This window comes from Pimephales promelas, chromosome 10, assembly GCF_988280905.1.
Source record: "Pimephales promelas chromosome 10, fPimPro1.hap1.1, whole genome shotgun sequence".
Classification (NCBI taxonomy): Eukaryota; Metazoa; Chordata; class Actinopteri; order Cypriniformes; family Leuciscidae; genus Pimephales; species Pimephales promelas.
In genome coordinates, this window is record NC_142778.1 from 27,128,330 (window position 1) to 27,250,225 (window position 121,896).

Genomic DNA, 121,896 nt, shown 5'->3' on the forward strand with positions numbered 1-121,896 from the left:
TCACCCAAAAAATGAAAATTCTGAAATTTACTAACCCTCAAGTAGTTCCAAACCTGTATAAAGTTCTTTCTTCTGCAGAACACAAAAGATGATATTTTGAAGAATATGGGTTACAGTTAATGGACCTTCCATAGTATGGGGGAAAAAAAACTATGAACAAGAAGATATTTTGAAGATATATGTGAAAAACATACTATGGAAGTCAATGGGGTCCATTAACTGATGGCCCATTGACTTCCGTATGGGAAAAAAAAACTGAACAAGAAGATATTTTGAAGATATATGGGAAAAAAAATACTATGGAAGTCAATGGGCCATCAACCATCAACTGTTTGGTTATCGATATTCTTCAAAATATCTTCTTTAATGTTTAGAAGAAAGAAATTCATACAGGTTTGGTACAAATTGAGGGTGAGTAAATTACAACAGAATTTCATTTTTGGGAGAACTATCCCTTTAAGAGGCGATTCACACAGAATGCATTTTTTGTGATTAAAACGCGAATGAGAACGGGTATATAAAGACACACTGATCTGACTTCTGCCATCATCCATAGGTTTTGGCATGGAGGCCACGTTACTGCTGGTGGTCGGGTTCTCACACACACGTGCAGTGGCCATCTCATTCCTCATCCTGGCAGTGGGCTTCAGTGGATTTGCGATATCAGGTGACTCATGAGACGGGTGTCTGTCACCAGAGTATCAATCAACATCATCCCTTTGCCATTTTGCTTTGTTTGATTCTAACCTTTCCTTCAAATAACATCATTTTTTTCTTGAATGTTTGTTTGTTGCTCAGTTATAGAAGAAGAATAACGAAGTATAAAGTGCATGATGATGCAACCTGCAATATTAGTTTCTGAAATTACACAGGAGAACATCTAAATAAGTGAAATGTATTTCTGTTTTACAACACAGGATTCAATGTAAACCATCTGGACATAGCTCCTCGCTATGCCAGTATTCTTATGGGCATCTCTAATGGAGTAGGCACCCTCTCTGGTATGGTTTGCCCCCTCATCGTCGGAGCACTTACTAAACACAAGGTACTAAAAACAGGTTATCCTTGTGCATAGAGAACCATATGTATTATTTTTCTAACCTAAGAGATAGAAGCCAACGCAACTCGTCTTTTTCCTTATACTATATAAAGGGAATTTTTGAGTGTGTGAATTATGGGTATTTAAATACATGACATGAATATTTATAGCAGTGTTGCTTAAAGGGATAGTTCACCAAAAAAATTAAAATTCTGTCAGTATTTACTCATCCTCATGTTGTTCCAACCCCGTAAGTCCTTCGTTCATCTTCGGAACACAAATTAAGATATTTTTGATGAAATCTGAGAGCTGGATCACTCCTGCATATAGTCCATAGGCTTCATGAGGGATTTAAACTTCCCGGCCTCGAAAAGTTATTAAAGACATCGTTAAAATAGTCCAAGTGACAACAGTGGCTCAATCTTAACTTTATCAAGCGACGAGAATACTTTTTGTGTGCAAAAACAAACAAAAATAACGACTTTATTTCAACTATTCACTTCCTTCTCTATGGGCCTCTAGTCAGTTAACGTAGTATGATAGCGTAGAGCTACGTCACACGTAGGCTCACTATTGGCCGACGCTGGTCATGTGTGTGATGCGTGTGACGTACATCAACAGAAGCTTACGCTATTAAACTAATAGTAACCTGACTCGAGGCAGAGAGAGAAGTGAATGAATAGTTAAAATAAAGTCATTATTTTTGTTGTTTTCTTGTGTGTTCTCGTCATTTGATAAACTTAAAATTGAGCCAATGTAGTCACTTGGACTATTTTAAAGATGTCTCTAATAACTTTTTGAGGCCAGCAAGTTTCAATCCCTCAAGAAGCCTATGGATCAATCAAATCAAAAATATCTTAATTTGTGTTCCGAAGATGAACGAAGATGTTACAGGGTTGGAACAACATGAGGGTGAGTAAATACTGACAGAATTTTCATTTTTGGGTGAACTATCCCTTTAACTCGTCGGCCGGGGTCCACTAGGGGGCCTCAGTAAACTTCCAAGAGGGCCTCAAGTAAAAAAGTATTTAAATGAATTATAGTTATTAGTATATTAATATTATTGATCTCTAATCTAAACTAAAATATGTAAATTGAAATTTATTTGTTAAATAGTATTAGATCAGATGTAGATCATCAGTTTTATTTTACTTTGGAACAAAGCACTCCAATACATTTCTGTCTTCAACAGACTCGCCTGGAGTGGCAGCACGTGTTTATGATCGCGTCCATGGTGCATTACACTGGCGTGATCTTCTATGCCATCTTTGCGTCTGGTGAGAAGCAGGACTGGGCTGATCCTGAGAGCACTAGTGATGAGAAATGCGGCATCATCGGGGAAGATGAGCTAGCTAATGAGACCGAACCCAGCAGCGACAGTGTCCTGGCGACCAAGCAGAAGACCTACGGAACAACGGAGAACTCTGCAGGCCGCAGGCAAGGCTGGAAGAAGAAGAGAGGCGTGACCATGCAAGCTGACGAAGAAGATCACGGATCAAACCATTATGAAAATGGGGAATATCAGAACCAGCAATGACATTTTGGTTATCGAACGCCCAAGACTGAAAGGTGAGGTGTAGGAGTATTTAATAAAGTAACTGCAGAAATAACCCCAACCAGGGGCTACAGCATTTCAACTTGACGTTTGACGCAACAGTAGATTTGAGTTGTGAAGGAATATTTCGGATGGCTTCCTTAATTATTTCACCCTGCTGTAGATCCTGAAGGAAGAGTCACATGACACAGATCTGAGTAGATAGTTTGACATGATGGAGATTTGTAGCCATGAAGAAAGTTTCAACTGGAGTCTACGCTATCATTCTAAAGTTTTCTTTTTTTGAAAGAAATTCATATTTATCCAGCAAGGATGCATCAAATGGGTCAAAAGTGACAGTAAAGACGTTAATAATGTTACAGAAGATATAAATGCTGTTCTTTTAAATTTTCTTTTCATTGAAGAATCCTGAAAAACGTATTACGGTTTCCACAAGGAATGAAGGATCATGTTTTATGAATGATTTCTGAAGGATTGGACTGATTCAAATGAAATTAGAAGGATCATGTGACACTGAAGATTTGAGTGATGGCTGCTTTGAATGAATAAATTACATTTAAAAAAATATTAAAATAGAATATAGATATTTAAAATGTAGTCTATATATATAGTGGTCCCAATTGGTGGATATTAAAGTGACACTTAAAAATGTCTGAATGCCTTTGCATTAGATAGTAAATATCAAAACGTGGCATTTGCTATCAAATAACTCTAGACCTTTTCTCAAAACGGATTTCACTGTTCGGTGCGTTTCCCGAAAGCATCGTTAGCCAACTATGGTCGCAAGTTCCGTCGTTATCAGCCTAGTTCAACGAGTCGGTGTTTCCCGCAACCATCGTTCCCAACGAACATTCGCAAACAGCATCGCAAAGTTGGGTGGTTTGAACAACAGCTCTCGACCTGTGGTTAGAGGCATCGTTTCTATATTGCAACACATTTAAAGGTAATAAATCCTTATCTTGAGCAAAATAAGCAAGTTGACATTCAGTACAACCGGTGCCATTTATTTAGAATTCATTCAAATGGAATTTACGTCTTTTAGTTTTTCAAAAGATTTGAAGTAAGGTGTTTGAAGAGTGCGCATGTGCGAACGTGCTCTACTATGTAAGAACGAGCCGAATATTGAGTTTGGTGATAAAGCAAAATAACTGAGAACAATTTGAAATAGTCCTCAGATGACATGTCTGTAATTTATTAACAAATAGCGTTAATTGGATCTCAAACAGTTTAATTAAAAGTAGTTATTATTACTCCACCACGTGCGAAACCAACGTGGTTGAACGATACTTTGCGACAATGGGTTTCTGGAAACAGTCGCGACTAACTAGTTGATTTCTCCAACGATGCATCGTAGCTACTATGGTACTGCTAGTGTAGCAGCGAGTTACATCGTTGTACGGGAAACGCACCCCAGAACTGTTATTTGCAGATAGTCCTAATAGTGTTTATAGCCTATAACTTTTTGTGAATCGTTTGTTTAAAGTGTGCTTGTGCTATATTTCTAAACCTTTCTAATTTAAGTGTCACTAGATTTGATAATTTTTTTTGTACCTATGCAATGACATTCATACATTAAGTCTGGCTTAAGTGTCCAAATACTTTTGAGGACACTGTAATTTAGTCTGGCAACAGAACAAAGAACAAACAAATGCATTGAAAAGCTTTACAGTAAAATAGAATAAATTAAACTTAATTTTACAGTAAATCTTAATTTTGTTCTAAAGGCTTTTTATATCTACTGTATTATAAGGCTGACAGCAAAAAAATGCCTCAATTCTTTTTTACTTGATTATTTTATGTTTTCATTGTTGTCAGCTATGCAAACAAAGCAGACGTAGCCTGTAGTTCATTTTCCATGGCTTTTCTTGCATGCAGCTGTGCAGCCTCCACAAACCTTTTTGCTGGTTTTGATCCTTGTGTTATCCAGAAAGTTAATAATGGTCTGAAAAGGGATGAGTATCTAGTAGAACGCCTTTGAAAAATGCATATGATCACCTTTAATATCTCATTGCTCAGTTTATCGTTTACATAATGTTTAGGTGGGCGAGCATGGAATGAAGTTTATGTTTGGTTGAAAATGTAGAAATTAACCATTTTAGTACCGAAGAACTTGAATATGGTTTTCATAAAAGAAAAAAAAATCCGCGATGTGCCTGATTTTTTTTGCACAATACCGGTTATGAAAAGACATTTCATCGCTTACATGGATGTTAAGTAAGATGATTGTTTGAAATGTGCACTTTACCATTGCATCATTGTAACTGATGTCTCTATAAGTGTTTATTTGGAGGAGAATAAAAAAAATGCTTTCAAAAGATCTTTTACTTTAATATGTTTAACAATGCCGGCTAGGATTTTAATACAGCTCAGATTACATTCATAATTCATTCTGTTTGGCACATTACATTACAGCAGCGGTTGCTCTTCTGTTTAAACAGCATCTTACATTATTAATGAGTCGAGTGTGGAACAAAAGAAATCGAAGTACACGTAACCGAGACTTCTAACTCACGCCATGTTCTTTCTCAGAGAAAATAGATGCTTTTCAAACAGCTTGTTTACACTGGGATTCTTAAATTAGCTCATTTTGTCTTTGTTGGGAGCTAACAGAACTTTCCTGGTTTCTGTCATGTGGGAGTAAACATCCTTCACATTATCGCTATTCTTAAACACATGTCCACACTCACAGCAGCATTTTACAGTGTACACAACAAATTAGTCTGACCACCCAAAGCTTCGTGAACTACTTGGCAACAAATGTTATTTTTTAATAACCTCTTTATTGAGACATTAAAATGACTCTTTGGCCGCTGTCAGTCCAAATCCAATTATTTGGGTATCCGATCTAAATCTTTGACTCTCCACATTGTGTTTTGCAACTGTTTAGATCCGACTTGTGTCCTTGCTGCTCTTCCGTTTACTATATCTGCATTGGTTTCTATGGCAATGACAATGAGTTGGTAGGTATATGCCTACAACAACAGTAACATTAAGGGGTTTGCAATAAGATGTCTTATTAACAACATGACAATAGCTGGACTACTGCTTTTCTGCTTGTCTGGCACTTTTTGCAACAACAAAACCTTGTTTTTGCAGCAACTTTTAGCAAAGTTAAAAAAAATATTTTCATAATTTGTAATCACAACATATTTTCTTTTGTCAAATCAACTTAAATAATTTATGTAGTTAAGATAACATAATATTTTGAGTTTCTAGTGATTAAATCAATCTCCTTCATTGTATTAACTTAATTTTTCCATTTCAGTGAACTTAAAATTAAGGCAGCCAGGTTACTTCTTAAGTTACTTAAGTTAAACCAAAATTTTTTTTACAATGTTCATTTTCCCTGGCGTGAGAAAGTCACCTAAACAACGCAAAATTCGATCAGAGATGGATATTTCAATGAAACTTGAAAGGGATTTGTGTGATTCATGTGATATTTGGCAGTTCACTTGCTCAGATCTGATTTCAATCGGATATGCACAAAAATAATATTTTTACTGACAGTCTGAACATAATGTCACAGAAAACTGCCGAGCTTAAAAAAAAGTGTACACTGTACAAAAAATATTTTCATGATTTTTAATCACAACATTTTTTCTTTTGTCAAATCAAGTTTGATTCTGATGATTAAATCAATCTCCTTCATTGTATTAACTCAATTTTTCAATTTCAATGAACTTAAAATTTTAAGGCAACCAGGTTACTTATTTTTTTAAGTTTAACCAACAAAATTTTTTTTACAGTGTAGTATACATTTCATAATTGGTCCAAACTATATATATAAAAAAAAAAATAGATTTTAAAATAATAATAAATAAACAAACGTAGTCTACTGAAAAGAGTGTTCTCCCTGGATGGGTTTATTTTAGTATATCATTTATATACTATTATAGTTTTTATTAATATTGAATATTGAAACCTTTTATTAATAAAGGTTTATATAGGTTTAATTTATTTCAGTTCGAATTAAAGTCTTAATTTTTTTTATTAAATATTTTTTTAAATTTAATTTCAGCTTGATTTCACTAAATAAAAATGTTTTTAATAATTGTATGGATACACTAAATAACCCTGATGGGTTGCCATGTTTATATAAAAAGAAAATTTAATGACAACCTTAATGCAAATGTTATTTTTTCCAGTTTAAGAACATTACAGAAAAACTTTTTATATAACTGCCACCATAAAATGTACAATTAACAGTGCCACCATAATCAAACATGAACTGTATGGTTACTATGTTATTCGGCCCTCAAGATTCAGCTTATTGAAACTCTAGTTCCAGCACAGAGTAAATCAGAATAAATCAGATCAGAGTAAAGTGACACTTCAGCAATGTGTGTTTTCAGTCATTTAATGCACCATCATTTGAAGTGCTTGGTTGACTATCCTATTACATGTTAACAGGTCTTTTTGGGGTAAATCTTGGGAAAGTTCAAGGTTGTGGACCTTGTTATGGTGTTTAATGGCATTTTTTGTGCCACAGTCCTTGACAGCTCATGTTTAACATGCTGATATGCAGCATCTCACTGGTTTGTAGTAGTTTGATGGTCTTATCTCTACATCTACCTTTTATGATTTGATATGTGGTTCTAAAACAGTAAGCACTTTTTATTTTGAGATTAACTACCAGATAAGTACCAGATTACGATCAAACATAAAGGGGCTTTAGGTGATAGCTCTCCATTATTGTACCATGTAATTACTAAGAATGTATTATAGATAACACATTCTTGCATTTCAGACCTTTTAGTTTGCTTTGGTTTAGGTTTATCAAACTACACACATAGATGGAGATTAAGCACTCCCCACATTCACTTGGACACCTCAATACGACAGCAAAAAGTATTTTTTCTGTGAAATTTCATTTTTTTAAAAAGTGTGTTTAAATCTGTTAAAATGGACTTCTTGTTTTAAAAAAAACAAGCCTGTGTGTGCCGTGTGACTCACAACTGAAGTGGTGATAGCGTTAAATTTTTTTTGATGGAGCCATGAGCGTGTCCTTCACACAAGGCCATCCATGCTCAGAACGACTGCCAGCCTATGGCAAAGGTTTTGTTTATTTCAGAGTGCTGTCTGTTGACTCAGAAGGGCCCTCTTTGGATGGAGCAACAGCCGGTAAATGATTAAGAGCTTGTTTTTAGATACATTCGCAATTATACCGAGATGCAGGACTTCATCACGTTTTGGTCATATTACACCTCACAAGTGGGGTGTGACTCACCTAAATGTCATGGGCATAGAGAAGAAATTGTACACTCTTGATTTTGTATAGATCCTTATAGGGTTCTGTCAGGCGCTTCATATATAGAGCTTTTTAAGGGTTTCCACCATTTTATGGACTTACTTTTAATGAATTAATTTAGCTTTAATTCATTTTAACCGTAATTATTAACTAAACAGCGTGTTTATCGGATAAAATTTAAATAACAACATGAAAGTATTATGCATTTTTGGCACAAAGTGTTCTTTAAAATGGATTCAAGCTCCCTTGGGTTTTTTTTTTTTTCGAAGAGTACACCATCTATGCATTTGTACACAGAAAAAAAATTGGTATAGGATTTAATTTGAAACAATTTGAACTGCTAGCATTAGTATTAAATTGCTAGTGCAATAAGCAACGGCAAATAATAAATTGAATTAAACGTGACTTTTTAAGTAGGCCTAGTATTATTTTCCTTTAAAACATAGTTTAATAGTATTTACAACGTCTTTTTCCGGTGTATTAATTGTCTCAAAAAATATTTTTTTATTTTAAACATTTTTTATTTATTTCGAGAAATATATTTGGGGTTCTGCAAACATATTAAATAAAACATTACATCTTCAATACATTTTGAAGAATTGGAATTGTTTTTTTTTAGATTATTTTATATTTATTTTTTTTTGTCATAAATCACTTATTTTTATTAATTTATTTATTTAGAGGACCCAACATAATACAAAAAATACAAAATATTTTAGAAATTTAATCCAATTTAAAGTTTTCGAAAATTATAGTTTAATAAGCATTATATTAAATGTTTTAAATGAATTTTTATTAATGAAGTATATCTAAAAAAATCCTTGGAAGATTGAAAACATTCTAATAATCTCAAAGTTAGGAACACAAACGTATCTAGTAAATGTGCATTTCAGTGTATATTATGAAACGGTCTTTGAGAAGCGCAGTGAAATAGATCGTCTAAAGTTTATTTCCAGCAATTGACACTAGTGTCAGCTTGCCATGTGTTGCCAAATGTGTCATCATGCCCGTTTAGAATATCATCAGCCAAGTTGCAGTATAATTGGTCATTGAGCAATCATCAGACCCTGAAGTAGTCTACTGTTCTCATCATGTACTGTAATATGTAATGTGACCAAATTGCAATGCATAACCATCAAAGATCAAGCTTATAATATGAACACAAGTATCGGATATCAAAGTTTTCAGTCATGAGTCAAAATAGAGCTGATGTTCTTCCATCCAAATGCTTTGAATTGCATGAGCGACTAGCGTTATTCAGTAATAATTGTGTTTACATGTATGTGGGGGTGCATCACTGAGGAATGCGTTGGGAAGAAGGGTGTGCTGGACGGGTTATCTCTCACTATTAAGGAGGTAATGCTGCGTTTGTAGGCCTGTCAGCCAAAGTTTGGGGCATATGGGAGAGGGAGGGACTGTTACTACTCATGAGGAGAAACAGAGAGAAAGTTTAATTAATAACCACTGTCCCTTTTTCCCAATGACCCCATCCGCTGAGAGAACTGTCTAGGTAAACACAAAGCTTGATGCCTCTTCCCAAATACCGATGGCTTTGAATATCAAAACGGGAACACAGAGCACACAGCGTCTGTTAAGGCAATAGGTAAGAAAATAACATTTCTGATATTTGTTACTTCAATAAATCAGCTTTGAACGCTTATATGACTTTTGGCGAGGGTGGGTGAAGAGATTTACTGGTTTGAAATTGCACTATGTTATGAGACCCTCCGTGTGTATGAGCGTAAGCTCATGGGAAATTATAGATTTGATTAATTGCAATATAAAAATGGGAAACTGGTTGTTGTGGCTGATGTATCAATCAATATCGCTAATGGTTGAGGCCTGGTCTAATAGTAGCTTGTGACACTTGTGGCCACATATCCACAGCACTGTTACTTTTCTTAAAGGAACCAGTGTTTCATCTTGTATTATTTACAAGAAAGGTGTGAGCGTCATAAAATGGCACTGTTGATTAAAAAAGAGCATTGCTGCTGGGCGTAAGATGGTGTCTTTACCTCCAAAGTTTGGCAGAATGGCGCTAGAATTGCTTTATATAGTTTCAAAAGAACATTAGCAGACATGCTATTATTGATATTTTAAGAACTTATAAGCACACACAACATTTTCCTTCCTGGACAAGTTTATTTCGTTCACTTTATGGTTTCTTAAAAGTAATATCACTGTGAAGTAAAGTAATTAAAACCTAATTTCATAGTGCTGAAAGTTAAAGTAATTAAAACCTCATTTAAAGTCCCAATGTAGTTAAACTTATGAACATTAATTTAATATAGATTTCATTTCAGCCATATAAGGTGGGCGAACACTAAATGATCCCTCTCTACCTGTCAGGATTATAAAAGGTTTTTATAAACACTATGCGTATATAAGTTATATAGTTGTCTGCTCTAACCTGGCCTATGGAGAACAATCTGAGATTGCTGGATGAAATATTGTCCTGAGCTATCATAACATAATGTTAATTAATCCAAAAGACGACGATAGGTATATTTAGCTATTGAAAAACATGGAAAAAGCAGACATCATGAAATTTAGTGGCAGATTGTTTAGGTTTGCTAAATAAAATGACCAGAACTGGTGCAAAGGTCACTGCAATTATTTCTAGAATTTCCCATTGACAAAAAAAAAAAAACACCATTAGATCAGGACATTGTCCCTATGAATGGTTTCACATGGGAATCTGAATGAAATCTGAATGATATTGCTGTAGTATAAAAGGTTAATCACTTTTTTTGTCCTTAATCTTGCACCTAAATCAAAGTGTAACAATTTATGGAAAGTGTTTTACTAGATTGCGTCAATACTTTAATTTGCAATAAACCCTTCCTCCGTATGCAAGTAAACAAATCACTTCCTCCATTTGTCTAGAAGAAACAAGATTAACCCCATCATTTCCATTCTGAACTGAGAGATCTTTGGACGCCAAGACTCAACACACAGGCTTCTGAATGAATGAGTGGGTGGGCCATGACGTCAATGTGGTGGGACCTTTACAGATCCCAACCAGCGATGCATTCCCTCTATCAGAGGGCTCACACTTTTTTGGTGAGTAGGCTATATTGGAAATTCACACTGATTTTTGCTAATCCTATTTTGCCATGGGTGATGTAATAATAATAATATGAGTCAGAAACTATGAAATAAACTGAAGCAACTATCTGTTATTAGCAGAAGCAAAAAAGTGAAACTGTCACCTTTAATTTTACCACCACGCGTCAGCATGTTTTGTCCTATGACATTTATAAAACTAGATCGATCCTACCTGTTATGAGTCCAGGGACTGTACTGTCAGGTTAATGAGCAACTATGGCAACCTTTGTTCACACTAGCACTTCTGAGGATTTCAAGTGTTCAAGAACAGTAATACTTTGTGAAAAGAGACACAAAGACACATGCTGAGGAGTTGAAGGAATATAGTTGTATGGTTAGGAATCGATACAGCTAATGATCATCAGTACTGAAATGGCCATGGTACAGGAGAAGGGTTCAGGTCGGTACCACTCATGATACTGACGCAGTGCTCATAATTGTGTTATGAATATAGTAGAAACTTTTTAGATGGCTTTTTACTTCAAAGTTATTAAATTGCCATGCAGGTTGGAAGGAGTTTGTTGTGAAATTTTTTGTTGTGAAAACTGCATTTGGGCAAATTTTCTTTTTTCATATTTGCTAATAAAGAATAAAAAAACGGAAAAGAGCAGATGACCTGATGACTGATAGAGCTAGGCTTGAAAAGTACTTAAAGCTACACTGTGTAATTCTTTTAGCTTATTCTTAGCTTAAAACACTTTCTTTCGAAAATATATGTGCTCATTAATGTATATTTACTTCGTTCAAGTAATAAAGTATTCTCGTGAGTGTATAATATGCCATTGACAATACATACGGGTAAGGGGTTCTAATGTCGGTCGCTATGTTGCCCCTCCATCTTGAAAGTACATTAGCCAAAGAGGGACATACCCGTTAATTCAAGCTTCGCCTTTCGCGTTTACGTTTGCGTTAACGCTCATGGACGAGGTCGACCTGGAAGCCATGTTAATCTTGGACTACATTGGCCACCGTAGGAGTTAAAACGAAATCGGAATTGAGAGGAACTGAAACTGATATTCACTGGATGGTCATATACCTTTTCAGCACTAGATGGGGGTAAAAATCACACAGTGTAGCTTTAATGCAAGCAACCTTTTTAGACACAAATCTAACAATTTCCAGCATCATTGTGTTCTGAAATTGTTCAGACCACAGTTTATAGCGCAATATGTAACAGAAAGTGCTTGTAAAATTCTCAATGCTGCCACATGAGGCGCTGTAGTGATTATTAGCATAAAGTGTCTTCTTTTATGGTCAATGTGATAAAAATATTCCTAAACAAGTTAATTAAAGTCAACATGTCTACTGGAACTAACCTAAATAATAAATGCAGTTTAAAGTCGCAATGTAACAGAAATAGCAACAAATCTGTTCTTCTGTGTTAATTATCGAAAATGAAAAAAAAAAACGTAGGCCTTGGACTAGGTTGTATCCATTGGTTTTGATTGGCAGATCTGTATGCGAGCTTGTAGTTGATTGTAGAAAGGGGTGAAGCTTATACTAAATGTTTGGAGAAGTACGGCATATGACATCAGAGAAGTTTGTCGTTTCACTGGAAAAATGAACAATTACAAGCTCAAAAAAATCTAAATCCAAATTTTTATTTAATTTTCGATCTCAAGCACACAATTTATGTTCTCATTGCAATTTTTATGTAGCCTATATGACAGATTTGCATTGCATATTGCACTTAACTGTATTGATAAGTGACTCCAATTATATTTCAAGCAATTCAAAACCATCATGGCACACAGTGCACATCTGAAGGAAACAATAGATTATTAATCGGCTTTAATATATCGGACAGATTTTCTTATTTTCTTATCTAAGAAAGTGATCTTGTGTATTAAAAAAAAAAGATCTTGGTTAATGATTTCTTGTTTTATTTCTGGGTGTGTTCGACTTCTGTATTATGTACATGTGTCACAACATCTCCTGCTACTATTTAGATAGAGGCTGGTTATGTTTTTAACACTCACTTATCAGTAGTGGAGATTTTAATGGCTCTGGGGGTGACTTGCAAGGTAACAGTACCTCCATGTGTTGTAGTTAAACTAATCGTCCTGTTGGCATAAGAACTATTAGCACTTTGTGCTGGGCTAAATCAGTAAGGTTAACCTGATCTTGGCTTCTCCGTGACACATGACAAGCACTACTCACTCTTGCCATCTTCCCCTCAGATATTCTGGCAGAGCAGAACAGTCCTTTGCTACATGACCAGGAAGTCATGCCCTTCACCAGCTATCCCAGCATGCAGTACACCTCGGTGGAGCCCCCCATGTCATCACCATCATACTACTCCAATCAGCATTGCTACTCACAGTACAGTGGGGAGGAGTGGTACTCTACATCCAATGTGTTTGAGATGAGAAAAGGACCGTTGGAAGGCAGCTTTGATAATGAGCTCGACGAGTCTTGCCCCGTAGTCCCGATTGCGTGTAAAAGGTCCAGACACGCAGCACACTCCGGAAGGAGCAAAGGCGAAGAACTGTGCGTTGTCTGTGGAGATAAAGCATCGGGATATCACTACAATGCCCTCACATGTGAAGGATGCAAAGGTGAATCCCATTTTACTTTTATTTTGCAGCCGTTTTTACTCCAAAGCTTTATTTGGCACGCTCAAGCTTTCCACGGGGCCGAGAACCGTTCTTAGTTCTTATTCAGAAACGGTTCCACGGTTCTGTCATTGGTTCTTCCACGTCCACGGAACTGAATGAAGCAGACAGCTCGATTGCCAAACTAATGAATCTTTTATGCTGGTTCTTTTTAAGTGAATCAAAAATACAGGTGGACTATATACGTAACTATGAAGGACTGTGGCCCTCCAGTAACTGAGTAATTTGACACCCCAAGTAATGATAAAAATCCATCCAGTGTTTTTGTTTTAATCTCCTTGTTTTCCCCCGTCTCAAATTGAGCCGTTCGTTTTTGTGACGTCAATAAAACGGACGCCCCTCCCACGATTGTTGATTGACAGCGGCGTTTCAACAGCGAGCTGTCATCATAGTCTGCCATTGTTGATAGACTGGAGTGGTGTTCTGTTCTTGGATATAATAATGAACACAGCTGTCATTTTGATTTTCCTAAATCCGAACCACTTAAGACGCAGTGGCTGAGTTTTGTTTTCGAAGGGAATATTCCCCACGAGGAACGTCACTGCATTCATGTTTGCGTGAATCATTTCTCACCAGACTGCATTATAAACGAGGGTCAGTATAAGCTGTTTTTTTTAAGAAGCTGAAGGGGGCAACTATTTATGTTCCTTCTGCATCTCCAGAAGAAGTGTAAAGTTGTATTAACCTTTTGCAAATCGCGGGAAAGCGTTTTTCATGAACATTAGTTGTAATGTCAATCTGTCAAAGAACTAACAAGCATTCCTATCTCACTTCTCTACCCTGCCAGTGCATACAAAAATAACCAACCATTCAGAAACATCCTGTATGAGCCTTAATTGTCGAACTCTTCAGGTCGTCATCTTGTTCTGGGTACAACTTCGGTTCAAATTGTTCAAACCATTCAAAAATGGTTGCACAGATGTGTCCTCAGAGACTCCCACATCCATTCTTTCTCCAAAATATATATACCCTCAACTGTGTCAAGGCAACGTGCGTTGTATCAAAACTCCAGCAGAACCATACTGTCTATGAGCAGAACAGAGGGGCGTGGTCAGTGAAGCTCATTATCATTTAAAGGCATATGCACTGAAACGGCATGCTGTTTCAGGTAAAATTAGTGTTTTCTTAAAATACTAATGAGAATTTTTAATAAAAGTATAGTACAAAGTGTGAAGTCATGACCAGAGCAAAGGCAGGAGACACTGCTTGCAGTCAGTGAAATCTTTATTGACTTCCAAATAAAGATTATCAAATAAAAAAAATAACGGAAACAAAAACCACTCAAGGTGACCCTCCTCACGGAGGTCCCTCACCAGAACTGCTTTCACAGACAAACATACATTCCTTTATACTAAAAGGGTCAACCATTTTACAGTAGTAGGGAATTTAAATAATGTTCACATACATAATACATAACTATACTGAAAATGAAAATAATATTCAAAATACATCAACCTAAAATAATACAAATAATAAACAAATACATTTCTACATACAATAAACATAACACAATAAAACATGAAACAATAACTCCCTGCTCTCATTGAGAAATGGACTATGCCTACTACCCAGAATTCTTTGGGGTGGCATAAAATGAGGAACAGGAAGGCCGCACGTCCTCTTAAACCTCTGTCTTAAACACCCACCCTCGGAAACCATGCTGCGGACATGAACCCAGAAGGTTAGTTTTGCAAATGTGGATAGAACTAATGACTTATGTAAATCCCAAATAAAGAAATAAATGTCTTGTTGTTTTTTATCAGTCTAATGTGAAAAAAGTTACCAAATAATGAGAAACAAACATTTATAGAAAATATATAAACCAAACAAACACAGGGGCCTACACTTTACCCACAGGGGTAAATAGGACTTTGTCACACAAAGTTTTTATTTAGACCCAAAACATTCATATTAACTTGTACAAAATGGCATTATATGACCCCTTTAAAGTCATTCATTCGGGAACCTGACAAGACTGGTTGGGGTGAATGGTTTTGCAGCTTGACCAAAAAGAACCAGCATATGAATTAGGGAATTGGATCGGACTACATTTCCTCGCACTGTTTTTCAAATGAGCCTGAAGGACAAGATTAGCTGGATTAGGTGTGTTTAATTGAGGTTTAAGCTAAACTCTGCAGGGCTGTGACCCTCCATGGATGGACTGAGTTTGACACCCAGGCTTAACTATAAAGTTGTATAGTTGGTGTGGTGTGTTTGTACAGCCGCGGATAAGTTATTCACTGCAAACGTATCATAATATGTGAAAGCACTACAGCACGCGTCGCTCCTGCACCGCAACACGCACTGCAAATGGGGTATATGTGTGAAACGGTCGTTAGATCCACCTTCAGTTCTTAGAAACTTAGATGTGTTAAATAACTCTTTATTTTTTGTACAACAGCAGCACTTATCTTGTTTGTTTACTTATCTTGTTTGTGAACAGTCGTAGACAACCCGATCTCACGAGAATTCGTACAAATTTTACGAGGTGGCTAATTCGTAACAATTCGTACGACCTCACTCATACGAATTAGTACGTTTTTGCTAAATCGTACATATTTTACGAATTGGCCAATTCGTATGAATTTGTACGAATGACCCACCCCTGACCCCGCCCCTAAACCTACCCATCACGTGGGTTCGGAATCGTACGAGTTAGTACGAATTAGCCACTTTTTAATCACTCGTACGAATTCGTACGAATTGGTCGTGAGATAGCGTAGTCGTAGACCGGAAACTGATATGCCGACTTCTGACGATAGCAGACGTTCGTGTCCTACATTTGTGCACGTCGTAGCCTATTCAATTGTTTGTTTGGTTTTTTTCATATATATTTATTAGACCACCCTGACATAGCAACATTGGCTGGTGTGTGTTTGGAGCGGGACTATGCCTCACTCAAAGAAGACATAATGGAAAGCTGTTTGAAAACAATTATTTTCCCTATATTATTTCATGTATAGAAATTGCACATAACCTTTAAGGTCAAACATATAGCTTTGCCATTTTTTTATTTGATATATAACATGTGCAGTTGCACTCGTTGTTCTGTGACCTCTTTAAATCTTCATATTGCATTGTGCCTAGTCTTACAGTGTCATGGCTACATAACTCATGAAGGACGTAATAAATGACATGTAACCCCATGCATGTGCCAATTTTAGCTCTTTGGAAAATCATTGGCTGAATGACTGCAAGTGTAATTCCACCTGTGCATGGACAATGGCCAAAGGGCAGATCCTGGGCTATGTGTCCCGAGTCCCATAGGGTTGGCTGGGTTTGCACCTTCACGTTCAGTTTGGATTGGGTTCCCTCTCAGCTTTCTGCTGAATAATGATGTAGGCAACCAGAGCCACACGCCGCCATGCAAAGTTAATGTGTGTCATTGTGCTCATGGGTTCATGCTGGAATAATTACCTGTTCCAAAAACAACTGCACGTGTTTGTCTGCTGCCTAGAACTGGAAATCAAGCATCCAGGAGTATCGGTATTACAGTACTGAACGTAATGTCTTAAACATTACAACATATACGTTACATGTACTGGGCTGCAATGAACCTATTCCTTGAACTGTGTTTACAAAGTGACCTTCTTGTCTCTCCTAATAGTCTAGGCGTGTAGCCACTTTTGCTTCTCGTATTTTTACAATAATTTTCAGAATAAGAGAATGGTTATGAATGTTGCACCTGAATGCTTTTGTATGTCTATACTTGCCATCAGACAACAGAATTATAGGTAAAAATAAAAACACCCTAAAAATACATATTTACTAAAACAGTGGATTTTAGAGGATAAATTATGAACCCAAAATAGATTTCAGGTCTGTTCTATAGGTGTGCAATGCTAAAAACAATGCTAAATGCAAAATGTGATTTTTTTTCTATCCTCAAAAAAACATGAGAAATGTAAAAAGGTAAAAGTAATGTCATGGGATTTTATATTTACATAGTAAATCCTCACACCTGATAAAAGACAAGGACAATCAGTGGGGACAATAATAACTTCGTAACAATAGCAATAATAAGCAAAAAGAAGACATCCATAACTCTGTTATTGATCCAATGGTATTTCTTCTAGGTTTCTTCAGAAGGAGTATCACAAAGAATGCTGTATATAAATGTAAGAGTGGAGGAAACTGTGAGATGGACATGTACATGCGCAGGAAATGCCAAGAGTGTCGACTCAGGAAGTGCAAAGAGATGGGCATGCTCGCAGAATGTGAGTAAGAGCACTGCAAATGTTGTAAAACGTGTTTCTCGTCAGCTTGAAAGTCACGCAATAATGTGCAGAGATGAAGTACTAGAAACCCAGACTTGAGTAAAAGTACAAGTGCTCTATCAAAAAAGTGACTTGAGTAAAAGTTGAAGTGCTCTTTAAGCACCACACTCAAGTAGAAGTACTAAAGTATTCAACATTTTTTGTACTTAAGTATTGCAACTAGTTTATTTTAAAATTCACTACTTAAGTACTAAAAGTACAAGTATTGTGTCATGTAATTATTAAAGAAAGCAGTCAAAAGTTTGAATTAGCAATCAAATAAGGCGCTTTGGTATTTGCATCCTCAGGCTTGTTAACAGAAATCCAGTGCAAATCCAAAAGACTGAGGAAAAACACAAAAGCCTCATCTGACGAAAGTATAGGGGATGATGTTGGAGATAGTAGAGATGCTAAACAGGTTGTATCTACCACAAAACTCTCCAAGGTAAGAGTGCAGGTATTGATTGGGTTATTATTATAATCAGTTGTGAGTTTCTAGAAAAAGAAATCATGCAAAAATATCACTTTTTGATTCGTTCAACTTTTAGAGATGCAGTTTCCTTGATGCCATGCTTGTTATAACATAACTTTTCAGGTATAATTGCAAACTAGGGTGTTCTTTGGAAACTTTTATTGAAGTGCTATAAAAGGTTAAAGGGCAACCTCAATGATTCTCTTCAACATGGGGACAAAATATCATTCTTCTTCTCACTTTTGCCCACATATACAGTTATTTATGAATGGTTATATGACGAAGGGTTGTAAAATGGCTGTGCAGGATCAAAAGTTGTCTACAGTAGTTACTTGACACCACCAATCTTTATTCTTTAGTCCACGTATCTGGATTCCCCCTGACCCAAATGCAGGGAAAAAAAAGGTTTATAGGCCTACATTTTGACTTTTTGCCACATTTTGTCATTTCAGGAAAATATAGAACTGAGCCAAGACCAGCAGGCTTTAATAAGTTATATAGTTGACGCTCACAACAAGCATCGCATCCCTCAGGATATGGCAAAAAAGCTGGTATGTCTTCTGGAAATAAAAAAAAAAAACATCAACCTTACGCCCTTATCTTATTTTAGATCACATTCCTTGATCTTTTTATGATTCATTACTGTACAAAGCAGTCAAATGCTACTGTGAAAATTAGTAAACAACTTTGCCTTTTCTTATCCATGTTAAATCATGTAACCAAGGTTATTGCCACCCCAATGTCATAAAACAGAGGCTTATTTGCATACTGATATTTTTTTATTTCCCTCTTCCTGTCCATATAGCTACAAGAGCAATTTAACACAGAAGAAAACTTCCTTCTACTGACCGAAATGGCAACTAGTCACGTCCAGGTGCTGGTTGAGTTCACAAAAAACATACCAGGTACTGTTATTTTTAATTCTCGAACACCTATTTCTACACTGTAAATTTTTTTTTAAAACGTTTCTGCCTTAAATTTTTAAGCACAATCAACTTGGTTGTTTAAGTAATTTCAACTTCAATTTTACATTAAACTGACTATTTGAAAAATGAATCTTGTTTAACTTGTAAACTTGTTTAACTTTTTTTTGGAAATAGGCTCATTTTACAACTCCCCCAGAGTTACACAGTTGGGTTTTACCGTTTTCAAATCCATTCAGCCGATTTTCTGATATTTAGAAGAATATCAGTATCCAGACAGTTTCTGGTCTCATTGACTTCCATATAGGAAAAAAATATACAATGGAAGGATTACTGATATTCTTCGAAATGTGAAAAAAAATCGCTGAATGGATTCAAAAACGGTAAAACCCAACTGTGTAAATCTGGGGGAGTTGTAAAATGAGCCTATTTCCAAAAAAAAAAAAAAGTGGAGTATCCCTTTAAAGCAATGTATGTAGTCATAACGTATTGATCATATAATATCTTTATAGTCTATTGAAGTTTCTATACAACTTTTTGGAAAAAGAAAACAAAAAAAACAAGATCACATAGTTCAAGATAAGGTCATGTGACACTTTTTATACAATATTACACTGATCTCCACCATAAGCAAACATACTCAGGTTCTTGTTTTCTGAGCAGGTTTTCAGTCTCTGGATCACGAAGATCAGATCGCTTTATTGAAAGGTTCCGCCGTAGAGGCCATGTTCCTGCGTTCGGCCCAGGTTTTCACCAAGAAACTGCCCAACGGACACACAGAGGTGCTGGAGGACAGGATCAGAAGGAGCGGTAAGCTCATTATTTTGGATTTACAGCATGATTCATGAACTGCTTCTATGAAGTGTTCAAAGGAATCATGACTCTGGGAAGGAATTCAAACTACTCGTTGAGCCTCTTAAAACCCGAAACAAAGTCCATAAAGTTCATTGGGCAAGTTATATTAATAATGTATCTGTCCACCCTAAATAACGTCAGGAAATTTGCCATCTTGATAATCGCGTGGTGTATGTTACACGTGTAAAAGGACACTAAAGTCCAACTGGTTTCGGTTTCACAGAAGTCTAAGCGTCCAGACAGTTTGGTCTCATTGGCATAGTATTTTTTTTCTTCCTACTATGGAAGTCAAAGGGGCTCATCAACTATTTGGTTACCCATATTCTGTATATATTTTGTGATTCGCAGAATAAAGAAATTCATACAGGTTTGGAAAAACTTGAAGGTGAGTAAATGATGACAGAATGTTAACTGAATCATGCTGAATCACCTTTATTTCTTACAAACCTGACTGTTACAACAATAATTAAAATAAAAAGATTAATCATAACAGAACCAGTAATGATAATAATGACATTGATGACAAAAATAACAAAAATGCAGTAAAATTCGTTGGTTGATTAAGGTGGGAGGAGTGGGAGTTGACAGGAGAGAAAAGATTCATAGTTGTAAGAGGTCAGAAAATGTTGGATTGCAGAGGTCGGTTTCAGATGCTTAATTATGAGGGGGAGATGTCTATTCCATTGCAATGAAGTCTGTAATAAGATTTTTCCAATGGCTAATGTGTATTTTGTTATGAGTTTTCCAGTTCATGAGCTTTCTTGGAGCTTTGTGATTGAACTGTGACTGGATTGTTTTAATTATTTAGATGGGTTCTTGTATCTGCATAAAGTGAGATTGTATGTGTTTGTTGTCACCTTTATTTCAAAGACGGTTGCTTTCAGCCTCTCAGTTTTTGAAAAGCTGTAACGACCGTCCAGTTATTGATATTTGTGAACAGACAGATGAATGCAGAGTGGCGTACACTGTTTTGAGTCCTCCAGAAAGGGCTTGGGAATATTCACGCAAAAGGCCAGCGGGGGAGAAATAGATGCACTGTCTAAAGAGAGACTATTGTTCTCTATCTAAACATCGAGAGGCCTATTGTCCCACTCTCTGGCTCTCAGCGCCTCTGACATTTCTCTGGCGTGAAGTGTCAGTGTTTTTTTTTTCTTCTTTTTTTTTCTCCTTTTTTTGGAAAGTTATGACAAAGGTTATCCTTTCATCTGAAGGGAAATGAATGAAACTGAGAAAGGAGTCTGCGTTCTGTGATCATTTCATTTCATCTCTCGAGGCGTGTGGCGACTGTTTGTTTATACAGAGTTTTTTAAAAGTTCGTTACACTCCAGCACTGTTTTTCTTTAATATTAACATTTTGGTAAGCTGAATTGTCAAGTAATGTCCCAGCTGCATCAGTGTGTCGGGTTTCCCCGATTGGTCGGTCTGTAAACCAAACCCCTACGGCTCTTCACGCTGAACGCTTTACATCAGAAAAGAGCTCTCGGCTTGCATAGCCAGCAAAGTATGATAATTATATCAATGAGAACGATAAAGACAAAGACCTCACACAAAACACAGGAAAGCCCTTCAAATACAGGCTTTAAATGAACTGCTGTTACCGAGAATCCCACTGAATGTGGAAACGCACAGCTGTGGGGATCCGAGGCCAGATTCAGATCGCCTCGGACAGACAACACAAAGCAACAAGGTCACGACCCCTGATGATCTGCCACTGCATGCTGAGGGAGTTTCAGAAAGTCTCTTCCAAAGCAGATAGCAAATAGACGGCATAAGATGTCTGTCTTATTTCTCGTTTTTGTCAAAATATATACATTTCCCTTTAACAATATACATTTTCTTAAAGATTTGAATTTATTTTAAGAATGGATTTTAAATTAATTTTATTTTTATTTTTAAAAAAATCGTATTTAAAGAATCTAACCGAACAGCTTAAAATGAGAGATTTAATCTTTGAATTTACTAGCACAAGATATGAATATTTCTTTTAAAGGGTTAGTTCACCCAAAAATGAAAATTCTGTCATTAATTACTCACCCTCATGTCGTTCCAAACTCGTAAGACTTTCGTTCATCTTCAGAACGCATAGACCGTCAATGGAAGGACAGAAATTGCTCAGATTTCATTAAAGAATAAAAGTATATTTTCATTTGTGTTACGAAGATGAACGAAAGTCTTGCGGGTTTGGAACAACGAGGGTTTTTTCTTTTCTTTTTTTTTTTTTTTTTTTTTGGGTGAACTATTCCTTTAAAAATATATTTTAAATTATTGTCTTTGCCTTATCTCACAGGCAAATATATCTAATTTAAAGTATAATTCAAATCAAATTTATTCTGAATTGAATTTATCATTTTTCAAGAGTATTACATATTTTTAAAGGGAAAACAAGAAAATGAAATTAAATAGTGCATAAGATGAAACATAGCCATGAATGTTTATATCAATGATGGATGGGTGGATTCTGGATTCTGAAATTTCGTGATACAAAAAAAATCCATAAGATACTCAATGTTGCTTTTAAATATATGCAACACTGCCACCCTGAGGCCCCAGAATGAAACAGGCCATTCCTAAAACATTTCAGTCAATACACTTTGTTCATTCAACAAAGACAGTTTTACAACCAGCCTGGTCTCATTGTTAATACGTAGGTATTTTACGTTTTTGCAAAGATAGAAAACGTACTTTTTAGTACGTTTGAATAGATGCTGAAACGTATAATATAGACGTATCTGCAACATTTAAACGTAACATTATTACGTTTTTACAGCTACAAAACGTAAACCATTTACGTATATTCTATATCATAAAGATATCTTATAATTTTCCTTTTTACCATTTTATAGATAAATGTAAGATCCCGTAACCCTAATCCCAAACCTAAACATACCCATTTTACAGTAGGCTATACTTAATATAAAAAAGGACAAAACGTAACGGACAGGTGTTGGGAAAGGGCAGTTTAACAATATAGCATTAAAATAGGCCTATTTTGAGCCACCAATCCTACTCCTACCCCTAAACCTATATAACAATTCCTTAAATGTACGTCGGTGGATTTGTTTATACGTAAATAAATTACGTTTTTATGCTGTCAATACGTAAATATTTTACGTTTTAGTACTGTAAATACGTCACTATTATACGTTTCTGCGCAAATAAAACGTAATTATACGTATGATAGAACGACACTTTACATACAAATACATACGTATTGTCATGAGATCACGTTGTTACAACTGAATACGTCTATGTGTGACTCAGATTTCTTTATTGAAGCTCAAAAAATGTAAAAATTATGTGATCTTTAGTCCAGGAAAGAATGCCTTCATTTAACTGTTGTCATGACCAGTGTGTAAATATGCGCATTGGGCTCAGCAGGTTATTTTTAAATGTAACTTTAAATATAGCTTCTGATAAATGTTTTGTAGTGGTTACAGGAGACTGAGGTAATAAATGACTGCTGTTTTCATGTTGTTTACTGGACTTTCAATAAAGCGATTTAGAAAACAATTACAAAGTTTGGTATCTTCATGAATTGCTTTAATTCTGTACATTCAACAAAGACAGTTTTACAATTGAATACTTCAAAGTGTGACTCCGATTTATTTATTGAAGCTCAAACAAACGTAAAAATGGTGTAATCTTTATTCCAGGAAAGAATGCCCTCATTTAACTTTAGTCATGACCAGTATAAATATGTGTATCAGGCTCATCAGGTTATTTTTAAATGTAGTTATAGCTTCTGATAAATGTTTTGGAGTGGTTGCTTGAGGCTGAGGTAATAAATGACAGCTGTTTTCATGTTGTTATTTCTGGACTTTCAATAAAGCGATTTAGAAAATAATTACAAAGCTTGGTATCATCATGAATTGCTTTATTTCCTCAGGAATATCTGAAGAGTTTATGACACCCATGTTTAACTTCTATAAAAGCATTGGAGAGCTGCAGATGATGCAAGAGGAACATGCTTTACTTACTGCTATCACAATCCTCTCACCAGGTGAGCATATCATATCTGTTCTAAATAAAAAAAAGTTGCAGAATGCAGATTAATTAGTTTAGTTTGGTTTATTTCTTATTTGAGCAAAATAAAAGAAGACAAACAATCGTGCAAAAGTTTGGGTACGGTAAGATTTTTTTGGTAACACTTTACTTGAAGGGGTGTGCATAAGACTGACACGACAGGCGCTCAATTATGACTTTTTTAATGCAAATATGACATTTTTTGAGATGTCTTTGTTATAACACCTTGACATAAACCAATATATAAACCTGTCATTGTTGTCTGGAGCTGATGTGCTGTTGCCGGATAACAAACTCTTGTTTGTATATATTGTGTACTTTTTGTATGTTCATTTTTTGTTCTTCCATATCTTTCATTTATCATCTTCGCTTTATTTTTCGCAAAGCATTATTTTGCTTCTCTTCAGCTAAAGAGACATCCACTCTTGCATTTCATGTCTGTGCATTTTTGGGGGCGGAGCAATGAAGGGAGGTGTGTGTTTCAAATATCAAAAATGTTTCAGAGAAATTGCTTACTATACCTTTAAACTATCTAAAACCCACTTTTTTATTATTAGTTCTGTTCCAAAAATAAGTTAAATGGTTAATGATTAATACGATCACAATAGAGAAGCTACCACATTTTTGTCATTTGAGTGAGGGGCGTGAGACCTGCTGTCAGACTTTAAAATGGAGAGTGATTGGAGTGACGCAAGTAGCTTTGCAACAGAGCGGTCATTTGAAGTCGAGGACTTTTCTCCTTCACCTGAAGTGGAGGAGGGTGAATTGTCTGTGGACACAGGTCCATATCAATTCGAGTCGCTGGCTCAAACTGCGGTCTTAACTCCCTCAACGCAACCGTAATCTGATGAGTTTTGTCAAGTTGATGTGAATAGCGCGCGCTCTGTAGGCATATTGATATTTTGCCGCTATGTGAAAAAATCCAGCAAAATCCGCCGGTGCGTTTGTCGACCCCATTAACTTTAAATAAAATTAAAATATATATATGCACTCCAAAGAATTACATGTTGGCTTTAATTAATTTTATTTCGCCAACAGGTTCCACATAACTGGGTTACGTTAAACAAACATAATTTGTTCATGTACTTCAACATCATGAAATTAAGTCATTTTAACCGACCCAATTTAAGTAGTCTCAATGTGAATTTTAAAGGCTTCCTGACATGATTCAGGCATTTTTATATTCATTAATCCATTGATATTTCATTTATTTTAGTGTCACATAATTAAATCGATGGACTGTAGCTAGCTATTTGTTAGCATTAGCACATATTAGCATCTTAAATGTTAAATTTTACATGCTCCTTCAACAGTCGACAACCAAACAAAATGCTCCACTCTTCTCCACAATGGTAACCCACTGTAATTTAAATGGTTCTAATAATTCCAATGTAATTTTACATTAAACACAAAAAAAATCTCAAAAAAAGATAAAATAACACTTAATTTTAACATTTCAGTGAATGCAACACAAATCGATCATGTAATCCAACACAAACACAAAGTATTAACTCAATTTTTCCATTTCAATGAACTTAATTTTAAGGCAACCAGGTTACTTTTTTTTTTTTTAAGTTAAATCAACAATATTTTTTAGTTTTGACGAAACAAGATGATTTTTAAACTGCCGAGGGCGTGGTAGCTCGTACCAAGAGCGTGGTTAGCTGGAATCTGCTTACCCGGGTACGTCACGAAGAACCGCAAACATCCAATAGGAAAGTTCAACTGCAGTAGCCACCATTCAAACTGAAGAGGGCAGCACTAAGACGTTTTTACACCATATATTGCAGAATTAAAATGCTTTATACCCAAATGCGTAGGCGTAGGTTTGATTTTGAAATTGGTGGGGATGGGGACCACAGTTTATAAATATATTTATATATTCTATATAATATAATATAATCTAAATTATTGCTAGGGATTTATCAGTCTCACTGGATATTGGTGTCCCTACTAAATTTTACGCCCCTGCCCTGCCCAAATGTCAAAAAAAGTTACTTGAATCAATGATCAGCAAGCCCCATTCTTACAGATCATTAACTAAATGTTTAGTTACCCTTTAAGCTTTAGAAGGCCACAACAAAATTTGTTATATTTGACTGAAACAGTAACTGTTCTATCTAACCACAGACAGACCGTATGTAAAAGACCAGCAGGCAGTGGAGCGTCTGCAGGATCCCATGTTGGAGGTGCTGAGGAAGGTCTGTAAGCTACAGCATCCTCAGGAGCCCCAGCACTTTGCAAGGCTTCTCGGTCGTCTCACTGAGCTACGCACCCTCAACCACCACCACGCCGAAATGCTAGAGTCATGGCGCATGAGTGACCACAAGTTCACCCCCCTCCTCTGTGAGATCTGGGACGTTCAGTGACTTTGTGAAAAAAAATGGGTGAATGAAGAAGAAATGCCAAAGACTTTTACTAAGCTGCCAAAGAACGGAGTTTACACACTTTTGAGAGAATTTGACTGTTAAAGTATAAAATGTAAACATTATACATTGCCAAATGTCAAGTAAAGCAGGAAGTCAAAATTATTTGAAGACGTTATCAGCTTTTCAAGAAAAGATTGATGGACATATTTTGATATTGTACTGCATTTGTAAATGTTTACCTGGCCTTTGCTTGATTTGTTTAAAATGTGCTTAACCTGAGGATTACATGGCTTTTTACACTGATTGTTTGTGTTGTGTAATTCATTTAAATATTTTAAGGTTCTCAAAGTCACATTTTGAGAAGCATGTAAATTTCCAGTCTTCTTTTGTGCATGTGTGTTTATCTGGAAGTTGGTGTTTACCACTACATTCATGCATACAGATTCAGTGATAAACGAGGACACCTCATCAACAGATGCACAAAATCATGATAGTTCACCCAAAAAAATGAAAATTCTGTAATTAATTAATCACCCTGTTGTTCCAAACCCGTAACGTAAGACTTTTCGTTCATCTTTGAAACACTAATGAAGATATTTTTGATTAAATCTGAGAGCTTTAGTTTCGTTCCTTCAATAGACAGCTTCGTAAATACCACTTTGACGCTACAAAAAGTTCATAAAGAGATCGTAAAACTAATCCATATGAGCGGTTTAGCCCAAATTTTCTGAAGAGACATGATCGCTTTATATGAACAAATTTAAGGCTTTCGCACGTCATGCTTGAGCTTCTGTTTACCACAACTGATGTGTAAGTCAATGTTTAGCCCGTGTATTCAAAAGCCTTAATTTTAGACTAAGTCTCTAGTTTTACGATTTCAACTCTTGCTTCAAAGTGGTATGGAGGGATAGAAAGCTCCCAGATTTCATCACATAGATCTTAATTTGTGTTCAGAAGATGAACGAAAGTTGTGATTACATGGTTGGATGATTACGGGTTTGGAAAGACATGAGGGTGAGTAATTAATTAAAGAATTCCATCCAATACTTTTTCAAGTGAAAAAAGTGAAGGGTAAGTGTTGATGTGATGTAAGCCTACATAGCCCCAAAAAAACAGATGTTAAATATGGCCAAAAGTATGGACACCGGAACCCATGTGTGCTTTTTTGACCGGTAATTTCGAAACTTTATTAATATAGGATTAGTCCTCCATTACGATTTCATTCTTTTGGGAACGCTTTCACACCTGGCTCGTTTCGAGCGTTTGTTTCGAAACCGGGTGTGTTTTTTGCCATATTATTGGGTTCCTTTAGATATAAACACGGTCATGCTCAATTGAAAACGAACTCTTGGGCAGTTCGGTTGAGGTAAGAAAGCAACCCGACCCAACGGACCAACAAACCAACCAAGCGATAGGCCTATATTCATTACAGGATAGCAGCAGAGTCTGAGTAAGTGAGCATGTCACAGTTGAAAAGTTGCCTTTTCATCTTAAAAATTGCTTTTCTCTAAGCCAACAAAGTCTAGATTCCAGGTATAACTGCATTATATATCACGACAGTTACAGATAATGCCACTACAAGCTTTAAAGGGGTCCTATTATGCTCTTTCAAATTTAGTTAGTGTCCAGTGTTGCCGTTTAAGCATAATAAAGATCTACAAGGTAACAAGCTCCAGTCTACAAGGAGATATTTTATTTAACAGAATCCACTTTCCAAGAACTACAACGAATGACTCGTTTGGACTACAACGCATTTTTTCTGGGCTTTGTATGAGGGACAAGCCAAAATTCATTGTTCACCTCTCACATACATTCTCTTTTCACAAGCAAATATTTCTGCTCTCACGCACACACATATTCACATTTGACATACATTTCTACTTTCACACGAAAACTGAAGTCGTAATGTTAGGCTACTCATTTAAATAATCTCCACCCATGGAATTTGCAAAAAGGGAATGAGGCCTGGTTGAACTGCATTAGAGAACACAGTGTTGTCACTATGTCAACGAGACACTGACTACCATAGTAGGAATAAAATACTTTGGGGCCAAAGATCTGCTTGGTTACAAACATTCTTCCAAATATATTCCTTTGAGTAAGCTACAGCAGAACAAAGACATTTGGTTTGGGAAAATTTGAGGGTGAGTAAATGACAGACTTTTTATTCACGGATTAACTATCCATTGAAGTGTCTTTAACAATTCAGGCCCTAAATTTAAGTTAATGATTTGTTTGTTTGTTTTTCTCATTGTACTTATATTTAAAAAATATATACCTTTAATTAATTACTATAATAATTATATATAATTTGAGTTAACCTGTGCCCAACCTTAAAAGGTTAGCACCCAATAATTAAAATTCTGTCATTATTACTCACCCTCATGTCTCAACCAAATTTAGGCTTTTATTTGCATATAAACGTTGATCAACTCACACATCAGTTGGGGTAAACGGAAGCTCAAACATGTTCGCTTGACATGTGAGTCATTTTAACCGACCCAATTTAAGTAGTCTCAACGTGAATTTTTAAAGGCTTCCTGGCATGATTCAGGTATTTTTTTAATATTCATTAATCCATTAATATTTCATTTATTTTAGTGTCACATAATTACATCGATAGACTATAGCTAGCTATTTGCTAGCAGTAGCACATATTAGCATCTTAAATGCTAAATTTTACATGCTCCTTCAACCAAAACATAGAAAAGAGTTAAATCAGTCTCATGTCTCGACCAAATTTAGGCTTTTATTTACATATAAACATTGATCAACTCACACATCAGTTGGGGTAAACGGAAGCTCAAACATGTTCGCTTGACATGCGAGAAAGTTTATTCCAACCCGATCTCATGCAAGTGTGCATCTATACCACAAATTTAATTTCTCATGCTTACGCCAAAATTTGTTTTTGCGTGCATATACTAGGCTACTTTGGCTAAGCTACTTTGGCACGAGAAATTAAATTTGTGGAGTTGATGCGCACTTTCATAAGATCGGTTTGTGTGTTACGAAGCCATTATTTGAGCTTCTAAAAGAACCAATGAGGTTTGGGTTTGTGTTTCCGAAGATCACAGGTTTTGGAACGTCACGAGGGCAAGTAAAAAAATTATGATCGAATTTTCATTTTTGGCTGAACTGTCCCTTTAAGATTTGTCAGTGGAATTCACTTGAATTAAAACGATAGTTTACCAACTAACTTTACACAATAAGACATCATTTACTCACCTTCATGACATTTCAAATATGTTAACACTGCGTGACGAAGAGATTAAAGTAATTTACTGAAACATTTCCCGGCTATCAATTGCTGTTTTGGGCTGAACAATACAGTAGATACATTTATTGTTAGAATCTGATTCTGAACAAATCTTTTCCTGGTTTTTGGGAACTGAATCAATACTATTTGTCTCCACAGAGAAATTCATTCACAAATGACAGTTTGTGTTCTACAGAAGAAAGTCATACAGGATGTATTATGATTAAGTTGCAGAAAATAGCCTATTTCATCAATTGATTTTGTCATAATTAAATTATAAATCAAATATATTGGAATCATTTTGTTTTTGTAATATTTTTTTCTTGTTTGTTTGTATTGATATTGTCACAGAACAGAAGAAAGCAGACAAAGGTAAAATCTGAATGGAGTGTATTGAAAGACACCAGTTGAGGTGAGTCACCAGATGCAGATATTTCTGGTGTTACTATCATGTGAATCTTTGTCTTATCTTTAAAGGTGACAGAGAGTAATGACGAAGGATGAGTCAGTTCGATGCGTAGGTTAATTTTCCACAGGTATGAGTTTGTGAAGCAGAAGGTGAATGATGGCAGGTGTAGATGATTGATTAGTGTCGGAGCCAGAAAGGATCATGGGAAATGTAGTGCAATGGTGACATGACAATAGTGGATGAGTGACTGTGACAGTTATAGGAAACAACAATACTTCACAAACAGATCACATACAGCTAAAATATCTATTTTAGACAGGCTTCACATTCAGAAAGTAATGAAGACTTTTTTGTAATGAATAATTCTGAGTAGCCAAATCAGTCTGATGAATCCGTCAGAACTGCTAGTTCCAAGCCAATGCATCAATAGCCTCATAAATACAACCATCTCAGTAATTTGACAAGGACAAAAAGGCCACATTTACACATAGCCGGGTATTTAGAGAAACAAATATTTTCCCTCCTCCATTTTCAATAATAACATCGTGCACACAACATCCATTCCATCCATCCATCTTCTTCCGCTTATGCGAGGCCGGGTCGTGGAGGCAGCAGTCTAAGCAGAGATGCCCAGACTTCCCTCTCCCTAGACACTTCCTCCAGCTCTTCCGGGGGACACCGAGGCATTCCCAGGCCAGCCGGGAGACATAGTCTCTCCAGCATGTCCTAGGTCTTCCCCGGGGTCTCCTCCCAGTGGGACGTGCCCAGAACACCTCCCTGGGGAGGCGTCCAGGAGGCATCCGAAACAGATGCCCGAGCCACCTCAGCTGACTCCTCCTGATGTGGAGGAGCAGCAGCTCTATTCTGAGCTCCTCCCGAGTGACCAAGCTTCTCACCCTATCTCTAAGGGATCGCCCAGCCACCTTGCGGAGAAAGCACATTTCGGCCACCTCTATCCGCGATCTTGTCCTTTCGGTCATGACCCGAAGCTCATGACCATAGGTGAGAGTAGGAACGTAGATTGACCGGTAAATCAAGAGCTTTGCCTTACGGTTCAGCTCCTTCTCTGCCACAACAGACTGGTACAACGACCGCATTACTGCAGAAGCTGCACTGATCCATCTGTCAATCTCCCATTCCATTCCTCCCTCACTTGTGAACAAAACCCCAAGATACTTAAACTCCTCCACTTGAGGAAGGATCTCTCCACCAACCTGAAGTGAGCAAGCCACCCTTTTCCGACTGAGGACCATGGCCTCGGATTTGGAGGTGCTGATTTTCATCCCAGCCGCTTCACACTCGGCTGTAAACCGTCCCAGTGCATGCTGAAGGTCCTGGTGTGAAGGGACCAACACAACATAATCCGCAAAGAGCAGCAGAGACGAAATTGCATGGTCCCGAAACCTGACACCCTCCGGCCTCTGGCTGCGCCTAGAAATTCTGTCAATAAAAATTATGAACAGAACCGGCATCAAAGGGCAGCCCTGCCAGAGTCTAACATGCAACGGGAAGAAGTCCGACTTACTACCGGCAATGCGAACCAAGCTCCTGGGGACCGGACAGCCCTTAGCAAAGGACCCCGGTCCCCATACTCTCGCAGCACCCTCCACAGGCCGCCTCGGGGGACACAGTCGAATGCCTTCTCCAAATCCACAAAACAAATGTGGACTGGTTGGGCAAACTCCCATGCACCCTCCAGCACCCTGTAGGAGAGTATGGTGCTGGTCCAGAGTTCCACGGCCTGGACGAAAACCGCACTGTTCCTCCTGAATCCGAGGTTCCACTATTGGCCGTATTCTCCTCTCCAGTACCCTGGCATAGACTTTCCCAGGGAGGCTGAGAAGTGTGATCCCCATGTAGTTGGAACACACCCTCTGGTCCCCCTTCTTAAAAAGAGGGACCACTACCCCGGCCTGCCATCCCAGAGGCACTGTCCCCAATCGCCACGCGATACTTCAGAGGTGTGTCAGTCAAGACAGCCCCACAACATCCAGAGACTTGAGGTATTCAGGGCAGATCTCATCCACCCCCGGTGCCTTGCCACTGAGGAGTTTCTTGACTACCTCAGGGTGATGGATGTCGGGATTGAGGAGATCCTCGCCGATAGTGTTGTGCTATAGTGGTGTACAGAAGTGTGATCCCCCTGTAGTTGGAACACAACCTCCGGTCCCCCTTCTTAAAAAGAGGGACCACCACCTTAACTTAGTCTGACTTGACTGAGTTTCTTGACTACCTCTGTGACCTCAGCTAGCGAGATGGACGGTGGGATTGAGGAGATCATCGAAGTATTCCTTCCACCGTCCAACGACACTGTAAGGCACTGTTTCCCTCTCCTGAGGCGCTGGACAGTTGGCCAAACGGACTGCAGCCCGGGTGGTTGTGGAGGCAAAATCTCTGGCCTGGGAGGAGTTCGGTGAGGCCATGGAGAAGGACTATCGGCTGGCCTCAAAGAGATTCTGTCACACAAAATTGTTTTCAAAAATGATCCATGATCAGTAGCCAACATAGGGCGCTCACATGACGTTAAGCATTTTCTAGCGCAAAATGTGACGTTTGAGAACCTAAAACCCTATTTCTCTCAGTTGACATGGCAATACATCACCACCATTATCAGAAATCTTCACTTTGGCAGGAGTTTTTAGAAATATTAGTTTTCTGTGATATTCGTGTAAATGAGAGGCCAAAACACAAGGGAATATCTACATCATTACTTTGTGTAAATGGGGCATTAAAGATAGTAGTAGTAATATACTTTACTTTATTATCCTCGAGAGGAAATTTGCTTTGGACTACAATGGTTGCTGCATGTGCATAGAAATATACAATATACAATTATAAAAAAGAGAAAAGACAGTAATTTTTAAAAATGTAAAATTAATAAGATAGACTGTTATTCAACATACGTACAGACATAGGAACAAAATAATTTTTATACCGGTTCAGTTTGCACAGTGGTACTCTATATCTTCTGCCGGAGGGGAGCAATTACTGAGAGTGTTGGAGATTCAAAGATTCCTCATTGAATTCCTCAAGATTATGGTAACTAAAATAGAGCATAGGTCTATTTAGCTCTAGTTTTTGCTGGGTCTCAAGATTGATTACACCTCTCTTGGTGGGTCCTATGAAAGTGTTTTGGAACCCTTGTCCTAGTTATGAAGTAAAGTTATCATAATCATAGTCTCCCTGATCTAAGAGTTTCAGAAAATAATTTGATCTGAGGCCAACCCTTTTTTCAAAATATCAATTTCCTTGTTGTCTCATGAATGTTTTACTCATAGCGTATTAATGGAAACCCAAGACTGTGAAGGGATTTCTCCTTCAATTTTTATTTCCTTCTTCCTTGTACACTACATCATTCACAACATTAAAGCCATGTGCTGTAAAACCATGCCATTCAGCTGCCAAAACAGCTCTGAAGCGTCGAGGCATGGACTTCAATTGTCCTCCATAAGTCCTCCACATGTCCTCCACAAGTCCTCTTAATGTTTTATGTGATATCTCACACAAAAACAATAGCACCAGATTCTCTAAGTCCTGTAAGTTGCGAGGAGGGGTCTCCATGGATCAGATTTTTTCAAATGTCTGTTCCCCAGGTAAACTATGAACATGCCATTCCATCTGATCTTAAAAAAACGTGACCAAACAACCTTCTTCCATTGCTCCATTCCAGTTCTGAAGCTCAGGGTCTACAGCATTACGGTTGGCCCCTACCTGAATAAAAAGTCATAGGCATTTAGTCAGTACATTTCAAATTGTGCTCAAGCATACATTCAAATGGCATAACTTTAAAAACATTTCTTCCTTGTTTTCCTAGATGAAAAGCCCTTGGTAACCCCTATTACTCTCTGTATGAACGTACAACTGGATCTATCAACTACAACCATAGTGACATTGACTGAAGTAAATACAATTTTAAAGACTTATCACATTTGAAAAAGTCAAGGCAAATGTTCATTCATCAAGTTAACCGAAAACAGCTTTAATACCTGAGTGAGAGCAACCAAGTCACGCCAAAGACTTTATATAAGAGACTTTGATCGCACATAAATAGCACTCACATAGGCAGCTTCAGTGGAAGACCTAAAGATCACCAGTTGTCTTTCCTTGCACCACTTTTGTTAGGTACTAACCAATGCATACTAGCAATAATCCAAAATACTTGGCATTTTGGGGATGATCTGACCCAGTCATCTTTGTCCCTGGTCAAAGTCACACAGATCTTTTCGCTTGCCCATTTTTCCTGCATCCACCAGTTCACTAGTTGCTGAATATCTCCCACACCTTGACAGATGCCATTGTAACGATATAATCAATGTTATTCACTTCATCTTTCAGTTGTTTTAATTTGGCTGTGTATCTTGCATATCGACAGTTATATGTTCTTTGCATATGCTCATTTGGTCTTTGTTTGCTGTAGTTCTTTCGTACAGACACCATTCACTTATGCATATTGTGTGCATGAGCATTACCCCCAAAACTAATGCCATTCGTTGAAAGCAGAGAATTCTCTAGAATCTCGCTGTATAGTCTGGAATTACAATCCACTGTCCACATAACTACAATCCATGTAATTGTGTATCATAGTATAATCCGTTCATTAGAAGGGATTTAGAACACTTGGAGTAGTATATCTGGTAATTCGCTTAAAATACTTGAGAAACTCTTTTCATCATCAAAGGGAGTGGAAAATTCAAATGAACGTGACAGATGATTTCTGTGTAAAGATATATATTACTGCATAAACCCGTTTGAATAAAAGCGTAGTGGTCCCTCCCATCTGGTCATAAGGCTCTGGTCTGCTATAAATGGTTAATCAAAGGTTTGTGCTGCCTTGCAAACATCACTATGGAAAAGCAGCAGAGCCATGAATTCAGGTAATAATTTTTTGATTTTCATTTATTAAACTTATATTAAATAATTCAAATTTAGATCTCCACTAACATTTAATTCATTAATTTGAATTATTTCACTTTCTGCCAAATTGATTTCTTTGTTATTTACCTACTCCTGCACTGTAAAAAAAATATTTTCATGATTTGTAATCACAACATTTTTTCTTTTGTCAAATCAAGATAATTTATGTAGTTCAGATAACATAATATTTTGAGTTTATGTGATTAAATTAATCTCTTTCGTTTTATTAACTCAATTTTTCTATTTCAATGAACTTAAAATATTAAGGCAACCAGGTTACTTATTTTTTTTAAGTTAAACCAACAATATTTTTTTACAGTGTGGCATATATTCCTTTAATCTGTCTAGCATGATAAATACCAAGATTTTTTGTATTGATCTTTTATATTTCTCATTTAAGTGAACTTTAAATTTTCAATTAAGCTATTCCCTTTTTTTTTCCTTCCCAAACAGGCGATCTTGGGATGCGTGCAGAGAAGTGCCGATCATTCAAAACGAGCAGATACCAAAGAAACGAGTGCACTGTTTGAAATGGTTCTCGTGTGCCATTGTTGGCATACTTGTCTTTGCCCTTGCGCTGCTCAGTAAAGTGAGCTGCTTTATTAATCATTTGCTAATCATTTTTGGATGATAGGATAGATGATAACAATTAACTCGTCTATTAAGTATTACACAAAAGCTCGGTTTTTCTAAAACTATTTTCTTTTTCTTTACAGACATCATTTTTGCTTCTGATAACATTTGGGAACAATAAAACCGATATTATATGTTCAGAAAAGAAGCCGGCCGCCCTACTTGGCATTGGATTTGTTCTGGTTGGGCCGAGTGTTCTTCTTTTGCTAAAAAGCACATGGAAGTTCATTTTCAAGAGTGCAGCCATGCCCTCTAAAAAAACTGTTTTTTGGGTAAGCAAACAAAGTTTTTGTTCAACAGATCTATAGTAGCAGTGAAACTGAATGTTAAGGCAGTAACCTTTCTGACTTTGGTTTGATCTTTGCTCTAGGTCCTGTGTGTTGAGTTCCTGGTTGCATTGGGATCTGCAATTCTTACAATAGTAGCCATGCCACACTTCGACATTGTCACTAATGTGATGATCCTAAACAGTGTGAGCATCCTGTCAGCAGTGTTCCAGGTAGTCGCTGATTGCCTCGCCAAAGAGAAGAAGCGCCTTATAATGCTCCCCGTATGCTCCATTTTCTTAATCGTCCTAGGTTATGTGCTTTTTGCCGTCAATTATCTGGTATTTGAACGTTCCCCTGAGATGAGAATACCAATTGGCCTTGCCATCGTGGGGACCATCTTGGTTTCTGTGAACTGGTGGGAAAACTACAGCACGCTCTTCTCCATCTCATCTCTACATGACATTTCCAAAGACATTGCTCAGTCCCGTAATGTGGTGTGCATCATCTCCAGTTTGATGAGAATCATGATTACTTCAGCTGTGTTTGCAGCTTATGTTGGTCTGTCTCGTCAGAACTGGAAATCGGTCATATACGTCTTCGAAACAGTCATTGTTTCATTGGTGGTTCTCCAGATTTTATCCTCTGCGGTGTGCCGCTGGTTTATTGTTGTGGCTTGCAAGATGCACGCCCTGCATCGCAGCTTCGCCTTGCCCATATACATGGCCTCGATTGCAGTTTTGGCAGTTTTTTTGATTCCACTTGCATTTAAACTCCCAGAGTCTAATCAAAATTCTACTTGTGTAGGGAACGTTCAGTTGAAATACAATGGTACATGGTTGTTGTTGATGTTGGCGGATGCTACAAAAACTCTACATATCAGGGACATGGAAAACATGAGTAGAGGAGGACTGGCGTGTTTGATCTGCTCTGCTCTGAGCTGGTGGTTGGGACTCATGCTCAGTACATTTTACATCTGGTTCCTGAAGATCCATCGAATAGAAAGAACCCAAGATCTGTTTGTGCGACGCATGTATGAAGGAGCGTTTCTGGAACAGTCCATGTTGCTGAACACCCGTTTTGAAATCAGAAAGAGAATCAAGGAGAAACTGTAAGTGTTTCAACTTTCTATGGTTGGTTGCATATTGTTAATATCAGCCAGTATTAGAGATTTTTAAATGACCTGTATCGGTGTTGAATATTTAATGGAGCATTCTCATTGTTTTTTACATTTATATTATCTGATTCTTACTTCATGTCCATCTGTAAACACTAATTATTTAATAACACTGTTAAATGCAAAGTAGCCTAATTAAATCATTTTCATACTGTAATGTTGTGATGCATAGTCACTAGTCACTTGTTATTGCAAAAATTTTTACTTCGTAGTGCTTTATTTTTAATATAATTAGACAAACTTATCTTAATCAAAGCATTTTACATACTAAGCAAGTGTGTTTCCATTAAAATATACAAATGAGTTTTATTGTGAAGACATCAGTGAAATTAAAATGAGAGCAAATTGAGTTTTTCTAAAGTCTAGCTTCTCAAAGTTTAGTCTGACAAAAAGATAGTTCAGCATCTCAGACTGTACACTTGCCAAAATACCAAAGTTTGCAATAAAACCCGAATTGCTCGAATAAAAGAAAGAATTTTAATATGAACACAAAAACGTCTTATCAGATTTATCACGCACTGTAATTTTGTCGCTTTGCCTTTGTACTTTTACTGTATGTCAATAACAATCACTTGCTTCTAATTTTACAAATGTTAGTAATTAAATGATATGTATCTGAGAGCAACCAATTACAATTTTCCTTTGGATTTCCTCAGCACAAAAGAAAAGTGCAGAGTGTTTCTGTGTGCAACGATGTGGCATGAGACCTACGATGAAATGATGAAGATAATCATCTCTATGTTCAGGTAAACATAGGCTAGACTTACGCATTCAGTCTCAATTTAATTATAGGCTACTTATACTATTTCTTTTACTACCAGGCTCGACAAATACAGGCCCAAGACCGACAAACAAAGCGATGTCGAGTTTGAATTTCATATTTATTTTGATGACGCTTTCACGGATGCTGATAATGGAAAACAGCGGCAGGCAAATGAATACGCTGAAATTATTGTGGATGTAATTAAAGAAGTTTACACGTAAGATTCTTCTTTATTTTGATCGGTTTATGGTTACTGAGAATTTATGGGAAAAACTAATCTAATATACTTCACATTAATTAGCATTTTTAGTGAGGAGGATCCGTGTATATTTAAGCAAACGGCACCACTACCATGTCAGAAGATTATAAACACCCCCTATGGAGGTCGTCTGGAATACATCCTTCCTAAAGGCAATGTGATGATGGTTCATATGAAAGACAAGAAACTTATTCGTCACAAAAAAAGGTGGTCTCAGGTAAGGGTCATGCAGCTAAACACACAGGTAGGCTACAGATGTTTTACACCCAGAACTTCACTAATCATCTGTTTTTGCAGATAATGTACTTGTATTACATTTTTGGTTGGAGACTTAACAGACAGTACTTCCAAAAGTTTAAGGGAGGAGAAGAACTGGATGGCCTTAAGGAGAAACTGAAGGTTAGATGCTTAACTTTAAAATTCACCACTAGTATTTCTAGAGAATAATACAATGTAATCTAGACTCTGATTGTTTTTAATTCTCATCAGAGAGAAAAGGAGAACACGTATATCTTGGCTCTGGATGGGGATACTGATTTCCAGCCGTCCGCCGTCATGCTGTTAATTGACAGACTGAAACTCTACCCGGAGGTTGGGGCTGCCTGTGGCAGGATTCATCCAACAGGCACAGGTTGGATATTTATTGAGTAGCTATAAACCATTGTTATCAGGTCATTTTATTGTTTTTGATTCAAATGTTCTAAATATCTGGAATACTCTGCAATTCAAAAGTTTTAGTTCAGTAAGATTTTATATATATACTGTATATATATATATATATTTTTTTTTTTCAACAAGGGCACATTCATTTGACATAAGTGACAGTAAAGACATTTATAATGTTACAAAAGATTTCTATTTGAAAAAAAAGCTGTTATATTTTTTTTATCAAAGAATCCTGAAAAAAAATGTTTCATTCAATCTTCCTTGAACGCAAACTTGTAAACTACAGTGCACATTCTAGAATGCTTTTCAAAGTATGAGGCAAAGGAAGTGTGAATAATAATCAACCAGATAAAACCACTACTAATAAATGAAATTTATTCAAAATAAATTCAATCAAAAAAAATAAATAAATTAGAGAATCAAAATAAATTAAAGCTGCAAGCAGTGATGAAAAGAGCCAACCGGTGGTTTTAGGAAGACAGAGAACGGTGGGCAGTATGTAATGATAATAAATACTGCAGGCTGTCTGTGGTTGCCTTGCAACATCGGAACTGCAAGCAATATTGAACTATATGACATATTCATGCACAAATCACCAAAAGGCTGAAATCAGGCTGCCAAGGGCACATCCTTCGACGAAAACTCAAGATCTTTGCAATTTAACATCGCAAACACCTTAAGATTACACTCACCAAATTTGAAGAGGATCAGATCAAAACTGTAGTACAACAGTACCAGCAAGTTACTTCCAAACTGTAATACATTAGGTATTACTTGTTACTGTTATTTAAAAGTAATTCATTACATTACAATATTACTGTCCCAGAATTGTAATGCGTTACATTACTCATGTATTACTTTTGAGTTACTTTCACCAAAATAACTAAGTAGAACTTAACGTTTGGGCTGTAACGATATGCAATATGAAACCGAAATCGCGATTCGCCACATCCACGAACCTACAGAATCGCGTGTTCGCATTTATGAGGAAAAAACAATGTTACACACACGACCGCTCTGAACTGGCACTAAAAGACTGCTTTAAAACTTTCACATAGTCTGTTGCCTTTAAGAAGTAAAAGCAGACAATACACTGTAATACAACTGTAATACAAGCCTCACTGAACATGTAACGAGTAAAATATTACTGAAAATTGATTAGTAATGCTACTGCGTTACAGCAAAAAGTAATATGTTACTGTAATGTATTACTTTTGTAATGCGTTACTCCCAACACTGAACAGTACAACAGTACAACATCAGGAAATTGCGAAAAATGCACAAAATCTAGGAGGAAGTTCAAAATAGCTGACTTCCTGTTGTGTTTAGGGCTATGCTCCAAGAGACTTTTTTATAGATATTGGGTCATTACATGTACGTACCAAATTTCATACCTCTACGTGAAAGGTAGAGCCGGGGCAAAATGTGGGGGCAGTAATTTAAAGAATTTGCCCCACCCATTTTTTAAAACCATATCACACGTAAATTTTCACCACTTCTGAAGCATGTACAAAGTTTCATGAGTTTTCGAGCATGTTTCGGCCCTCTAAGCGATTATTTTAAGAGAGGAAGAAGAATAAACAGAGCAAATCAATAGGGTCCTCTCACCATTGGTGCTCGGGCCCTAATAAATTACATTTTTAAAATGAAATAAAATCAAGATAACCAAATACAGTATGTCTAAGCTGTATTGTCTGTAGGGATAAATCCAGTTACGATATCTATAATCACTTGGTAGAAACTAGTCGCAAATATAGACATGCACTAATCTTTGAAAACAATGTAAACATTAAATATGGTATGATGTTTAACTATTTCACCGCTTGATGACCATCAGCATGGCATCTGAGATCCACTCATCTATTCTAAAGAAAACTGCACTTGCGACTACTTAGATTCTAAACTAATACTGTCTAATACGATATTATGCTTAAAGGGCCCATGGTGTGGTATCAGAAGTTTGAATATGCGGTAGGCCACTGGCTGCAAAAGACTGCGGAGCACGTGTTCGGCTGTGTACTGTGCAGCCCTGGATGTTTCAGTCTTTTCAGAGGAGCCGCACTCATGGACGACAACGTCATGAAGAGGTATACAACTAAAGCAAGTGAAGCCAGCCACTGCGTCCAGTATGATCAAGGTAATGTCTACATGAAGCTAACCACAAGACAAACCATTTCAATTCAGCCTGGACTAAACAAATTCACCCATTTTTGGTGTAACGTCAGGTGAGGACCGCTGGTTATGCACTCTGCTTCTGCAGCAGGGGTGGAGGGTTGAGTATAACGCAGCATCTGATGCCTACACCAATGCGCCTCAGGATTTTAAAGAGTTCTACAACCAGCGCAGACGCTGGGGACCTTCCACCATGGCCAACACCATCGACCTCTTGGGCTCAGGAAGACTGACCTCTCAGAGGAACAGCTCTATCTCAAAACTTTACATCTTGTACCAGATTGTCAGCATGGCAGCTTCCATTTTAGGCCCTGCCACCATCTGTCTCATGATATCAGGCAAGGTTTTGCTTGCATAGTAAAATTGACAGTAATTTGATTCATTGTGTTGTTTTATGGCCAATATAAGTGTTTTTGAATGGCTATTAAAGTGTTTTTGTCTTGCAGGAAGCTTTGTGTTCGTTTGGGAAATGAGTGAAAATCTTGCTCTTGCTTTGGCTATAGTGCCCCCTACTGTCTATCTCATCTTATGCTTCAAACTGACATCTGACATGCAGATTAAAATTGCAGCAATTATGAGTGTGTTCTACGCATTTCTCATGGCGGGATCAGTTCTCTCCATCATAGGTAACAGCTCTGTCTAAAAAACTATTTAGAACATCAATATTTTTAGACTGCACAAACTTCATTTCCTCATCTCTACTCTCATAGGGGATTTAGTGAGGCAAAAAACTTTTCTGACCCCCAGTGGTCTGTTCCTCATCGGCATGGTGGCGTTGTACATCATTACGGCAGCTTTACACCCTCAGGAGTTCTCACTGGTCATCTATGGGTTGTTATACTTCCTCTGCATTCCCAGCGGGTATTTACTCTTAGCCATTTACTCTATAGTCAACATGAACAATGTCACGTGGGGAACTCGTGAAACCGGCGGCCAGGCTAAGACTACAGCAGTCGATACCATCAAGAAGAAGGTCATGAATGCCACATGTTGCAAATGTCCATGTTTGGAATCTAAAGAAGATTTGATCAAGGGGATACTTGTTGAAGAAGAAGTATGTGCAGAAACCATAACAGAAACTGAAAGGCCACATATTCCTTTGGAAGCACTAAGGTAAAAAACGACCATACATGTACAAATTCAAATTGTTTCATCCCATTTCTATCCACTTGTTTAGAAAGTTTATATTTTATATAGCCTACAGTAGATTTGAAAAATCTAATAATAATCGCCATCACTAATAATAATACTGTATTCCTACTATGTAGGGCAGAGGAGTCCATCAAAGATGTTCATCAAAGTAAGTATGAATTCCATACTTAATATCCTAATATTCTAGCTGTTGACTTATTGAATTAGATTACAATTAAAATGGTTATATATTTAATTCCAAAAGCTTGGATTGAACATCTGCAGATGAAATCGGATGACTTTCCCTTGTATGAATCTGAACTTACAGAGGTAAGATGAATTGGAAGAATTATATATTATATTATATTATATTATATTAATTGGTTTATATATTTTTTAATTGATTTATTTTTGCAAAATAATTATGTTTATTATTATTTGGCCATAAAACATGGCTACATTTGAATGGCTTTCAATGGAGAAAGCAGGGTTTTGGTTTATGTCAGTTGCTGGTGCATAGTGCATACACATAATATAAATTTACTATTTCACTACATGCAGGATGAAATCAAATTCTGGGAAGAATTGCAAAAAAAATATCTAGAACCTCTTAAAGAGAATAAAGAACAACAGGAAAAAATGGTGAATGATCTAAGAGAACTTCGAAATAAGGTAAGCCTCGCAAGCTTGTCAATATGCAAAAACAACTTTCTATGTGGTTTTGTCTATATGCTCTGGAATAGTAAAGTTTTGGATCCATGCTGTTTTGCTGTTCTCTTTCATATAGGTTACATTTGCCTTTTTCTTCTGCAATGCACTTTGGATAGTGGCAACCTTCTTCCTTGAGACAATTGGTGACTCAGTCTCCATAAAGATCCCAAAAATGTATCCTAATGGGACTCTATCCCAAACAGAAGTGTTTTCCATTGATCCAATTGGACTGATGTTTCTACTGAGCTTCGCATTATTGCTGATAGTGCAATTTATTGCAATGCTATACCACAGGTAACTAAACATGCACAAAAGAATAAAATCACTATCACTGATTCTTTTATGGTTCAAATTGACAGACCTTTTTGTTTTAGTGTTTCACTGAATCACAAAGTGGAGATCATACAATAGATTATATATCAAAAACCAGTCTAAAGTCTGAACATAAATCATTCGTTTTATTCTTATTTTTTGTAATGGTGTGTTATGTTCTTTTGTTTCAGAATCTACACATTAATCCATTTTGTGGCGTATGCTGATACAGAAATTAAAGCTCGTAGAAAGCAGTCACATCAGGTGAGCCAATGGATCACACACTAAATTGCCATTTTAAATGTTTTATTTTATTTTATTTTATTTTATTTTATTATCAACGATGTCCATGTTTCAATAGGTTGCACAGATCCAGGTCTCAAACCCCCAGTATGAGATGCTTGAGCCAGATGCATCCTTATGCATTCAGAACCCCTCTGTTTTGACTTCAGTATAAGGATTTGTGTTTACTAGTGTAGATACTAATGTAACATATTAAGAAATATTTATTTAAGGAGAATTTAAAGAGTAAAAAATATGTCTGAGAATAAGTGATTTTTATTGAGTGTGATATGCCAACTAATAATCAGATTAATCAAAATCAACCAACGATACTGGGTTGTTTTTGCTAAATATTATTATTTCTGCCGCAATCTTTGGCTATATATGAACATTACCTTTTAAGACGATTATGTTACTTGTTAAATTAACAATCCTAAAAAATATTTTAAATGATTTCCTTGTACATATTTACTGTTGAGTGTATTTAAATAAAAAAAAAAGATCTATTCTCTTTTGAAATCGTCTATCATTGTGACTCCAGACGTTTTAATGTTATTAAATAGAAGTTCAGTTTGTGTGCATTTTTTATTGGCTTTACCATCTGAGAAAATGGGGACTTTTGTGGCACCTGTTGGATATAATAAGAGCTAGGCTAACGTGTTTTTCTGTCTCTTAAAAAAAAAAAATGCCTGTAAGTAGAATTAGTTTATTGTTTTATGTGGGTTGCAATAAATTACAAAAATATATACTATACATTAATTATAGAAAGACTGATGGTAGAGTTTACTTGTTAATGTTTAAATGCCAATTTAAGTTATTAGGTTGTCTACTTACGATATTGATCCTCACAATGTTGGCCAAACACACAAAACCCCACACACATGGTTAAGTTAAAGTTTATTTAGATTAGTTTATATCCAAAATATCAATAAGAAAGATCTCGGACACTTTCTAATACTTGTAACAACATTAAATACAATGGCACAATAAAAATCAGCACCATGTCTATGTAGAGCATTTTACCTGTAACAATATGAGAGAGTCACAGTAGCATATCTTTCTAAACAATTATACAAAAATGGGAAGCCTTTATAACAACTTTCAATAATAAGGTAATAAATATGATAAGCTTAGATCAGAAGTTCATTTACATTCAAACATGAATATACTGTATATGAATTCCATTTTAACGTAGGGGTGGTGATGGTGCGGTGGATAAGACGCATGTCTCCACTGTGAGACACCAATGTGTCCCTGAGCAAGACACTTAACACCCCTAGTTGCTCCAGAGGCGTGCGACCTCTCACATATATAGCAATTGTAAGTCGCTTCGGATAAAAGCGTCAGCTAAATGAATAAATGTAAATGTGACGAATACTCACTAGTGATCTGCTAACCACATGCAATGTAATGTTTGCTAATGTCATTAACGAAAGTTTCTTGCCATAAAAGTTTCTTTAAGTCTTACCTGAAATAATTATACAATATTTACATAATAATTTGTAATGTGTAAAAAGCACATAACAATAGCACTATGTTAAAGCAAATTTAGTACAAAACCAAAAGGTTAAAGGTGAAGCTATGAATAATTCAGTACTGGCTCTTAGGGGAAATTTCTGTCTATGCTCATGGAATCGGCATAAGGATAGACTAGGAATCCAGAGAATGTTGTGTAACGTCCCTGGTTGCTGTAAACGGCGTATCCGTCATCCTGCTGACTGTACAGCCAGACACTGTCTCCTCTTTTCAGCGACAACAGCAGACTCTGGCTCTGCATCTCTCTCCTCCGCGACAAGTCCTCGTCGAACACCATGGCCCGCACCTCCCCTCTGCCCATCATCAGCTTCACCGACAACGCCCGGCGAGGGTGTTTCCCCACAGTAAATGCGAAGAAGTACGCACCGGGGAAGTGGCAGATGAAACGTCCAGAAGTTTTGTTAAAGTGACCGCCTATGTTAACGTATTCCACGTCAAACGTGAGAGCTTCTCTTTCCCGATGTCGTCTGCTTTCACCCAGCACTGAGGATGTTCTTGCCACTGAAAACGCAGAACGTGCTTCCTCAATGGTTGTTGACCTTCTCCAGTCATAATGGGGATCTATAAGGGGAGGACAACCTGGAATATGAAGGCCTGGAGGAGATAGGTGGTTGTTGAGATATCCAACAGATGACGTGGAGTCTGGGTAGACGAGATAACCGCTAAATGTGATGTATGGTCCAACGTTGCTGTAGATGGCGTAGTCGGGATTCTCCTGAAGCAGAAGGTAGACCGTATCCATGGGCTTCAGGCTGACCATCACGCTCTGGCTCTGCACCTTGCGACCCTCGTTCCGGTATCCGTCGTACGCCATGGCCTGCACCTCCATCCCGTTCTTCACCAGCATGACGGACAGGATCTTCTTGGGAAACTTTCCCACGGTGAACGAGAAGTAGTACGCACCAGGCAGGCGGCATCGGAAACCACCTGTATCTGGGTTGAAGTCATTACCGATGTTGACGAGAAGGCGGTCAAAGGTCACGACCCGCTGAGTGCCACCCAACACGCTGCTGCTACGTGTGGCGGAAAAGGCTGAGCGCGGGCCTGAAGTCATTGGGGGGATGTTGAGGGATGCTACACAGCCCAGACATGTGACCAGCCCAAGTAAACAGGACACACCACTGCTTGGTCTCCATAACGTCACACCAGCTGCTGTAGAAAAATACATCATCATTAACAAAAGTCTTCAATGTCACTACTTGGTACTGTTGAAAACATAAAAAATAGTCATCAAACTATAGACCTTATGTAGCCCCGCCCCTTTTCATCGCTGCACTCGTTGCCTTTTGACTTCTGGTCTGTATTTTCACAGCGATCTTGCATAGTTATGAATGAACTGCTCGTAAATAATTTCCCGGTCGACATTTTTTAAGACATCTTCTTTTCAATGCTTATGATAAACATTACAATGCTCATGATAACTTTTGTTTACTCTACAATAAGTAAATCCACTTCACCAACTAATTACTCCTCGACAGCGATGCCATAGAAATATACAGAGCGACTGCAAAAATAGACAATATTCTAAAGATGACGGCGCCCACGTTTCTCTGGTGCATAAGGTCTATAACAGGTGATTATTCAAAAATATATGAGTCGTGTGCCATTACACTGTAAAAAATAATCCTGTAAAAAAACGGTAAACTACTGGCAGCTGTGGTTGCTAGCATCATACCGTAACTACACGGTCTGTTACTGTTTTTGTGTTAGAGCATAACACAAAATGACAATTTTTTTACTAACAATACAGTATTTAGCTGTTAGTTTCAAAAACAGTAACACACCGTCATTTTACGGTACCACAGATGCCAGTAGTTTACCGTTTTTTTAACAGGATTTTTTTTTGTTTTCAGTGTATGTATTTTGCACCAAAGGTACAAATTGACATCTTCAATGTTGTTTAATGCTTAAAAATCAAACATCCTACTTAAATTCTTTTAATTCTGTGATTAACGGGTGTAAATGGGATGTTTTAACTCTGGTGGTCTTCAGTCAGCCTGACATTTTTTTTCTCTCACTTTATCGGAATTATACGAAACTTGGTGCCTTTTGGGGCACTCGCTATATGAACACACACAAATGTGGATCCAATTAGAAAAGGCTAAATTGTCATAAAAACAATTTGCCATGCATTTTGGGGGGATTTTCAGTTAAAAATGACAGCCATAGGAAATGAATGGGAAATATAAAAAATACAGAAATACAAAGCAATTTTTCTGTGGTACTGTCTACAAATCAGCCATGCTAAAGTAGTATTTGATATTGTCTAAGTATATATCCAAAAGGGAAACCTTATAAAAGTAAGTAATGTCTAAAAATGCCCTTATAAACATCTGGGGAATGCCCAGCCAAATATATATTTGCAGACATCAAGTAGTTTCACCATAATATGACATGATTTTCTTTCATTCTCCCATCAGATTGCACAAATCTGCCTTCCGTGCATTATATTTTATAAGCAACTTATGCTTTATTTTTAACTTAAACAATTCAAAATAAATATATATATTTTATGGAGAACTAAATGTGCATAATCTAGAGGTGTGTTGTCTAGTTCAATAAAATCCCCTCAAAATACAAAATATTAAAGAGTAAACATTATCAAAACAAAATATAGTACATTCCTTCATAAAAAGTTATCCTTTTGCCTCCTGTTCACAAGTGTGACACCTAAGGAATACCAACTCACTTCACTTTTAATCACTCGAAGAAAAAAAAACTACATCAAAGTCTTGCACTGCATATTAAATGTGTAATGAACTGGTTAAAATGCCATATAAACGTGCTAGGAAGTTAGGTTTAGCGCTGTCAGAATGGATTCTGCCGTTCATATCAAGTGCTCAGTGGAAGCAGGAGTCCCTCTAATTCAGCTGGCATTGTCTGTTCACAGTGTGCACCGGGAAAAGGCAATAGATTAGACATTGGTTCGTCTGCTCCTATGTGCTGGAACAAAGGCATATTTGGGAGGGAGAATTGAAACATGTCACGGGTGCAGATCCATGGGAGACTTCATGGTCAGTTAGTAACAGATAAGAAAGAAGACCACAATAAGACACATTAAGGGCCAATTAGTGAACAAGGAGTCACTGGTAGTATTTCCCCTCGCTTTGACTTAAATGACTCCAGGAAAGCTTTAGCCAAGAATTCCTACAACTACATTATTATCATCATGTGATGTTCCTCTGTACATACTTTTTTACATTATCACTTATTATTTATACTTGTTTGTAAGTGTAAAGTAATTATAATAATGACAAATACTCCTTTAACACTTCAGTGCATGTGCACCCTAAACATAATTAAAGTAGACAAAATTTTTATTTATTAATCAGTTATCAGGACAAGTCAGTATTAAAGTAAAACTTTAATGTTAAGAGTTTGTTTTAGATAATAAAATGTCTAAATACTCTCACAGTCTGACTAAATTTCAGTTTTTCAATTTAAGATGTAAATGCTTTTAAACATAAATCAATTAATATGAATGCTTATTAATATATACATGTAGAGCATAACATAAAAATTGGCCTCTCAATCTTAACATTTTTGTGAATCAAGGGAATTGCTATATTAAACAGGTGTTATTAAACAGGTTCTGTTATTCAATATAAATGAATATGACTTTGTAGAATGCACTGTAAATTCAAACAACAAAATGCAGAAAGGTTATTGTTTTCTACAATTACTTTAACACAATATCTGACCATATATCATACTTTAAAGACAATAAGAATTTTTTTTTTAAGCAAACACAGTTTTCATACCTGGTCTAAGTATCTGCAGAAACTTCATTTCTGTGAAGACCTGCTCCCTTGTCTCTTAAATCTCAGTTTGGACACCGCTGTGAAGAGGTCCAAAAGCTAATTCTGTGTGGCATCTACTCTCACCGAAAACTAGTGCCTCCCATGTTCAAATAAAAGAGGTATTAGGAGAGAGAGAGAGAGAGAGAGAGAGAGAGAGAGAGAGAGAGAGAGAGAGAGAGAGAGAGAGAGAGAGAGAGAGAGAGAGAGAGAGAGAGAGAGAGAGAGAGAGAGAGAGAGAGAGAGAGAGAGAGAGAGAGAGAGAGAGAGAGAGAGAGAGAGAGAGAGAGAGAGAGGAGGTGCTTCATAAATACATTTTTTCAACCTAAATCAAATATGGTTTGATTTATGTTTATATTTCTATTAAGTTTTAAGTCATTAAGTTATGATGTCTAGACAGCAAATAAAAAGTTATATAAAACTAATAATAAACATTATTTTGCATTTAGGAGAGTGGTGGTTATTTGTATAGCAGTGTTCAACCTTAGCCTATTTATATATAATTGTATTGTTTTTACACAAGTAGCCTAAACATCCTTCATTAAACTTTAAAAAGGTAAAGAGAAAAGTAGAGAAAATTATATATATATATAGATATATTTTTTTCCCGTGGAAAAAAGGTTTCTGTATTAAAAAATCAATCAAGTGTGTTTTTCGGTGAATGAAACAGTTTTCCTTCAATATAAAACTACAACTTCGATATCATAATCGCATAATCGTCATCATCATCATCAATTGCGCACGTCTCCGCGTGCGTCTAGACGCAACGCGCCGGAAAGCGTGTGTGCACTGCGTCTCCGCCGTCAATGCAAACGAAGTAAGAAGCACCGAGAGTCAAAGCTAAAAAACCGCATTCAAGACAAGATGGCAGGGTTGCCCCGCAGGATCATTAAGGTAATCGTGAAGTGAGACACACACGCACATTTTTACTCTATCTTTTTTAATCGCAACTCGACAAAATCCTCAAATATCATTGTAATTATCAGCCAAAGAGAAGCGACAGATGGCTTAGCGTTTGGCACTGTATTTGTTAGCCACTTCCGTTTTGGTACATTCAGTCGTATCCCGAATATGGGTGGGTTAAAAATACATTCACCGCGGTGAAAAATGGTGGAGGGCCTGTGTCTTTTTCATTACTATTTAGGACATAGAATCAAAAGCATTAAGAAATGACAAACGTTCCCGTACTAACTGAAGTCTAAATGAGAGTGGCTCGCTCGCGGCCATTCATTGCTTAAGCTCGAGCTGTTGTGTGTATGAGCTCGCGAGACTGCTAACAGCTCCAGAGACGGCTAGCTAGGCGTAAAAACTTAGTAATATTATCCGATTTAAGCCGTCGCAATTAATTTCACAATGAGTTTACATATATATTATATATGTACACCCATTTTACTGGGTGTAGGATGTCTATCTGGCCATTTAGGGCACGATCATTTGCAAAATAATTTGTCTCGCTCGCTTCCTGTTGGCTAGGGAAGCTGTTGCGATGCTTCTGCTAAACGAGCTAATGACTGCAGGCCCCACAAAACAAGAAATGTCAAATAAAACACAACATGAGGTAAAACATTAATTAAAGAACGGCCCATCCTAAATGAGAACTGTTGTTTATTTTTTACGGAAAATGTCAACATTTATAACGTTGGAGTACAGCGACAGTTCATCCAAAATTCATATTTAAATCGTCATCGTTTATTAACTTACGATGTTGCAAATCAAAAACAAAACATTTATGTCAGTCTAGAACGCAGAAGGAAATGTTTGACAGAATGAAAGTCAACATACACTTTCTTTGTGTGAAAAAATGCACAATTCTAGTCTCACAGATACACGTATTATTTTTGAACAGCAGGAGAGTGAACAAAAAATGACCGGATTTTCTTTTAAAAGGCACAATAAAATAATACAGAACATATTTATGGCTTGTGAAATTATGTAAATGGCTTCCTCCTGATAAAAATCACAACTCTGAGTCTGGTTTCATTTTATTGTACAGTACGTGCACTAACCTTTATCAGTGTACTTAAAGTACTGGTAAATACAATAGTTTCAGGTTTAGTACCTACCTAGTTATTACCCAGTTATTGTAATACGTACATCCTATAAATGCAGAACAGGGCTGTAAAAGTAAAATAAAGTTCTACCATGAGTCTGAATGCATGTTTCCTCATTTTATTTAGATTAAATAGATTAGTCCCTCATTAATCTTTTGTGTACGTTATCAAGAAGGTTTCTCGCTTTGCGTTGGCCACTTCTGCTGTTGTCCGGTAATTAATTCTTATATGAATGTTTGCCCACAGGGAGGAAACTTTCTTTTATTTTCACCGTCCTCTGAATAGGACATTGAAACAGTCGGTTTGCGTGTGAAATGAACTGATGGGAGTGGGAGGGATGGGAATGCATCCTTGATGGCCTGTTCCCCTAGCATGTGACCATGACAGGGAGCCCCTCTCTTGTCTGTGTTTGCTCTGCATGGTTTTGTCTGTAGGATATCTGAAACATGCGAGGAATTTCATTTTGAGCACAATGTATATACTAGGTTAAAGGATCAAAGTAATGTAATAAATGCGATGATAAACAGTTTGAGAGTCATTATCACACAGTAAACCCCCTCTGGATCGTCACATTAATTGATTAATGCACATTATTTCTTACATGATTGTGCTATAGTGTGTAAGATTTATAATATATCAAAATATTTTTATTTCAATCAAATGTTGTTCTTTTGAACTTTCTATTCATCAAAGATTCCTGAAAACTTGTTTGATGATAAATTATTCTTGAGCAGTAAATCAACATATTAGAATGATTTCTGAAGGATCATGTGTCACTGAAAACTTAATGCTGAAAATTCAGCTTTGTCATCACAGGAAAACTAACATTTTAAGATCTATTTAAATAGAAGCTATTTTAAATAAAAATTTCAGAAATATTAAAAAAAGTCCAAAACCCAAACGTTTGAAGAGTAATTTACATTAGATCTTTCTTGGTTGATTTTTTTAATTGTATAGGTCAGCTTTTATTAACCAGTAGATTTGTTCAGTTGAAATACTGGAAGTACTAGAAGAGTCTTGTTTGACAGGTTCATTATCATATGGCCCAAAAACCCTCCTTTTTTGAACTAGGTTGCAGAACATTTGCCGTAGCTTTTGAACATAGGTTTATAACACTGAGATTGTAATATCCATTTTTTGAAAGAGTTCTCAGATGTCAAACAGTCAATCTATAAGGTGTAGAGTGCAGCATAGTACAGCAGTTCTCAGATGAACAACGTCTCTCCAGACTCAAGCATTCCACAGGTGATATCAGATTCTCATTAGTCATATGGGTGTGTGTTTCATAAGGACTGTCAGGGTCAGACTCAGCCCTTTTTCTCTCTAACTGAATGCAAAGTGTCTGTCTTGATTGTCTTGTAATGGTTGTCAGTTTAACCCTTGTTGTAGTCTTGGCTTTAGAAGAAAACGTTTCTGGAACATGGGTTGTATTTTGAGATATGACTCCATGTTAAATGTCATTGAGCAGTGCAAGATGCTGATACAGTACTGCATCAAGACTGATCATGAAATAAAAATATATAAAACCATGCTTGATATTAAAATGGAAAGATACTGTCTTTTCGAATGTGGTGCAAACTAAGAGAGTGTTTACTGAAAATATTTATAGTGCCTAACCAGTAACATTTGTGGTGATGTAAGATCGTCCTCTGCCCTACTGAAGGTTAAGGGTACTGTATTATCGGTAAATATTGTAGTTTTGACATTGGTTACTATATTTAAGCACACTTGTAACTAGGGCTGGGCGATATGGCCCAAAAAAATTATCACGATAATTTTTTTTATATCAGTCGATATCGATAATTATCACGATATATGTCAAATATTTTTTTTTTTAAGTTTAAAGGCAGATTTTTGTAACTAAGTGAAAGTTGTATAAACCAGAGTGTTAATTGTGTTTTTAAACTACTCTTTAAATTTATGTTCATTAACAAAAACAGTAACATCTGTTTTTTTGTTGTTGTTTTTTTCCTATGCAACAACCATATTTTAATGTGGTAAAAAGTAATATTCTGACTGTTTGAGTTGTATTCAAATTAACCATTGGTCATCCAGTATCATGCATTTTTAGATCATGATAACCACAGATAAAACCAGTTATAGCCTATAACTTAGCTCCTCACTATAATGGCATAACTTTATGGTTTCTGTATTTTTTGTATGAAAAACAATAGCCTAACAGTTAAATACATTAAATACTGTACTTATATTCCATTAGTCATAATACATTGTCTACATTAATAATATTATACAATATGTATATCCCACATTTCATGGTGCAGTTAATATTACCAGGCTAACCTTACAGTAAATCCATGGGAAGCTAAATGGATTCAGTATCAATTCAGATTCTGACTGTATCGTTGCACGCAGTGATTCTCCTTTTTGTCAGCGGTGTTTCATCTGCCTTTAAACTGGTTTAAACTTGACATTTGTGTTCTTCGCTGAACTCAAGTGCTTCTCACTGGATCTCGTGAGCAAAACGATCAGAGGCGCGTCTGCGTGAGCTCGCGCTGCACTCAGTGCGCTGCCATTTGGACTTTGACCCGAGCGGATAAATGCTCCGTGTGGCGCGCGCGGTTTAAATGAGTTTCGTTCCGCTTTTGACGCATAAACATTATCGAACATTTATCGACCTCTTGATATCGTTTTATCGAGGAAAATTATATCGCGATAATTATCGTTATCGTTTTATCGCCCAGCCCTACTTGTAACTACCGCTTCCTGTAGTTCAAACAGTGAAGCGTAGGCGCTCACAATGCCAAGGTCATGGGTTCGATTCCCAGGGAATGCAAGAACTGATAAGAATGTAAATGTGTACCTTGAAATGCAATGTTAGTTGCTTTGGATAAAAGCGTCTGCCAAATGCATAAATGTAAATGTGACTTTGTTGAAATGTACGTCTTTTCCTATTTTTCGTGGTTTAACATAGTTGTGCATACCAAAGTTTGGAGTCAGTAAAGTTTTCTCAAAAAAAACATGTTTTGAAAGAAGTCTCTTATGCGCACAAAGGCTGCATTTTTATGATCAAAATACAGTAAAAGCATTATTATTGTGAAATAATTACATTTAAGATGTAATTTATTCCTTTGACAAAGCGGAAGTGTCACAATCCTTCAGAAATAATTTCTAATTTTCTGATATAAGAAACATTTCTTATTTTTATCAATGTTAAACAGTTATGATCTTTTTTCAGGATTTAACAGAACGTCCAAAAAAATAGCATTTATTTGAAATTTGTCTACAAATAAGAATGAAGGACTTGCATTTTACCATGTTCAAACTGACCCTAAAATCAGTTCTGAAAGTGTATGTGGGCCTGGCCATACCAATATCTTATTAAAAAGTATTCATAAAATTATTAACCTAAAATTATTCATGACCTGTCAGTCCATGGATCACTGTACAGGTTTGTTTGCCTTTGGAATGTTGTTGATGCAGGACAATTTGTCTTTTGTTACATAGCAATTGTGAAAGGTAACAAGGTGAAATGATAGTTTTTTCAAAGACAAAATTGTGTCACTGTGTTCATCATGTTGGCTCTTTCTACTGTTTTGTTTACTCCCATGTACTCAACCGTCTCACTGCCAGTGCGTTGGCTAATCAGCTGAGTGTGTAGAGATGCCTTATGTTCCAGCCAGCCTAATTGATCTTGTTTCCATGTGTGTGTAGGAAACACAGCGTTTGTTGGCAGAGCCGGTGCCAGGTATAAAGGCAGAGCCAGATGAGGGGAACGCTCGCTACTTCCACGTGGTCATCGCCGGACCTCAGGACTCCCCCTTTGAGGGGGGAACTTTTAAACTTGAACTCTTTCTTCCTGAAGAATATCCCATGGCAGCTCCGAAAGTACGCTTCATGACCAAAATATATCACCCTAATGTAGACAAGCTGGGAAGAATATGTCTAGATATTTTGAAAGGTAAGAGAGCATTTTATTCCATCTTCTAAAACTTTCAGATTATACTGATTTTACTCATCGTGACTAGTCCTGTCATGATACATTTTGCTGGACGATAAATTGTCCAAGAAATTATTGCGATAAACGATAATATTGTCGTTCTGATAATGATAATGGCATAATAATGCAGGTACACCTTTTCAAGAATCAATAAACTTTTATTTCTTAACACTATTTAACACTGAAAATGGAAAACATTTTAAATATCCACCATAAATGAACAAATCAACCAAAAAACAATAAAAGCAATGGACTCTCAGTCACTGTTAACAAAAAATAATAAATACCAAAAACAATCATTAAAATGGATGTAAACAAAACCCGACCCTACCCTACGATAAATTATTTGTTAAATTAATCGTGATTTAAGAATTGTTAATGCTTTAATTCTGTTGTAATTGAATGCCATTGTTTTTTAATAGCAAAATTTATACTTTGAAATTAATCTAAGATGATCGCTAGATTTTCCATTAGTCAGTTATCATTTATTCATTCTGAAGGGCCTTTTTCTAACATAGCATGATGCATATTTAATTTTTATTCAGCAAGGATGTATCACATTGACGAAAAGTGACAGCAAATACATTTACAATGTTACAAAAGATTTCTATTTCAAAAGAATCCTGAAAATGTGTCAAGGGGTTCAGAAAAATCGTAAGCGCTAATTTGTATTCATCAAATAATTGTAAAACGTATGTATCATGCATAGACAGTATATGAAGTGGACAGAGCCGTCTCATTGGAACTCAATTGAGACAAGTGAAGCCCCATTTTTAGTGATTTTTGTAGGACTTCTGTTCCTGACGCGCAGACTCAAACCGACTCAAATAGAACTTGACGACGTAGATGTGACGTGAGCAACCCGTCTGTCTCCTAGTGGCTGTGGCATGAGAAATCTGAATCATTGCCTTCCGAAACTTGCAGAGGCGGAGAGTGCGTGTAGGATGAGCTAGGAGCCGAAGAAACTTTTGCTAGGTATTCTGATTAATTATTTTGTCATTTTGCCTCCACGTTTCCCCGATTGCCCGCGAGCTTCTCCTCCTGCCCATACGGTAATGTCTCTACTGTGCAACAGAGAGTCGCATGTCTATGACACAATCGTTAGCCTACTCTTACAAAAAACTGCTTCTACGGGGCCATAACATAAGCTACAAGGTAATGGAGCATTTAATACATTTTCGTGTTTCTTTAGAAATAAATAATGGACAAATGGAGTCTTCAAACGCCTCAGATGTTAAGTTATTCGCTGTCAAAGTGACGCCAAAATGAATGGGAGTCAATGGAAATGCTAACTCAAGTGAAGTTCTGCTACAAGATGGCGGCACCCGGCCGGCTTCAACTTCCAGTCGATGGATTACCCCTTTGGTAACATGTAGGGCTGGGAGAAAAAAATCAATTCACCTAGCTAACGCTTTTCTTTTTTTTTTTTTTTTTACAATTCTAAAATCAATTTTTTTATTCCAGAATCGACATTGATTCAAATTCAATTGCTTTATTTTTGCCTTTGCTTGTAGATGAGGTTGAGTTAGCCACTTTCGTTCCAACAGAGGATGAAATGTGACGTTATCTGTGAGTGTTGAGTGACGTAATATCCCAAGTGGACGCTTGGAAGAGATGTGAGACTGAAAAGCCCTCGCTCTACTTATATGCTGAGAGAGAGATAAAATAGAGCTGCACGATTCTGTGATCTCGATTCAAACACCCACGCAATCTTTCAATTCGTCTTTAAATTTGACCAAATCTCATCGCAACATTCAAAGCTGTGTCGGCGCTGCCACTGACCTGGAGAGAGTTGTCATGAAACAGCTTCACAAACAGTCTTTTCAACCTCATAGTTCCATTATTTATGTGATGCAATAGTTAAAATTATCACTGTTGTTGTCTACCTGTATTGTCCCAGCCCCAGTATCATGGTTTCAGCAGATATTAAGCAGCACAAATGTTTTCAACATTGATGATAATAATAAGAAATGTTTCTTGAGCAGAGCACCAGATTAGCATATTATAATGATTTCTGAAGGATCATGTGACACTGAAGATTGGAGTAATGGCTTATTGTCAATTAATGTATTTGAATTTATATATTAATGTTAGATATTACAAATATTTATCATTAATTGTCATATGATTGTTTATGTTTGCATCTGATGCCCATAAAGAGAGAGAGCAGAAGCAGAAGATTGCCAAAAATAAACATATACATACAAACATATTTAATATTTTTATTCAAAATATGTCTTAAGTAATAAGTCTTTGCTAATACAGGCGAAATGTTGGACATTAGAAATGTTAAAGGATGTCTTTCCTTTTAAGTGAAGAAAGGAAGGCGATAAAATGTACTATTAAAATAAGGGACATTAGGATCTTGTCCCTAGAGCGTATGGGAGAAAAATGAATAAGTTATGATTTCTGAAAAGGACTTTTTTTATCTTTACCTCAGAGCAATGGCAGTTTGAGTCTATTAAATGTTATACCTCCCTTACCTGACATGTACATGCTGTGAAAGATGTGCCCGTTTAATCTCTAGGAAGATTGAGGATCGCAGATTACACTTTTGACCCCATAGAGTATAAACCCTTTGCACAAGTGTACATGCCTAGACTTGGCGCATATGAAAGCTAGCAGCTACTTTTCTCCTAATGCTCTTTCTCTTGTTGATCTCTCTCCATGGCCTGATGCCACACAGATAAGTGGTCTCCAGCCTTGCAGATCCGCACAGTGCTGCTATCAATCCAGGCATTACTAAGTGCACCCAACCCTGATGATCCTCTAGCAAATGATGTCGCGGAGCAGTGGAAGTCTAACGAAGCTCAAGCCATAGAGACAGGTGGGTGCTGGGTAAATGCGTTTAAAGGGATGGTTCAATGAAGAATGGATATTGCTGATGTTTATTTATCCACTTGTTCTACATTGATTTAAATCAGAGTTTTTTCTGGGAGCTTCAAATGGTCTTCGTATCCTGTTTACACTTCTGGGCTTCGGGGTCTATACGACCCCAACAATTGATTGAGTAATTGTACAAAAAATATACATTTTTAATCATACAAATAATATATCATTTTTTTGTCTACTTCACATCTATTCATTAATGCAGTGTTTTTGGAGATATAAAGTACTTTTGTATCCAAATACCACACAATTCCTCAACTACACCATTAGCTTGCATATGAATTATTATTTTTTTTATGATGCATTGCATTTATGCTCTAGTTCTTGGCCTTCATTTCTGTGTAATTTTTTTTTTTTTTGACACATGAAGAAAATATATTTAGTGGGTTTTTTTCACATTTCCCATTCATTTCAATGTGGAGTCATATTGACCCCGAAGACCAGAAGCGTAAACTTTTTTTTTTTTTACATACCTTCAGAACAACCGAATCAACCCCAGTTTTTTATAAAAAGTCACAAAATCTTATTCCGCTGAGATGAAGGGAACGTTTTTTTTTATTAAGTAAAAGTCGATTGGGGTCGTATAAACCCCATTACCCGATTGAGGGCTACGAGGCCAAGGGCACTACTTCATTAGCCTTGGGACAAAAGCGAGCGTGCTAGTGCGTGCCAGGGCAAGTCGCGTTTCCACTGTCACTTCTGAGGCTTAATTGAGCCTCATCTGGGCTTCCTCAGGCCAGCAGCCTGGGTTTTTGGCCCACTGAGTAATCGGTCCAACTGGGGCTTGAGGAGTGATCATGAACAAATGTGGTGTCAAGAGAGTGTCAGCGCTGCTGTTTTCATATCAGGTTACCAGCTAACCTCAACATTTAAAACAATTTTCAGTTCAAACCGGTTGTGATCCGATGGGGATTCTGATCACTTTATGAGGCAGAAATATATTTATATGTGATGCTAAAGGCTGCTTATGGTAACCTTTGTGAAACTAAATACACATATGAATATGGAAAATACATATATGATGATTTAATTGTGTATTTATTTATTTTTTTATGTTTCATCTGTCTCTTCCCTGTGCCTTTGACACCGGACTTGAACTTTTTAAAAATTACTCTCTCGTTAATAACACATATAACTCCCGTTTGCTGTCCATGAGCTCCCTCTGTTGCTCTTGTTGAAAGGATGAGACAGGAGAGATCTTTTAAACCTCAGTAGAGCACATAATTTCTTGCGAAATTAATAGAAATGCTCATTCTTTCTTAAGAAATGTGATGTGAACAAATCGATAGGAAGCAGATGCAACAGAATAAGTATTTCTCTTTTTATGTAGTTTTCAGCCATTCTTTGGAGGCGGGAAACGCAGCTTAATTTTAGCCTTGAGGCTATTGGCCTTGACGGCACACTGTTAATCCTGGCTCTCCCAGCTGCTATTGATAAGCGTTGTCGCAAAGGATAATCCAGAATAGTTATTTTCATGTACTGTCTTTAGTACATATTAAGTACATAGTTTGGCTATTGCTAATTAGAGAAAATCCACACCCTTTTTATACACATAACTGTAGTTGTAGTCAGTTTTCTGCTGAAGATAGCAAGTAATTTATCTCTACATAGTGTGAGAAAGCATTTGGGGATGTATTAACTCTGCCTTTGTTTCTTTTTCAGCTCGAACATGGACCAGGCTTTATGCCGGGAACAATATTGAAGTCTAGAAATGCTTGGGGGCACAAAAGAGAAAAAAAAATGGAAGTCAAGAGTGAACAACTCCATGTTCTGCCAAGACCTATTCATTTTCATGTAAAGGACACAGTCTTAGGAAACAAAAAAAAAATTATGATAAACTGAAAAGAATATATTAACAATTTGTGATTTAAATGCACATTAGTACAAAAAAAACAACAACACGTCTTTGTCCTGATTCACTGCTGTTCTTGATGCATGGGCAGATGATCTACTCATACGGCTTTCTTTTACAGTGGTTGGGGAGGTAGCCACAGACTTCTGCTATGAAGCGTGCATTAAAACTGACTGTCATTTTGTCTCCCATTGCATTTTTTTGGGGGGGTGGGGCAACTTTTTACATTTCTTTTAACCCTTTTTTTTCCTTCTCATTGCTATTTGTTAATGAGGAGCAGCAGACTAGTCCCTGTTTTGAACACTTGTCAGACCTACCCTCTTAGAAAAAAAAACTAGCAAAAAAGTATAGGTCCTTTAAAGCGAAAAAGAGACGCAAGATTGAAATCACATCCAAACTGCAATTTCACCTAGGAAATGGTTCAAATGAAAAGTTTTCCCACCATCACAGAAACTGTTGAAGATGTAAACCTCTTATGTAGAATTAGTTCTGGACTATGGGTAAGGTAGAGCCTAGAGAGAAGGGAGATTTTGCATAATAATGCTTTAGTATAACAATTCTGTTATCATATTTGGTTTTTAGTGTTTTGTTTTACCTATCTTGCCATTGCTGTACTAATTGCACTCTTGAAACTCCATTACGTGCTTTTATTCTTGTGTCCATCACAGTCCAGTGCATTGAGATTCATTGGTCTGTTTCTTCCCTTCAGCATTTATTTTGAAACGCCAAGGTTGCAGGGGACTAGAGATGAATCAATGATAAATAGTATGATTTTAGTAAAGGGATGAGGGGTGGGAATGTTTGCAGAAACATTGCAAAAGATCAATAAATGCTTTGACTCAATTTCCTCGATTGGTCTTTGGTTAAAATGTCAACTTCAAATCTGTTTGTAAATTCCTGCTTTCTATAGAAAGGGGACAAAATTCTACTTTATAAAATGTGATGACAACAGTCCACACACATATTTCTGTTCTTTCTGTAAATAAAATCTGTTGATTAATAAGAAATATTTATGTGGTGATTTTATTACAGTTTTGAGAATGACAAGCAGGTTAACTGCTCATTTGTTTTTTTGTTTTCTTATGCTGTCCTACCTTTCAGTAGGCTTTCATAAGAAAATGTTGAAGTTGATCATTACTCGAAAATAACCTGGAGCAATCAATTACAGATTTATAGAAATCCCAAGTACATTTTTAAAGGATTTTGTAAGTACAAAAGATGGGTGTTTATCATCATCATTAAATTATATTAATTGTTATGTAATTATATTAATTGTTAATAATGAAGGAATTACGGACTAAACATTTAAGTTGGTTTCCCATGCAGTTTCACAGAACTGCTCTTTTGTTGTTAGTAATGCGAATTCCGACTCATTTCTATGAATCGGTTCTTTTCATAGAATTGAAATTGGATTCAAGGAAACGATCAAACGCTTCGACGATCAGGCTGCGTCTGACATACGGGTATGGCAGTCTCTTAGAACATAAATATAAAGTTGTTAAGACAATTCTAAAACTAACTTACATCTGTTGACTTCAAAGTATAGGCTATGTGGTGATAAAACGGTAGGTAATTAAACGTTTCCAGTAGGCTACATTTTATACATTTCATTTCAAGTAATGTTCTTTTACTTCCATAAGTCAAATCCTCGATTTGTCGACATAGACCTCGACACTCTTGTAACCTGTCAAAAAAAAAAAAAAGTCGTTTATTCAAGAACATTTCGGACGGGTTCAGCTAGCTAGCTGCTAATGTTAACGGTTCATCATCAAAAAGATCCGACTTAAAATAATAATTAGTTTGTCTGGTTAACTCTTAAAATTATTCCATTACATAGTTCATCTAAAAATGGAAATGCTGTCATCATTTACTTTCTAATGTTGTTCCAAACAAACCTTTGTGAGTTTGTTTCTTCTGTTGAACACAAAAGAAGATAGTTTTAAAAATGTTGGTGACAGTAAGACGCCCAAAAAAAACCCTAACGTTAGGCCTACTGAATTCAATGGATGACGTCAACTGACACCAACATTCTTTAAAATATCTTCTTTTGTGTTCAACAGAAGAAACAAACTCATACAGGTTTGGAACAACATTAGGATGAGTAAATTATTATGATTAATTACAATTTTTATTTTTGTGTGAACTATGCCTCTTAATACTCGAGTACCAGCAGATGGCGCCAAAACAACACACCACCCCCATCTCAGTTATAGCTGCAGTGTTGCTTTTGTCTCTGCTACTTTAAATCAATAACTGACCATTGTATCAAATTTATAGCGATGCAGCCAAGTTCAATTACCCGCTTCATGCGTCGGTGAATCAATTTCCCCCTTGCTCCGGTGGCTGAGGGGATGTCTCATTCATATTTCCAATAAGGGAAACGCCTATCTGTTGATGACATCTTGGGTTTGTAACGCAGCTGATTTAAGGCGACTGCGCAGAACCGAAGAGCCGCAGCAGAGGAGTGTTCACACTTCACACACACAGCACCAACCAGACACCATGGTCAAGATGAGAACATCCCAACTTACAATCTCCGCTGTCCAGAGAGGAATAATGTCTTCAACATGAGGCACGTCTTATAAATGCAAACTGCATGATCAGCCTGGAAAATCTGGGACGACTTTCAGCTCTTGGCCTGAAAGGCAGTTGCGTTGAGCGTACGATCCAACAATTAGGCAACCGAGAACACTTGTATTCTTGTTTTGTTCGGAGAAAACCCCACATGATGAAATTCAAGCCAAATCAGACAAGGACATATGACGGAGAGGGCTTCAAAAAACGAGCAGCGTGTCTATGTTTCAAGAACGATCGGGAGGACGAGGTAAAAGTGCAAATGTGGTTTAATAATGTCGACTACTGTACGACTACTATCGCCTACACGCACGTCAGAAATAGATATATTGAAACCTGTAAAGTAACATTCCTTTAGCCACTTTTATTTTACCATGACTCATTTCTTAAATCAATGTAAGCCAACAATGAGTGATTAGAATCATTAGATTCTTGTTCTATAATGTATAATTAATTGATTAACTAACTAACAATGAACAATACATTTATTTCACTGTTTATACATTTGTTTTACTTTAGTTAATAATTATACAACGGTTCGTTCGTTGTTATTTAATTTTAACTCAGGTGCATTGAATAGGCCAACAGATGGAACTTGATTGTAATACATGTTTGAAATGATCTTACTAATATTAATGAACGTTTTAAAAGTATTTTTCACTGTTCATGTTAACTAATGGAACGTTATTGGAACATGTGACCACCTTATTAGTTACTTAGTTACTATGTTAGTGTTAACTGTTCCACTTTGTTGACTATCTTCCGACTATGAATTTTGCCTCACGTCAAGTTGTTTTGACTATTAAACATATTCTGTTGCACTGTAATTTTTATTATACAGCTAGTAAATGCTTTTATTTAGAAACATGTTTGGAATATTTCAGAATGTATCACCCACATGTATTTTAGATTTCCTATGAAATGTTTCATATAATAATTATAATTGTATGGATTGTGATATTGTGTTGACCATGTAAATATACCTTCCGACTATGTAAAACAGATGCAGCAGTTATATAATCCAAATTTCCCCAAATAGGTTCTACTTTTATATGTTCCAGCTTTATTTGATACCTGTGACTATGGTTGTTAGCAGTTGTTAATCAGAATAGCTACAAGTATTGGTCACACTTTAGTTTAATGTCCAATTATCACTATGAACTAACTATTTCAAACTTTTGCCTCAATAATCTCCTAATTACTGTTTATTAATAGTTAGTAATGTAGTTTAAGGAATTGGGTAGGATTAAGGGATGTAGAATAGGGTCATGCAGAACAAAAGTAAAAAAAAAAAACTAAAAGTAGCCTACTAATAAACAGCAGCAAGTAAATAGTGAGAATCAGACCCTAAACTGTTACCAAAATTGTATTTGTAAGATGAAAAATTAATCTTGAAAAATGAATGAATGAATCTATTTAAATAGTATCATAAAAGTGTTCTATAACCTGAATAGTTAAAAGTAAATAATATTACAAATAAAGATTACACTTTACAATAAGCTTCTCAACCCTCAATGACCACTAATCCATGATTCATGTCTAGAAATATATGACTATGGTGGACTGATGGCAGGTTTTATAAATGTAATCATTGAGATCAGCACACTAAAAGCCAGCAGTGAGCTTTACTCCTGAGTAATGACAGCTGTTCAAAACAGGTAATAGTGTGAGTATGAGAGCGAGAATAAAGGAACTCGATGTTCAGTGTATTGTGAGATTTCTTTTTTCATAGAGTTAGTTTGTTTGGTCTGGTCTAAGATGGACTTTTTATAGAATAGTGCATATTCTAAGGTTTTTGTGATTGATTGGCGAATGCTTGACATGTACAGTACAGATTATTTATGTACCTTGTCCTATAGGCTCAAAATGTCAAATGGATAGTCACAAACAATCACCCAAAAATGTTATTAATATTTTAACGTTAATATTTATATAAATCTCGTGTCATTCTAAACCAGAATGACTTGCTTAAGTTTAATCTGTGAGGTATTTTGAAAATATGTTTTTTTATTTGTTTTTTTGTCTATGCATTGAAAGTCTTTCAAAATCTAGTTTGTGTTCCACAGAATTTAAAGTCTCTCATTGAGAAAGTACTATCAAATTGTTCACCCGCAGCATTTTGCGACCTCCTTGAAAGTAGTTACTGTTTAGACCAAAAATACTGTCTATTATGAAACTTGTCAGTCACAGTCGAGGTGTTCTTGACTCCTGAGGCGAGGGCTTGACCTGATATGGAAAGCGCACTCCGAAATTACAGGAAAATGCTGTTGTATACACAAATACTCCCCCATAGATGTCTTCTTCTCCTTAAATGAACTTGACCAAACTACCAAGTCAGTGAATCTTTAAGGAGAACTAGAGTTGTTAAAGTTACATAAAGCATGTTGAGGCATGGGAGCCTCCGAACCTGAATGTTCCGCATTGCTACAGGACCTGGTCTCCCAGGTTTCTCCCCCATGTGATTAGCACTGAGAGAGGGGAGGGGGTAGAGGGGAGTAAGTTACACTATGTTCTAAGGCTCCAAGTGACATATCAGCAGCAATTTATAGAACCAGAATGACAGCAATTACTGTCCCCTGACTGATTCCATTCTCCACTTTTGTTAATCTGTAAATTTCTTTCCAATTGTTTTCCCTTTCTGATTGCTGTCCAGCTCTCTTTTATACTCCTCTTTGGGAAGGATCATACCTTTTTTTGGTGTATTTCTATGCTCTTCTGCTCATTTGAAGTGTTGAGTACAGGAACTCTACTGTGGACGTCAATGCATTCCTGCCGTGGTGATAGTTAGCTGAGTACAAGCTACAACAAAGCTCACTTGGGAGAAGTGCAGTCCTTCAGCTCATCTGCTGTTTGTGATTTTGTCCCACAAGATCTCACAAAGCCTCATAACAGGACTGGGGAAAATAGCAATTTCTTAGTTTTAGTTTTATTAGTTTATTTGATAGGGACCATGCATATTGATGAACGTTGTTGTAGGATACAACATGTGAATATGCCAGAATTAGTAAACAAATACTACTTTTCGTCTGCAGTCTCCAGGCCGGTAACAAGAACAAACAAATAAAATGAAATATCACACAGTCATACAGCATTCATTCAATAAATCAACAATACACATAGGTAAAAAACATGCATTGATATTACAAACAACGCATAAATCTTGATTTTAATCAATTCCTAAATCCCTATGCTGTTAACAGTTTACAGTTGATTAATTAACGAAACTTTGTAGCGTGTGTGCCTCCCATCCAATAAATCTCAATGGAGTGGGGCAGGCATGACATCAGAACCCGGAAGTCTAACTCACTGCTGGTTCCTTAGAAATGTTCCTGTTTTTTGGGGTTTTCCTAAGTTTTTTAAGGGTTTTCAATTTATGGGTAAAATAAAGCCTGTGGTAAACACTTGACGATACTTTGACGACGCTTGGTTCTTCAAGGTAAATTACTCACACACCCATATTGAAAATGCAAATTTTAAAGCAGTTTTGTTTAATTTTGGAAACATATGTTTCTAATAGGTAACTAAACAAGACAGTGTTGAGTGTGTTCAGTGTATGTTGTCGAAAAAACGTTAAAGTATCGTCAAAACATTTTACTTATGAATTGAAAACCCTCATTATAAAACCCCATGCACTGGAAAATCTCGAAGGAACCAGCTGTGAATTAGACTTCCGGGTTCTGACGTCATACCTGCACTGTTACTTTTGTAATGAAACAAAGCTTTTATAAAAAGCTCAGCTTTTATATTCTGTCAATTTTATAATAAAATTCAAACAATTAATAATTTTGGCACTCTTTAAAGTCCCTGTGAACCACGAGTTGCTACCGACTTTACTTCAGTGTGATGTATTTCCCAGTAAAACAGAATATTGATAGGGCTTTTACTTTAGCACACCTCATCTCAATCCCTTGCTCATAGCAGACTGATGGTTGGAGGAAATTGGTTAAGGATATAGAGTGGTGCAGGTATGACATCACTTTGTTGGCCAAAACGTTGAAGCAAGTTAGCATTTTAGCACTTCTGGTTCCATCGTCCCAATTTAGTCAGTGGGTTTTTTTGTTAAATGGCTGAAATAAGACTGTAGTGAACGTTTTATTCCGTGACATAAAATACCTCAGGATCACCCCAGGTGGTTGCTTACAATCGGCTAAATGTGACTACAGAGGCGATCGAAGAGATTAAACGTCATCGTGCCGAACAGCTCAGTTCACTTTTACAGCCTTGTTATGCTTATAATTGTGCTCTTATAAACTATTCTAACTCAACCTTTCTGGGGAAAAGTCTTTAAGATAACCGAAAGAGTTGTCAGAACTCAGAAACTTAGTGATGATGGTGAGGTTGAAATCGTGGGACTGTGATGTACCCTAGTCATTCATAGTCTTTGCTTTTTACTTCTGGTGACTGCATTTAGGCTTCAAAATTCATCTGTGAAAATTATGAACAAAACGTGTAAGTATCATAAACTTTTGTTAGCTTGTTTTTAGCGACAATGCAAAAGCCTATGGGAAAATCCAAATGGGTTACTCTCAAGGGAAAAGAAGCTAGGAATCGTGGAAGCGTGGAAAAATTGCCAAGACAAACAAATGTTTTTTTCTAACTTTCACGGATTAATTGTTCACCACAAGAATAGTACTGTGCGCTAACAAAGTAAAGGGGGGATGTCATGATGACTTTAAATGTTCAATCGAAGTGTCAATGCAGAGCACACGTAAACAGATCATCTTTTTGTAACAAGAGTTACTTAAAACATCAATTAGTATACCACAGGACCTATTTTAGTGATATTTAAGTTATTAGAAACCAGAATTAGGTTCGGCTCTTGAAATGAATTGGCTACGACCTCTGTTTGAATAGCAAACGCAGTATCAAAACATTTATTTTAACATTCCAGATGGATTGTGAAACACACAAAAGAAACAATAATAACAAATTTCCCCAAAATAGTCAGTCAGTTAAAAGAAAAGAAAAAAAAATCAGTCCAGTCAAATAGTTCAATGTTCAACTCAGTTGAGTTTCAGTTCCAATCAATTCAGTTCCAATGTGGTTTGTCAAAAGGCCTTGTTTCAAATCACTACCGGCAGTGTGTGATAACGTTGGAGATCTCTTTAAATCTTATCTGTATGACGCATCCGAAAATGTGCGGTCCATCCACTTGGTGAGTTGATGGCCACTGGTTACGGTCACACTCCAGAATCACTGAATCGCTGAATCACAGGATCGCTGGCTCGCCGTAGAATCTCTCTCTCTCTCTCAACAGTGGCAAAATATGCACACACACAAAAAAACCAGTCTGCATACAGCAAATGCAAAATATCGAATTAGTAGCTGTATATGGCTTCATCACTAATCATTCAAAATCAATACAACTCAAATTCTAAATCACTCAGTTTAAACATGAACACAATGCACTTTGTAACATGTCACCTCAAATATGACTTAGAACAGTCAGTAAGAATATATGTGAATAGTGCAAAATGCTTATTTTACAGAAAGTTTTTTTTTCCTCATTATCATATAGCTACGAATAGGAAGGCAAAAATGTGTTACAAACATCCCTTATGCTGGCTCAAAACCTCGTAGCTAAATAAACATACATGAATTCACGTTACGCCATCTCACAATAACGCATATACAAAATGGCGTTTCAAATAACAACAGTAGAAGTGAAGATAAACATATCAATTATCTCCGACTGGTTTTGTTTCATTGTCAAAAGACATAACAGGAATAACAAAGTAACAAAGTGCACATAATATATTATAGTTTCATAGTTTTAAATCAACTTAAAATGAAATGCTAGCAGAAAATCTCACTTCTGATGTACTCACCGAAGATTCTTAAAACAAGCAAGGAAAACAAAAGTGCAAACGGCAGTTTACAATAACTAAAACTTCTTTAAGCTTTTACAACATTGAAAATTATTTATTCTGTGTTAAGCGATCTGCTTTACTATATTTATCTCACTCCGTCTTCATCTCACAATGCACTTGACGAGAGGGTAGGAAAAAAAATAAATCCCCAGTCTTCTTTAGCTGTGCAACAGAGTGACTCAGACAATAAAACGTGAAACAGCGCCATCTAGGGGAATGGAGAATCACAGCAACTATCTCAGTCCTGTACAGTTTATGTGGGCTACATCCTCCCCCCCTGAATGTGCATGCGTCCCTGCATGTATCTATAGCTACTTAAATAGTAGTCAGTTGGTCTGTTTTTAAAGCAGTAAACTTCAGTGTGGGATGTAAGTCCAAAGCTTTTGTAAAAGCCTGGTCAAGACCATTCAACAAGGAGTGCATAACTAGAGTCAAGGGGTTCCCTAATGTCTGGTAAGTCAGCCGGTCAGGCTCTACCCTATGTCTAACTGATCTTCGCACTTCTGCGTCCTCTTTTTGTAGGACATCATTCACACTCAAATCTTCAGGTTCATGTTCCTCTGATTGTTCATTTTTGTTTTCTTTCTTCACAGGTTCCTCTTTGTCTCCATGTTTTTTTTCAGGTATGGTTTGCACCACATCATCTTCCTCAACTTCAAGACTCATCTCATCATCCCTCTTTCCTATCTCATTAGGCAAATCATTACCCCCTTTCACTTTGTGGAAATTTTCTCTCCAATCCTCTGTTGGCTGGAATACCTCTGCTTCAGGTCTCAGTCTTGATTCCTCAGGGCTTGTGTTGGTGTTTTCCTCTCCTGAAGGAGGCCTAGGTTCAATCTGAGGGATTTCATGGACAACAGTGACAGGTGGGTGAATTGTCACCAGCATTTCCTCTGGATAGTCGTAATCAACTTCCTCCTCACTATCATATGATTCCAGCTGTTCTCCCTCTCCAGACACTGGAGTCTGAGCAGGTTGCACTGTGGCTTTGTTTTGCTTATGCTGATTCTCTTCTGCTTCTTCGGATGGAGCCAGGAAGCCACAAGGTAAGAGCAAGTCACGATGCAGTGTCCTTTCAGGGCCATCAGAATGAACAGGTGCTACGACATAGACAGGAGAATCATTTATGTGTTTCACTACTTTGTACACAGTTCGACTCCAGCGGTCAGCTATCTTGTGTTTGCCCCGCACCCCGACATTCTTGACGAGGACATGGTCTCCTACTTCCAAGATGGATTCTCTTACTTTCATGTCATATCTCTGTTTGTTTTTCTGAGCGATTCTTTCACTGTGTTCCACTGCAAGTCTGTAGCTCTCCTGCAGATTCTCTTTGAGCCTTTTCACATAATCAATATGAGTGGTTCTGCTCTGCCCCTCTGGGTGTAATCCAAACGCCACATCAATTGGGAGGTTTGGCTGCCTCCCAAACATTAGCTGGTAAGGAGAAAAGCCTGTTGTGTCATTTCTGGTGCAATTGTATGCGTGCACCAAAGGCTGCACATAGTCTCGCCACCTGGCCTTACTTTCTTCCTCTAGAGTCCCAAGCATCTCCAAAAGCGTTCTATTGAACCGTTCCACAGGATTGCCGCGTGGATGATAAGGGGTGGTTCTGGTTTTCTTGATCCCCAACAGCAGGCAAAGGTCTTTGATTACAGCAGATTCAAAGTCCCGACCTTGATCGCTATGTAGACGCTCAGGTATGCCATAGTGAACAAAGAAACTGTTCCACAACGTCTTGGCTACCGTCTTGGCCTTCTGGTCTGCAGTAGGTACTGCAACAGCATATTTTGTAAAATGGTCAGTTATTACTAGAATGTCCTTTGTCCCACGGCCATCAGGTTCCAAAGACAGGTAATCCATGCAGACTAGTTCAAGTGGTCTGCTGGTCCTAATGTTCACAAGACAGGCTGTCCTCTCAGCTTTTGCTTTGCGACGAATACATCTCTCACAAGTTCGCAACTTCTTATCTACGTCCGTAGACATCTTTGGCCAATAAAACCGTGTACGGACCAGGTCTATGGTCCTCTCGAATCCCATGTGTCCAACTGAATCGTGGAGACCTTCTAGAGCTGTTTCACGATACTTTGTGGGAAGAACCAGCTGGAAAAATGGTTTACCACTGTTCATCCTCTTGCGGTAAAGGACCGCATTGTTAATGACGAGTTGATCCTGCACTCGAAGCATGAGTTGGACTTCTTTGTCCTCTTTCTGTCTGACATGATAGGAAAGGCGTTTCCCTGTGGTAAGTATGTCCATGATTCTGCTGATTACTGGATCAGCTCTCTGCTCTGCAGCCCATTCCAACGGTGACATTCTGGGAAGGGTGCTGGATCCTGGAAGCATATCAGAATGAGTGAACTCAGCTGGGATAGCACTTGCATCCATAGCAAGGGATTCAACAATCACAGGTGAGTAATTACTCTCTTCCCCCATACTGAAAGCTCCATCTAGGTCATGTCTCTGGCATACAGCTTTAATTGCTTCTTTTGGAAAAGTGGCATCACTCTGTTCTTTTAAAAACTTTGACAGGAACTGCAAAACTCTATCGTCTTCAGCTTTGGCACTCAAATCTGTCTCATCAAGGTCATGTGGACGCCTGGATAAGCCGTCGGCATCTTGATTTCTCTTGCCGGCCCGATACTGAATGCTGAAGTTGAAATTTGACAGGGCCGCTAGCCACCGGTGGCCAGCAGCATCTAGTTTGGCGGATGATAAAATATAAGTCAGGGGGTTGTTGTCAGTGACAACGGTGAACTCGGCTCCATAGAGATAGTCAGAAAATTTGTCAGTTATTGCCCACTTCAAGGCAAGAAATTCCAGTTTATGTGTGGGGTATCTCCGCTCACAGTTTGACAACCCCCTACTTGCGTAGGCAATAACTTTCATCTGTCCATCCTGCTGTTGATACAGAGCCGCCCCAAGGCCATGAAGACTAGCATCAGTATGGAGAACGTATGGCAGTCGAGGATTGGCAAAGCCCAAAATTGGGGCAGTTGTTAACTTTCCAATGAGAGCCCTGAATGCTTGTTCGCACTTAGCTGTCCATTTTTCAGCAAAGGGTGACTTAAGGTCTGTGCTGGCAAAGGACTTGGCTTTGCATTTCCGCCTTGCCGGAATGTAGCCAGCAGTCAGATCATTGAGGGGCTTTGCAATTTTTGAAAAGTCCTTGATGAATCTTCTGTAATATCCGGTAAAACCAAGAAAGGACTTAAGCTCCCTAATATTGTCTGGTCGGGGCCAAGTTGTGAGCGCAGAAATCTTTTCAGGGTCAGTTTCTACTCCATTCTCCGAGACAACATGTCCCAAGTACTTTACCGACTTCTTGAAAAAATGACACTTCTCAGGCGATAACTTGAGCCCAAACTCTTTCAGCCTGCTCAGAACTCGCATGAGTCTCTCCTCGTGCTGTTCAAGGGTTTCTGAGAACACAATAAGGTCATCAAGAAAAACAAGAACTTCTTTTTGGTTCAAGGAGCCCATGCATTTCTCCATGACTCTTTGGAATGTGCTTGGAGCGTTTGTTACCCCTTGTGGCATCCTATTGAACTCCCAAAACCCCATAGGAGTGACGAAGGCGGTTTTAGGCTTGTCCTCCTCTGCCATTTCCACCTGATAGAAGCCTGACTTTAAGTCCATCACAGAGAACCATCTCGACCCCGTCAGAGCAGTAAAAGTCTCCTCAATATTTGGCAAAGCGTAAGCATCTTTAATGGTCTGAGCATTTAATTTTCTGTAATCAACACATAATCGAATTTTGCCACTCTTCTTCTTTACAATTACAACTGGTGATGCAAATGGACTCTCAGACTCTCTAATGATGCCCGCATCATACAGCTCTTCCAAGTGGAGCCGGACAGCTTCGTAATCGGATGGGTGGATGGGTCTCACCCTCTGCTTAAAGGGTGTTGGATCAGAAAGACGGATCTTGTGCTTGACTGCTGTTGTATGTCCATAGTCAAGGTCACCACTCGCAAAGACTTCAGAAATTGAATTCAACCTCTTTGTAATCCTTTCTTTCCATTCTTCGGAGAGTGGAGAGTCACCAAAATCAAAAGTGATGAGGGTTTCTGGAGCCACTGAGTGCAGTGTGTAGCACCTAGTTGTGGTGCTAGCAGAGGATGACTGTTTACTCTTGGTTACGTCTTTGCCTGTTAAAGAGGTAAGTGGGGAAACAGATAATGGGACGGTGAGCTCTGCTAAGGTGCAGTGTGCTGGCACTGTAACACTGTGTGGGGTTTCATTCTTGAGCAAAACAGGCACTTTAAAAGATGTCCGGTTGGGACTTGACATGACATAACTGCAGAAGGTCAATCCGTTTGGTAAGCATGAATGAGATGGGAAATCTACCAATAGGGAAGTGCCAGAAAGACTATTCACGTTCCTCGTATAGCCATCTACTGCAATTTTCTGGCCTGCTGGGATGACTATTGCCTTCTTGTGAAGAAGTTTGACTTTATTCACTTTGTTTTTGCCTTGTGCTTTATTCTTATACAGACTGTGCAGGTGTTGGATGAGAACAGCATACGCACAATTTTCAGGGACAGGCCCACCAATCTCCTCACTGAACCCGTCATACAAGACGTCCAGAGCATTAGTTCCAATGAGGACTGAGACGTGAACAGAGGCACTAGAATCGGGAACGACGAGAGCTAGCGTGCTAACAGTTTTGGGGCTACCCGTGAAAGTCTCTGGAAAGAGTATTTCAATCTCAATATAACCAATATAAGGCACACGCTGGCCTGCTGCCCCCTCTACTTCAATGAGATTAGCCAAAGGACAAATTGGATGAGAAGCTAAGTGGGAGTCATGGAATGACTTGGAGATTGTGGTGACTTGTGAGCCTGAATCAATAAGGCACTCATGTTGAATTCCTTCGATGGTGACGTTAACTAATGATCTTGATCCAACTAATCCATTCATGAGATCATCTCTAGTGGGTCCAGTGGAGAAACAGTTGGCCTCTAGGGTTTGCCATCTATTTTTAGGACTACTGTCACGATCATTGGCTCCGGGACGTCCCTCTACCGGAGCCTCGCCCAGTTTAAAGAAGAGCCCTGTCTTGCTTTCCACTCATCCTGCTTTAACTTCAGTTCCTTGTATTTCATGTCGACTGCATCTTTGTTCATGGGGTTCTCACACATTCTGGCAATGTGGCCATCATCCCCACATCTAAAACAGAACCAGGCCTTTGGCTGTGCTCTAGGTGTAACTTGGGGAGTCGCTTGGTGAACTTGAGCCTCAGCTCGGGGTGGTGGTGGATGTAGGCCAGACTCAAGAACTGCAGCCTCACGCCTTCTCTCTTTTTTGGATTTCTTGGCGTTGAGTTGCATTTGCAGCTCAGCAACTTGTTTCCTCAAGCTTTCAGTCTCAGATATGTACGCTTGTAACACACTGGCATTGTTATCAGTAAGGCAAGAGAAGTTGGCCACCTTTTGGATATTCACTGAGGATTTTCCTTTGGAGGTCCCTAAATGGCGGCTCATACGGTCAAGTTTGGTGGCTCTCTTGTCCTCTTCAGTTCTCAGCTGCAGTAAGAACTCAGCAAAGTCAAGGGATTTATCAGTTTTTAGCTCTAGCTGAAGAACAAGGTCGTGGTCCCAACAGCCACGCTTAAACTGCTTCATCAGGTGCCGGTTTACATCAGACGGCCTAACCCCTCCTCTCTTTACTGCAGTACTCAGCAGCGTTTGCAATCTCTGCAGGTAAGTGGAAGCCTTTTCTCCTGGATCCTGGTTTGTGTTCAGGAATCTAGCAAATATCTCTTCGCCGTCTTCTACCAGGCCAAAAGCAGACTCCAACAGCCTCATATAGTCTCTGGGATGACCTGATGAACCTAGCTGTCTAACAATATCTGAGGCTGGAGGAAGCAAACTCTCTAATATTCTCCTCCTCTGCGCTTCAACAGAGACATTGTCGTGGAACATCAGCTCTACATGGAGTAGCCAAGTTTCAAAGTCGGCTTCGCCTGGTGGCTTAGGCACTCTGCCAGAGAATGAACGCAACCTCTTGGAATCATTTTGAGACTTTGGTGCATCGTTTTTTATCACATGTTCAACAACAATCCGCCTCACCTCTGGTGGGTTCAACACTTCCTCATCCAGGTCATCAGCCGAAGTGGGAGCGACTCTTCCCCTAGTTGATTTGGGCTTTATCTTCACTTGCGTGGAAACATGTGGGTAGGGCTTAGAAATGTCATTTTTCTTCCTGGATCTATGAATGAGGGGCGTTGTGCTGTGGTCAGAGTCAATGCTGCTACTGCCATCAGAGTCGCTAGAGTCTGTGACTGTCTGTGTGAGTACTTTAATGCTATCAACACGCCATGTCACTACAGTGTCCCTTATATTTTGTATGTCAAAAGGTAACTTGGGCTCAACTAAAGCGTTAGCAGCAGCTGATTCGAATTCTACAATGGCATTACATTTATCCTCTTCTTCTGTGGTTGACAGCCTAACTACTTTAGTTACTGTGCCATACTTTTTAAGGGTTGCAGTAATATCTTCGTCTTTGTCAGTGTGGGCGACGCCTATCACGACAATGGACCGGTCTGTCTTGATACCGAATTCCTGTTCTACATCCATGTCTACACTGTAAACAGTTTCACTCAATGCAATAAGTAATAACACCTCCAAAAAAAAGGGAAAGAGGAAAAAAAAATAAAAAAATATCACAGAAATGGCAGTACGTATCTAGAACTCTGGAATGTACGTTCAACTGTCTTGGTCGTGCTCAAAACACTCCTGGCTGGCTCGCCACTAGCTGTAACAAGAGTTACTTAAAACATCAATTAGTATACCACAGGACCTATTTTAGTGATATTTAAGTTATTAGAAACCAGAATTAGGTTCGGCTCTTGAAATGAATTGGCTACGACCTCTGTTTGAATAGCAAACGCAGTATCAAAACATTTATTTTAACATTCCAGATGGATTGTGAAACACACAAAAGAAACAATAATAACAAATTTCCCCAAAATAGTCAGTCAGTTAAAAGAAAAGAAAAAAAAATCAGTCCAGTCAAATAGTTCAATGTTCAACTCAGTTGAGTTTCAGTTCCAATCAATTCAGTTCCAATGTGGTTTGTCAAAAGGCCTTGTTTCAAATCACTACCGGCAGTGTGTGATAACGTTGGAGATCTCTTTAAATCTTATCTGTATGACGCATCCGAAAATGTGCGGTCCATCCACTTGGTGAGTTGATGGCCACTGGTTACGGTCACACTCCAGAATCACTGAATCGCTGAATCACAGGATCGCTGGCTCGCCGTAGAATCTCTCTCTCTCTCTCAACAGTGGCAAAATATGCACACACACAAAAAAACCAGTCTGCATACAGCAAATGCAAAATATCGAATTAGTAGCTGTATATGGCTTCATCACTAATCATTCAAAATCAATACAACTCAAATTCTAAATCACTCAGTTTAAACATGAACACAATGCACTTTGTAACATGTCACCTCAAATATGACTTAGAACAGTCAGTAAGAATATATGTGAATAGTGCAAAATGCTTATTTTACAGAAAGTTTTTTTTTCCTCATTATCATATAGCTACGAATAGGAAGGCAAAAATGTGTTACAAACATCCCTTATGCTGGCTCAAAACCTCGTAGCTAAATAAACATACATGAATTCACGTTACGCCATCTCACAATAACGCATATACAAAATGGCGTTTCAAATAACAACAGTAGAAGTGAAGATAAACATATCAATTATCTCCGACTGGTTTTGTTTCATTGTCAAAAGACATAACAGGAATAACAAAGTAACAAAGTGCACATAATATATTATAGTTTCATAGTTTTAAATCAACTTAAAATGAAATGCTAGCAGAAAATCTCACTTCTGATGTACTCACCGAAGATTCTTAAAACAAGCAAGGAAAACAAAAGTGCAAACGGCAGTTTACAATAACTAAAACTTCTTTAAGCTTTTACAACATTGAAAATTATTTATTCTGTGTTAAGCGATCTGCTTTACTATATTTATCTCACTCCGTCTTCATCTCACAATGCACTTGACGAGAGGGTAGGAAAAAAAATAAATCCCCAGTCTTCTTTAGCTGTGCAACAGAGTGACTCAGACAATAAAACGTGAAACAGCGCCATCTAGGGGAATGGAGAATCACAGCAACTATCTCAGTCCTGTACAGTTTATGTGGGCTACATTTTTATTTATGTTGCAGCATAAAATAAACATGAATGAACATTATAAGGTATGTTAAAAGATACAGTTCAACTTTTGTAATATGTCTCATGTAATCCCTGAATCAGTGTTTCAACCACAGAAAGACGTCAATAGCTTGTAAAATATATATCTCATATTTGTCAAATAATCTCTCAAAGGGTGTTAACAAATTATGCAGAATATTACTTTGGTTCATTCATCATACTGGAAAGGTCAAAATTTGAACGTATTGAATTGTGAGGTAGTATTCCAAACATAACAATAATTTGCTTGTGTGCATTGAATGATAATACTACAGCAGTAATATGCATGTCATTTTACTATAAAAACATGGTTTGTTGTCTTTCCTCGTGACAGTGTGGTTGGGATGTGTGTATTTATGTTCAGAAACAATAGTGCTGATACAGTGCCTCTGAAAAATGTGTTTGTGTTTTTGGGTTGAGCAACTGTCCTTCTGTGTCCACTTAAGACTTTTATTGAATGTGGTGGCTTTGCTAGTCTTTGGTAAAATGCCTGAACTGTTTTTCTTTGGACAGAGTTGTCCCAAACAAAAGTAGATGTTATAACTCTAGCTTTAAATATACAAAGAATTATGTTTGGGATAAACAGTCATTTCTGGTCTACCAAGAGGACCACATTCGCCTCAGGGACTTTATTTCAGTTTTTTGAATTGTCAAGCTCAGCAGACTGGTTCAATAACAGTAGTGCCAGAGTTGTCATAGCAACAATGATCCCCTTAAATGCGAACATGATACAGTGGACTGAACCAGAACAATGAAACGGCACTCAGTTGCGTGCTGTACGTGACTGATTTTAAGCTGTGAAGAAGCTTATTCATGTGAGTTGTTTTAGATTGTCTGGTACAGCATTACGTTAGCAACTGGAAGGTCATGGGTTCGATTCCCAGGGAACACACATTGATGCTGCAATAGCCTATATAGCTTCAAAAGACTATAAGAAGTTTAGGGTCCTGTTTACACCTGGTATTTAAAGGGTTAGTTCACCCAAAAATGAAAATTAAGTCATTAATAATTATTCACCCCCATGCTGTACCAATCCTGTAAGACCTTCTTTCATCTTCGGAACACAAAGGAAGATATTTTTGATTAAATTTGAGAGGTGGATCATAGGCTCCTAAGGGATTGAAACTTGACGGCCCAGAAAGTCATTAAAGGAATTGTTTAAATAGAAAATGTTCTTGCCTGAGACGAGCGCTCGAGATTTCCACGACGCACGTGCGAGAATTGCACAAAGAAGTAGTAGAATAAGAATGCAATTCTCGCGCGTGCGTCATGGAAATCTCTTGAACTCTCGTCTCAGGCCCAGAAGGAAGAAAAGGAATTGTCGAATAAAGTCCTTATTTTTGTTTTATTCCACACAAAATGTATTCTTGTCGCTTGATAGACTTAAAGTTGAGCCACTGTAGTTACATGGAATATTTAAATATTTTCTCGAATGACTTTCTGGGCCGTCAAGTTTCAATCCCTTAGGGTGCCTATGTAGCCGTGATCCACCTCTCAAATTTCATCAAAAATATCTTCATTTGTGTTCTGAAGACGAACGAAGGTCTTACGGGGTTGGTACAGCATGGGGGCGAGTAATTAATGACTTAATTTTCATTTTTGGGTGAACTATCCCTTTAAGATGTGGTCGATTGGATCACAAGTGGACGACGCTAAATACAGGTGTAAATGGGGTCTAAAACGTTTCGAGCTTGTCCACTTTCAACCACTTCCAGTAGAGTCGAAAATGCCTTTGACCGGATTGCTTTCATGGTGTAGTAGACGCTCATGTGCTTGAACAGCCGCAAAAGGCTGCCTAATCTCTGTATACTGACCTATAGGAAGCCCACTAGCCAGATGGGATTTAAACTTTGTTGGCTGAAGACCTAAGTTTGGCTTGAAGACCAAATGCGTACCAAGCACAATGTTTTCTCACCGTGATTTCTAACACGCACTTCACGTTCGGCATGGCATTGTGGCTATCAAAGCTGATGCTCTCCATGTTTTTCTTTCGTCTCCGTGTGCGTTCATATTTAAATTACACAAGCTTATTTTGTCCATTAGATCGAAAGATCTGAAAAAGCACATATATTTATCCTTCCATAGACCTCCCCTCGAAGAAATCAGGACAGAAATGGTTAAAAGTGGACAAAAGAGATGGATTAAAACGCCAGGTGTAAACGGGAATGTGTCTCCCTCGTCTACTTGTGACCTAGGATAGGGCCTAGGATAAAAGCATTTGCCAAATACGATGTCTTGCATTCAAGGTTGCAAATTATCTGTGAAATTGTAAAACCTTTTGTAATCCACAAATACATTTACAGACTTTCCTGAAATGTCAAACACAACCCTGACCCCGATGCCTATCGTGACTAGAAGACAGCCTGTCTGCTGGGGTTTGCCCAACTGAAAAGATTCACATTCTCTTTGGTCATGTTTATGACAATGGTGCCACCCACGTGCCCCTCAGACTCAGGATAGGATTTAACATGGATTTCATCTTGAGTGTCAGTTGGGTCTGAACTGGGTCAGTATGTCAGCAAATGCTCAGGTCTATGAGGGGTTGAAGTGATTGATTATAAGTAATGTTATTCAGATGGAGTCATAGAAACTGTTATCCATTTGTTGTGACTTTCAGACAGTTCTTGATTCAGTCCTTTTACCCTTGATTTTTAACGTCATCAGCTGGTGGAGTGTTCTATAAACAGCAGGGTTGTGCAATGTGCACCATTCAGAACGTTAACGGGAAACATGAGAAAGCCGAACAAAAGGAAAACTATACAAAAGAAATGTGTAATGTAGCAGTCAGGTGTCAGTAGTGCATTGCTAAATGAATGCAGGGAAATGTGATATGCTGTGGCATTGAGGTGTGTGCAAAAAGAAACACACCAATACAAAGAATGCCATCCATTTAGCTTCTTTTGAAGGCCCAAAGGGAAGTAAGCAACTGGTATCTACAATGTGACCATTTTGGAGGGCAAAGACATGGGTTGTCAAAAAATATAAAACAAAAATTAAACCCAATTTTAAAAATTAAATTACATTTTAAAATTAAAATTAAAAATTAAACTAGAAATTATTATTTCTAGTTGCCAAGGCCGTATTTCTCATTAATATTTAGCTTAACTTGATGTACTAAAACTGAAAAAAAATAAAAACCAGTAAGAACCATTAAAAATAGTACATGCATACAAAAAACATACAAAATTATTATAACTTTAGCAGATTTTAAAATGAAAAATATATGAAAGAGTTTCACCGCATTTACGGCAAACAAGGTGCCAGACAGATAACACTTGACAACCAAAAGAACAAATTGTCTGCACACTTGAGTCCTTCAAGCCAAATTTAATGCCAAGCTTTCGGTGATACAACCATCCTCAGGGCATGCCCTGAGGATGGTTGTATCACCGAAAGCTTGGCATTAAATTTGGCTTGAAGGACTCAAGTGTGCAGACAATTTGTTCTTTTGGTTGTAAAATGAAAAATATAAAAATATTAATAAAATCTATATCTAATTTCCAAAATAACAATAAAACAGTGAACACCGAGAAATTTCACTCCAAAATGCAGTGAAATGTCTCATACATATTTCTAGAATAAGGAAATTCTATTATTTAGAAGCGTTTGAAATTCCAAATGTAGGAATTTAATTTATATACATTTTATTAATTTAACTTATGTTATAGACTATGGTGGGAGAACAGGGATTATATTCTGCCTGTCAGCCATAATTATTCTAAACTGTTGACGATTTGGACAGATTCATGTAAATACCTTGGATGTTTTGTGCTGTTAGTCAGAATGTTTGTTAACCTTGTGGCTTAATTTGATCAATTTATCAGTTCCAAGGAAGAATTATTGAATCAAAGCTATCAGTGGGTGGGGAACTTTGCATAACAGTTCACATAGCTAAATATTGACTGCAATGCTTGGTGAAATGAAAGTGCTCTAAATTGCTAAAAATAAATGTGAACTACTTTAACTCTAATTACCATGCTGTATTTTTATCCTTGAACAACTGTAACTGAACCATCTGCATTAGTAGGCATATTGATTCTTAGGTTTTCCCTAACTAAGGCTATGATTAAACCGTGTGATCCTTCAGGAGAAATGTAAAGGCGGAGCCTGTGAGATTTCTCCATCTCTCATGGTCACCTGGTCCAGACGCAGCTGTTTTTGCTCCCACACCTCATACCCCAAAGCAGAGCTTGACTCTCAGCAGACAGAATCTGTCGCTATGGCTGAGACAGCTGTGGCTGGTAGTTTATTTATAAGACGTGATTCCACAGATATACGATTGCCTTCTAGAAGAGTGGTGGAAAGTGACCGCATTGAGCGAGATTAATGCAGTAGCTCATTATGGAAGCAGAAATTCAATTGTAATAAATATAGAAATTTTAGTAAAAGACTGTGATCAAACTTTCTAAAAGATATTTGGGAAATGTCTTTTTTGTCCATGCAATGAAAGACAATGGAGTCCAATGTTGTTTTGGAACCCATTGACCCATTCATTGAATGGACAAAAAAGTCAAAACGTTAAAGGTATACTCCACTCTTTTTTTGGAAATAGGCTCATTTTACAGCTCCCCCAGGGTTAAACAGTTGAGTTTTACCGTTTTAAAATCCATTCAGCCGATTTTCTTATATTTAGAAGAATATCAGTAACCAGACAGTTTCTGGTCTCATTGATTTCCATAGTGTATTTTTTCCTACTATGGAAGTCAATGGGACCAGAAAGTGTCTGGTTACTGATATTCTTCTAAATATCAGAAAATCGGCTGAATGGATTTTAAAACGGTAAAACACAACTGTTTAACTCTGGGGGAGTTGTAAAATGAGCCTATTCCAAAAAAGGTGGAGTATACCTTTTAGAGCCAGACCAATATATCGGCCGGCCGATATTAGGCATTTTCCATAATATCGGTATCGGCAGTTATAATGGCCGATAAATAAATATTTAAAAAATAAAATAAAAACAGACGAAACACGCTTTAATCATCTCTCCTTGGCCTGTTATATTGAAAATGTATGTTTTACAATTTGCAGTATGATGTTATCTATAATTATGGCTCATCATAGACTAGCTAACCACAAAGCAAGCTAATGCCACTATCATCAGTCGAAGGCCGCTAACGTTAACATTAATGAGCTTGGAAACCACAATGAACTTTTTCTGCCTAAATAAAATAATTATTACTGTATTTATAACTAGCATATCTCTAGTTACAGTCCCTGGATTGTAAAATGTAAGTTATACTTGCGAGGACATTTAGACATAGAGAAAAAGTATCAAACATATCTTGTGCAGAAAAGTTCGATTTCTTTTACACGTATGTTATAACCAACAGTATTTAATAAAAAAAAAAAATATCGGCCAATATATCAAAATATCGGATTTTAAAACCCAAAAATATTTGTATCGGTATCGGCCTTCAAAATCCTTTATCGGTCGGGCTCTAACCATTTCTCACTTTTAACTAACTATTAACTACGACTTTTGCCTCAGTAAACTCATAATTACTGCTTTTTAATAGTTAGTAAGGTACTTTAGGTATTGGATTGGAGGATTAAGGGATGTAGTAGACTATTAAGACATTGAACAATTGACACTGAAGACTGAAAAACTCAAAACATTTACAAAGCTCAAGACAGGTTTGGAACAACATGAACTATCCCTCTTAATACATTTGCACTTTGCACTTCTAGAGTGTAAGGAAGTTTATCAGATGGATGGTATTTTTGCTACTGATGGTACTGTGAGCAGTATCAGGTTAGGCTTAGTTATGCAATCAAGATGTCCTGACAACGTGTTGATGAGCACTTGGATTTGGACTTGCTGACTAAGCTCTTTTTTTCAATGTGTGTGTGTGTGTGGCAGGTTTTACTCGTTAGCAGCAGTCGACACCCAGATCAGTGGATCGTTCCAGGAGGAGGGATGGAGCCAGAAGAAGAGCCTGGAGGAGCTGCGGTTCGAGAGGTTTATGAGGAGGTGAGCCATGTCCTCGAGGTTTCATCCTCGACTCGGGCCCTAAAGGTCTAAATTCCTGCAGAGTGAAAGTTGCGTTTCATAATTATAGTAACAGTTCTGAAATGTAAAAAGCCTTCACATGCTTGTAGAACTTGTAATTACAACGTGTAACCTCATAATTTTCTGAGAGCTATGATTTTTACTAGCTGACCACTGCAGATTTAAAGGGTTAGTTCACCCAAAAATTTAATTTCTGTCATTAATTACTCACTCTGATGTCATTCCAAACCCAAAAGACCTTTGTTTATCTTTGTGAACACAAATTAAGATATTTTTTATGAAATTCAAGAGGTTTCTGAACCAGCAGCAACGTCATTGATACTTTCAAGGCCCAGAAAGGTGGTAAAGACATTGTTAAAATAGTCCATGTGACTACAGTGCTTCAACCTTAATGTCAGGAAGCAACGAGAATACTTTATTCAACAATTTCTTCTCTTCTGTGCCAGTCTCCTACGCTGTTCACGTTGTAAACACAGTGTGGCGCTTCCAGGTTCTACGTCCGAAAGCCGGCTCGTTATTGGCTGACCCTGTTCACGTGACTAACACGACGCATACGTGTGATGCTGACCCTGGAGCTCGCCAATAATGAGCCGGCGACACAGAAGAGAAGAAATTGTTGAATAAAGTTGTTATTTTTGTTTGCTTTTTATCAGTAACTGTGACTTATCAGTTGATCTCCATGTTATGTATGTTTTCATTAGCGTAAAATACAAATCTTGACTTATCTTTACTGGTTTACCGAAGGAGGTTGCATCATCAGGTGGTCTGTTGGGTAATGTTGGTCCCTCAGGCTTCTGAGGGTCTGTCGGTAGGTCCAAGGTCCTAAATGAGGCTTGACTGTCCTGTAGTTATGTGTAAAGCGTCAGCATACAGATCATGCTCATGTTTAGGTGAGAGTTATAGTTTGCAGCTGTCTCATATCTTGTCACCAGGATTTTTTGTTTTACACCATGCCATACTGCAAATTGCATACTTAGCTGTGTATACTATATGCTGCATACTATTATTTTTTTAAGGAACACAGTACAGCACGTTGCAACCAATCATCTTCTCGGGAAACCAATTTTTAATCCAGTTAAATTAGTCAAATAATGGCTCGACTCAAAATATTACATAATACTACAAGACTAAGCTCACATCTTTGCTTATCTTTAATTTTCCATAATAAGTCCATGAAACTCTCTCATTCACACTGCATTCCATTCAGTTTTTGCCCACACCTTTGACTCAACTGTTTGAGAGCTATGGTCATGTGATACCACCACCACCACCATATAGATTCCTCAATCATCATTCCCAATGTGTACATCAGCCTGTTTTCTTTCATCTCCAATTTAAGAGGCTTCACTAAATGAATCTTTTCATGTTTATCCCTGCTAATGGTTATGTGGTCCATTTCAAGGATGGGCTGTGTCATGACATTGAAGAGCCATCGTAGAGGATGCCAGTAGGGTAATTTGTTGACAGCTGTGAAGCATTACAGCGACATTTAGAAACGGTGTTCTGTTACCGTTGGCCTCGTCCGTCTGAAATGCACATGTCCCTGAGGTTCAAGAGTCAACACTTGCAGTTGCCCAATCTTAATTACAGTAGTCATTTTTTTTTATTTATTTTTTTAAGTATGCAATTAATTATTGTACCCTAAACGAATAGCGAGTGGGCTGGGCATGCTTTCTGGCTGTATAACATAATAAATCAGCCAGCTTGTAATGCTTTCTTTAATAACAGATTGAATTAAATTCAATTATTTAAAATCGATTGAATGGGTTTTATATTTCAGTTAACTAAAGCATAGTTGCATAACACTGGAAAAAAAAACCCTGCCCAACTAAGCTTTTTTTGGCCTATGTTTTCCATTTTATCCTTCATGCATAAGATTTTATTTTGTACTTCGAGGGATTTATTTGTTACATAATGGTTTAAAAGGAGTAACTCAAGCCATTCAAGTGTTAGGGAGACCCTGGAGGAGACCATAAACCTGTCTGTGAATTACAGCATGCTGCTAGCTATGGCAACACTCATGGGACCTAAAACTAAACCCCCAGGGGCTTTGCCAGGGATGGGATGTCCCAAAGCTCTTGCAAAGAGATGGTTTTTTAATAACTGGCCTCTCGTGAAGAGGAACTTCTTTTTTAATGATTTAATGATAACTCTATCTCGTGAAGAGGAACTTCTTTTTTAATGATTTAATGATAACTCTATTTGTTTACTTGACATGTTAAATAGGAACTCTATTTCAACTCTCTTATGTATGTAGTTTTGCTGTTTGCACAATGCACATTAAAAAGGTCTATAAAGTTCAAAGTCCACTCAAAAGTGAGTCATTCTCTATATCAGTAGGCACTGTTTCTGAATTCCCTGAAACGCCTCAATTCTTGTACACTCCTGAGCAGAAAAAAGCGTCAAGCCCCAAATGGCTAAACTCTAAGCTTTTATTGTCTTAACCGTTTAGGAAATTAGCAAAATGTAAGCAAATGCGCTCCTATGTTTGTGGAGTGATTAATCACTGTGAATCATGAGTTGCGTGGTGACGTTCCAGAGCGGTGTCTTTGAAAATCTGGTGAGAAATATAACAATAAATACATCTCTACCACAGTGAAACATGGAGGAAGAGGTGTCATTGTGTGGTGGCTTTTTTTGCCTGTGAAAAGTCTTATAATGCTTTGGAGTGCTGGAGAATATTGGCTTGATTCACAAATGAAAAGTTGTCATCTAAAGAGGAATGATCAGATGACAATGCTCCGGCCCAAATTGCAAAGACAACCATGAAGTGGCTTGAGAACAAGTCCATGAGGCTTGGTCAGAGTCCATACAATCTTCAGAGTATTTTCAGGGTTTGTCTAGGGCCATGCTCGTGTTATGTGATCATGTCAGATGAGGATACACTGAGATGACAGAAACACTCTCAGGGCATTTTAAATAGACAAATCTCTCATAGTCCCTGAAATCGCCCCCTGTTGTTTGTCAGTTCCAATTGTGAGCAGTCGTATCAACCCAATTTGCAAGGTTGAGCTCGGACTGGTTGGGGCATTTTGCAATGTCTGAATCAAGACATGATGTTCTCTTATGTGCATTATGTTGTCCGGGAATCTCCTGTGTTATGGAAACACGCAGCTCAGGTCTCCCAGGTCAGTGAGCTGGGGCTAATGTTTTGGCCTGATGTGTCGGCATCAGCTGGTACGGTTCCAGAAATTCGATGTGCTCCTCTTCACGTTAAGCCGCTGTTAGCACTGATAGAATCATGCTGCTTCTTACAGTATGTCATAGCCGAAGTCATTTCCTTTTTTAAAAGTGGCATAATCTGCACAATAACGAATCATAACCCCATGCATATATTGTTATATGTATATATTTGATTTGTTATGGGACTATATATATATATTATGTCTCTCTAATGCCTTTTCCGTGTCATTTTCTCCTTAAACAGGCTGGTGTGAGGGGTACTCTTGGTAGGCTATTGGGGGTGTTTGAGGTAAGACTGCCAAACTGCATTGTATAAAATAAGACGTTGTCACTGATACTTCAATAAACAAGGCTTTATTTCATAAACATTCATAAATATCTTCTCTTCACGCCTCGTGATAACTTTATATTTCTCATTCTGTACAGCAGAACCAGGACAGCAAGCATCGGACATATGTGTATGTGCTTACGGTTACAGAGACACTGGAAGACTGGGAGGACTCAGTCAATATTGGTGAGTTGATGTTATGAATAAGACTGTCTTCTTTGTATAAACAATTCAGATTAATTCAGTAACTGCTGAAATGGGATTTCATAATTGTTTTTTAATCATTAAATGAACCGACTCGAAAGAGTTGTTCACTTTGATTTGGATTTGCTTTTGAGTTGATTTACTTTTTAAATGGAATGTATTGCGACTTATGCAATAAGTTGATCAATAGTGAGTGACAGAACAGCCTTTTATACTGTTGCAAAAAAATTATTTTTCAAATAAATGCTGCTGTTTTAAACTGTCTATTGGTCAAAGAATCCTGGAAAATTTTCACAAAATTATTAGGCAGCACAACTGTTTACAACATTGATCATGACAAGAAATGTTTTTTTTTGTGTGTGTACCAGATCAGCATATTAGAATGATTTATGAAGGATCACGTGTGGCACTACATTTTAAATTGTAATATTAAAATAATATTGCTGCTTTTACTGCATTTTTAATCAATTAAATACAGCCATAAAAACTATTAGGTAAACTTATTTTAAAAAGGTTAAAATTAAAAAGCTTAAAATTAAAAAAAAATTCTAGAGAACTTTTTATTACAATGGTTTTAAATGACACCGTTTCCAACTAAAAACTTTTTATGCCGTTTTCCGTTTTTACTAGTACATTGTTTTCGTCTAAATGTACCTACCTACCGGAAGAGGATTAGGGTCAAGCAATAATAAAAAATACAACCATTTTGAGATTAAAGTCATTATAATGCGAGATTAAACTCGTTAAATTTCGAGAAAAAAGTCAAAATACAATCTTGAGAATAAACTCATTAAATATCGAAAATTAAAGTTGTTGTGTTCAAGAAAAAACTCGTTAAATTTTGAGGAAAAAAAAGTTGTAATACCATTAAATTTACCATAGTAAGTTCTAATACCATAAATTTCGAGAAGAAAGTCATTGTGTTTCGAGAAAAAAAACTCGTTAAATTTCGAGAAAAAAGATTGTTTTTGGAAACAACAACTTTACTCTTGATATTTAATGAGTTTATTCTCAAGATTGTATTTCGACTTTTTTCTCGAAACACAATGACTTTATTCTCGATATTTAATGAGTTTATTCTCAAGATTGTATTTCGACTTTTTTCTCGAAATTGAATGAGTTTTTTCTCGAAACACAATGACTTTATTATCGATATTTAATGAGTTTATTCTCAAGATTGTATTTCGACTTTTTTTCTCTAAATTTAACGAGTTTAATCTCGCATTATAATGACTTTTGATCCCGAGATGGTTTTATTTTTCTATTATTGCTTAGCCCTAATTCTCTTCCGTATCTACCCTTGATGATTTAAAAAAAGGCTGATTTTGAAAAAAGGGCAGACTGAAAGTAGTCTGATTTGTGTTATATTACAATTCTTCTGAAGCCATTTGATACAGTTGCTCCCTAAAAATCCTCCTCTTCACCATAGTTCTCAAATCTCATGCGAATCAATCATACAGCTTCAGAACAAGACTTGGAATATTGCATCACACACGCCACATTGATTACTATGGAAATTGGGTTCTTCAGAGAAGTTCACCTGTAACAAAGTGACCTCTTCCCAAGTCTACAGTAAATCAACAGTTGGGACTTTATTTGTCTACAAACAGCTTAGTCTGCTGCTAACAGGACAGTATTTATATAGTTTTAGACAAGCTTATCATAACCAGCTCATTTCTTTTCATAAGACGCAACTGCTGATCTGTAAGCAGCTGCAAATATGAGGATTTATGGAACTATTCTCCAAAGCAATTAGAGATATAGAGCAGGCATGTGGATTAGCCACTTAAAACCTTCTACTTAACTGAATTTTTGTTGTCAGGAAGGATATACAATAATAACATTTTCCCACAGACAGCGCAATTCAAAACTTGCACTATTTGTGGATGTTTAGGAATGAAAAAAAAAACAGGTAATCCTTCTTCAGTCCAAGCAGTCGTATAAATAGACCGAAGTTTGTTCACAGGGAGGCGTGCTGTTAGCAGGGGCACAGTTGTTTTCCAGTTAGCGTCACACTCCCCTATCGCTGGCCTCGCTCTGCTTGTACCATAGTTTCGGCTGCCAAATAGGGCATCATAACCTCAATACACCGAGAGGAAGCGGGTGAACTTGACAGAGCTCAGCTGAATGCATAGAAAAGGGCAATAGTCTGATTATCAAAGTAATGACCTTTAACCTTCCTGTATATTTGACATATTTAAAAATGCTTAAGGTGAATGTTTAAGTTTCAACACTTTGTGAGAGACAGTTTTGAGGACTATAAATACAGTGGAATGTTTGTCAGTCAGATGGTTGGGCAGTCAAATGTCTGTCAAATTCACTGTGAAGTTGACCTTTTGTACTTTATTTAAATAAAGCTGTGCATTTTTAAAACTGAGCAGCACGTCTTCAAACCGTCTAGATCTTTAATCCAGAAATCTGTGTCTCCTTGATGATTCTGATCTTTGTGTTGGCTGGTTTTGAGTCCGCAAAAAAAAAATTCAAAATTGGTTCACATATATAATTTTCTTAACATAGTAAAATATGTATGTACAACAGCACAACTTAAGGTTAAAAATTGTTTACTTTTTTGTTTGAACTATCCATTTAAATACGCATACTTATTTGTCAAAGTGGACCATGTCTTTGCAAGTTAACAGTCATTTATGTCTTAATAAACGTTGAGAAAGAAAATGCACGAGTATATTGGATCCCTGCAGTCGGTCTTAAAGGAATAGTTCACTTAAAAATGAAAATTCTGTCATCATTTACTCAGCCTCAAGTTGTTTCAAACCTGTATGAATTTCTCTCTTCTGATGAACACAAAAGATATTTTGAAGATCAGTTGATGAGTCGAAGACCATTGACTTCTATAGTAGGATAAAAATACTATGGGAGTCAACTTGGCTCAACTTGAGGGTGAGTAAATCATGACAGTATTTTAACTAATGCTACTGTTAAATCTGTATTTCTGCTATTGAATTGTTTCTGGGGAACAAGGTTATTAACCTTATTAACCAAGAAATGCACATACATTCAAATTGATTTATTAGGATAAACCCCTTGATATGCACCATATTATTTTCGAAGGGGTCCTGAAATACATCACAACCATCACAAAAGAACAATAATACAATGATACATTTGTCAATACAATAAAATAAAAACGACAACAATAAAAAAAGAAAACGATAATAATTACAATGTACGTGGATCACAAAATAATAATACAATTAATTTGAATATATGATAGGGTAATGAAGGCACAAAGTGAGTTGACGAATGCATCGGTTGATAGATTGTTTAGTAACTATGTGCACTGGACGAGAGCACATGCACGTGAACAATAGTCCATAACCAGTACTTTATACAATTGATGTAGTTTTTCATGTTGGTCTATATTCGCTAAACTTTTGTGAGAAGATGGGAGGGCGATATTTTATATCATGATAAGACTCATTTTATTTATCTAGTATTGACAAAAATTTTTTGCCATCATCATGTCCCTTAAGGGGATCCGTAGACTACTGCATTTTATGCTTTGAAATATTTCAAAATGCTCTGAAATATATTTTTGCAGGTCGTAAACGGAAGTGGTTCAAGATTGACGAGGCGATCCGGGTGCTACAGTGCCACAAACCTGTCCACGCAGAGTATCTCCGCAAACTCACCCCTCACTGCGGCCCGACAAACGGCAATGCTCAGGAGCCGGAGAACACTGATGACAACGCCCCCCTCCGCCAGGACTGTGAACTGGCCCGTTTGCACAGATAGAACTGGCACTAGAGGGCACCGATGCAAGGAAAACTATCCTTGGATTGGAAAAGACAGTTTTGCATGTATAATTTCATTGTTTACTATTTGAAACTTTTTTTAAGTGTAGAAACCAAAGGCTTGTCGTGAAATGCCTGCAAGTTTCCGGGTCAGTAAGAACAAGGAGAGTCGTTTTCATAATATTTCATTCGTAAACGTGCATTTCAAGCCAAATAAGGTAAAGTTATTTGAAGAAGAAGAGTGACGTCAAGTAAGCGCAGATTTATGGAGACGTGTGCCGTGATGGACATTTTAGAAATATTATTTTACAGATGCTTTAGGTGGAGGAAGAAAAGGATGGATGTGAAAAGGATTGATTGTTGTTTAGAAAGGATAAAGGAGTCTTTTTGAAATGCTGTCTATTTATATCTAATAGATAACTACTCTTATATGCTAGGTATTGGGTAAAATTCTTGATAAAGAACCAAATAGGGGCAAAACATTATCATAATCATGAATTATAGAATACATAAATAGTCTAAAAGAGGATTTGGGCTACTTTTGGTTATATTAGATGCCTTCATCACAGATATCTACCTGTAATATAGGTTTAACATGCTGTGAAGTTGAAGGTCTTTTCACAGTTTGGTCTTAAATGTGAATTTGCCACATTAAGCGGTGCAATGTGATTACCCTTCTTTCTCTTTGCAGATAAAGGTTTAATTTCCCACCTCCTATAATTACTTCTGAGCCACTGTCTCTTTAAGACACAATGGCATTTGGTAAAATGTGAGAGAAAAAAACTAAGTCTGTGGCATTGGTCCATGAAAGACTATGTAATGTTATGCTGTTTATATCTTTAAGACACAATGGCATTTGGTAAAATGTGAGAAAAAAAAAGAAAAAAAAAAACTAAGTCTGTGGCATTGGTCCATGAAAGACTATGTAATGTTATGCTGTTTATATTGCCTGAAGTGATATTCTGAATATTTCAGAAAAAGAATAGGCATAAACACTTAATGTTAACCCTACTACATCTTGTCAAACCTTTTTTTTTTTTAAGGTCTGCAGAAATGCAGTATACATTTATTTTGATTATAGTAACAGTAACAATTCAGGCATCAATAGCTCAATCTTGCGAGTTTAAATAGCTGAGGAGGAATTTTATGTAATTGTGCATAATGCTTTTCCTTTGAGGCCTTTGTTATCTTCCACTATGTTTTTTTTTTTCAGTGGAATTTTTATGTGTAATTCACTGAACGGGATGAAATATGTGGCCAAACTGTTTTATTAAGACTGTAAATTGTAAACAAGCATACTTATCTTTCTGCAGAGGGAAGATTGCATGTTAGGTTGTAAATATGTTTTAATATTAAAAATATCAGCTTCTGCCTTAGTAGTTTATTTAGTATTATGAGTCCCGCAGTTTGTTTTAGACATTTAAAGTTAAATTATTGCACTGCTCAAAACACAGACACCTCAGCTCTTTACTTGTTTATCAGCGAGGCTCAATGAACACTGTTTGATATGTAAAACATTACGGTGTTAAAAATGTCCACAATGTGAATGTGATTTGACAGAAATTATTCTTATTATTTTTTGCCTGTCTTCAGAAATCAACATTTTCAAACAAAATAAACTCATCTCTGTTTCTAACTCAGAACGAACTCTGTAAAAAACAAGTCGGGATGTTAACTGTGTTTTGTAATAGCTTATCTGTATGTGTATATATATATATATATATATATATATATATATATATGCATATAATGCTTAAAAAAATTGGCATGATAACATATAGGATAACATAATAATCAGGTAAGAATTTCCTTGGAAAGTCATGTTCAAGTCTTCTCTTGGAGGCGTCTGAATGCAGGTAAAGTGGGCCGCTTAAGCTTGATTGTACTGCTCCATGGGTTTATATTAAAGAGATTCTATTTCTTTAAATATTACAATTATTTTGGTTGATGCAATATGATATTAGGGGGTGTGGCCAGACCTCAAAGGAAGATGCCCTCAATGTGGAAAATCAACCCTTTGACATTTTTAAAGGGGTGGTTGATTGTGATTTCACTTTTTTCATTTTAAATAGTGTGCAATGTTGCTTGCTTCATAGTGTCTGCAAAGTTGCAGCGCTGAAAGTTCAATGTAAGCAGAGATATCGTCTTTTAAAAATCAGGAAGTTTAAAGGAGAACTCCGGCGAACAATGAACCTTTGGTCTAATAAAACATTATTATGTACCTAGTCAACCGTTCTCTGAGATTTGTTTTCATGATAATCGAATGTAAAGAGTTTTATCTCTAAAAACTGTTTAGCGTATAATGCTAGTACTGGGGGCATTGACTAAGTAAAAAGAAATCACTACTTTATACCACTAACAAGGCTCAAAATAGCCCCACACTAACACAGAAACATACTGAGGCTCCATACATGCAAAACGAAGCATTGAGAACTTTGTAAGTGTACAGACCATTTAATAAGAAGAAACTTTATGAAGACAGTTCACTTCGTGTATACAGACAGGAGCCATCTTAAAAAATAGTCTCGATAAGTCGATCCCCGAACGCGGTTCATACAGTTCAGAAGTTCGCTGAACTTCATTCAGCTCAGATCACTCAGCACGTCGTTCGGGGATCGACTTATCGAGACTATTTTTTAAGATGGCTCCTGTCTGTATACGCGAAGTGAACTGTCTTCATAAAGTATCTTCTTATTAAACGGTCTGTACACTTACAAAGTTCTCAATGCTTCGTTTTGCATGTACGGAGCCTCATTATGTTACTGTGTTAGTGTACGGCTATTTTGAGCCTTATTAGTGGTATAAACTAGCGATTTCTTTTACTTAGTCAATGCCCCCAGTACTAGCATTATACGCGAAACAGTTTTTAGAGATAAAACTCTTTACGATCGATTATCATGAAAACAAATCTCAGAGAACGGTTGACTATGTACCGATGTTTTATTAGACCAAAGGTTCATTGTTCGCCGGAGTTCTCCTTTAATGCCTACAAAAACGACTCGAATGGGACTACAACAGGTTTTATACGTCACTAACCCATACATTTGCATTAACCCTCCCTCCGGAATATGCAAAAAATGGCATAAGTCCAGTAGCACCTCAATGCAGAACATGAGATCCACGGGAAGGAGTCGGATCACGATCCAAGGGGTGGAGATGGGTAGGTTTAGGTGTATGTAAGGTGGGAGGAGTTGGATCTGGATCCGACTCCTCCCCATGGATTTCATGTTCCGCAGTGAGTACCATCTCCTTTTGCGGCTCATCGAAAGTGTGTTATTTTCACCCAGATGAGATGTCAGGGCTTCTGTGTTCGGGCTTCCCTCGGACGTTGTTCGTCAACAATGGATACAATTTATGTTTGATTATGTTCCTGAAAATTCAAATCATAATTTAGTTTTCTGTGCCGCGCATTTGATTTTACAGAAGATCAGCTTCCAGAATCTCCACTAATTTAATGCCGGTGTGACGATTCATGCTACCCATCGAGATTTGCTACTTACCGGTTATGCGCATGTGCAGACTCACTTTTTTTTTTTTTTTAACAAAAGGTACATTTTCCTGTTATAATGTATAATTTCCCTCTAAAAAATCCCTCTAAAAAGTTTCAGTTACTGTGAGGAAAGGTGTATTTTGACAAGTCAAAGATGAATATTTTATGATATTTTTTTTTCACACCGTTTTAAAAATAAAAACAGTAGTCTACAGTAGCTACTCATAACTTAGAATTGTATTATAATTGTATTTCATACGACTTTAATCGGCATTCTGTGATCAATTCGCGCTACGGTAGCATTTTTCGACAAGGCAGCAAAAAGAAACTGTTATTAAAACACGAAGCAGTTCCAACTTTAAAACCAGAGTCAGCAGTTTTTGTATACATATATTATTATTATATATTACCATCAATAATATTTTGAAAAATAATGTTTATATGTTGCGATTAAAGTCCCCGTGAAATCAAAATTGAACCTATTTACTTTGCTAGCGCATATTACTAGTCTTGTGGTGAACAATTAATCCGTGCAAGTAAATATATATTAAAAAAATGTTTTACCTTAGTAATCTTTAATCAAAATCTGAAAAGTTACTTCCGGTCTAGAACGGTTTCTTTTTCTGATGACGTAGGTTTCACAGTTTGGGTGGGGAAACGCTTAACCACTCCCCTCAAACCGTTAGTTTGCTATGAGCGAGAGATGGAGAGGAGGAGCGCTAGAGTAAAACCCTGCCCTCTGTTCAATATTCCGTTTCACTTGGAAATACGTCACAGCACTGGATAAAAATCGTTTGCAACTTCCGGTTCACGGGGACTTTAATGTCTGATCTGGTTACAGTGGATTTTTAAAAAATCTGGGAAAATACTTCCGGAATAAAGGAAAAATGAGCGGTCACTTTCGACAAATCCCGCCTTTGACCTAATCTCTCTTTTCAATGATTGGTGGACGCACCTTACAGACAGCCTACAATTGGGTATCTTAGAAGCCATTCATGCAGGCGGACCAATCATCGCAAACATTGATTAGATGAAGGGCGGGACATATCGGAAAACGGTGTGCTTCTACAGAAGCAGCAGTGTGTGTCTGCAGGTGTCAACAACAGAATATTTATACACTCCCTCATTAGTACAACACTTTTAAGATTTGATTTTTCATTTCAGTTCTAGCCAAAGAAAGGACCAGAATGTTAAGACGAATATTACAGATGGTGAGTGAAATACACACAGACACTCATTCAGTTGCATGTGATTTGGAGCTCGTCGGGCCTGACACTGAATGATGGCCTTGCTCAAGATTGATTAAAATGACTTTTCGATTGTGGTTTCTTGACGACAGTCTCGAATCGCAACTGGATCAGATCTCTTTTGTTCTTGAGAAGCAGTGAACATTCTGATGATGTCATTCTGCGTGAATGTTGACATGGAGACTGAGCTGTTAGCCAGTTAGCGGGCTACTTAGCTTTGTCGAATTGATTAACTTATTCACAAGTCGTTTTATGTTTAACGACAAGCAATGATAAGGTGTCAGCTTTCATAATTTTGTCCCAAAGACGTGTCCCGTTGAAATAGCTGGCGTGAATGTATTTTTCAGTCACCTGTCAAGCTGTGACTCGCACTACATGATTTCCCCATTAATAGAAATGTCTGATCTCATCATCTATAGTTATACAACCTGATCTTTTGCTGACAGTCACAGTGTGAGTCTTTCATTTCTGCTTAATAATATTCCTGTAGTGTGGTATATAAACACCACCTTTCAAAAGATTTTAAGAAAAAGTTTTTTCAAAAAGTCTTTTTATGCTCACCAAGTCTGCTTAAAGGTATTAATTTGATTAAAAACAGTAATATTATAAAAATATAATTACTATTTCAAATACCTCTTTAATGTGTTGATATTAAATGTAATTTATTGAATAAGCTGAATTTTCAGTCCTCAGTGTCCCACGATACTTGAGAAATCTTTCCAATATGCTAATTCTGTGCACAAGAAACATTTCTTATTATTTCTTATCATTTCTTATTAGTGGTGCTGTTTAATATATCTTTTTAAACTAAGGATAAACAAATTTTTGATCCTTTTAATGAAGAAAAGTTGCGAAGAACAGCATTTATTTAAAATATAAATCTATTTTTAACATTATAAATATCACCTTTGATCAATTTAATGCATCTTTGCTAAATAAAAGTTAAATTTCATTGAGAAAGTTTTTATAAATATTTATTCATCTTGGTAGCATTTTCTGAACTGCCTTTACTTAAAAGTTAATTTATTTTAAAACAGTGTTTGTGACTGAATTACAGTAAATGACTCCATGTAGTGGTGAGAATTTGGAGATAAAATATTTGTCCTAATAATAACATCATAGTGCAAAAAGTTTTAAGGGTCTTAATTGTAGATTATAACATAATAAAATTATGCAAACTGCAAAGTAAAGGTTATTTTTTCTTTTGATTTTGGGGTGTTGCATGAACATATCTTGACACAACACCCATCTCAAACAGAGAGTCGTTGAGGATTTGAAAGTCCTGTTTATTTGACATACTTTTTTTTAATACTAGTAAAAAGATTTCTTGAACCATGCCAATGTGTTATGGTGTCAAAGTTATTCTCTTTCAGAAGAGGAAGGGAAGCTGAAAGTAAGGTCTAATTATGACTAAACTGTAGTTTTTGGCCACTTGTTGTGACATCTTGTGATCTGACAGTAGGCACATATGAAATGTCAAGGGCATATCAATGTTAGAGAACAGTATTGTTTGACATCATGCTGATCACGGTTGCCAAGATCGAGGGAAACGTTAAACGACCCTCTTGCTGAGTATACCGTTTCAGCCCGATGACTGACAGCCATACCGAGCACATCCCAAGAAGTGAACAAAGCGATCTTTGCCTTAACACCTTGTGAATGTCATGAAATGATGTGCACTCATTCTTGATCAGCTGCCCACATACCTAATCAGCTGTGCCAGACATGAATAGTGTGAAATAATGAGATGAGTTTCATCGCAGCTGACATCTGATTCAAATCCTTCCTTTCTCTACTTTCTCTACACATCTTTGTGGAAATAGACTCCTGGGAAAGGAGGCTCCCAGAGCTCGGAGTCTGAGCAGCCGTCTGCTGATATGAATAATGAGTCCTCAGAGGTAAGCCGAATTAAATGTATAACCCTACCATATTACTGCCAAATGCCTCATTGCCTTAATATCTTTTTCTTTCATTTGCTATAATGATATCAGTGTTGTATTTAAGACTTTAGGGATAGTTGATGCAGAAATGAAAGTCATTTAGCTATTCATTCTTATTAGGATTTTCTTACAAAGTAAGTTTATCAATATTCACTCTACTCTTATGAAAGTGAATGGTGACCAGGGTTCGTCAAGCTTCTAGGGATGTGACAATATATCGTGTCACAATATATAGCGATACAAAAATGTAACAATGTGTATTCAATGTGTAATTCATCCAAAATAAAAATTACATTAAGTTTACAGAGTTTTGTTACTATTAACATTAATATTAGTATTTATGTTAGTATTAAACTACTATATATATAATGTATAATAATGTTTGTGTAGGTTCTGATAATGCTAAATGTCTTATGTTACTAGTAAAAAGTGGCCTATATTATTAGTTTAAATAGGCCTATATGTAGTCAGTGACCGAGGGCAAGCATATTCATAAATCTATGTTTTTAGCTTCAGAAACATTAATGTTTATTCTGGTGTCATCATTGTCCTGTTCATTGGGTTACCAGCACCAAATCCAAGCCTATTCATTAAAACCTACCATGTAATACTAAATTTAGCATTTCGATCAACTACGTTTTTTTTTGTTAAACTTTTACCACATGTCTTGGAGTATCGCCGATATGACGCTGAAGTTAAAGTCCCCGTGAACCGGAAGTTGCAAACGATTTTTCTCCAGTGCTGTGACGTATTTCCAAGTGAAACGGAATATTGAACAGAGGGCAGGGTTTTACTCTAGCGCTCCTCCTCTCCATCTCTCGCTCATAGCAAACTAACGGTTTGAGGGGAGTGGTTAAGCGTTTCCCCACCCAAACTGTGAAACCTACGTCATCAACCGTTCCAGACCGGAAGTAACTTTTCAGATTTTGATTAAAGATTACCAAGGTAAAACATTTTTTTAATATATATTTACTTGCACGGATTAATTGTTCACCACAAGACTAGTAATATGCGCTAACAAAGTAAATAGGTTCAATTTTGATTTCACGGGGACTTTAAGATAAGTCTAAACACTGGGTCTCATTAATAATTGTGTGGATTATTATTTATTTGTATGCATAGAAGAACATCACTCAAAAAATATTTACAACACGTGCGTATGCACATGAATTTAGTGAATTGATTATTCTAAATGGTTTGGATAGGACATAAGGATTTCTTCACAACCTTCCCTTTACAGCCTTTGGTCACTCGTCAAACACAATAAACACCTTTTATTCAGATGTACATTCAGTATTCAGCTGTACAGTCGAGTAATATCTGCACTGCAATCTAAACCTCACAGCTAAAGTTATAACTCTTTCACTGTAGGCTATATGTTGAAATATATTTAAGATGAAATTAAATTGTAATATTTATTGATGTAATATAATATAATCTTGTTTTGTTTGTGCAAAAGTTAGTATGCAGGTTTTATGGACGAATTTGTGTGTACCCAATTTTTCAGTCCCCTGTGTCTCAATTTTTTAGATGTAAATAAATACACGTTCTGTGTTATTGGCTCCTTATTATGGTAAAGTGTATCTTGACTTGAACGTCCTGCCTAACATCCGTTTTTGTGTTCATTGGAAGAAATAAAATCATATGAGGGTTTATATGAAAAATGAGGGTTAATAAATGATGAGAGGATATAAATTCTTTCTTTAACTCTCATTTTAATTATGGATGTATGATGATATTTGCTCTTTCTAAATTCGAGGCTTCTGGTCATTCCTAGGATATCCAGATCCACCAAAGGAGGGAAAGCATTTTCACATTTATTTTTAAATTTTTTTAAATTTATTTTTTTTTACGCTAAAAATTATGAAATATTTTATTTGTTTACCAGCATATCATTGTGACCATTACCAACATCAGAGTGGTTACATTTTTAATATTAATATAAATTATTTATTAATATTTTTGTTAATACTTTAATTAAATTTTTTTTTTTTTTTTTGCATTGAAATGCATTTTCACATTTAGCTCCGAAACTCTGGAATAGCCTTCCTGATATTGTTCGTTGCTCATGCTCTCCCAGTTTAAAACTAGATTAAAGATGCATCTCTTCAGCCAGGCATTCATATACATTTTTTATCTTACAATTACTGTAAATTTGGCCTCTAGTTCATAAACACCAGAGGAGAACTGGCCCCCGACTGAGCCTGGGTTTTTTTTCTCCATTGGGTCATCTGATGGAGTTTTAGGACACCATCGGGTCACTTGATGGAGTTTTTTCGGTTCCTTGCCACTGTTGCCTTTGGCTTGCTCAGTTGGGGATATTCAAATTAAATGACCCATCATACCATTGATCTGCTCTACCAAACTTGGATGTCTTTTTTTCCAGTAATAAACAAACACTGTTAAGTTGTTTTGATTGATACTGTGAAGCAGCTATGATACAATCTGTATTGTGAAAAGCGCTATATAAATATATTTGACTTGACTTGACTTTCGAATCTCATTGTGGTGTTAATTTGTTTGTCTGCAGGGCTTCATTTGTCCCCAGTGTATGAAGTCGCATAACTCTGCTGAGGAGCTCTTCAAACATTACGAGGTGTTCCATGAGCCAGGAGACCAGCCGTCCCCCTTCAGCCCTGGCAGGTGGGCTTCTGTAGTAGTAAACCCGTCTTGCTCCCTTTCCTGTCAGGAAAGCTCAGTTGCTCAGTCAGATAATCTTGCCATCCTGAGATTTAGGCTGCATTTAATCTTAATGTGAAAGAAAAGGAATTGTTTTTATTGTTGACCATGAATATCATGGCCATCATCAAAGAAACATAATGTATTGCGACAAGTTGCTCCACAGAAAAAAAAATGTATTGCATGTGTTTTTCTTGTTAAGGGAGGATCTAGTCCTTCGACAGGAAGTCCAAGATTTACAGACTTCACTGAAGGTAGTCTGCCTTTGACTCCCAATCTCCCACCCTTTTTATCAGCCTTAGCATGCCTGAAATGCACACTACTCACAGCACCATTACTCAATGATGTTATTTTCCATTGGATATTTGCTCTCATTGGGTTTGAAATTGCTGACGTGCAGTTTGTGGTGTGTTTTCAGGAGGAACGCTGGTATTCTGAGGAACTGAAAAAAGAATTAGACAAAGTACAAGGACAACTAGCAACTAATAAAGTAAATGCATGGTTTAAGAAAGGTTCACACTTTTAATAATGTCTATTGATTACTGAAGGAATGTTTGCTGTGTTCTCTAATTGAATCACTGGATGTGTATTGATTTTAGGTCTCACAGAGTGGTGGTACCAGTGGAGAAGAATCAGGTTAGTTGAGTAGTGTTAATTAGTTATTTAAAGGAATTTAGCAGGTTCAATAAAAGTTAAGCTCAATCAATAAATCTCTGGGATTACATTGATTCATCGATTGCATTCTTAGCAATAACCTGTAATCATACAATCGTTTAAAATGTGTATTTACACACACACATATATATTATATACACATAATATATATATATATATTAATGCTGTCAAACGATTAATCGCATTAATGTTATAGTTAACTCACGATTAATCGCAATTAATCACACTTTTTTATCTATTCTAAATGTTTCTTGATTTCTTTTTGTCCAATTATTTTTTTCTCATTATAATGCTCTTATCAACATGGAAAAGTGGATCGGCTTGCTTTGTGCAAATGTTTTTTTATTGAAAACAACATTGACATATACTGTGTTCAAATTCACACTAACATTCTCACTTGGAGCAAATAATCTCTCACACAATGTAACACTGTCCATCAAAAAGGGTGAAAGAAATACTGACGACGAGGTCCTGATACTGACGAGGGGCCGGAGAACTCGCATCAGCTGTGTGTGTGCTTGGCCATCATCAAGCTGTATTTCAGACTGGACTTGCTGCGATGATGATAGCTCAGTTCACAACGACAAAACACACATTACTTTGGTCTTGTTAATGGAACCATTTGGCAACTTTTTAACAGTGAACTTTCCATTCAGAATCTTATTGGCATCCATTTCGGTGTCTCGCGCTCGTCGTCCACTCAGAACGTAACGTTAACCAACTGTTTGGCCGGCTCGCAAGCCCAAACAAGTGTGTGCGGCGTGCCTATTGTTTTGTTTACGTCTAGCTAGATCCGCTTGCGCTTTGGTCGGCGAAGCAACAAAACGTCCTCATAATAACGCGTTTAACTGACAGCCCTAATATATATATATATTAGGGCTGTCAACCGATTAATCGTGATTAATCGCATCCAAAATAAAAGTTTGTGTTTACATAATATATGTGGGTGCACTGTGTATAATTATTCTGTATATATATAAATACACACACATGCATGTATATTTAGGAAAAAAAATATTACTTATAAATAAAATATTTAAATTTATATATATTAATTATACTATTAATATTAATTATATATAAATCTATATACATTATATTCATGAAAATATTTCTTAAATATATACAAGCATGTGTGTGTGTTCATATATATAAAATAATTAAACACAGTGCACCCACATATATTATGTAAACACAAACTTTTATTTTGGATGCGATTAGTCGCGATTAATCATTTGACAGCCCTAATATATATATATATCATTAAAGCAAGTTTACTTATACTGGAAATATGGTGTGGTACAGTAGCATCAATTTAAAAAAAACAAAAACAATGGAAACAATTTTGTCAACTGAATGTGTCTTGTATTGTATCTTTTTGTGAAGCCGCAGTCAGTATTTCTATCTTCTCAGAGCTCGCGTTAAGGCTCAACGAATCTGAGACAGAGAAGTTCAACATCAAACAGATGAAAGACTTATTTGAACAGAAAGCTGCTCAGCTCGCAACTGAGATAGTTGGTAAGTTTGAAGAAACGTTCCTGCCTTTTATATTTATGCAGTTTGTACGGTGGCCGAGAGAGCTCAATGGGCTGCAACTGAGGAAAGCGCATGCAAATAGGAAAAAACACCAGCAAATTAAGAAAACATCATCAGTTTGACAACACATGTGCTGCAAATACTCATTTCGTATACGCGTTCCGTATTTTGGTTGTCATACTGATGAAGATGCGCAATGAGCTCCCTCAGCCACCGTGAGTTTATCTCTTTTATATATAAATATAGAAGTTAACATAAATATTACATTTACAGTATTACAATATTGTAACAATATTACGTTCTTATATATCTATAAAATAAAATGGCATTAAAATAAGTATCCGTTTCACATCTCAGACATCAAATCTCGTTATGATGAGGAGAAAAGCATGAGGGAAGTGTTGGAGCAGAGGCTGGCCAATCTAAACCAAGATCTGCAGAGGGAGAAACAGGAGAAGGAGAGACTGGCGGCAGAGCTGGTAATGTCTCCTTTATTGTCTCATGATAATTAATGAGTTTGCATCCTCTCAGCTGCTGCTACGTATACATCATCAATCTCTCCCAGCTTAATCCTGTCTGTCATTGGCTCTCCTCCAGCTTCAGAGGCCTGGAGTGGAAGACGTGGAAGTGTTGAAGAAAGAGTTGGTGCAGGTGCAGACGCTCATGGATAACATGACCCGCGAGAGGGAGGAGGAGTCCGAGCGTCTCAGGAGCCAATACGAACTGTTGCAGGCCAACTTCACTACCTCAGAGGTGAGCTCAAACCTGCTGTGACCTTGTCTGCACTGTACTGACGTAAGGACAGAGTCACCATGATGTTTGCTGTATCAACAATTGATCTCTGTGCTGTTTATTCGGAAAATGTAGGTATTGATAGAATCTGGCAAATATGTAGACTATTGCCAAAATCTATAGCTAGTGAAGGCAGGGATAATAAGAGGTCATTTTGAGACGTAGATAAGCAGCTGACCTTTGAGTGGGTGCACCAGTGACGTCACTCGGTTTGCCCTTTGAAGCAAACCGAGACAATAGCCGATTGTAGATTAGTGGTTACTCTGTCTAGACAACAACTATGAAGATACCCTCAAGGGATTTTATATTGTAGGTTACAATCATAATGTAGAATCCGGACGTGTTTGTTAAATGTCTGAGGGTCACACTGACTGTCCTTTCTAACTGATTCCTGAGGTTAACCATTAACCTTCTAGCCTCCGAGTGTTTCCTGTTAACATGCCTGTAATTTCCTGCACTTTTGACCTAAATATTGCTTCTCATTATATAAGGTCCCTCAAAAGCAGAATAGTCCTGGTTCATAGATCATTACACAGGTAACTTGAGTGCACTTTTTTTTCACATATTCTGTTTTGACTTTGGTTGGTCTATTCAATTCAAAGGCTGCCATCTAGTGACTATATAGGGATATGTTAAGGTTGCAAACCTCATTCTTCACAAAATACCTCCATAAATCCATTAGACTGTAGTCTCTCTGTTCCAGACTCTAACTGATTGGTTTCTTACATGAATCACACACGCAAAAGTTAGATGAACTATTTCATTATTTTTTTCAGTACTGTCAAAAGTGTCAGTAAGATGTTTAAAATATTTTTGAAAGAAGTCTCTTATTCTCTAATATTTTGTGGAAACATTGATGCAACATTTTCAGTATTCTTTGATGAATGGAAAAAAACAAAAGAACAGCATTTATTTGAAATAGAATATTACAGTTATTTTTGGTCAATTTAAAGGCTCAATATGTAAGATTTTTTTATGTAAATATTCAAAAAACCACTAGAACAATGTTATATATATTTTGTTGACTTGTGTACTTATATTATCCCAAATGTTTCCAACTATGTTTAAATCCAGGCATTTTAACCAGTGAAACCATTGAAACAACAAAGATGCTTTAGTTTTTTGTCTGTTTTATCCATAGAAAAATAATCATTGCTACTCAACATGTTTTATCTTATTGTTTGATCCCAATGTTTTCTTGATTTACCGCGAATGATATGTTTGTACCATGCATCAGAGACAATGCTATTTTTATTAATATGATATTATAAACTTGCATAATGTACCTTTAATGCATCTTTGCGTAATAAAAAAATATGATCTTTTTAAAAACATTACTAACTAAAAATGTCACCTAGGTAGGCAGCTCGCTAGGATTGGAGAAACAGCCAGTGTTTTGCTCCAATGTACTTGTCATAACCTGTAGGCGCAGTGTCTGGACTTCCATAGTAGGAAAAAAATACTATGGAAGTCAATGGGACCAGAAACTGGTCTGGTTACTGATATTCTTCTAAATATCAAAAAATCGTCTGAAAACATTCAAAAACAGTAAAACCCAACTGTTTAACTCTGGGGGAGTGGTAAAATGAGCCTATTTCCAAAAAAAAGTGGAGTATCCCTTTAATATTTTTGTGGAAACTGATTTCTTTAGAATCTTTGATTGGTACAAAAATCAAAAGAAAAACATTTATTTGTAATAGAATTCTTTTGCAAGATTATAAATGTCTTCAACTTTTGATCAATTTAATGCTGTTACTGGGGAAAAAAAGTACAAAAAAACCCTAAAAAAAATTAAATATGCATTTCATCAGCTGAGTGCTTGGCACCCAGTGACCCAACAGTGTACCATAACAGACTGTACTTCTATACCTCTCAGCTTCTATTTGGTTTGCAAATGAATTACAGGCCATACTACAGTCTAGACTTGATTTCTGTGTGCTGTCTCACATTTGTTCGCTTGTTTATAGACCACGATTGCTCAGTTGAAGGCGGAACTGGAGAAAGGTCCTCAGGAGGCAGCGGTCTACACCCAACAGATCCACCAATTACAGAGCAACCTGAACAACTTCCAGCAACAGACCCAGGTAACACTCACATACACAAACAGATGTAGATATGTTGTGTCTAGAGTTACTGGACCCCCCTAAGCAACAAGGCATGTGCCGTATGCTCAAAGCAAATCAAGCTGTATATTTTAATGGCCTACTTTATGGCTTTACAGAACACACGCCAATGTCGGCTATGTTAAGACCTGCCAGCCTGCGCACACACTTCCAAATTTAAGTTTACTGTACCTCTGTGTACCAACACTACCAGTTGGCTTTCAGGAAACGGCTTGACACATCGGGCTGCTGGCCCCGTGTATCCAGTCCAAACTGGACCCATTGACCTGTCAGCACATTGTGTGTTTTGATTGGCCATTAAAGAGTGTTGACATATGCATCACAGATGCTGTGTTATTAAAGCAGCAGGGGATGATTCGTCTCTTGCCTGTTTTGATGGTCAGACTGATATACGGCCTCAGGTAATGACCTACAACTCTCTAGTCTAGTCCATTGTTCAAGCTGTCAGGACTGGATTAGGAGATCAGAGACCAAAGGCCTGCTGACTTCTGAAAAACGTGGACCATGGTACTGATGGGAAGTGAAATAGGGGCGATTAAGGGGTCGTTAATCATCCCTGTGCAACGTACTGCGGGATAAATATAAACGATAATTTCAAGGTCAAAGGGAATATACTTTCAAGGACAGGAACATGAGAGAGAGTGAACTTTATTTATTTAGTGGTAACTTTTTATAATGAGGTTTAATTTGTAAAATTTTACACAAGTTTATGCATTTGGGCATTTTGTATAGTGAACCATCATTCCAGAATATACAGTCAAACCAAAAATTATTCAGACACCTTCAACATTTGTCACATTATCACAGTTTATTTGCTATGGTTTAGAAAATGGTAATAAAATATGACAAGAACTCCGAGTTTCACTGGGTTTGGTCATCCTTGTGTTAGACTGTCTCACAAATGAATTATTTTTAATAGCTGTGAGCTGTTAAATTTAAGTACACAATTAAATAATACCAATTTGGGTCAGCCAATTACCACTTAATTGTGTTACTACGCTTAATTTTGTTCAGTGGTGTAAAAAGGTCGTATTAGCAATTAAAGAAAAAACACTGAAGAAAAAGATGAGGTCAAAATGTCTGAACAAAGTTTTGTCCCATATTATTATACGTTTTACTGGTAGTCCACTGTATGAAGAATTCTTGGGTATAATATGTCACTGTTTACTTTATTTTGCTATCCTCACATAAATGAACTATAGTCAGGGGTGTACATAAGTTTTTCCGCCAGGTTCTCATAAGAGCTGGAGATTCGGACATTGCGCATAGTGTGACCCATTAAATATAACTATAAAAATCAAATAATTTTTAAACCTAAAGTCAGCAAGCTTTTATTTTGGCGGGTTGCCAGGAAGTTAGTACTTTAGTGCCGTGAATGTCAGTTTCAGTGAATGTCAGTTTCATGTTTTGTTTGTTTGTTCATTAAAGGAGCTGTATGCAAGAAATGTATTGCAATTAATCATAAATTTTCCCTGATATTTCACTAGACATTAAGAAATCATGTTCATTTCAAATACTTAAATCACTGACAACAGTAGTCCGGCCAGGATATTGTAATTTAAAATTGAAGTCACACCCCTTGACTGATGTTGATATTGTCAAGTTGTGTTTTGTTCTGATGTGTCACCCTCCACCGATTTACCAATCACGGACTCAGTAGTGTTGCGGCATTCGGGTTGCCAGCTCTTCTCTAGTTACCATAGCTGCATACAAACGTGTCGGAATCGGATAAAAAAAATTCTAACATTGCGAAACCCCAAAAAACTCTATATGAATCTGAAATACTTTGTTACAATGTCTGAAATAAATAATTAACAGAAAAAATCTCACTGTGTTGGACTCTTGCAACTGGAAGCTTCTTGTAGCAGCCAACATTCCTGCTGGAACCTGCAGCACATCTGGCAACCTCGAGTCATAGGGGTAGGCGGGGATACACCCTTATTTGAAAGTGATTGCAGTACCAGTTTTGGCCACAATCTTGCATACAGCTCCTTTAACAGCTGTCAACCATGTCGGTATGCAAATTAGTGGTCGGAACTTATTTAACCAGTGCATTTTTTTATTTTGGACTTATGTGCACCCCTGACTATAGTGTCCTGCACCCACTAGTGAAAAAATATAAAAATTATATCTGGTGTCTGATTCATTTTTGGTTTGACTGTATATACATATAAAGTATACCACTGCTCTAAAATACTGGGGGGAAAAAAGGCAAGTATTGTAAGTTTGAAACAAACCTCATATTGACAAATTTTTAAGTTTTGGGAAAACTATCCCTTTAAGACTCTTTCAGAAACACTTGGAGGACTAAATAAAAAATGGAAAAATGCAAGAAGACACTGTTAACAGCAACACATGACCAAATGAGACTGCAGCCTTTAGCTTACAAAGATGTTGGACGAAAAGAGAAAGGGTATTCAGCTGTTCTCAACCTTGACATTATGTACTGAAGCAAAGCTCAGGATATGATGTATTTATTGTCTTCGTGTCACCTTTGTGTTAGTCGCTGTCCCCTTATCCTCCTTGGCCTTTTAATAGCTGTCACAAGTAAAGGTCAGAACACAATTATCCAGCCCTTCCCTAAAAAAACTCATAAAAGAGGTCTGGGAGGTATCTCAGATTACTCAGACATTTTGTCATCAAGCCGCAACAGTGTTGCCCCATCTTATGGAATCGTGATGTTCTGGTCTTGTTTTACTGCGTTTTTATAGGTTGTCATTATACGACAATAAACGTTGTATAAATGAGATGTCATTTTATGTTGTAAGTGTCTAATCTCTCTGCCACTCCTTAGCTTTTGTCAGAGAAGTTATCTCGTAAGGAGAAGGAGAATCAGGAACTTGAGGAGCGTCTGGGTCAGGAACTGACCTCTAAGAAGAGTCTTCAGGCTAGTCTGCACCAGAAAGACCTGGACCTCCAGGAAAGCCAAGCTCGGGTGTCATCGGGGGAGGCAGCTCTGAGTCGGGTCCAGACTGAATCGACCGAACGCAGGGAAGAGGTCACACGACTCAAACAGGAACTCGCTGAGCTGGAGAAGAACCACCAGGAGTTGAAGGTAGTGAGGAAACAACTCCAACAGCAGAGAGACGATAAAGAAAACCAGGGCCTGCAGCAGCAAAGTGAGATTAGCAAGGTGTGAAAATCCATCCATCCAGTTAGAATCAGATCCATCCAACTATCCAGAATCCCATCCATCTATCCTTTTAGTTCAGAATCAAATCCATCCTTTCATCCATGCAATTCTGTTTTTTTTTTATTTACAATCATAATCAACATCAAATCCATTTATCCAGAATCAGTGCTATCCATCCATTACACATTTATACTTGTACAAGGGTTAGTTCACCGAAAAATAAAAATTATGTCATTAATGACTCCCCAAGCCTTGTAAGACCTCTGTTCATCTTTAGAACATAGTTTAAGATATTATAAATTTAGTCAATTTAGTTTTCTGTCCCTCCATTAAAAATATACACATGGTATACTGTTCTTATCCAGACAGGTTTAAAAAGTTAATCAGAGTAGTCCATGTGACATCAGTGGGTTATTTAGAATGGTTTGAACTATCAAAAATACATTTTGATCAAAAAATAGCATTGTATTCTCTTCGGTATTCGGTTCTGTTGTCAATCCGCATTCAGTGAAGCTGCTGACAGGTAATCTGGTGCGTCCGAGGATTTCGGAGCATGTCTAAGGATTTCGACACCGAGGAGCTTGCACTTTTTTTGCCCTGCCATATTTATTTGAACCCGAATACACGGTCCCACCAGATACTCGTCAGCAGCATCTTACGTAAGCAGCTTCACTGAACGCTGCTCGACAACCGAACCGGAAGAGAATACAATGCTAAATAATGTCGTAGTATTTGTTATTTTTGGACCAAAATGTATTTTGATAGTTCAAAACGTTCTAACTAACCCACTGATGTCACATGGACTACTTTGATGATGTTTTTCTAACCTTTCTGGACAAGGATGGTATAACTTTTATACATTTTCAATGGAGGGAGAGAAAACTCTCGGACTAAATCTGCGTTCCGAAGATGAACGGAGGTCTCAGAGGTTTTTGGGTGAACTAACCCTTTAAGATGATGTGATCTCAAGCTGTATCATCGTAATCAGGCTCTCATATTGACCTCCTCTTCAGCTACATGCGAAGCTGCTGGACACTGAGCGTCAGTTGGGGGAGCTGCAGGGCCGGCTTAAAGAACAAAGACAGCTGTCAGGAGAGAAACTCAAAGATCGGGAACAGCAGGTGGCAGACCTGCAGCTTAAACTCTCCCGCGTGGATGAACAGGTAAAGACAGAAAATGGCTGATTATTAGAATTTTTTTTTCAGGACTGGACATCCAAGCTGGAAGACTTGCAGCACATGAAATAAAAGCAGTGATGCACACTAAGAGTAATTATTAGTTAAGTCAGGTTCTTAATTTATAATGTGTGTATTTACATGCACAAGCCAGACAGAATAATTATTACTATGGTGGGCTTGCGTGTCTTGTTTTCACTGGTGTCTCTCTGTATGTCTGGATATGTCTGTGACCGTGTTTGTATAGTTAAAGGAGACCTCTACCAAGTCTACTGACCTACAGCATCAGCTGGACAAATCCAAACAGCAAAACCAAGAACTACAAACCCTTCAACAGAGCACTAATGGCAAACTTAGAGAGGCACAGGTAAACATAACTTTCATAAAATCACATAAAGAGCCTTTCTAGAAAGAAACATGATTTGCTCCACTGTGCATGAAAATATCTTCAGACATTATGATATTGCTATCATCACAGGCAGGGCTCAACATTAAAGATGACTCATTTCCCATTTATGCTATTATAGCTATGTAATTTCAAGATGTTATTGAGATTAAAGGACAACTCTGGCGCAAAATGAACCTTTAGTCTAATTACACATTGTTACCTAGTCAACCTTTATCTGAGATTTGTTTTCATGATTGCTGAATGTAAATAGTTTTATCTCTAAAAACAGTTTAGCCTACAACGCTAGTATAATGCTAGTATATAGGGCATAGAGTAATGACAAATAAAAATCGCTTGTTATTACCACTAAAAAGGCTCAAAATAGCCCCACACCAACACGATAGCATAAAAAGGGTCCCTACATTCAAACCGAAGCATTGAAAACTTTGTCAGTGTCCATACAGTTTAATAAGCAGATATTTTATACACACAGTAAATTTCACGAATTCAGGAAGAAGCCATCTTGGAAAAATAGTCTCTACCAGTCGATCTACGAACGCCGATCCAAGTGCGCTGGTGAGATGTGAATAAGGTGATAAGGTGAGCACGAACAGTAGGCTACGTGTACATATTGAAGACAAGTAAACGGTTTGTGTTTGTGTTTCTTCCGAAAACATTGGACCGTATGAGATTCTGTACATTTTAGCGCACTTGGATCGGCGTTCGTAGATCGACTGGTAGAGACTATTTTTCAAAGATGGCTTCTTCCTGTATTCGTGAAATTGACTGTGTGTATAAAATATCTTCTTATTAAACTGTGTGGACACTGACAAAGTTCTCAACGCTTCGGTTTGAATGTAGGGACCCTTGTTATGCTGTCATTTTGGTGTGGGGCTATTTTGAGCCTTGTTAGTGGTAATAACAAGCGATTTTTATTTGTCATTACTCTATGCCCTATATACTGGCATTGTACTAGCGTTATAGGCTAAACTGTTTTTAGAGATAAAACTATTTACATTCGGCAAACATGAAAACAAATCTCAGATAACGGTTGACTAGGTAGCAATGTGTAATTAGACCAAAGGATCATTTTGCACCGGAGTTGCCCTATAAAACAAAATTATTTACGAAAAATATATATTTGTATACCTTTTATTCTTTAGTTAAATGGCCTTTTCACTATGGCTGCATTTATTTGATCAGAAATTATGTAAATTGTGAAATATTAATACAATTTATTTTATCTTTTTAAATGTATTTTAAAATGAAATGTATACCTGTAATGGTAAAACTGAATTTTCAGCATCATTACTCCTATTTTAAAGATTGTATCAGTGATCAGTGTATCAAAGTCGGAGCTGAAGAAGAAGCCAGCGTCTATCAACGAAACCATGTCGGTGATTGGTTGGAAGACCGGTTTCACCAACCAATCAAAACCAAAATAGTGTTCTAACCAACCTACAGAGATGTGTTTTTTGACAGCCTGCTTATGGGGCAGGTAGCTAGCGGATCGTTAGGAAAGATTAGATGAATGTGGTCATTTATATCCTTTAAGTGTTACTTAGAAATCTACAGAACCATTTTGTATTATTATAAACAGTTGTGCTGCTTAATTTTTTTTGGAAACCATGATACATACATGTTTCTTTGACCTTCCCATGCAGAACGACCTGGAGCAGGTGTTGCGTCAGATCGGGGACAAGGACCAGAAGATCCAGAATCTTGAAGCTCTGCTGCAGAAGAGTAAGGACAGCGTGAGCCAGCTGGAGGCCGAGAGAGAGGATCTGTGTGCTAAGATCCAGGCCGGTGAAGGAGAGGCAGCCGTGCTGAACCAACTGCAGGAGAAAAATCATTCACTACAGGAACAAGTACTGGACATTGCACTAGTGTTACTAGACAATCCCACTTTATGAACCGGGCAGAATCTGACTCAAGCTTTCCATTCATGTGTTAATTTAGATTACGCAGCTTACTGACAAGCTCAAGAACCAGTCAGAGAGCCACAAACAAGCTCAGGATAACCTTCACGAGCAGGTACAGGAGCAGAAGACCCACCTACGTTCAGCACAAGACCGGTGCCAGGGCCTAGAGACCAACATCTCTGAACTTAACACTCAGCTCACAGAGAGCAAAGAGAAGATTGTCCAGCTAGACACACAGGTACTTGTGTTGTGTTAGTTGATACGATCTTGAGCAAAAATTGATGCACCTCTTAAAGCTACAATATGTCATTTATTTCGCCACTAGGGGTCACTAACCTCTTACAATAATAAAGGCGTAGATTGCTGACAGTGATAAGCATCGCAATAATGTTTATGGATGAGTGAAAACATTCATGTTTTTTTAACATGACTGTGGTATTAAGCATGTCCCGATTGCTAATGAGAGACGGATATCAGCGTCACACGCGAGTCAGCAGATATACATAATTCTTACATAGTTATTTAATGCAAAGTGTCTTTATGGTACGTTCACACTGGATGCGAATAGCGCGTCAGGCGCGAATGATTTCAATGTTAAGTCAATGCAGAGACGCGTTACGTGCGTAAAAAATTCCTGCGGCGCGAATGAGCCGTGGAGCGCGGCGCGGAAGACGTGAATATTGAGCATCTGGCGTGTTAAGCTCGAATGATTTAGTTAGTATTATTTTTGCATTCACGCATTTGACGCGAATTCGCAGTTGAAAACTTTGGTTTAGTTCAGATTTTACACCTAGATTAGGTGGATGAGGGCAAGGGTGATCCTCGCTCCGATGCGGGACAACAGGTCATCAAACTGGGCGCGGGACAGGCGAAAGTACCTCTAACAGCGGCCGTCATCCAGCGCAGCTCCTGGAGCGAGCAAATGGTGAAACTAGCCAAACGGTTCACCTCAGAAGGGTCCGGAGGACACAAATATACGGCGACGATGATCCCCGCACCACTGTTCTGCTCTCCAGAGTAAATAGAGAGCGGTGACTCTCTCGATGAATGCTCGGTCGACATAAAAACAATGGCCGCCAACGGATTTCAATTTTTTCAAACTTTTGTTTTTAGGCGCGTCAGTTTCACTCTTGACACGCGAATTAACACAAAGTGGTCAAGTGTCAAACTAGACGCGTCAGGCGCGAATTTGACGCGCGATTCGCGTCCGGTGTGAACGTAGCATTAGAGTGCTTTTTATTTTTATTTATCCCAGTCTAATGATGTCTTATGTTAAATTATTGGTCAAGTTTTTTAATATTTATTTATTTTCATTGAATAATCTAAAAAAAAAACCTCATGCCTTTTTTTTCTTAGCTGAAAGCCAAGACAGAGATGCTATTGTCTGCTGAAGCAGCAAAAATTGCTCAGCGAGCCGACTTAGAGAACCATCTAGAGACTGCCCAGAATGCACTGCAAGACAAGCAACAAGTATGTACTATTGCTATGACACAATTTGATCCTATTATATTTATATTAGTCAAATAGAAGAGTGTCGCGAGTGTTGTAAGTTCATAGAAGTGTTTTTTTTTGTGTGTGTTTGCGCAGGAGTTGAGTAAAGTGCAGGCTCAGCTGGAAGAGCAGGACCGTAGGCTGCAGGAGAAGCAGGAGCAGAGCTCTCAGCTGGAGACCGGTCTGAAAGACAGCAGACACAAACTGTTGACTGCAGAGCAGAGGATAGAGACACTGGAGACCCAGACCAAGGTCAGCATCACTGCAGCACATTTCTGCTCCGTCACTCTCCATGATTTCGTTTTAGAAATGTTTCACGCCTGTTGTGTGTTAGATGTCAAACGTCAATGATCAGACAACAATGTTGACAAGAAATTGGTCTTGATTGATTTCTCTGCTGTTTGTTATTGACTATTTACTTGCGAATATATATTTGGAACGTTTACCTGATGGAGAAATACTTTTTTTGTCTGACATAGAAAGCTGAGGTTGAGATAGTTGAGCTTCGCTCTGGAAGGGAACAAGCTCAGAAGGAGCAGGAGATGCTAAAGAAGCAGATCAGTGAGATGGAGATGAAGACGAAGGAACTGAACCGTCTTTTAGACTCTGAAAAACAAGGGTAGGTACTTCATATTGGAAAAACGTGCAATGTTAAAGACTAAAATAATATGTTTTCGAACAGTTTTTGTTCCTATGTTTGTGTATTTCCTATTGAAACTGGAAATTAGAGTAGGAGACATCGAAGGGTTCATTGTGGTTTAAAAACACACATTTTTGTGTGTGGAAGAGAAAGATTACCTTAAAGATACCCCATATAAAGATACCCTTTATATGTGTGTGCTTAATTTTAGGAGTATACTAGCATAAGAGTTTGGGATCAGAATTTTTAAATACTTTTATTCAGCAAGGATGTGTTAAATTGATCAAAAGTGTCAGTAAAGACTTATTACTAATTTCTATTTTAAATAAATGCTGTTCTTTTGAACAGAAAAGTCTCATGGTTTTATTATATTAAATATTAAGCAGCCAACTGTTATCAACATTGAAAATAAGAAAAAAAAAGTTTCTTGAGCACCAAATTAGCATATTAAAATTATTTCTGAATTATTTCTCATGTGATTAATGACTGGAGTAATGATGTTTAATGGCATAGGAATAAATTATATTTATTCTAAAATATCATTTATTACGCTTACTTTAAATTTCACAATAGATCAAATAAATGTAGCCTTGGTGATCAAAAGAGACTTCTTCTTTCAAAAACCCTTAAACCTTTAATATGAGTATATATCACAGACTTGACTTGTCAATCTTCCCTTTCCTTTCTGTTTCAGAGCTGCCACCAAGCAAGAGGAGTTGAAGAAGGAAACCTCAGCCCTCACAGAAACAAGACAAAACCTGGAGAAGGCAGAGCAGGAGCGTGTGACCCTGCAGTCCAGTCTGGATAAACTGTCTCAGGAGAGTCAGAAGCGGCAGGCAGAGTTGGACAAGAAAGTTAAGGGTCTGAGTGCAGATCTTCAGAAAGCTCAGCAGGAGAGGGAAGCTCAGACTAAAGAAATAACAACAGTGAAAGAGGCTCTGAGCAAAGCTTCTAAAGCCCTGAAAGAGAGTCAGACTCAACTGGAGAAAGAAAAGAGCAGCAACAAGGCCACTTTGGAAGAGAAGGTGGGTCACATGACAGTTTGTCATCAATAAAAGTCATGGCATTGTACAACAAATCTCAATACATTTGGTCACAGTTTTCAAGCAAAAGAAGTTTAATTATCAGCTTTTCTCTAATTTTTAGGAGAAGATTTATCAGAAAGCACAGCAAGAACTTCAGAAAATCACAGAGACCACTTCTAAAGAGCTCAGCCATGTTAAAGGTCTGCTTGAAAAATCAATAGAGGTAAGATTGTGAAATATAACACCTGAAACGTTAATCCCATGTTAGATGAATCATGATATTTCGCAATTGTTGAATTTTCTAGGCAGAAAAGGGTCTACAATCTCAGCTGACCTTACTGAACACTCAGCTCAAACAATCTCAAGAGACACTGAGAGAGAAAGAAAAGAGTGCACTGCAGCTACAGGCAGAGCTGAAGACTACGCAGGGGTCCTTGAGCCAGGAAGTGACGAAACATAAGGCACAAGTGTCTGAGTTGCAGGCTTCCCTCGCTAAGAAGGCACGTACAGTCTTCTTACGCACTAATGTGTCATAAAGTGCACATAAATGTACTCTTAACTTAAGGACAGTCCACCCAAAATTGAAAATGACATCTTTATTTACACACCCTCATGTGTCGTTCCAAATCTGTATAACTTTCTTTCTTCTGTCGAACATGCCAGAAGATATTTTGAAGAATGCTGGGAACCAAAACTGGTTACCAACATTCTTCAATATATCTTTTTTTTGTGTTCTGCAGAAGAAAGAAAGACATATGGGTTCAGAAAAACATTTTTGGGTTGACTATGACACGTTGTTAGACATTAAGATTGAACTACTACAAATAACATTGAATTGTGTTTCAGGCCGAAGAGGAGGCCAAGCTGAAGGAGCAGGTGACGACGCTGTCTAAAGATTTAACCTCTGAAACGAATCGCTGTGCAGAGCTGCAGAAGACCAGCGACAGCACCAAAGAGAGTCTCGCCACCATTCAGTCGGATTACTACGGCAAAGAGTCCGAGCTCTCTGCTGTACGCCAGGACCTCAAGGTCTGTTTTAATCGGTACAAGAACATCCTAATAAATGATTATGTACAGTATGTGATTATTTTCTGTTACTTGCCATGTAGGTGTGTGAGGAGAAGCTGGTTCTAGCTCAGGAAGAGCTGGTGGCCAATAGGAACCAGCTTAGTGCTCACGAAACCCAGATCAAGGAGCTGAAGACGGGCCGCACGACACTAGAGAAAGACCTCGGCAAGAGAGACGAGAAGATCAAGCAGCAGGTGGAGGCTCTACAGAAACTCCAGAAACAACAGGTAACACAATATGCTACAGGTTTTTAAGATATAACCAGTGTGCCCTCAGCTCAGGCAAGGCCTTGAAACACAGGTTTTTCTGTGGTGTGGAAGTTACGGAAATAAATGCCACGGTGCTCTTTGTGTGGCGATACTCTGTTCTGTTTTATTCCAGACACCGTGAAACAACACAACCTTCTGTTCTAGCCAGGAATAGTCATCATTTTATGACTATTTGCTTCATTTGCTTATCAACACAGACATGGAGAATGTAATTTTAGAATGTTTATGGAAATGCCGAGTTGTTTGGCTGACTGTGTGTCTTTGTGTCTTTTACAGGAACAAACAGAGGAGGAGCTGAAGAAGGAGAAAGCTCAATGCGAGGAGCTGAGAGAGTGCCAGAGTGCTCTGGAGCAGGACAAAAACAAACTGTCTGCTGATCTCAAAGCTCTGGCCGAGAAGAATGAGAAGGTCAGTCTGTAGACCTCTTACCTCGCTTTATATGCACATTTAGGAATCGCACTGTTTTCTCATTGTAAAAAAAAAAAAAAAGACAGTCTAGTGTTGGCTTTAAAGCTAGCTTGTCATCACGCTTCAAAGGCAAGTAAATTTGAGTGTCATCGGCATACAGATGGAAAGAAACCCCATGTCTTGATAAAATAAAACATATATAGTTTAAACAGTTCTGGGCCAAGAATAGAACCCTGAGGAACGCCAGACCCCAATTTCATTTCGGATGAACACTGTTGATGAACTGAATATGAACTGAATAACTTCTATTAGTTAGATATGAGCGAAACCATTCTAGGCACTGTAACCCGAAAACCCATACACACTTCAAGACAAGAAATGAGAATATTGTGATCGACCAGGTCAAAAGCAGACCAAAATCGCTGATTGGCCGGTATCGGTAGTAAAAAAAAATAATAATATATATATATATATATATATATATTAATCTAATTAATTAGAGGCTTTGTAATTAATTAATCGAAATTAATCACATTTTAATTGTATAAATATTATATATATCAATCATTCATGACTCTTAAAAGTGCAGTTTCAGTACTGTGACGATGTTTAAAACAGACTGAAATTTCTAATAAATATGACTATCATTCAAGAAAGACTGGATACAATTTGTGTCCAGTCAAATAAGCTTGTGCAGATTCAAATCCCACTATGTGTTTATAACTGGGATAATGGTTTGTATGTCGCAGGAGCTGAAGGAGCTTCAGGCAGTGAAGCAGCTGTTGATCCAGCAGAAGTTGGAGCAGCAGGGGAAAGTGGAAGCAGCTCAAGCATCTCTGGAACAGGAGCAGAGAGAGCATCAGAAGACCAGAGACTCGATCAAACAAAAACAGGAGCTTCTCAAAGCTGAGACCGACAAACTACAACAGAAATTGGTACATATTATATTATATTATATTATATTATATTATATTATATTATATTATATTATATTATATTATATTATATTATATTATATTATAACACTTTACAATAAGGTTCATTAGTTAACATCTGTCAATTAACTTAGTTAAAGGAGTAGTTCACTTTTAAAAAACTTTTGCTGATAATTTACTCACCCCCATGTCATCCAAGATGTCCATGTCATTCTCTCTTCAGTCGAAAAGAAATTAAGGTTTTTGATGAAAACATTCCAGGATTTTTCTTCATTTAATGGACTTCATTGGGAACCAAACAGTTCAAGGTCCAAAAGACAGTTTCAGTGCAAACTGTTCAAAGGGCTTTAAATTATTCCAGATGATGAATAAGGGTCTTATCAAGAGAAACAATTGCTCATTAAAAAAAAAAAAAAAAAAGTTTAAGTTTTATAAGCTCAAACGGTCGCCTTGCTCTGTTCTGTGATGCGCATTCGTGACTCTCCTGTTCGAACTCGTTCATCAAAATGAACAAATCTTTTTTTTGTGTCATTTGTTTCAATCAATGAACGAAATGAACGAGTTGTCTTGGGAAAATATTTGTTCACTTTGATTAACAAGTTTGAATAGTTTGAATATCACAAACTCGCATCACAGAACAGAGCAAGGCGACCATTTGAGTTTATAAAACTTAAACTTTATTTTTTTTTAAATGAGTGATCGTTTCGATAAGACCCTTATTTATCGTCTGGATTCGGAATCGTTTAAAGCCCTTTGAACAGTTTGCAGTTTGCACTGAAACTCTCATTTGGACTTTGAGCAGTTTGGTTCCCATTGAAGTCCTTTATATGGAGAAAATCCTGGTATTTTTTCATCAAAAACCTTAATTTCTTTTTGACTGAAGAAAGAATGACATGGACATCTTGGATGACATAGGGGCGAGTAAATTATCAGCAAAGGTTGTTTTTTTAAAGTGAACTACTCCTTTAACATGAACTAAGAAGGAACAATATTTCTTCAGCATTTATTAATCTTAGTTAAAATTTATTTCAACTTTTAACAATACGTTTTATTTGTTAACATTAGTTAATTCACTGTGAACTAACATGAACATTAATCAATTAACTTTTTTATATGTATTTATTTGTATTAACTAACACTAACAAAGATGATTGTTAGTGAATACATTAACTGTTAACTAGTGAACCTTATTCAAAAGTGTTACCATATTATATTAATTATTTTATATATTTATAATATTTTTATTGATGTTAATATTAATATTTATTGTAATTTACTATTAGTAAGTAACCTCTATATTACCGACTTATTTAGCAAAATTGCTTTCTAAATTTTCCACAGAAAAGTTTTAATTGCTTCATTTTAGGCATCTGAAGTAAAGGCTAAAGAGGAGATGGCGAAGCAGAGGGAAGAGGCTGAGGTGAAGATTAATCTGCAGGTGACGGCACTAAATGAGAATGTGGCCACGCTGAAGCGCGAGTGGCAGAGCAGCCAGAGGCGGGTGGGTGAGCTGGAGAAACAGACGGATGAGCTGAGAGGGGAGATCGCCGTGTTGGAGGCCACCGTCCAGAACAACCAGGACGAGAGACGTGCGCTGCTCGAGAGGTTTGATGGCTCTAGACATTTTTTTACGCCGAAATAAACAAACAGAAAGTGACCATTCATTAACCATAAGTCCAGTCATATTTTCTCATTCACTCATTTTCATGAGTCGCTCCTGTTCCAGGTGTGTCCAGGGTGAGGGTGAGATTGAGAAGCTTCAGGCTAAGATGGTGGAGATGCGCAGGAAACTGGATGACACCACGGCCGCCATGCAGGAGCTTGGCCGTGAAAACCAGTCTTTACAGGTCAGACTAACCCCAACACCAGACGCACTGAATTTACAATGTTGTTTGGCAACCCTAGCTATGGAAACTTTAGTATTTAGTCGTATGTTACTCTGTTCCAGATAAAACAGTCGCAGTCCCTCACACGGAAGTGGGCGGAAGATCACGAGGTGCAGAACTGTATGGCTTGTGGGAAAGGCTTCTCTCTCGCTGTCAGAAAGGTTAGCACCATGCATTCACACACACAGAATGAGATCAATACAGTGTTAATGATCAATCCCTGTGTATCTCTACTAAAGTGGGTCACGGAGTGTGTAGTCAATGAAACGACAACCACAATGTTTTTCTGATGCAAAGATTTTATTTTGAAAGACGTGTGTTTTCTTAACTTGTTGCAAAATAAAATGTCTCTCACCTCAGAAAAACAAACTTTTCTATCCTGTCAGACGTTATTCGGTGCCGCTGTATAAAGAGCAAATGAAAGTATTAGCATGCTACGAGTCATGATATTACCAGAAAGTACCTATAAAATAATAATTTGTTACTGTAGTTACCAAAATACCACTTTATTTTCACTTAGTTTGTTATTTTCTATATTTAATTGACTGTAGGTTATACCAACTTGCTAACTTTATTACGTTATCAAAAACTACTTCAGGTCTAATATTTAGCATCCTTACCTTATACTGTTTATTCATCAGTGGTAGTGATATTCTTACAAATTATGTGTACGTTAAAGGTGCAATGTGTAATGTTTAGGAGGATCTGTTGACAGAAATGCAATATCATATACATAATTATGTTTTCAGTGGTGTATAAAGACCTTACATAATGAACCGTTATGTTTTTATTACCTTAGAATGAGCCATTTTTGTCTTCTTACATTGAAATAGCCATTTTTGCGCTGACATATTTCTACTGTAGCCCTAAACAGACAAACGCGTTTCGTCACGATGTTGTTTTTCATGTAAAAAAGCTAGCTAAAGTCAGTAAATATAAAACACTGACACAATGATAAACAAGTAACAATAATATTCGCAACAACATTGTTTAATTGAATAATTAATAAATGTAATTATAAATTTAATAATATAAATGTAAATTATATACATATTATATAATTTAATATATATATATATATATATATATATATATATATATTACGTTTATTGAATTATCTGATATCAATTGTCCTAAAATCCCATCATTAATAGTTTAACTTATGCATTTTTACAGTTGTATAATAATTGTATAATTTATTTTAATGTATTCACATAAACACCTCACCATTACATTATATTATATATAAAAAAAAAATTAAAAAAAAATCAAGCATTATTTGAAGTGTGCTTCCCATCCTGTAGATCAGACATTTATGTCCCATGTCTTACTGAATAAAAATTTTACATTTTACAAAAAGCATTTTGTGTTTTGGAAAAACAATTCACATTTTGGTGAACTGTATGGAAACCACATAAATTAGCTCGATTAATCGCATCCAAAATAAAAGTTTGTGTTTACATAATATATGTGGGTGCTCTGTGTATAATTATTTTGTATATATATAAATACACACACATGCATGTATATTTAAGAAAAAATATTATTTATGTATAAAATATTTATATTTATATATAATATAAATTATAAATAAACCTATATACATATATAAAATATTTTTTAATATATACAAGCATGTGTGTGTATTTATATATATATATATATATATATATATATATATAAAATAATTATACACAGTGCACCCACATATATTATGTAAACACAAACATTTATTTTAGATGCGATTAATCGCGATTAATCGTTTGACAGCCCTAATATAAAACTTTGAATTGTAACACCAAGATGCAAATAAAAGTTCCAAAATGTGCATCAGAAGGAAATATCTGAATAACTAAAATATCACTAAATGAATCGGTACCCAAATCAGATTGTGAATAAAATCTTTTGAGTCAAATAAATTCTGATACCCCAGCCCTAACAATCACAGCATCTAACTTTTATCACTTCCAGTCTATTAATCAGTAACGTTAACCTAAACCTAACTTAACCACCTGACCTGAATCATGACCCCCCCCTCCCCCCCCTCTATTCCCCCAGCACCACTGTCGACACTGCGGTAACATCTTCTGCGCAGAATGCTCGGCCCGCAACGCCCTGACGCCCTCCTCCAAGAAGCCCGTCCGAGTGTGTGACGGTTGCTTTGATGAGCTCCAGGGCTGATGCCCCCCCTCCCCCACAACACAAAAACCCGTCCCCTGCAGCCCTCGGCGTCCCGCTCGCCCTGACCTCTCCCCAGGAAAGATGAGCAACCAGGAAAGGCCACCGGAGGGCTGCAGGGACCACTGAGGAACAGCATGTTGCTGAAAATCAGATTAAAATTAGACCGGCCAGATTGGCTGTCCTCATCTGTCCAGTGCCTTTGCCACTTACGAGGCCACTTTCAGACCCAGAGGAATTAAAAGGGAGGGATCGCTTGAGCAGATGGATTACTTGTAATATAAAGATCAGCTCCTTACAGATGTTTTATGCTAAAGTACAGTAGCTTTGGCACTCAGGATCGAGGTTTACATTGATATCGTCTTTTGGAAAGATTTAACTATAAGAGGCCGAGGGCGTATACAGAGGGGTTCCGAGGAGAACCAAAGCTGTCCGCAGGGTCCTAATTTGATGTATCGTATTTGTAAGTAAATGTACAGACAAAAGAGGCACATGTGAATAATTCCGATATAACTGTCACTCTATGGAGACTGTAACATTTGTCATTCAGTGTGGGCATGTTAACATAAAGTATGTGGGTGTACATGCTTGCTTTGCTGCTCTTATGTCTGTTGAAATGAAACACTTGATGTCTGTTTTGCATTCATAATCTCACCAGTAGAAGTTGGTGATTCTTTGAAAGATTTACACACGAAAATCCTTTGCTTTTATCAAATTATGCACGTCAGATATACGTGCCCTGCTTTTAAGCAATAACCGTGCATTGGGTGTGATTGTGTGCCTGCTAGTATATTGAAAAAGAATGACAGACCGCTGATTGTTTTTAAAATCTCATTCTCGGCTGCTACGTTTTTCCTCATTCATGGCATCTACGTACTTAAACGTGTAGTTCACCTAAAATTGAAAATTCGGTCAAAGTTTGCCCTTTCAAACCGGTATGACTTTCATTGTAAAAACAAAAACTGACACGGGAAACGACGCGGGAGTGCGTAAATGACGAGACGATTTTCGTTTTAATTTTTATAAACAATTCTTTTATCAGAAGTGTGGCGAGATGGTCAGTGCGTCGTTGTACCCAGCTGATAAAAATAAGTTTAAGGAATGTTTTGCTAACGTTGCCATGTTGCTAACGTTATTTCTGAACGTTCAAAATGTCACTTTAAAAAAAAAAAAAAAAGAAAGAAAAACGTGTAGAACTGATTGTGAACTGATTTAACTGCTGTAGAGTACGCTTCACTGTAAGTGGTTTGTCCCGTTGCCACGT

At 37.2% G+C, this 121,896-nt stretch overlaps 7 protein-coding genes and 1 long non-coding RNA gene across 14 annotated transcripts in view; 6 read left to right on the top strand and 2 right to left on the bottom strand.

Moving 5' to 3' along the window:
• Positions 1 to 3,956, top strand: part of slc17a8 (solute carrier family 17 member 8) — a 15,257-nt gene extending 11,301 nt beyond the window's left edge. Inside the window, exons 10-12 of the mRNA XM_039650388.2 lie at positions 557 to 667; positions 918 to 1,045; positions 2,232 to 3,956. Of these exons, the coding sequence (XP_039506322.2) occupies positions 557 to 667; positions 918 to 1,045; positions 2,232 to 2,576 (584 nt within the window). The 3' untranslated portion in view covers positions 2,577 to 3,956. The remainder of the gene's footprint in view (positions 1 to 556; positions 668 to 917; positions 1,046 to 2,231) is intronic.
• Positions 3,957 to 9,328: 5,372 nt separating this feature from the next.
• Positions 9,329 to 26,766, top strand: nr1h4 (nuclear receptor subfamily 1, group H, member 4). 3 transcript variants are annotated; one of them, XM_039650477.2, is made up of 10 exons: positions 9,329 to 9,445; positions 10,729 to 10,905; positions 13,131 to 13,508; positions 17,642 to 17,782; positions 18,130 to 18,266; positions 18,746 to 18,844; positions 19,099 to 19,198; positions 19,880 to 20,026; positions 23,958 to 24,071; positions 26,225 to 26,766. In XM_039650477.2, the coding sequence occupies exons 2-10, from the start codon at positions 10,809 to 10,811 to the stop codon at positions 26,461 to 26,463; spliced, it is 1,452 nt and encodes a 483-aa protein (XP_039506411.2). In that variant the 5' UTR covers positions 9,329 to 9,445; positions 10,729 to 10,808; the 3' UTR covers positions 26,464 to 26,766. The 3 variants fall into 3 exon arrangements, with proteins under 3 accessions (XP_039506411.2, XP_039506412.2, XP_039506413.2); XM_039650478.2 differs by having other exon boundaries at positions 10,732 to 10,905; XM_039650479.2 differs by lacking the exons at positions 9,329 to 9,445; positions 10,729 to 10,905 and adding an exon at positions 11,241 to 11,350.
• Positions 26,767 to 34,755: 7,989 nt separating this feature from the next.
• Positions 34,756 to 43,924, top strand: LOC120462051 (chitin synthase chs-1). The gene is made up of 19 exons (XM_039650481.2): positions 34,756 to 35,005; positions 35,499 to 35,634; positions 35,762 to 35,950; positions 36,049 to 37,055; positions 37,778 to 37,867; positions 37,943 to 38,101; positions 38,186 to 38,360; positions 38,441 to 38,542; positions 38,633 to 38,774; positions 40,746 to 40,946; positions 41,035 to 41,319; positions 41,428 to 41,607; positions 41,692 to 42,094; positions 42,250 to 42,281; positions 42,378 to 42,442; positions 42,674 to 42,784; positions 42,900 to 43,117; positions 43,327 to 43,399; positions 43,497 to 43,924. Exons 1-19 carry the CDS (start codon positions 34,977 to 34,979, stop codon positions 43,590 to 43,592), a joined length of 3,693 nt encoding a protein of 1,230 aa, XP_039506415.2. The 5' UTR covers positions 34,756 to 34,976; the 3' UTR covers positions 43,593 to 43,924.
• Positions 43,925 to 45,020: 1,096 nt separating this feature from the next.
• c1qtnf13 (C1q and TNF related 13) lies at positions 45,021 to 48,742 on the bottom strand. Of its 2 annotated transcripts, none has more exons than XM_089116650.1 (2): positions 48,715 to 48,742; positions 45,021 to 46,102 (listed from the first exon to the last, which is right to left on the bottom strand). In XM_089116650.1, exons 1-2 carry the CDS (start codon positions 48,740 to 48,742, stop codon positions 45,021 to 45,023), a joined length of 1,110 nt encoding a protein of 369 aa, XP_088972776.1. The 2 variants fall into 2 exon arrangements, with proteins under 2 accessions (XP_088972776.1, XP_039506437.2); XM_039650503.2 differs by having other exon boundaries at positions 45,021 to 46,105.
• A 745-nt stretch (positions 48,743 to 49,487) lies between these two features.
• On the top strand, positions 49,488 to 59,816 carry ube2na (ubiquitin-conjugating enzyme E2Na). Its single transcript, XM_039650379.2, has 4 exons — positions 49,488 to 49,644; positions 54,474 to 54,720; positions 57,446 to 57,586; positions 59,311 to 59,816. Exons 1-4 carry the CDS (start codon positions 49,615 to 49,617, stop codon positions 59,355 to 59,357), a joined length of 465 nt encoding a protein of 154 aa, XP_039506313.1. The 5' UTR covers positions 49,488 to 49,614; the 3' UTR covers positions 59,358 to 59,816.
• Positions 59,817 to 61,883: 2,067 nt separating this feature from the next.
• nudt4a (nudix (nucleoside diphosphate linked moiety X)-type motif 4a) lies at positions 61,884 to 91,001 on the top strand. 2 transcript variants are annotated; one of them, XM_039650378.2, is made up of 5 exons: positions 61,884 to 62,324; positions 82,016 to 82,126; positions 85,593 to 85,637; positions 85,778 to 85,862; positions 89,440 to 91,001. In XM_039650378.2, the coding sequence occupies exons 1-5, from the start codon at positions 62,097 to 62,099 to the stop codon at positions 89,631 to 89,633; spliced, it is 663 nt and encodes a 220-aa protein (XP_039506312.1). In that variant the 5' UTR covers positions 61,884 to 62,096; the 3' UTR covers positions 89,634 to 91,001. The 2 variants fall into 2 exon arrangements, with proteins under 2 accessions (XP_039506312.1, XP_039506311.1); XM_039650377.2 differs by having other exon boundaries at positions 61,888 to 62,324; positions 85,775 to 85,862.
• Positions 74,821 to 76,107, bottom strand: LOC148977426 (uncharacterized). Its single transcript, XR_016145382.1, has 2 exons — positions 75,804 to 76,107; positions 74,821 to 75,265 (listed from the first exon to the last, which is right to left on the bottom strand). It is a non-coding gene; the product is annotated as an uncharacterized LOC148977426 (long non-coding RNA).
• A 3,166-nt stretch (positions 91,002 to 94,167) lies between the features above and the next one.
• On the top strand, positions 94,168 to 120,694 carry eea1 (early endosome antigen 1). Of its 3 annotated transcripts, none has more exons than XM_089116388.1 (29): positions 94,168 to 94,333; positions 96,193 to 96,267; positions 98,840 to 98,952; positions 99,191 to 99,242; positions 99,407 to 99,478; positions 99,588 to 99,624; positions 101,050 to 101,181; positions 101,557 to 101,678; positions 101,797 to 101,952; positions 103,959 to 104,075; positions 106,909 to 107,247; positions 108,261 to 108,410; positions 108,670 to 108,789; positions 110,475 to 110,678; positions 110,770 to 110,970; positions 112,089 to 112,202; positions 112,320 to 112,475; positions 112,703 to 112,842; positions 113,558 to 113,888; positions 114,010 to 114,111; positions 114,194 to 114,388; positions 114,735 to 114,917; positions 114,998 to 115,183; positions 115,502 to 115,633; positions 116,383 to 116,568; positions 117,935 to 118,173; positions 118,295 to 118,415; positions 118,517 to 118,615; positions 120,513 to 120,694. In XM_089116388.1, exons 1-29 carry the CDS (start codon positions 94,310 to 94,312, stop codon positions 120,633 to 120,635), a joined length of 4,221 nt encoding a protein of 1,406 aa, XP_088972514.1. In that variant the 5' UTR covers positions 94,168 to 94,309; the 3' UTR covers positions 120,636 to 120,694. The 3 variants fall into 3 exon arrangements, with proteins under 3 accessions (XP_088972514.1, XP_039506356.1, XP_088972515.1); XM_039650422.2 differs by having other exon boundaries at positions 101,077 to 101,181; XM_089116389.1 differs by lacking the exons at positions 118,295 to 118,415; positions 118,517 to 118,615; positions 120,513 to 120,694 and having other exon boundaries at positions 117,910 to 118,077.
• The last annotated feature ends 1,202 nt before the right edge of the window (positions 120,695 to 121,896 follow it).

Excerpts from the sequence above, each read along its gene's own strand:
- nr1h4 (XM_039650477.2), top strand. The coding sequence starts at position 10,809 with ATGAATGAGTGGGTGGGCCATGACGTCAATGTGGTGGGACCTTTACAG. Across the intron at positions 10,906-13,130 it reads AGAGGGCTCACACTTTTTTG|ATATTCTGGCAGAGCAGAAC; the intron begins GTGAGTAGGCTA and ends TCTTCCCCTCAG. Across the intron at positions 18,845-19,098 it reads AGGATATGGCAAAAAAGCTG|CTACAAGAGCAATTTAACAC; the intron begins GTATGTCTTCTG and ends CTGTCCATATAG.
- LOC120462051 (XM_039650481.2), top strand. The coding sequence starts at position 34,977 with ATGGAAAAGCAGCAGAGCCATGAATTCAG. Across the intron at positions 37,056-37,777 it reads AAGAGAATCAAGGAGAAACT|CACAAAAGAAAAGTGCAGAG; the intron begins GTAAGTGTTTCA and ends GGATTTCCTCAG. Across the intron at positions 43,400-43,496 it reads GTAGAAAGCAGTCACATCAG|GTTGCACAGATCCAGGTCTC; the intron begins GTGAGCCAATGG and ends ATGTTTCAATAG.
- c1qtnf13 (XM_039650503.2), bottom strand. The coding sequence starts at position 48,742 with ATGAAGTTTCTGCAGATACTTAGACCAG. Across the intron at positions 46,106-48,714 it reads TCTGCAGATACTTAGACCAG|CAGCTGGTGTGACGTTATGG; the intron begins GTATGAAAACTG and ends ATTTTTCTACAG.
- ube2na (XM_039650379.2), top strand. The coding sequence starts at position 49,615 with ATGGCAGGGTTGCCCCGCAGGATCATTAAG. Across the intron at positions 49,645-54,473 it reads TGCCCCGCAGGATCATTAAG|GAAACACAGCGTTTGTTGGC; the intron begins GTAATCGTGAAG and ends ATGTGTGTGTAG. Across the intron at positions 57,587-59,310 it reads AGCTCAAGCCATAGAGACAG|CTCGAACATGGACCAGGCTT; the intron begins GTGGGTGCTGGG and ends TTTCTTTTTCAG.
- nudt4a (XM_039650377.2), top strand. The coding sequence starts at position 62,097 with ATGATCAGCCTGGAAAATCTGGGACGACTTTCAGCTCTTGGCCTGAAA. Across the intron at positions 85,638-85,774 it reads GGCTATTGGGGGTGTTTGAG|CAGAACCAGGACAGCAAGCA; the intron begins GTAAGACTGCCA and ends CATTCTGTACAG. Across the intron at positions 85,863-89,439 it reads GGAGGACTCAGTCAATATTG|GTCGTAAACGGAAGTGGTTC; the intron begins GTGAGTTGATGT and ends ATATTTTTGCAG.
- eea1 (XM_089116388.1), top strand. The coding sequence starts at position 94,310 with ATGTTAAGACGAATATTACAGATG. Across the intron at positions 108,411-108,669 it reads TCTCCCGCGTGGATGAACAG|TTAAAGGAGACCTCTACCAA; the intron begins GTAAAGACAGAA and ends GTGTTTGTATAG. Across the intron at positions 118,616-120,512 it reads TCTCTCTCGCTGTCAGAAAG|CACCACTGTCGACACTGCGG; the intron begins GTTAGCACCATG and ends CTATTCCCCCAG.